The sequence below is a fragment of the Pelobates fuscus genome, chromosome 12 (genome assembly GCF_036172605.1).
Source record: "Pelobates fuscus isolate aPelFus1 chromosome 12, aPelFus1.pri, whole genome shotgun sequence".
NCBI classification, from domain to species: Eukaryota; Metazoa; Chordata; class Amphibia; order Anura; family Pelobatidae; genus Pelobates; species Pelobates fuscus.
In genome coordinates, this window is record NC_086328.1 from 33,054,221 (window position 1) to 33,198,399 (window position 144,179).

Below are 144,179 nucleotides of genomic sequence, written 5' to 3' on the forward strand. Positions count from 1 at the left end.
TACCGTTGGGGATACCCTGCTAAGCTGCTCATTCAGTACCAGGACTCGCTTCACGCGGTAAATTCCCTGCCGGCTGGCAAGGAAAAATTCAAGATATGGGGACTGCCAGTTGCTGTACCGAGTGACCCTAATCAACCTAAGGTGCCTCGGATGTCGCCGGCATGGACCCCTGCCTGAAGTAGAGAATGGACATTGCAGCGAGAACTACCTCTCCTCCCAGTAGGGAGTGTTAAGTATACCTGTCCTCGATTGCTTTACTCCAGCAGCCCTTATTATCTATATGTTATTAGTTAAATAATAGTATAATCTGTTGTGTTCCTTTTCTTTTCCCTCTTCCCTATCTCGTGATGTAACTCAGGGAGGAAAGTTTGCGACTTCTAGAAAGCCTCTACACTCCTAGAAACAGAGGGTTTTGACCAGGTGCAAACTGAGAAAATAAAAAAAAAAAAAAAAAAAATGTATAAAAAAAAAAAAATTAAAAAAAAAAAAAAAAGGGGGAAAAAAAAGAAAAAAATAAATAAATAAATAAATAAATAAATGAATAAAATAAATAAATCAATAAATAAAAATGAAAAAAAAAAAATAAATAAAAAAAAAAAAAATAATAAGTTGCCAGACACCTCAGAGTGTATACATTGTAGATACAGCTAACATCTCATGCCAGGCTAGTAGCCCTGAAGGCCACCAGTGAGCCACCCTAACATCAGGCTCATTTTATGTACCCCCTACATTGCGACCAAGGTCAGCTTGGCGCGCTTCAGCTCTCTCGTGTAGAGCTCAAGAGGGGTTTCTACCCCTTACCCCACCCCAAGTTTATCCCCTCCTTGGTTCCCTCTTTCACCTACCTCCCCTGGTTTACATTAGCAGACTATAAATTAATATGGGACACAGTACCCTACAAGAGACGTATAATAAAACCCTACTGGAACAACCAGTTCAATATGTCCGCGATTTGCTTGTCATCTAGAGACCATTGTATGATAGACGAAAAGAAGGTCTTCTCGCTAACTTTAGTTCACCCATATTCAACATATGCTATAGCGAAATCTGTACCCAGTTACCATAAGAGTAATAACGTATAATGTGAAGGGGTTGAATACCCCAGGGAAAAGGTGTTTATTGCTTAAAGACCTGATCAAAGCTAAAATAGACATTGCATGTATCCAAGAGACCCACTTTAAGAAGGGCCATACGCCTAAGATTTTTCAGAAACAATTCCCAATACAATACCATGCGCTATCGACAACCAAAACTAAGGGCGTGTCTATCCTCATACATAAAGATGTGGCATTTACTGTACAGAGGCATCATATAGATCAACAGGGTAGATTCATAATCCTGCAGGGCCTCATCAATGCAGTCCAATATACGCTGGTCACGGCATACTTCCCTAATGAGAATCCCAATCAATACCTTAAATCTCTTTTAACAAAAATAGACCAATATCGCCAAGGTAAATTAGTGTTATGTGGCGACTTTAACTTCACCCAAGCACCCCTAGACAGATCGACCCAGTGGGGAAGTAAGACCCGTGCATCTCAAGATAAGACCCATAAGACCATCTCCAAGACAATCTCGTTACACGACCTCTATGATGCCTGGAGAACCCTCAATCCTGGGACTCGAGATTATACCTTCTACTCGAGGGTACATAATTCGTATTCTCGAATTGACGGGTTTTTTGTAGATAGAGTGACCTTGCCTTATGTCTCCGATTGTCAGATTGGCGAGATAACGTGGTCGGACCACAGCCCGGTCATACTAGTGCTAAAAGATGACTTCCAATACAAGGGGAAAGGCACTTGGAGATTAAACGACTCCCTACTGAATGACGAGAAATTCACCGCTACCATTGAGACTGAACTCATAAACTACTTTAAATTTAACGCTGTCCAAGAGACACCGGCCTCCACTGTTTGGTCCGCACATAAGGCGGTGCTTAGAGGCCTGTTTATCAAACGAGCTTCACACGTTAAACGAATCCAAGATTCGGCACTATTAGAATGCCACACGCAGATAGCACGACTCTCAGCATTAAACAAAACGCAGCCCACCGTAGCAACAGGCAAGGAACTCACCCACCAATATGATAAACTGAGAGATTTGACAGCAGATAAAACTAGGAGACTGCTCCATAAATTAAAGGCTACGGCCTACCACCAGAGCGGTAAAGCTACTAAACTGTTGGCAGCAAGATTACGCAACAACTGCAATGTACAAAAGATAGCACACCTTATAAATGATAGGGGTCAAAAAATATTAAATCCCAATGACATTTCTCAAACATTTGCGAGATTCTATGCCAAGTTGTACAACTTACACCTTCGGACTGATACATACAGTCCAACTATAGATAGCATCAACAAATACCTCAACCAGACACCTTTGCCGCAAATCACCCCTGAACAAGCCACAGCACTCCAGCAACCCATAACCTTAACAGAAGTCAGTGCAGCCATCAAGTCCTTGCCTTTGGCAAAATCACCCGGTGCTGATGGTTTCACCAATGCATATTATAAGAAATTTACAGACACATTGGCACCCCACCTATTACGAGTCTACCAACAAGCCTCCCTGTCCGGTTCCCTGCCCCCGGAGATGCTGCTGGCCACAATTATCACCATTCCCAAACCCGGTAAACCCGCAGATGAATGCAAGAATTTCCGTCCGATCTCCCTCCTTAATACGGACGCCAAAATCTATGCTAAAATAATCGCAAACAGATTGAGCGGCTTACTGCCAGGACTGATCTGCGATGACCAGACAGGGTTCGTCAAAGGGAGACAAGGCTCGGACAATACGTACAAATTGATGCATACACTGGAGCAGCTCCGGAGGCCTAGCCGGGGGGGTCTGCTATTAGCCTTAGATGCGGAAAAGGCGTTTGACCGCCTCGGCTGGGCCTTCTTGAGACAAGTTCTAGCGAAATTTGGTTTCCCCCAACAGACCATCACCCAAATTTTTGCACTATATTCAGCTCCCAAAGCCAGAGTTCTACAAGCCGGGTTCCTTTCGGACCCTTTTGAGCTGTCTAATGGGACCAGGCAGGGATGCCCACTTTCTCCTTTGCTATATGTGTTGGCCCTGGAGCCGCTCTTGGTTGCAATAAGATCTCATCCCAATATTACAGGTATCCAAATCGGATCTAAAGAAGTTAAAATAAGTGCTTTCGCGGATGACATCCTTCTCTACATAACTAGGCCATCTGTATCCCTACCTCATATCATGTCCCTTATACAGGACTATGGGGCACAATCTTACTATTCCCTTAATACCTCCAAAACCCAAGCACTTAGTATTGGTGTACCGGTTAGCGAACTGCTTGGCCTAAAAGGAATGTACCCCTTTGAATGGCGAAAACATGACATTACTTACCTTGGGCTTCTATTTTCTAAGAAACAAACGGAGCTTTATACGGGCAATCATGTTAGAATTTGGAGGGAATGTATCTTACAACTTAAACGATGGTCCCCCCTCTATTTAACGTGGACGGAAAGGATTATGGCACTGAAGATGTCTATCCTTCCCAAATTACAGTATATTTTTAGAACTCTCCCGATACCCGTCCCGCGCTCCTTTTTTAAACAGGTTCAAAAAGATGCGGATAGCTTTATCTGGGCGGGTTCTAGACCAAGAGTGATCAGGAAACTCTTACAAGCTCCTAAAAAGTTAGGAGGGCTAGGACTACCTGATGTGCAGGCCTACTATCACGCATCCATATTGTCCTCATTGCTCCCCCACCACACGGACAAGACACCCCCTCAATGGGTGGAGATAGAAAAACACTTGCTGAAGCCTTTCTCGCTACCCAACATTATGTGGCTTCCGAAAGCCTATCGCCCGACCTTGCCACTCCCATCTGACTTAATCGACTTAAAGCTACAAATATGGGATAGACATAGAGCAACACTTAGCTCTCCCACTAAACTCTCCTTAGCAATGCCAGTGGCTGCTCTCCCGTATTGCATACCTACCTTTCATGCCAACCCTTGGTTAGAAAACAAGCTAACGCACCTGTATCATATCCTCCAACATGGGGCACTAAAAGCATTCTCCACGTTGAGAGACACAAATAAACTCCCTCTAACCTCGCAATTCTCATACATACAGTTGAGTTCATTCCTCCACAAACCAGGGAACACTGGTGAGAAACTGCTAACGGAAATGGGACAACCCACGCTGTGGGAACAAATATGTATAAATGGGTCTTTGCCACTCACATGTAAACCGACCTCCATGTGTTACCGACTCATAGCTGATACTATGTCATTTCCTACTACCACCATAGCGCGACAATGGAATGTAGACCTGGGAGAGTCTATCTCCCCCACACAATGGAATACCTTATTCCAAGACATGAATCAGCTACTTACATCCACCTCCCTAGTGGAACAACAACGTAAGACTGTGTATAGATGGTACATGGTACCCACACGTCTCCATAAATTCTACCCTAACAGCTCCCCCATCTGTTGGAGATGTGGGATAATGAGAGGCGATGTCCTCCATATATGGTGGCACTGTCCAACCCTTAAACCGTTCTGGACGGAGGTTCACTCATTCCTGCGCAGCCTGACAGGCACCTTTATACCATTCACGCCCCAGGTGTGTATCACACTACTCCTCCCACCCGGAACTCCAAGAGCAATGAGAAAACTCATGTATCATACTCTCATCTCCGCTCACAAGGAGATCGCAAGAACATGGAAATCTAATGTATGCCCGTCCTTCTCCAAAACTTTAGCTGCCCTGATAGAGCAAAGAGCATACGAGGGAGCATACACTAAATTGTGGCCTCCATCTCAGACCTCTGTAAAGGCATGGGAGATTTGGGACACATGGAGATCGGGTCAATTGAGTTAATCCCGGTTGAAGGGAAATATGGATATTATGTATAAATATGCACATTGTCTATCATTATTCATCCGATCATTACTGGCTGTTCGGCACTGTAAGAACAATTGTTGTACAAATTCTATGCCCATCGCAAAATAAATTCTGCTACCCCCTTCCCCCCCCCTTTTTTCTCCTGTACCCTCTCCCCCGTTCATAATCTATGTCGTCGTTACGACATAAAATACCAATAAAAATTGTCAAATTTAAAAAAAAAAAAAATATACCACTTTCAAGGAATTACTGAGCACCTATAACAGAATTGAGAGGAAGGGTTTATTCTCAAAATGATATATATATATATATATATATATATATATATATATATATATATAAAATCATTTACATTACAAAAATACCTAACGTACAAAAATCCATGAGGAAACAGTTCAGAATATGAAATATTGGCACATTTCACATCTGTATTGAGGATTGCCAGTTAAGAAGCTATTGAGTAACAGGTTTAAAGGGACACTCAAGACCCCTAAAGCAGGGTCTGTCCTCTTCATTTTACAAAAACAAAAAAAAGGTGCAGATTTCAATAGAAATTGACACTTTTATAAATAAACCTTGTTACACCCCCTGGCTGTCAATCAGAGAAGTCTTGTTACTTCCTGGTTTGGTTAGTTCAGTGAAGCTAAACTAATGATGCAGCAATTGCTCAGAGCACCTGCCTTTCAAAGACTTCTCATTGAGCTGCTGCGGGGTTAGAAGAAAAGGGCAGCAGACAAGAGGTCTGATAATTAATGCATAATTAAGTGCATGCATATTTTATTGAGGGTATGTTTACTAAATGGTGATTTTAAAATTGATTTATTTTAAATGTCATCGGTCCCCCCCCTCCCCCCCCCCCAAGGTTTCCTTCCCTTTTCTAGAATTTACTGAAAGAACTGTGCCCTGTCTCCAGTCAAATTATTATTATTTTTTTATTCTTTATTTTGTTGTGCATGAGAAAACAGGGCACAGCCCGTATGGCCACAATGGTCACACAGGAGAAGCGATTGATACAATGATACACAACTATACAGCGTGTATGAGTAATAAAACATCATTACCTGTGGTACCTGTCTACTTTGCACGCTTTTTTTAAAATGGTATTATGGTCAAGCAAGATGAATATGTGTAATACCCAACTAAAAACAAGGCGTTTTGTGCAGGTTTATCTGCCGTTGTTTGTAAGTTGTATATCTCTGTATTGACTCAGTGCTTAACGCCTAATGTTCAGTGCTGATGAGAAGCGTTTGCGTTTTTGACAGTCTAGTGTGCTTGGTTTGTATGTAAGGGAGTGCCATCTTACAGCAGCTTGGTGTCTAGTGTGAGAGCGTCCGTCGTGTGGTCCCTATCTGTCTAGCCATGCGAGGAATGCTATGTGGGAGCATGCTATCGCCTGGTTGGGGTGTCGCCTAGGGTAACTAAAAGGTAAGGCTGCGTGACGTTAGCAGGACCATACCCCAGTGGGTGATCAATGGTGGGCTTATGGGTGCAAGTGTTTTCAATCCCAGGGGTGCTGGAATGCCTGTCTAAGGTTCGGACAGGGAGGTTTATGTCCCCTAACCCAGGTGGGGTGGGGGAGAGAGAAGAGTATGGACGTACGCGTGTCATGTGGAGTCCCATGGGTGATGAGAGCTTGCGTTAAGGTCTGGAGGTTTCCCGGTGCAGGGTAGTCAAATTATTTTCAACTACACAAGGATGGTTTACTATATGCTCCCAAAATACAAATAGACCCTTTAAGGAAAAAGTGTTCCCTCTCTAGACACTTGAAATAGTTAAGACGAAAAAAGGAAACCAAAAACGGTACTAAATGGACTGAATAGATACAGGCTGCAAATAACCAAACACCAAATGGGTGAATAATACAAATATTATACAACCTGAAAAAACAATACAACGTATTCTGTAAAGTAAATAAAAATACATATGGTGTAGTATGTAAGGGTTAAATATCAGGGTGAGGGTGGTAGTAAACTCACTAGATCGATGTATATTCAGGCATTTCTTCCATAAAAAGGGTCCGGAAAATAGAGACTTATCTTCAAGCATGGTCTTCTTAATGGCTCAGAGTAGCAGAGGGAAGAAAAAATACATTTTAATACCATCTGCACTATATATAACACATTTATTGCACAATATTGCACTTACAGGATATCAGATAAAATAAGGCATATCTCCACAACCAGCGTGGTGTCTGGACTTCAAAGGATAGCAGTAATCTCCAGAGTTTCTACATGCAAATATACAGTAAAATATACAAATGAAATACAAATTTAAAAAAGTATACACAAGTCATAAGCGTTTCATCCGTTGGGACTTCCTCAGGGATCGAGTTTCTTACCTTTTAGGTGCAGGAGGGTAGCTTTTGCTGGCTGTAGCTGGTGGGAGTTGGGGGCTTGCTCTCCTGGATCCCTTTCCCCGTGCAGCTCGGTCTGTGTCTGAGTGAGCTGGGAGGAAGTGACAGGCTGTCCCTTCCTCCTAGGTCTCCCTGCAGTTTAGAAGGGGCCAGGTCGCACTATTAAAGCATGGGTGCATGGGCAACCCGACGGACTAGCGGTTTCCAGCCCTTGCGGTGCGGGCCACCATTATTAATCTTATGGGCGTACCCCCGGGGGCACTGGATTGTACCCCTGTGGGTATGCTTGCTATGTAACAGTGTGCTAATTATCAAAGCTTTCAGTTGCATTTCACAGTACAGCAGGTTAAAACATTGGATTACATCCCTACAGTAATCCATGCATGTAATCAGGAGATGTCAAAGTAACAAACACCCAAGTGTAACAATACAAATATTTGTTTTCCCAAGCCACCCGGTCTCTAAATCTGAGGAATACTCAATCTAACCAAGAATCCACTCTAGCTGGTCACTTCTTCCACAACATTCTAGTATAGCTGGGGGAAGAGATCAAATGATAAAACGTGTATAAAATACCAGACCACTCTCACCACAACAGAGGTCAGCCATGGGGAGGAACTGCTGCTAACAGACCCTTAGGACTCCTTTCTTTTCATCTGGCAGGTGCAAAGGACTAAAGTCAGAGCAACCAAAAGGGGGGAGAAAGAGAAAGAGAAAGAGAAGAGAAAAGGCATTTCCAGAGCCATTTTAAAGGAACATTCCAAGTACCAAAACTGCTACATGCCTGTAGAGGTTATAGTGCCAGGAGTGCCCTGTGACCTTTCCAGGGTAAGTAGTCCAACCGTTTGTCCAATGGTTTGAACATTTGCCTGTGGTCTACAAAGATGCCAGACACCTTCTCCCATGGAGCGAACTTTAGTTTTACTGAGCTAAGCCCTAAAAAGTAGAGGAATTGGGTAATTTGGTCCTCCTGGACAAAATGAGAAATGTCCAATGACTGAAGTCTATTCCTCCTCACCTTTTTGTTGGCACTAAAAGGGGTGAAAGGAACTGAGAAGAAACATATTGCAACCTGAAAGCCCATGAACTGGATTGGAGTCCATTCCCAAGGCAATGTAGGTCTGGCCTCCTGGAGGAGAACTGGGGAACTTTGTAAATGTTATGAGTCACCTTTAGGTCTACCTGGATCACAATCCTGGGTTTGTGCCCTGGTATGCTACTGAAATCAAGAGATATGATGAGATCATACAATTCCTCATTATCTTAACAACATTGGAGAGACCAGGCTGCGGGTACTTGAAGAAAGCTGTTTTTTGTTTGACAGATGGACTGCACACGAAGACTGCTTGCATCATAACCACTACAGTAAACTGTAGTGATCATAGTGATCAGAGTGTCTATTTTAAGATTGAATGTCTTCTAACAGACATTTGAGGATAATATAGTAAATTTTATGCAATATATTCAAACAGCTTAACTGAATTGCACCTGTGTTTTTAGCACATCCACTTTGAAAGGTATTTAAAGATTGAATTTTACTTCACTGCTTCCTGCTTTTGAATAATTATGCCTAAAATAGGAAGAGCTTAAAGATTTTTCACCCATGACTGTTTTGATATGTTTTGCTGCTATGGAAAATCACCTTGGATAATACAAAGTTGCAGACCTGCTTTTTGCTGAACGCAGTTTTAGTTGCACCTGATCCCTTTACCTGATTGTGGATTTAAACATTGTTATCAAATCACAGAAAGACAAAGTCCTTGTAAATCCTCCCGTGTGTCTTAGGATCATGTTTAGTTTGAATGACTGAAACAAGAAACAGAGTCTAATCTTACCGCACGGAAGGCAAGATTCAGGTAGGTCTGGTCCACAGGTTTGAAGATCAATGATGGCTATGTATAATAATGATGTGATCCCTAACATTAGGCATGATCCTTTTGGTCATAGTTTGTCACAGTAACTTAACACACCCAGCTTGAATCCTAAGAATTTCGCCAACACAGAAACAAATGGTCCATATTACCAGTTTTTAGAGTGACCAGATGGGGCAGCTATAGGAAGGTAAAATGGTAGAAACTACACGTCTTAGAAAAGGCAGTGGACAAGGAAGCCAGAGAAACAAAGAAACAAGCCAAATCGAGTTTTATGGAAGGCAAGAGAGTGAGACAGCTCTAGTCTACAGCACATAAGACGCAACAGATTTTGTACCTTTGCACCTGTAGGTGCAGAGTTGTCCAGATAGGTTTTGTACATGAAAACAACATTGCAACATTTCTTACAATGTAAATAATGCAAGATGCAGGATGGCTGGAAACTGGATCAGTGAACACTTGTGACTGCTTCCATCTGTTGCCATTAGGTGGTGCTACAATTCAGCCTTATGTGCTAAAGTTCAGCTATATATAGTAGTTCTAGTGAGTATAATCATTGCCTGCAGGCATTTCTCTGAAAAGTCAGTGTTTACATTGCCCCTAGGGACACCTCCAAGTGGCCACTCCTCAGATGGCCACTGAAGGTGCTTCCTGGCTCAGTGCTGCACAGTAGGCAGCACTGCCATTCAGCGGCTCCACGCTCTGCATGGGGATGCAAAATTTTCCTCATAGAGATGAATTGATTCAATGCATCTTTATGACGAGGTACTGATTGGCCAAAATGGCTTTTGGCCCCGCCCCCATGCCGATTGTAGCCAATCCCTATGGGAAAGCATTGGATTGGCTAAAAATCAGCAATTCTGATTATGTCTTTAAGGAGGCGGATCGGAGGCGGGGACAACACCCGCGAGTTGCTGGAAATAAGGTGAGTTTTATTACTTTTTGAGGGGGCAAGTCACCTAAATGGTGGGTTTAGCACTATAGGTTCAGGAATACATGTTTGTGTTCGTGACCCTATAGTGCTCCTTTAATCTTCGTGAGCCCTGGAATACCCAACACCCAAAGAACAAGCCAAACTTCAAAATCTTTTTCCTGTAAAGGCGAGTTTTGAATAGATAAAATGATCAATTTACAATGCAGATTTATCAATGAAAATCTAGAAGAGTCTTAATATATTATTTAGCGTTACCAAACATAAAACCACTAACCTGCGTATCCTGTAAAGCTTTCGGGTGTTCAAATTTTGTGAGTTCAGTAATTATGCTGTAAATCTGTGAAGAAGAAGAAAAAAAAATGCTATAATTAGAATGGGATAACAATATTGGCATCAAATTTAAAGACATGCTTGTGCAGTTTGATCGCAAATGCAACCTTGTCTTGGTGTAAAAAATGTTCTGACAACATTGTTCCTTTCTTGGCCTCAAAAACACAAATTAAAGTGACCTTGTCACCCCCTCCCTAAAATGAGTATTGCATAAAGATAGAATCTTTATTAAATACTTGGTTTGATGGTGTTGGCATTTCACTGAAATTCTATCCCAGTCAAGAGATGTACAGAGACAAAGTAAGCCCATAGGGACTACTTCGTTGCGTATTTCTCCTCCGTCAGACTTTCTTATCAGACCAACTCATACCAGAATGACCACCGGCATCTGACACGCCAAGGTAAGTGACAAACTGTTCATTAACATTTTGACAAACTACTTGCTAAAGACACCCAGGGACTCCTAGAATCTTAACCACTAAAGATATTTGTAGTGACTATGGTGTTTAAAGTGCTCTTCAAACTCTGAGTTTGTTCATGGTCATTGGTAGAAGAGCTGGACTTTGCAATGTTATAAGGACAGTGAAATAGCAGGAACATTTGCCTAATATTTATCAAATTATCAAGTCATTATTGTTGCTTATAGCATAGCAATCCTACGCAACAGAGATCTTAAAGTCAAAATAACAGAAGGGGGGGGGGGGCTAAGTCACCAACAGCTCTGTCCTACCAGATGTGCCTGCTGTTACAGTGAATACCCTTGGTATTCAATGTACACAATTAAATCGATGTACAATGCAGTCAAGACAACAATTTCATGTTCCTAGAGTAACTTTCTGTGATGCTGTTGGGTACCTTTTCTGCAGCTCTGATGCATGTGTTTCAATCCAACGGCAGGTCTCTTGTCCAGCAGAATTAATGTTGACTTCCTCAATGAGTCTCGCTAGGATTTCACTCCAGCCACAAACCACGAGAAAGGTTTGGTTCACAATGTGTAATCTAATACTCCCCAAGTCTACATTATATAAATGTAACTCTGCTTCATAAAATATTAATTTCAGTTTTGGGAGAAACTGAGATAATGCAAGGGAAAAGAATTCCTTCTACTTCACAATTAATTATGGGGTGGATCAGAGTAGGACTGTCCACAGCTGGCACCTTTCACATCCTACTGGAAACAAGAAACCAAGCAGTGACCATCAAACATCAGTCAAGGGATATGATAAACATGAAACACTACCTAAATATTATCAATAGTTGAATTAAAAAACGCAGTCTGGATGTAGCATGCATGTGGAGGTTAAATCATTCAGGCTCCTATACATCATAGATAAGAGTTTCATATCAATCACCTTGAACGGCAGGAGTGTTTATACTTATAATGCCCTCTATGCATGTCCTTGGGTAAGACTCATAAATGTTCATAGACGACCACATGGAACCCCAGGCTTATTATCCAGTCGGCTGTGTTAATGCATTAACCTGGAACCAGGAAATTTCTATAAACTCTGGAATAGTCCAGCTTGATGATGAGAACAAGTCATAAAAATAATAATAACAACAACAACTTGGCCTCGCTCGTTATTAGGCGAACAGGTGAGTAATTTGAAGCAAGTTGAATGGCTGTCTCGAGTGACGCCATAATTTCTCTCTTGGCTTGAATTAGACAAACACACACATACATGCCAACTTACGAAACTACTGAGAAATTTTAAATCTGAAAAGAAAACAAAAACCAAAAACGTTAGAAATACATACAATTGGTGGAACACACGTCTGATGATTCTAGGAAATAAAACAGAATGGCATACCGGTAGTATAATACTGTTTAGTAGAGATATATATGAAAAAAATAGAGCAATATTACTCACAAGCCCAGAGCCAAATCAGCATATGGCTCTCATGGGAAGCGTGATGGGACGCTTAATAGGATGTCCCCATCCTTCTTCTTGTTGTTCCTTAAATGGTAGTTGGTGAAGGATGAAATATTCGGATGTCTTTCAAATTGCAGATGTATCTTTATTTGATAAATAAAAGTGGTACAATGGTATAGGATAAAAATTCCAATGTAAAAGTAATATAAATAAAAGTCCTGTATATACAGTCTGATCCAAAACGCGTTTCGCCCTGTGGTGGGGGCTTCCTCAGTTGGTGTCAGTCAGTATCTTCTGGGTAGGCTTCCTCTGCGTTCTTTTATGGCACTTCTGTGTTCTACTTCCGGGTTTGCATTACTTGTCCGCATTTGGAACGCATACTGCGTTCCACCGCCGTCTACATGCGTTCCACTTCCGGGTCGCGTACTGTGTGTCAATCGGGCGCACAATAGACGTCACTGGAACGCATGGTAGCCGGTTTATGCGTTCCACTTCGGAATATTTTGGAATTAAAGTCATTATAGAGTGTATATTTTCAAAATTTCGGAATATTTTAAAATTAAAATCATTACAAAGTGTATATTCTCAAAATTTGGTGATTACTGTGTGATATATCAATTTGTATATTCCAAACGCAATTTTATATACATATATAAAACTTGTATAATAACTAATAGCTCGGAATAAATAAGAATACAAAGCAATCTTTAAAAAATAAGGAAATTATAATGCTGTAAGGCTTAAGTTAATACATGGCATTAGAATACATGATATACATTTTGATATTGTGTTTACGTATATCTGTTATTAATAAAAATTAGTTCTAAAAAGGGATGTATGTAATATATACATATAGGGCTTATATGATATATAGTAATATTGTATGTAATTATAGCTAAAATCTATTATGATAATTATTGCTAAAAATGAGGAAAAATTCATACTTTAAAAGGAATAAATAGGAAAAATTATGTATATTTTTTTTAAATAAAGTGGCAAATCTCGAAATCCGAATTCAGACCATAAGGGATGAGGGTATTAAAATTGAAAATAAATTTCATCTCTTCTGAGCCTATCTTTTTGGTGTAATCTCCCCCTCTCCATTTTTTCTTAACTATTTTGAGGGGGCAGAAAAAAAGGTGATCCGGTTTAAGATTATGATGTATTTTAAAATGGTTTGATACGCTGTGGGTTTCCAAACCTTTTTTAATATTCCTAACGTGTTCAGATATTCGTACATGTAGACACCTAATTGTCCTACCAATATATATTAAATTACACGGACATTTCAATAAATAAATGACTCCTTTTGAGAAGCATGTTAATTGGTCTTTAATAACAAAATCGATATTGGTGTGTTCTCTAAGGTCTGTTATATGTCTTTTTGGATTTTTTGTTGACCTACATGCTAAACATGTTCCGCACCCATAAAAACCTTTGCTTTGGTTTAAAAAGTGTCTAATGCTTTTTGGTGGCCCTTCGCTGCTATGGACTAATGCTCTCTTTAGATTCGCTGCACCTCTCTAGACAATTTGAGGTCTGGATGGTAAAAGTTTTTTTAAAATTGGATCTCTTTGGAGGATGTGCCAGTGTTTTTTAATAGTCCTATTTATTTTATTATTGTTTCCGTTGTAATTGCATATAAAATGTGCCTCATTTTTGTTTAAAATTTGGGGTTTTTCTGTTGTTTGTAAGTTAATAGTTGCTCTCTAGGAGTATCTCGAATTTCTTCCATGGCTTTAGTTAATTTTATCTCTTCGTAACCTCTTTCTAGGAATTGTGTTTTATTATGCTTGCTTGCCCCATGTAGTCCTGTTCAGTCGTACAATTGCGTCTCATTCTTAAGAACTGGCTCTTGGGAGCGTTGTCCAGCCAGGGTTTGTGGTGGCAGCTCTTTTTTTCTATGAATCCGTTAGCGTCCACTGGCTTAAAAAAGTTTTTAGGGGGGGCGGGGCCGACCGCCATGCCGAGAGGTCGCACTCTAGTAGAGCTCCTGCAGACCCACGACAATTATGCTTAAAAAAAGGCAAATAAACTACGTACCTGCGGTTAGGCAACAACGGTCCTGCGGGCAAGGAGGTACTGGAGCTGAGGCTACTTGGACCTCAAGCGTTTTGACCCCTGAGAAGGCACATAAGCACAGCTCCATCTGAGGCCTACCCGAGCGGTGAGTGAGGTGGACGGCCGCCACCTTGCTATCCTGCCCTGCGGTTTCCCTTCGGAACTCCGACGCCACGCGGTGAGGGCCCCGTATCCCCCCCCTTTGGACCGGGGGGGTCATCCCGGTCCCAGGAGATTGCCTCCGCGGCCTGTAGTGCTTGGGCCTGAGAGGGCTCCCCATGACCAAAATGGCGGAAACGGAAGGCATCCTGAAAATGGCGGCGCAACTAGATCAAGGCTACACCACTACCTAGAGGCTGTCCGGAAAAGCAACCGGGACCCTCGCTACAGCGTAACCACCTACTTACCTACCCACAGAAGGGGATCCCCAGCGCCCGCGGCAACGAGCAATCTGGACTCGACACCCGGTCCTTCAATAGGCAAGGCTGCTACTCCCGCCGACCTGCAAGACAACGCAGCACTCCGATTACGTACAGCTGAGAACCGCACGACGGAACCTCACAAGCGGATAGCACTCAACCCTCTCACCGGTGAACACGAGAGACTTATTACTACCATGCCATACACTCTGCAGAGCGAGAGTTGGACTAGCATGTACTGCCACAACACGAACTGCCCAAGGGACTCTCTCTCAAGGTTTGAGCTGCACTCAGTGGGAGCAGCTCCTGTCACTATTCAGCAGCTACAGGATGCCAGTCTAATTTTGTATAATTAAATGTGCCTTATTGCAATGTTGAGCTGCTTCCTATCTCCTATCTACAAATCTACTTTAATCCTTCTGACCTCTCTGTTGAGAAACATTACTAGCTTGTATACTAATATCTAGATTAACCATCAGTACTCTCAGACAAAGGCTATGCTTACATATGTCTACTAATTACATAAGCATGTATAGCATCATATTTTCTGGTACTCAGTAACTAATATACAGCAACAGTTAAACTTAACCTACCATACTATGCACACTTATGCAGTATAGTTTAATCGACTAATAACCTATAAAAATTGTGCAAAACATTCTACATGCCAACCAAATGTCAAATGTTTGTTTGTATGCTTGTCAAAGCTGTTGGGGCATGACGAGCCCACTTGTTATATTTTCATGCACGCAAAAATAAAGAATTAAAAAAAAAAAAAAAGTTTTTAGTTTTAATCTGTTGAGCTTCGATAAAAATATGAAGGTCCAAAAAGTTAATTTCTGTAGTGCTATGTATAGTAGTGAGTGGAGAGGGGGAGATTACACCAAAAAGATAGGCTCAGAAGAGATGAAATTTATTTTCAATTTTAATACCCTCATCCCTTATGGTCTGAATTCGGATTTCGAGATTTGCCACTTTATTTAAAAAAAATATACATCATTTTTCCTATTTATTCCTTTTAAAGTATGAATTTTTCCTCATTTTTAGCAATAATTATCATAATAGATTTTAGCTATAATTACATACAATATTACTATATATCATATAAGCCCTATATGTATATATTACATACATCCCTTTTTAGAACTAATTTTTATTAATAACAGATATACGTAAACACAATATCAAAATGTATATCATGTATTCTAATGCCATGTATTAACTTAAGCCTTACAGCATTATAATTTCCTTATTTTTTAAAGATTGCTTTGTATTCTTATTTATTCCGAGCTATTAGTTATTATACAAGTTTTATATATGTATATAAAATTGCGTTTGGAATATACAAATTGATATATCACACAGTAATCACCAAATTTTGAGAATATACACTTTGTAATGATTTTAATTTTAAAATATTCCGAAATTTTGAAAATATACACTCTATAATGACTTTAATTCCAAAATATTCCGAAGTGGAACGCATAAACCGGCTACCATGCGTTCCAGTGACGTCTATTGTGCGCCCGATTGACACACAGTACGCGACCCGGAAGTGGAACGCATGTAGACGGCGGTGGAACGCAGTATGCGTTCCAAATGCGGACAAGTAATGCAAACCCGGAAGTAGAACACAGAAGTGCCATAAAAGAACGCCGAGGAAGCCTACCCAGAAGATACTGACTGACACCAACTGAGGAAGCCCCCACCACAGGGCGAAACGCGTTTTGGATCAGACTGTATATACAGGACTTTTATTTATATTACTTTTACATTGGAATTTTTATCCTATACCATTGTACCACTTTTATTTATCAAATAAAGATACATCTGCAATTTGAAAGACATCCGAATATTTCATCCTTCACCAACTACCATTTAAGGAACAACAAGAAGAAGGATGGGGACATCCTATTAAGCGTCCCATCACGCTTCCCATGAGAGCCATATGCTGATTTGGCTCTGGGCTTGTGAGTAATATTGCTCTATTTTTTTTCATATATATCTCTACTAAACAGTATTATACTACCGGTATGCCATTCTGTTTTATTTCCTAGAATCATCAGACGTGTGTTCCACCAATTGTATGTATTTCTAATATTTCTGTATAAGTGGTATAAGGGGTTGCCACTTGGTGGTCTGTAGCTATTTCTTGGCTACCACACGTATTTTACTACTGTATATTCACTTGTTTACTCCTTTGTATTTGAAAAAACCAAAAACGGACTAATATCCTTTGAGACCAAGCTTCAAAGAATACACTAGTAGAATTGTGACAACATCAGCATTCTTGGAAACGTGCATGAAAAATGTCTCTTTTTGATCGGTTACACAAAATATCTACCTAAAACAGCTAACATGGGCTTTGGTTTAATTTTTGGATAAACTTTTGAAATGCTTAATTTATTTAATTTTTTTGTAATTTAAATGATCAAAAAAAAAAAAAATTGAAAAATATTTTTCAAAATCTTAAATCCAAAGATATTAAGACAATTCAAGCGCTTATCTATAAATATTAAATTGAGGTCATTGAAAGGAGATACAATAATTTTAAGAGTTTGCACTGTTGCTTGCTAGAAGCTTGGAAGGTTATTTTTAAAACAGCAACACATTGGAAGAAACATTGAATTACTCTCCTATCGACGACTTAACCATGCCATGATGTGGCTTTTTTCTGCTTCTCTAAGCTTTTTTTAGGGGGATCCAATAAACAGTTGATTAAGCAATTCCATTGGTTGTTTCGTTATTTATGGTTTATCCAAGTACGTGTGTTAAGTGCGCCACCAAGTGGATAGTTAGTTAATTACATACATACGGACGGACCAACTCATTTATAGCTTCATGCTACTGATGAAAAATAATAAATTACAGTAAATGGACAAATTAAGAGATGTCCACGGCCAACAAAAAAACATTTATAACCTGAATAATATTTAAACACTATGTAAATGATAAGATTTACAGAAATCAAGGATCAGAATGGATATATAGAAAAGAACTACCACCATCCTCATCGCAGCTGTATAAGTCAGAAGAAATATTATCAAGATGGCAACAGGACATCCCAAGCAGAGTGTGATGCCGTCTTCTCTAACCTTTAGCAGCAGGTTAGATAAATAAACCACAACAGGAACAACTAGATACCAGATTACCACCAGAAACAACAATAGCACAAGGAATAGATCAGATAGCATTCAAACCCCATACACCACAAGAGACATCTTGAAGCAGAACCAAATTGACAATTCCTTCTGTCCAATGCATCTGACACCCTACAAGAAATGGTGAATTCCTCCACGGATTATATCTGAAGACATCAATGTTATACCTCTTGCGAATAGCACCATGGACATCCCATCAGAAGATCTGATCTACTCATCAGCAAGACTCATTCTTTTCTGAAATCTACTTGCAGTTGAAGATATTTTGCAAGGTTCCACACTTACTGTATCTGGTTGCGACTATCTCTAAATGCTGGCTATATGTGCCCATTTGCAGTTGTGGAGGACTGTACAGTTGTCATCCAGATATATACATCATGTCAAATTCACAGTAACCACTTAACACTTTCCAGCATTTCCATCTATACATCTTTCCCTTCCCCCGCCATGTCTAGGCCAATCCCTAGATGTCCCTATATGTCCATTCCGCTCATATCCCTCTCTTGCCAGCTCCCTTTTCTCATACCCAGCCACCCACTGTAATTTTCCATTTGCGACAACTTCCCTCTTCCCACCTTAGCATGCCATTCAATATTCCGCACCTTTTTTTTTGTATTTCCCATTACCCTCCTTATGTGATTGTGTCAATCCCACTCAGCAGTTTCTTCCAATCCTTCGGTTGTCCATTAGATGTACTAATTCTTCCAAGATTGTGTTTGTGAACAATCTTGCACCTAAACAGCGAAAGATCCCATCACAAGGAGGCAAAGTTCTGGAACACTGTGTTCAAGGATGGAACAGCCTCAAATACCTAGTAGTTTTTACAATTTATATATCAAGCAGTTTTATAAAATCACAATAATTCGTACATACTTTATACATGCCACCTAGAATGGCCATGCTGGAGTTGGTTTGTTTTTATAAAACAAGCAATTTAAGCTGTAATGGTGGAGCTAACTATAGGAATGCACCATTGGTGACTGTTCCACTTTGGAATATTCCCTTGTTGCTATAAAGCTTTGTTCTCAAAAATGAAGGCAAGCTCATTCTTTCTCCAAAATCACCAGTTTTTCTTGTTTTGCATTTCACATACGTAGAACACGTAGCAATCCTCACAGGGTGTAGGATGGGCTCCTGGCACATTTAAGAATAAAAATCCTAATATAATCAATATGATGCCACTTGGTTGGCATAACTTAACTCATTTGGATATTGACATGAAGCTTATTTGGTTAGTTCAACTGAATTTAAGCTTCCATGTAGCTGATGTAGAAAACCTACCTTTTATTGGTATTTTGTTACAGGGCCATTCCAAGTACCACAATAACCACAAGAGTTTGTTGCAATATTTATGCGGCTAAAAGTCTTTTAGTGATATTACACTGGGCTCTCCCCTGTAATAAAAGCTTAAGCACAAATAGACATCTTGTTTCAGACTTCATCCTGAATTTCAGCAAAGGAGGACCGTTTATAACACAGGCTTAAAAGCAAAGCAGTGTTTGTGATACAAAAAGACCAATGACCAGAAACCAACCATGGACTGTAAAACGTCACCCTATAGTGTCCATCAGCATGGTGCCTGGTTATAATGTAGGATTTGAATTCTGTCAGCATACAGCTATGTAATAAATAAGCTGCACTGATATGAACAATCTTCCTTGCTGTCCACCAACTAGATATGGGAACAAGGTGAGCCATCCACATTGGGCACAGTAATTCAGAGGATTTCTTACAAAATTCCAAGCACAACATTAACATGAGCACAGACAAGCATCACGTCTCAGATATGCATATGATGACAGTAAATTTAGAATTTGCATAAACCACTGGTGAGTTCGATCAGGTTTAGTCTCAACAGAACTTAAGTAGTACTTGCTATAACTCTCTCACTCTGTACTTAATTCATTTTTTTTGTGTTTAGTTTCTTTTTAAAAACACCTTTCTTATTTTGCAACAAACTATCAGATGTATGAGATAAGGTGAATTCAAAGTGCATTTAAAATGTTCTGCCTAAATAGTAAAACTGGAAGAATTAAAGTCCACAATGCTTTCAGTTTGGCTATTTTTGGTCTAAGATTTGAAGTGATCTTTTAATTCACAACAATTTACATTTTAGTGAATTATCCAGTGTGTGGCTTTCCTGATGTAAATGCAAATCCAAACCAGGCTACCGCTATATTTTGACACCCAGGCCTACGAACCAAGATATTGAGACAATGTTTAAAAAAAAAGTCAGATATTTATTTTGTACCGGACAACATAGTCCTCTTCTGAGTGAAGCTTTCCTATCGGAGCACTTTGAGCGGAGTCCTATTGATGTCCGAACCACTTCAGGCTGAAACATCTTTATAAATGGTGCACGTATGGCAATGAGTGTCTGGTGGAGGGGGGGATTTTTTGGCTCAATAAAAATAAAAAAAACTTTCCAATTTCTTGGCATCTATCCAGATGGTATTTAAAGAAAATGTTGACACTCATATTTGCAGATGTAAGTAAAACCTACCACGCAGCACTGATCAAAATTTTATTTTTAGAATAAAATCTGGCATTTGCAAAAGCCCAAATCACAAGGCAAAATTATCCGTGTTAACAGAGGCATTAGGTTTTTCTGAATGAGACTGGATGCAGCCTAAGCCCTCCAACATTCATACACGGTATAAATGTCTATTCACACGCTGGTTATAACACTTGCACATTCTCACTGATGGCGGTTCAGCAATGATTCATTAGATTGTCCATCGAGAAGCAGACATGCTCTCTCCTTACGTTGCCCAAAAGTTGAAACTTTACAACCGATATGTTGAAAGAATACCTTTTTTTAACCAGGGTCCCGCCGACATGAAACAGGTGATCAAATTTTAAGAGAAATATTGAATTCTCACTAAAGTATGCAGACATTCCTGTGGATACAATTTCTGAGTTTAACGTGTCACTTAGTAAAAAGGTATGATCCTGAGATGGAGTTTAGCAGAAAGCTCTAAAACAATCTGCCCGATATAATGTAGAAGGGAAACATTCACATACTACATAAAGAATGCAAAGGGAATATTGCCTGTTTGCAGGAATCAACCTGCAAATATTCCAGTTGGCGATAGTGCTCAACACATGTTTTTTTTACAAAGCATACAGGTAGATGGGGGACAAAAAAATAAATAAAAATCTGATCGGCAGAGCACCAAACTCTGCCATCTACCAAGGCTCCAAAAACTGCAGGAAATAATAAAAATAAAAATAGTCCACTTTCTCGCCCCAATGCAAGTCTTCACTATGGGTCCTCCTAACTGTTTCAGTCTGCATTTAGATTCATACTTCTATTTCACAGCTTAGCACTTTTAAGCATTACAATATTTTGGCTGCAACCATTTTCAAAAGTCCATTAGTAATAGGCTACAAAAACAAAAGTTCAAAAGTTTTTTTTTTTTGTTTGTTTTTATGAAAAAGCAGAACCCCAGAGCTGCAGGTTAATAAAAATAAGTTTAATTTGCAAGACTATTTAACTCTCTGGGAAACATCACCAGTATGGGATACCATGTTGAGCCTGAAGTTGAGGTTCCTTCTCTTTGAACACTCTACGGTAGCCCCTGGTCAGGGAATACTTTTAGTAAACAATATACAGGACGTCTGTATGTTACAGAATCGCCACAAGCATCTTCTGTTCTCTAAAATACTGACAGTTTTCCCCACTTTGGATTCTCCCTTCCTGGAAAATAAGTAGACATTTCAGCTGGAGGAATCGAACACAAATTGTGCATCGGGATCAAGCAGCAGATCCAATTATATTCTAAACATATTGCAGTAAAATAAAAGATTACAAAATATGAGCCCGTGAGTTACAGTAGCTCATTAACAAGGTGCCGTGTCAGTAGGAGTCTGTGTGCACCTTCAGAACAAGGAGGAGGGTCAGCTGGCATCTGTGTGCTCTGTATGTCACTATGGAGACTGTCCCATCTGAAGTCTACGTTCCGCTGCGGCTGCCAATGTACGTCTGCGAAGAGATACAGAGTCTGAAGGAAATTCTGTAGTGTTGGGATTTCTGTCAGATGATGAAGCACTGGAGTCCTCTTCCGGAGTTCTGTTCAAATAACGCCTAGAGGAAATCATAAAACATTTTTTATTCCCCCCAATATGTACATTTTAATATCCACTGCCTGTCCATCTAATCCGCAAGATACGTTAAAGTCCTGGACCAGAGCAACAGTCACTACTGAACGGTTTTTAAAATCTTAATTGTCACTTCCAGTGAACATTACTTCAGCATTTACTGGGACGAAGTCAAAAAAACAAAACAGTGTTACCTTCACTGCACTTATTCACTGCAGCAACTTCCCCACCTCATGATGCCTTGGGTGCATGTCTGGACACTGAGAAAGGCCTCATGCGCACATACGCATATATACACATACACACTTGCCATAATGAGGTGTGTATGGTACCTCAACAGTGAGCTCATTTACATAATTTAAAGGATTTTTCAAAGCGAATTTGATCACGATCTATAGTTAACTTTTAGTTAGCCATTAGGTTGTGCAAAGAACGGAGTGGCAGCTCCTTTTTAAAGACCTATAACGCATTTGCCAAAGACCAGCATACCAGAACACAAAACTTAACAGTTCTCGATTATGCAGGCTTCTTCACTGATAAGAATGCTAAAATAAGGCAAGAAATCTTAACAAAAAGTAGGCCATTTAAACTAGCAGATGTGCAAAGCAATGTTGAAGACTCAGTGTGTGAAACGAGGCTGTGGCACAGCCTCTATTGAAAAGGTTTCTCTTAAGCAGGACATCAGGTAGCATGGCCCAGGTGGAGGGACATGATCCAACATTCAAAACTGTAATAAAATCTGGGACTGACGGAAGGTGTGCACTTCTCTTTTTAAATAATCTTTTGTAGATCGATTTCTCCTATACAACCCACTCCTGTTACCTTCTAGCAAGTTGCATCATATCCTCCTTTCTCTGGACCAGCATTCTTTGCCTCTCATCTGCAGACTTGGAGAATCTGCTGCCTCGGACTTCAAAGTCCTCTGCTTCACTTGGTTGGGCTTCCATCTCACTGTAATCTTCAAATTCCTCCTCATTTGGGGACAGATCCAACGGAACACGTTCAGTCTGGAAGTCAGGAAGAGAGCACAGAATTACAAAAGTACATTCAATATGCGCAAATGTACTTTTGTGATGAAGAAATCGGATTTGTATTAAATTTTACTTGTCAGTTGGCAGATTTCAATGAAAGCGAACTCTAAAAACTTAACACAATTATAATTATAATTAACACAAAACAAACCACATGCACACGCACACGCACAATTAAAATCAAGCAGAGCTCAACCAAACATTTCACAGAAAAGCCCCCATTATATTAGCAATAATTCACAGACTGACGATTTAAAAGGCAATCGCCATCTTTAAAGCGAGAGAGAGAAATCCTTCCTGACTTCAGATGCTTTGTGGGATCATACATAGAGAATTGTCACGTATTGGATGGTTACAATATTTGTGTATGGGACTAATGTTTATTTCCTGATGGAGACAGTTCTAGCTGTTATTTTAGGATACCAAAGAGGTTAAGGAGTTCCAAAATAAACTGAACTTCGATCACTCCCTTTACAGGTGGATTTTCCAAATTAAAACATCATGACTTACCTGCGCAGGCATATCCTGCTCTGTCTGTTCACCATCTTCAACTGGGTTGTCAGTGGCAAGTCGAACGTCCTCTGGCCTCTTAAAAATGTCAAAGAGTTCATAAGCAAACAATATTTCAATGAAGAAATACACACACATGAAATTAGCCTGGATTTGCATGCATGCTCACCTGTGTGGGGAATGGCACTTGTATACGTCCCTCTAGTATGTTATCTGTTGTAACCTCCACTGATCGAGTGAGCTGCAGATCTTGCAGAATCAGGTGATACGGAACCTGTGGGAACATATCCAAGACCTGCCGTGCCTGTAGACAGATATACAAAGAACATGTACCAACTACCAAAGAGAGATGACATGGTGTAATAATCCTGTGCACGTTAGTGTACTCTATATTTGATATTCCATCTCATTTTATCCTAAAAAAGCAAACTTTAAATAGAGGGGAAAAAACTAAACGCAGAACACAAAAATAAAACACACAGAGGATTAATACAGTCTTAACCCGCTTAAGGACACAGCTTCAGAAGCTGGACATTCCCTTAAGGACACAAGCAATTTTTGCATTTTTTGCTGTTTGTGTTTAACTGCAATTTGCATCTCTCCAATTTTTTTGTACCAACACATATTATATACCGTTTTTTAGATGACAAAAAGCACTTTAATTTGATGCGACATATATATATATATTAAAAAAAAATGCAAATCATGGGGGAAAAGGTGTTGGCAATAATAACGTGTACATAATATGTCCAGGAAAAGTGTAAATCAGCACCGATCTGTCTCTCTGCACTTCACAGCTCACACGGAGCTGCAGGGAGACAGATCGGGTTTCACTGCAGCAAGTGTGATCGCTCTGACTCCCAGTCAGAGCAATCACATGGGCTGAATCAGTGAAACTGCCTGCAGTAGTGTGCCTCCGACACGAAGACACACTACAGGAACATTAACCCCACGATTACGGCAATCTGGGGTTAATATTAGCACTGGACCGAAATTTTCCATCCTGCGTCCTTAAGGGGAGAACTGCAATGACGGAAATTTTCCGTCCAGCATCCTTAAGGGGAGAACTGCAATGATGGCCTTAAAGCTGAAATTCACTTTGAATTCTCACTGTAATAAATAACTCCCCTATCTTAACACTCCCATATGACATAATTATAAACAAAGTATTTAGGTAACAATGCTAGTCTTGGTGCTTATAGCAATTCAATTTTTTTTTCTATGAATGTATTTGGGAAACTAAATTTTCACAATTTGAATAGACAGCACAAATGTTTTACTCATTTCAATTAGTAAAATTGTAGACTACCATTAAAATCATGATAGTGCAACAATGAGAATCTAAGTTTAAAACATTTATTTGTGCAATCCCAACATTGTGCCAGCCATGCTGCTAGCCGCTACAATAGGTCCCCCCCATTTTCATTTAGGGCCCCCACCCGCTGCTCAGGGGTGGGTGGAGGAGGGGGGGGGGGAATAGGTCCCCCGTTCAGTTTAATAGCCACCATTTGCGCGGCATGGGTGGGGGCTTGGAAGGGGGGACACAAGGTTTTTTTTTGTTTGTTTTTTTTAAACAGTGAGCCACAACTGCTCACTGTTTAGTAGACATGCCCCTATTTGCGGCATAGCGAGTAGGGGCAGAATTTACTAACACTAAGTAATCTTTACTTAGTATTAGTAAATTTGTCTGAAAGACCAATTTAGGTCTTTCAGCCTTTTGGTAGAGAGCTCCCTGATACCGTGGGAATTAGGGAGCTATCTACTATGCGGCTGCAAGATGCACGAATAGGATCGGAGTTTCATTCATTCAAATGAAATTCCAATCCGAACAAAGTCCCGAATTGCATCCTAACACAAATGGAGAAACTAACCTCATTCTGTTATGATGAAATTCGGTCGTTTTGCCGGCGTTCTGTCTAAGTGACAGGACGTTCGGGAATACTGACAGGAAGCATCACAAGATCACGGATCAATGGTTAGAATTGTGGGGAAATTTCTTTGATCACCAGAAACGAAGCACACTTTGCTCCTCCGCTTGGCATGCACGTTGCGGTCTAATCAGCACTCAACAAGTAATAAGCAGGCCTGCTTTAGCTATAGGTTACCCATTAGTCAGCACCATTTAGGGTATATATTGAGTCTGCCTTAAAGAGCTACTTCATTTGTTTGCATGAAAACAAGAGTTTAATGCATACACAACAAAGGGAGAATGCTTCCTGCGGGGGGCTCCAGAAAGGGAGGGCCAATCCCTGGATACATCAAATGAAAGAAAATAAATATCCAGGCACACCTGAGTTTTCTTCTGAAAGACCGTCTTTAATTAGGAACAAAAAAATTGGAGACAAAGGCTCAGAGAGGAGACAAAGGCTCAGAGAGGATACAAAACTTAATCAAGTAAGGCTTGGTAAAGGCTCAGAGAGGAGCTAAAAGTTTGTCTCAAAAGACTGTCTTTTAGAAGAAATCTCAGGTGTGCCTGGTTATTTATCTTTTCTTCTATTTAAAGAGTTACTCCAACCACAATGAGCACTTCAGTGATTTGATCCGGAACTTTGTTCTGGACTGTTAAATGTCAATTATGTGCAGATTAAGTCTTTCGTTAGCGAGCACACAACAGATGTCAGGATATTCTACCCTTGCAGGCAACATGAAAGTTTTCCATTAACAAGTATCTTGAAGCCAATGTAATCCTAGAACAAGAATTTCCATCTAAACCAATTGTACAGTAATCTTTAGTTAGAAACTGTATAAAATGCCTCGGCAAAATCCAAAATAGATCATTCCATACCATAGAGTTTAACTGGGAGTTAGTTGCTTGAGCGATTCCCAAGATATTTGTTGTGTGCATAACTTCCACAGAAAAGCTTGGCAGCCAGCTGGCAAACCGAGAACCTACAGGAAAGGAGACAATAGAAATTAAAATAATGGTCATCACCTAATAGTCACTGTTCAAGCATAATCTGGAGACCCACAAACTGGCACGCAATGCTTTTTAATTATTGCAGATACATGATAATCAGATGTCACGCACACATGAACCATGCCAAGTTGGGGCATGTACTCACCATCAAAATGGAAAAAGTGGTTATGGTGATTGAGGCGGGTTCGTCCATCTGCCACAGTGAGAGGGATTATATTTTGGTCAATGTTTTCTCTCTGCTGCTCCCCTCGACCTCTGTTGTTATCAGCCATATTCAAAGACATCCGACAAGTCGGGCACGAAGTGTCTTGTTCTAGCCAAGAACGCAGGCACGAACTAGGGGAAATGCAAGCAGTAGTCAATCATCCATAGTTAAAGAAATCCATGCCCACTGAAAACGGACGTTAATGCCCTGGTGTCTCTGCTATGGAAGGTGTAGCAGTTCAGGCTGACCTCACTATTTTCTTCCCACGAGCACAGCGCTGTGTCATAGCATTGCCATGGTAATGCGTGGCAAAGCTCCAACCTGCCTGTTCGCGGGAGGATCACAGCGTCCTTCTGCCCTGCAGCCTCTCGGGTCCTACCTCCCTCCCTCTCCTTTAAACTGCCAGGAGACCGGTGAGGGAGATCTTTGATCTCCCCACCAGCCCGAGAAGAGCAGACAGCAGGGCCAGATCACCCCAGGTGAAAGCATGGTGAAAGCTTTCGCGGACCAGCAATAAATTCTTGCGGACCTCCGGTTGAAGACCACTGCTTTAAAGTAATAAATAGTGACTATTCATACTACAAATGCATAAATATTAGATTACTTTACTTAACACGATTCCATCTACCTATATAACATAAGCTCTAAATGTCTTTAACCCCTTAAGGACACATGACATGTGTGACATGTCATGATTCCCTTTTATTCCAGAAGTTTGGTCCTTACGGGGTTAAAGTTTATTTAAATTAATTTACCTTATTTTTCATTTTCATGAATTGTATACTCAGATAATTTATTTGCATACCATTCTCACTTTAAAAAGAAACATTATACATAGTAAACCTACGATTGCGATGCATACACACCCACAATATTGTTGCTAATGTAAACTCATGTAAATATCATATTGTAACTACTTTGTAAACCACACTATAATAATATAATGCAACCTTAATGTCCTATTCATAAAAGTTATCTTGTATCACCTTTCTTATCAATAAAAACAAAAACGTCAACTCAAAGGCATTGCAGAATATACTACACGGACAGCTCCAATTCGTATAGGATATTTTATCTATTTAGTCCACTGATAATTCTCTATAGTGGATGACAAACAGCAATGTACCTCGAAGCTTCAAGAGACACACAAGCTCCTTCTTGGTAAATCAGGGACACGCGTTTTTCTGGTACATAGACAGAATATATAGCACTTCTCCAAATAACACAAACAATAGTAACCAATCAGCTGCATGAGAGGCCCAGGGGAAAATTAAATCAATTATAACATAGTAAATCTCAAACAATAGAGAGCCTAATTTAAAAGGTAATTCAATTACAGATACATAAGTCAACAGGTAATGTTATTAAAAACATAAAAAGCTAATTAGCAGAAGACCCCAGGTACAGGTAATACAGACAGAGGGGAAAACAATGAATCCCATTAAGATTCCCCACTCTGCCTCTCTAATTGTGTACAGAGGAGGTTCCTGCACTGCAGGAGGTGTTTAAACCATCAACCATTTTACCAGACTCCTATATTGTGACGCAATGTAATCCTGCCGAGTCTGCTTTACCTCTACAATTATGCTTTGTACATAGAGCAATATGGGTGCATGGTTAGGCTCCCTGGCATCTGTGGCAAAACAAGGGACAACATAGACCTGACATGATGACATACAAGTAATAGAACCATTGTTCTGTTACAGTCCTGTTCGGCACAGTAAGGGTGTTGCTATGTTTGTGGGCTTTTGTTTGATATACTCGGAATTACATTTACCAGCATATTTTAGGAAGACACTTTTTAATGCAATGAATGACTACGTTTGCTACAGGTTTGTGATTGGGGATGGTGACATGGTAGAGATACCACAAAATAAGTATGTTTAATTCCGGAAAGTCCTACCTATATCACATGCAGCATTCACATTACCAAACTCACAGGCAGTACCAGCAAAGCCCACCGCTACAGGATTCACCCACATGACATCCACAGCTCAGCATCTTTTTCTGCACCCATGACATCAACATCACATGCAGTAGCATCCATACGACATTACACCTACTTGTGGAAGAGGTGCCCACAAGGCAGTTTTCGGGCAGCTTGCATAGAATCCCAACAAATTGCACAGTCATCATTATTTGCTTCCAGTTCTTCGGGAGTTGCAACAGCAAAACTGCAAGACAAAAAAAGCCCAAGCTAGTAGACTATATGTAGATAAGTATACTTATGTTCCCCAAACATCAGTAGCGAACAATCCTCCAAAATTGTCCAGTTATTAGACGACACCACCATGAAGACTAAACATGGATGAATGTAGTTTTGTACAGATTTAGCCATGCTTCGTAACAAACTATGGTTCAAATTAGGTACATAGAGGAGGACAGCAAGTACACCTTAATGTTTACATTAAGTACAGCTACATCCATGTATCATCTCGATCCATACATTATTAGTACACATGCAATGCTGTAAAATGTGTGCTAAGAAACATGTACACTTATGACAAAATTAGCAGTAAAATAAGTGATGGGGCCCTGCAGAACATGTTTGCACGATATAAATATTGTAGTTGTTAAGCACACAATGGGTAAATGTTCAATATGGGAGGCAAGGTAAACTGCAATGTGCAAACACGCACAGGTAACAGGTATCAGAAATTACCATCGTCCGTACACCTGCTTTCTTACAAATAAATATCAGCAGTGTTTGCTCATGGAAATACTTAAATAGTTTCATAGTAATACCTGCATACCAAACAATAAGCACACCACTGTGATGGATAATAACATTTTAGCTGCTGAATCACTTAGTTTTAAGAGCACTCTCCAGGGGCACAAATTGTGCTGTATAAGGCGCGCGCGCACACACACACACACACACACAAAAATACTCACTGAGCCTCCATATTTCCTACGACATGCAGATAATTCTTGTGGCGACGGAGTCTACGCTGAAGCTCATGGAAGAGGTGACGCAACTGCATGAATATTACCAGACTTGCCATTGACAGCCAGATATTACCAAACAGCTGTGAAAGAAGGATCAAAGAGGAACATAGTTATAAAATAGTATCTATAGCATCTCTTAAGTTTTATATCTGAAAGTCACATGTTAACCAAATCCAGATTTGGAGCAGCACAGCAAGATAGAGGAGATTTGTAGCCTAGAATACTTTATGAGATTGATTTAAAAAAATAAAGATTCAATGGAAAGGCTGCAATATGGAAAAATCATGTGGAAAAGAGAACCCCCCCCCCCCCCCCCCAAAAAAAAATAAAGAAATAAAATATGTCCCTTTAATTCTTCTGCAGTACAGGTGAAGTAAAACATAGGTATGGAGAGAAAGTAGTAAAGAGAAGACGTGAATGATAGGACAGAGAGTTCAAACGATCACATACCAGCATATGAATATGATGCATTAGGTCTACAGACAGGTGGCTCAGCTCCATGACAAAGTCTGTGTAATATACATATGTTCCTTTGCCCTCCCAGGTTCCTTCATGATTTAGATCCCAGAGATGTATCACATACCTACAATGAGAGCAAAAAAAAAAAAGTTTCAAGAGAGTGCCGAGAACGGACAACAGCTCAATTAGCCTGCCCTTCAGTGGGTCCCCGCTCAGATCTCAAGCTGGTTTTAGCACGTCTTGTGCCCTTACAAAAAGAGCCAGGCCATGCATCTTAGACTGATTCCACCCAAAAGGGCAGAACAGACCCAAAATACAGGCCGTCTCTCTCTGCACGAGAGATCAAGTAAACCCAGACGATTGTTTCAACCTTGCTAGGAATCGTCAGTGAGGTACAGGGAGGGAAAAAAGTATTTGATCCCCCTGCTGATTTTGAACATTTGCTCACTAACAAAGAAGTGATCAGTCTATAATTTTATTGGTAGGTGTATTTTAACAGTGAGAGACAGAATAACAAAAAACAAATCCAGAAAAACACGTCAAAAAAGTTATAAATCAAATTGCCCGTCAATGAGTGAAATAAGTATTTGATTCCCTATCAATCAGCAAGATTTATGGCTTCCAGGCAGGGGAGGGCTGGCAGCCTTAGGCCTGGGGGGCAAAACCAGTCAAGTGGCCCATTGCGCCACCAAATCAGTTCACCATCCATGCCCACCTTTTCCTGGTTTTATAGCTCTTTGCCATACCCACTCCTTCACGGCTCTGACTTTCAGTGTTGTCAGAGCACAGGCTGAGAATCTCTGAGCCTGTGCTCTGACTCACTAACTGAGCGCTGGAACCACGAGGGAGAGGATATGATCTGACTGCACCTACTGCTGGTGCGCACCAGTGGACCACCAGCGAATCGTTTAAACTAAATATGCTGGTGTACCCAACTTGTGAGCTGTGTTGGCCGCCAGGTGCCTCTGTTGTTATGGCACCCTGCGTGACCGCACAGCTTGCCCACCCCAACGGCTGGCCCTGCTGACACACACTGACGTTACTACTTAGACATCCCTCAATATTAATACAGACATCAGAGTAAACACCAATAAACTGTGGAAACAGAGCTGATCCCCCCAAATTTATAAAGGTTTGCTTAGAGGATTTTTTGTAAGATTAAATCATGCCTCCTCCTCTCTCTCCCCCATGCGCTGCTCTGTAGGCTGGGAGGAAGTGAAGAGTAATCAGTCTCCCAGCACAACGCCACTTGTGGCTGCATGGGGAACAGCTGTTTAATGTAATGCTTGCAGGACGGCCAGCTGCCGCAGAACCTCTTTGTTTCCGTCTCTGCAAAGGGCTCCAGGCACTTCTTGTTGTGAGTGTGAGCCACTGTAAATTAGGGGCAGAGGGCAGAGGGCACTTGCACTGCGGTCAAGATGGGTCTGGGCAGGAGGAGAGTGCAGTGCAATCAGTGAACTCCCCTCCTGTGGGTCACCAGTAGACTGGTGCACCTGCCCAGGATCAGAGCCGGTGCAAGGATTTTTGCCGCCCTAGACAAAATATAAATTTGCCGCCCCCCCATGTGACATCACAATGCCCCACCCATATGATCTGCCATATGAACTAACGCCAGTGCTGCACACAGTGTGTGTTTACATTAAAAAGCCTGCAGGGACCAGCTATAGACACCACAACCACTTCATTAAGCTATAGTGTCCCTTTAATGTGAGGTAAATTATAGATTAGTGTCACTAATAATATACTAGATTGCCTACTTACAATTAGAAGAGGATGATGATGAGCTGCAGTTTGGCTCCATTGGTCTGGTGTAGAACAGGATCTCTGGAGGCTGTTTGCAACTGTGGTCACAAAATTCAATGTTCTGGGAGAATTAGAAGCAGCTCCATTTTTTGGGGGGCCTCTTACACAGCTCAAGGTCTGGGCCCCAGGGCCTGACGGTGGGTATGCCCATAAGGCCCACTCATAAGTCCACTTATATGTTCCACCCACCCATGAGTTCGCTCACAGGGAGTGGAGTGTGTAGGGGATGTGTTATGAGTTATTGTAGAGGATCTAATATGTGTGCTTATGGTATTTAGTTTATAGGGATACCAGTTTGTGCAGGTGATGCAGTGTGTTTGTGTGTAGTGGAAGCAGTGTGTATTTGTGTATAAGGGATGTACGGTATTATGTGTTTCTGGTTGTGTGTAAGGGATGCATTGTGTGAATCTGTGTTGTATGCATAAGGGATGCAAGGTGTGTGTCTGTATGTGTGTGCATTGAGTGTAAGAGATGCATTGTGTTTCTGTGTGTATGTAAGAAAAACAGTGTGTGTGTTTGCATGTGTGTGTAAGGGTTTGCATTGTATGTTTCTGTGTATGTGTGCAAATGATGCATTGTCTTTGTGTGTAAGGGTTGCATTGTGTGTGTGTGTGTGTGTAATGGATGCATTGTGTGTTTCTATGTGTGTAAGGGAAGCATGTTGTGTTTCTGTGTATGTATAGGGATGCATTGTGTGTTTCTGTGTATGTATAGGGATGCATTGTGTGTGTGTGTGTGTGCGCGTAGTGTGAAAGAGCTCCCTGTCTTGCCCCCTGTCCTATAGAGCTGTCCCTTCTGTCCCTTAGAGCTCTCCCCTGCCCCTTAGTGGTCTCTCCTCACCCCCACCCTCCCCTAGCGGTCTCTTCTCACACTCACCCACCCTCCCTGTGCTCTTCTCATCCCCCCCTCCACCCTCCCTGTGTTCTTCTCACTCCTCCCTCTCTGTGTTCTCCTCACCCCCCCGTGTTCTTCTTACCCCCTCCTCCCTGTGTTCTTCTTACTTCCCCCCTTGTTCTTCTTACTCCCCCTTGTTCTTCTTACCCCCTTCTTCTTATTACTCCCCCCTTCTTCTTCTTCTTACTCCCCCTTCTTCTTCTTAACCCTCCTACTTCTACTTACTCCCCCTTCTTCTTCTTACCCCTCTTCTTACCCCCACTTCTTCTTAACCCCTTCTTCTTCTTAACCCCTTCTTCTTCTGACCCCATTCTTCTTCTTACACCCCCCTACTTCTTCTTACATCCCCCTACTTCTTCTTACATCCCCCTACTTCTTCTTACATCCCCCTACTTCTTCTTACCCCCCCTTCTTCTTCTTACCCCCTTCTTCTTCTTACCCCCCTTCTTCTTCTTACCCCCCTTCTTCTTCTTACTCCCCCCTCTTCTTCTTACCCCCCTCTTCTTCTTACTCCCCCCTCCCCTCTTCTTACTCTCCCCCTTCTTGCTCTCTCCCCCCTCCCCTCTTCTTACTCTCCTCCCCTCTTCTTACTCTCCCCCCCTCCCCTCTTCTTACTCCCCCCCCCTCCCCGCCTCTTATTCTCCCCCCTCCCCTCCTCTTATTCTCCCCCTCCTCTTTTTCTCCCCCCTCCTCTTTTTCTCCCCCCTCCTCTTTTTCTCCCCCCTCCTCTTTTTCTCCCCCCTCCTCTTATTCTCCCCCTCCTCTTATTCTCCCCCTCCTCTTATTCTCCCCCTCCCCTTATTCTCTCCCCCCTCCCCTCTTCTTATTCTCCCCCCTCCCCTCCTCTTGTTCTCCCTTCCCTCCCCTCTTCTTATTCTCTCCCCCCTCCCCAACTCTTATTCTCTCCCCCCCTCCCCTCCTCTTATTCTCTCCCCCCTCCCCTCCTCTTACTTTCCCCCCTCCCCTCCTCTTACTCTCCCCCTCCCCTCTTCTTACTCCCCCTCCCCTCTTCTTACTCCCCCTCCCCTCTTCTTACTCCCCCCCTCCCCTCTTCTTACTCTCCCCTTCCCCTCTTCTCACTCTCCCCCCTCCCCTCTTCTTACTCCCCCCTCCCCTCTTCTTACTCTCCCCCTCCCCTCTTCTTACTCTCCCCCCTCCCCTCTTCTTACTCCCCCCTCCCCTCCTCTTACTCTCCCCCTCCCCTCTTCTTACTCTCCTCCCCTCTTCTTACTCTCCCCCCTCCCCTCTTCTTCTCCCCCCTCCCCTCCTCTTCTTCTCCCCCCTCCCCTCCTCTTCTTCTCCCCCCTCCCCTCCTCTTATTCTCCCCCCCTCCCCTCCTCTTATTCTCCCCCTCCCCTTATTCTCCCCCTCCCCTTATTCTCTCCCTCCCCTTATTCTCTCCCTCCTCCCCTCCTCTTATTCCCCCCTCCCCTCCTCTTATTCTCCCTTCCCTCCCCTCCTCTTATTCTCTCCCCCCCCTCCCCTCCTCTTATTCTCTCCCCCCCTCCCCTCCTCTTATTCTCTCCCCCCCCTCCCCTCCTCTTATTCTCTCCCCCCCTCCCCTCCTCTTATTCTCTCCCCCCCTCCCCTCCTCTTATTCTCTCCCCCCTCCTCTTATTCTCCCCCCCTCCTTATTCTCTCCCCCCCTCCCCTCCTCTCCTCTTATTCTCTCCCCCTCCCCTCTTCTTCTTACCCCCTCCCCTGTAGTGTGGCCGAGCTAGTCTCCGGTCCGCGGTCCCGGCCGGAGTGATGGGAAGGTGCACACTGAGTGTGCACTTCCTGTCAGTCCGGCCGGTTACAGGAAACAGAAACTCCGCGCGGAACAGGAGTTTCTGTTTCCTGTACCCGGCCGGACTGAGAGGAAGGTGCACACTAAGTGTGCACCTTCCTGTCACTCCGGCCGGGACCGCGGACCGGAAAGCAGCTTGGCGGCCACGCTACAGGGGAGGGGAGGGAGGAAAAAGCAGCTGCAGCCGTCTGAGCGCTCTTTACAGAGCGCTCGGCGGCTGCAGCATTTAAAGGGCCGGCCCACTGCGGCCGGTCCTAAAAGAATTTCGGGCGGCCTGGGGGGCAATTGCCTCCCTGCCCCCCGGCCCAGCCCGCCCCTGCTTCCAGGTGTCTTTTATACAGGTAACAAGCTGAGATTAGGAGCACTCTCTTAAAGACACCTGTCCACATAAGCAATCATCAATCAGATTCCATACTTTCCACTATGGCCAAGACCAAAGAGTTGTCCATGAATGTCAGGGACAAGATTGTAGACCTACACAAGGCTGGAATAGGCTACAAGACCATTGCCAAGCAGCTTGGTGAGAAGGTGACAACAGTTGGTGCGATTATTTGCAAATGGAAGAAACAAAATAACATTAGGTTTCCCTCGTTCTGCTGCTCCATGCAAGATCTCACCTTGTGGAGTTTCAATGATCATGAGAACGGTAAGGAATCAGCCCAGAACTACACAGGAGGATCTTGTTAATGATCTCAAGGCAGCTGGGACCATAGTTACCAAGAAAACAATTGGTAACACTACGCCGTGAAGGACTGAAATCCTACAGCACCCGCAAGGTCCCCCTCTGTTCAAGAAAGCACATGTACAGGCCTGTCTGAAGTTTGCCAATGAACATCTGAATGATTCAGAGGAGAACAGGGTGAAAGTGTTGTAGTCAGAAGAGACCAAAATCCAACTCTTTGGCATCTACTCAACTTGCTGTGTTTGGAGGAGAAGGAATGCTGCCTAGGACCCCAAGAACACCATCCCCACCGTCAAACATGGAGGTGGAAACATTATGCTTTGGGGGTGTTTTGTTTGCTAAGGGGACAGGACAACTGCACCGCATCAAAGGGACGATGAACGGGCCATGTACCCTCAAATCTTGGGTGAGAACCCACTCAGCCAGGGCATTGAAAATGGGTTGTGGATGGGTATTACAGCATGACAATGACCCAAAACACACAGCCAAGGCAACAAAGGAGTGGCTCAAGAAGAACCACATTAAGGTTCTGGAGTGGCCTTGCCAGTCTCCAGACCTTAATCCCAAAGAAAATCTGTGGAGGGAGCTGAAGGTTCGAGTTGCCAAATGTCAGCCTCGAAACCTTAATGACTTGGAGAGGATCTGCAAAGAGGAGTGGGACAAAATGCCTCCTGAAATGTGTGCAAACCTGGTGGCCAACTACAACAAACGTCTGACCTCACTGATTGCCAACAAAGGTTTTGCCACCAAGTACGAAGGGGTCAAATACTTATTTCACTCATTGACATGCAAATCAATTTATAACATGCGTTTTTCTGGCTTATGTTTTTTATTATTCTGTCTCTCACTGTTAAAATACACCTACCATTAAAATTATAGACTAATCATTGTTTTGTCAGTGGGCAAACGTTCAAAATCAACAGGGGATCAAATACCTTTTCCCCCTTACTGTATAGCAGATATCTCTCTAGGCAACTTGAGTAAGGGGTCCATGTGTGGATTACCCTTTAAACTTAAGGAGAGCAAAAAACAGGTTGCAAGAGAGTGCAGAGAACGGACAACAGCTCAATTAGCCTGCCCTTCACATACAATGACACACAAATCTCATTATTAATCATATCTAGTGCAGATCATCTGGAAGTACAAGTAGTTCTTAGCTAGGTATGAATAACACAGAAAGGTCGTGTAAACGTGATATGAAAGGATTTAGAACACAAACAGGGTTATTCCCTATAGTGAGAATTCAAAGTGAATTTCAAATTTAAGGTCAAAATAGCCAAACTGGAAATATTCTCTAAGTCAGCTATTCTTTAAGTTCAGCTACTTTGTTCATAACATTTTAAATTCACTTTGTATCCTCAGTTTAGTAAATGACCCTGAAAAGGTTTCCAGAACAAAGGCATCCATTCACCTGTAAGAGCAGCTTTACATAGTGGACCTGGAATAAGTAGTTGTCAAAGGTTCACCTGGCTCCTAGTTCATGACAAATATAATTCCAATATATGAATAAAATGTGTTGAAAGTCAAGGGGGCATAGATCTTAAAGGGAAACAATAGGCACCCACACCACTTCAGCTCACTGAAATGGTCTGGGTGTAGTGTCCCATCACCCTTAACCCTAGGCATGCAATTATTGCAGTTTTTTAATAAACTGCAATAATTACCTGCTTGGGTTAACTCCTCCTCTAGTGGCTGTCTACCAAACAGCCACTAGAGGGTCTTCCGGGTGGTTAGACGACTTTTGGTCACCTAATGCTGGACATCGTCCTTCTATGCATGAGGACTTCCAGCGTCACCGGCATTGAAAAACGCTTTCCTATAGAGAAATCCTAATGCGAGTGTAGCCATTGACGCGTATTAGGTCTCACCCGCCGGCTGACAGAGGCAGTGGAGGTGTGAAGGCAGACCCGAGCCAGCACCGAGGGACTTCGGTGCTGGACCCAGGTAAGTGACAGAAGGGGTTTTTAGCCCCTTCTTCCCCACAGAGGGTGGGGAGTCCTTGGCACTATAGTTTCCCCTTATTCTGTAACACATGAGCCAGATACAATCCCTCTGGCCCAGTATGAAGTTCCTGTCTCCAATAAAAAAAAACATCCATGTGGTGTCTAATATACAGCTCTCCTAGTAACCTAGGACCACATCTCTTATTACTGGCTAACAAAATCAGCCAGTAATAATCAGTGTAAAATGAAAACTAATAAAATATGTATGTCACATTCCATATCACAGACCATCTGGAATAGAAGTCAGTGGTCTGGAAAGTCAGTACACAGTATTTAATATATCCTGATACTAAGCCCCAACTGAACCAAAGCGGATTATGAAATACAGATTTGTACATGATCAATGAATAATAGAAGCAATGGACATACCGTAAGATGACATGCGCTGTTCGAGTTGTCACCAATACACACTAAAAAGAAAAGTTACGGTTAGTGGTCAGCAGTAAAACGTACGAGGTTGCCTGGTGGCAGAATACATAGAGAGCAAAGACACCCACAAATATTGCTTTTCCAAAAGGAAATCTTTTTCCTACACAAATCCCCAGGTCACAGAGATCTGACCTTTTCATTTTGCTTTAAAAAGGACTGAGGCACAGGGATCATCTACTAAAATGACTTAGGATGAGATAGGACATTTGCAGGAATGGTGGAACTGAATGAACCTGAAACCAGGACGAAGAGAACAAGGGGTGTATTTAATAATTAAAGCAAACACTTAATGAAGAGTGGAACTGTTGTAACGTCATGTACTGCCCATCAATTATCTAATGGAACACAGGAAAATCAATACATTTACCATGGCCAACAGAACCACAAGGGGATATCTTGTGGCCTTTTTTTTTTCTTTTTCTATTACAGATTGTAAAAAAATTCAAATGCTCAGGTGGTACTACAGACACAAAATGCTAAAAACATTACAAAAATAAAATAAAATATAAGATATAGGTATGTACAAACATAAATCAGAAAATGTTGGTATGCAATACAGATAAGGCATTTGCTAGAGTGTAACAACAGAGTGAACATGTGCATTGATAATTTGAGGGATAACTCCTGCTTTGGGGTTTGTAAACACCAGCTCCTACCAGTCCCTGATGTGCAATTTGTTGTGGTCTGGTGGAGGCAGGAGAATGGAAAACAAAGATTTATTTAATTTTAGGGATTCAAGTAGACGAGGCTAAGTTTGTCCCATGTCCCATCATACATCAGTAAGACAAATTCAAATATTGAAGGGTGTCTGCAGTACTTATGCCCTTTTGTAAGCAGTATCTAGGAAATCTGCCAATGCATGCACTTGAACATAAAAAAGAAAAAACAAAAATGTAAAAAAAGTAAAAAAGAAAAAGAAAGAACAAATATAAAATAAAAACTCGCAGCCTCACCAAAAAAAGTGCAGAACTTGAAACACAATTTGGTACACTGTAGTGTAATGTTACATATTAAAGAAAGGTATGTTAATTCTCCTAGAACCTCCATTAAGTGTTCAACAACGATAACACAATGAGATTAAAGGGACACTCCAGGCACCAATAGAACTTTAATGCATTTGATAGATTTTGGCACACTAACATGCTGCATTTTTTTCCATGCTCAAATCTTAATTGTTTTTGCATAAAATAAATAAATGTTTTGCAGAATGCTTCACCATAAGCCCTTCTCCATAGCCACACAGCCTCAAGTCGGAAAGACTCCCTTTACACAACGTATTAACACAGCTCAGAGTGAGCAGATTTTAATTCACAGCCTGGCTGCAGACACTCAGGGAAACTACAAACAGGTAGTGATGCCCTTATTATATGTCCCCCTGGGTGTCATCTCATTCTAATGCAACCGTTTTGCTGTTCAGATCATTCAGTACTGACAATGGCCGAGCTGTGTACATACATTTTTAAAAAGGAAGTCTGTGAGAGTGAGGGTTGTGGCTAAAGAGGCAGGCTTATGGTGTAGCATTCTGCAAAACATTTATTTTATGCAAAAACTATAACGATGTGATCACGCAAAAAAAAATACATCATATTAATGAGGCCACATCCTGTAAAAGGCATCACGTTGTATTGATGCCTGGAGTGTCCCTTTAAGCACTGTTAGTATATTCTGCTTCTTAATAGAGCATTAATCAAGGAAAACTAAATTCCCTAAAGCAACTATGTCGGCATATTTAGCATACTGAGCTCCCATCACAGCTTTAAATACAAATCAACTACTCAAAAGGCAAATCCATTGTATTCCATGAAAATGAATAGGCATTAAACTAGTAAATGTTGTGGTGTGAAGTTTTTTTTATACACACATACTAAATCTCGGAACGTTCCCCTTTAAGAAATAGTGATAAAACAAGTCAGTAAAATGGTTGCTGCATTTTAACAGCGGACCTAGTAAATCTAGGGAAAATAAAAATCTGTTTTATGGCTGAATTAGTCCACAATGATATCACGCATCTATAAATGTAATTAACAGTGAACGACATAATAAAGGGTTATTGTTAGGTTTCTGAAACGAAATGCACTATAAAGCACTTCATCAAAACAAGAAAACTAAATATATTTTAGGCCATTAAGGAACTTCTATTATAATGATTTATTTTATATAAAGTAAAAAAATAAAAATAAAAATTGTGGAATAAAAAAGTGAAATTGTGGGCTGTCCTCGTTTTGCCGGTTTGAAATAAAGGTTATTTCCTGTACATGTGGATCTAGTTAACGGAGGAGCTGCATTGTTCTGAGCAGTACATAACTTCTCCCTGTCTGTGAGAGTCATCCTAAACCCCCTCACTCTCTCCCTTCCTTTTATATTTTAAACAGTTTTACTCGGTTCTTTTTCTTTTGTTTTTTTTAGCCCAGGAGCATTTCCTACTGTTATCTTCCATTAAGCATTTGTCTGTAAGTCGATTTATTAGAGTGATTCACTAATTGAATTTCTGCACTTTATATATTGTTACACCCTGGCTTGTAATTGCACATTGGGTTTATCAACTAAAATGTTTTTATATGTATACATAGACATTTGCTATTGAGATATATTTATTAAATCAATGTACTAATTTACAATTTATTAATTTACATATATTATTTATATTGAATTAGAAAAAGCAGATGAAAGCACAAAAAAAAAAAAAAACCTCACAGTTTCTATATCACAGCTGTAGTTAATTACATGTAATGGTTATGCTGGTTACTGTACGCAGTACATTATATACTAACCTCGGCAGCCATGAATGCCAGCGTGTGCATGCCATGTGCATAACCGGCTAGTCCACACAATACAGCTAGGCCGCAGCATGCCAGAAACATGGTGCTCAGAAGGACCAAAACACGTACGTGACAACTCATCGGGGTGGTGGGAGAGAAGGACAGCTGGAAGACAGGAAACCAGTGTTGGTTTTGTGGAGCAAACAGCGTGAACACTCCATTTGTTTCCATGGCAACTGCTGTATGAGTTTACATAGAGAAAAGTGACTGCATGATAACTGCGTGTATATAAAATACCAAGACATAGAGTCAGACCTGGTCTTTAACATATTAAAGCATAGCTCATGCTATGACTTGCCAATGATAAAGGATATGCTTGGGTGGTACATTCCCATCACGGATTACAATGTCCAGACTGCAGGTGAATAAAGCAGGATGATCCAGGGGGTGGGGAATGTATCCTCCAAGCTTTGTGGATTGAGCAAAAACAAACATTCCTTTAGCTCCAAACCAAGGAACACATTTCCATTTATTTGCAACGACTTGAGTAACAATGTGCACTATATTCTGCTTCAGTTCTCACTCACATACTACCACGGTGAGGACTCCAGCCACCAATATATGCAAGAGTGGGGATTGTACCACTCCAAGCTACTTATTGGGAGCCACAAGAAGACTCCAATAAATGTGAGTAAAAGTGTATGTATTTCTAGACATTTCAAGGCTCTACTCCCACCTCCACAAGCTTATATTTTATTAGTATAGTTATACTTACATATTCAAATCTATCTCTGCAAAGCTGGACCATAAGATGGAGAAACACTAAGGCTGCAAACCACAAAAACCACAGGACAACTTCCTCCACAGTCTGGACATTTAACACACCGAATATGAAGATGAATTTGTAAAAAATGAAGTTCCAAAACTTGTCCTTCAGGTGCTATAAGAACAGAAGAAGAAAGGAAAAGGCTTTAGTGCCAGGACTATTAATTCTTCTAACCGACATGTTGTGATTTAGAACCCTGATATATATATATATATATATATATATACACACACACACACACACACGCACGCACACGCCAGGATTCAGACAATCTAAAGACAACAACATTACTGTATTTACATAGGAAGCATGAGTGTGAGTTCCCACTGCCATTAGCCTGCACTGTAAAGGTATGCAGAGTTAGTGAGTGCATGGCACCCTACCCATACGAAGCAGTCCCTGGATCAGCTTATACTTTGCTAATTCAATGCATATTTTTGTTCTACACAACAAGGAGCATGCATAATTAAATGTTTTTATGGTAACACGATCCCCTTAGTGTTTAGTTTTTTTTGACACTGTGCCACTGTTCTTTATAAATGTCAAAGGAGACTGTACACATGGTGGGGAGGGGGGTGGAATATATGTTGCACGGACAAAATGCATGCATGATTTCCTTACAAACTGCACAGATGTACACTGCGTTGCTCTGCTGACATTTCTTAAAGGAAATGCTGGCACAGCATCTTTTCTTATGGCCATTAAAACCCATTCACTTGGGTCTTTGGATTTATAAGAGAATTGTGATAGATAGATAGATAGATAGAATTTACAGGATTTAAATAAAAGAAAAATGGGTGTCAATATGTTAATAAACAAGATTAGCATACTCTGGTTTCAAGAAAAGTACGGCCTGGGCAATTACAAAACATAGCACAATGCAGGTTCCACTCACCTGTCTCTCACTAACACGGAGCGGACCAAACACCACATGCTGGATCACCTTTGCCACCAACATCAAAAGGCAGCACACCGTGTTCACCAGGACCTGGGCAGGGTGAAAAGTGAAAGATGAAGCAGTGGAATTTCAGTAAACACTCGGTTTTTTTTTATGGATTCTGAATTATCAGATGTCCTCAAAAACATTAAAAATGCTAAACATTCCATTTTTTTTTTTAATCAAATAGATTAGAATAGACAGATTTATTTTTTAATGGAAAATCTTACTTTCTGGGATGCTTAACCTCTGAGATATGACAAGCATGTGTGGTACACCTCTGGCACTGAAGGGATTAATATCCTGAATAAGTGTGTGAGTAGCAAAACAAACAATTAAATGTAGAAACGCAAACCTCTTTAGAATGTAAGTGGGAGCCTCCATCTTAGCTCCCTGTCAGCAATTGTTATAAGCAATGTCCTTTTCCACCTGGCAGCCAGCATAGAGAACCCTTATGGGTAAACATTACTGAATTTCTCCTCTTCTACGCTTACAACAGAGGTTCCCAATTATTTATTCCTGTGGAACCCTTTGACATAGTGTACCAACATCTTGGAACCCCCCGGAAAAAGTTTGCGCTGTAGCACAAACCTTTTAATTAAGGGAGTGGACATAGTCTTAAATTAGAGGGACAAAGTTTTAAAAATAATATCAGGAAGTATTACTTTACTGAGAGGGTAGTGGATGCATGGAATAGCCTTCCATCTGAAGTGGTGGAGGTTAACACAGTAAAGGAGTTTAAGCATGCGTGGGATAGGCATAAGGCTATCCTAACTAAAAGATAAGGCCAGAGACTAATGAAAGTATTTAGAAAATTGGGCAGACTAGATGGGCCGAATGGTTCTTATCTGCCGTCACATTCTATGTTTCTATGTTTCTATGAGTGTAAGGTTTCTTTTTTGGAAAAAAATTATATATAGTGAACACATTATAGTATTTAGTAGCAGAAGTGCTTCTGTGTGTAGAGTTGGTATGTGTATATCATTTTAGCATTTTCATACAGGGGTGAGTTTGTATGTCATGCTTGCATTTACATGCAATGATATGTTTGGATGTAGTGTTGGATTTTAAATGTAGATGTACATTTGTGTAACACAGATACAGACGGGTATTTGCAGTCACCCTCCTGTTAGATTAACTTTTTCCTGCGGTAACTTTCTTGAAGTGCTGCTGGCTGGTGTGCGGCTCATTCCGCACTGCTGCCCACTCCAGTCAGCGTGCTCTCTGTCTGGTAAGAAGTGACACGCTGTCCCAGCATCCCGTGCTACGGGGGCCCGGTCCCGGCCTAAAATGGCCGCGGCGCCTGACAAGGCCCCTGTTTGGCGATACCGATCGGGAAGCCCTAAATGCTTGGGTCACCTGCTGGGGAAATCACTGCGGAACCCCAATTTTGTTCTCATGAACCTTAGAGTTGCACGGAACACCATTTGGGAAATGCTGGCTTACGGTTGACACACTTTAGAAGGGATTTTCCATTTTTTTTTTCCCCAATGATGAAATTTACAGAGAATGGATAGTTCGCCTTTAAAGAAACACTACACGCAATAAATCCCTTCAGCTTGCTCAACTGTTTTGGGGGTCAAGTATTCTCATTTTAATTGCAGTTTATAAAAGTGCTGATTTCTATTTGAAAATTGGCACTTTTATAAATAATTGCAAAAAAAAACCTTACCGGCTGTCAGACACCCCTGGAGGTTATCTTCCTGATCCAGTGGAGAAAACTGGCAATGCCTTCTCTCCCAAAACTGTCAATGCAGGCTTTAATCACTGGCTTAAAGTGATCAGTGCATGCCCTCAGCTAGCCCAGCACTGTAGGGCTTACTAAGCTCAGGGAAGCTATCAGAAGTCCATAAGCAGGGGTTTCTGACTCTCTAGCTGAGGTAGTGGAGCCTGGGAATAGTGCCCGGAGGAGCCCAGGTAAGAAGTCAAACTGTGGTTTCACTCCTTGATTGGAGGTGCCAGAGTACTCCTGGAACTATAACCACTACAGTGTGTTGTACTGGTTATGGTGCTTGGAGTGCTTTTAAGGCAAGCAATTGGTAGCAATTCCATTCATCACATAGAATCAGTGCCTAGCCCAATACTATAGTAAACACATTACTATACTAGCTGCATCAAAGATACTAACCGTTTTGAAGAATTTTTCTTTACAATTCATAAATAAAATAAAAAAATAAAAATAATACTATTATGCGTCACCTGCATATCTCAAGTTAAACTTAAAGGGACACTATAGGAACCCAGACCACTTCATCTCATTGAAGTGGTCTGGGTGCAGCGTCCCTGACCCCTTTGTCCAGCAATGTAAAACACTGCTGTTTACATTGCCATGACTGCCTCTAGTGGCGCGTCCGGGAATTTGACTCTGGATGTATTCACGCTCTGCATGACGACATCCAGCGTCAGTGAAAACCCCACAGGACAGCACTGAGGCAGTGATTTCCTATGGGGAAGGTCTACTGTACATGCAGTGCTAGTGCTGGAATAGTGTAAGTAAATAAAGGGTTAAGATATCCTTTACATCGCTGGGGGGGGGGGGGGGGGGGGGGGTAGGGGAGGGGTGGAGGCAAATGGACTGAGGAACACAGAGTTAGGAAATGCATCTTTATATATGCCTTCTTGAAGAAGTGAATTTAACTTCTTTGAAGGAATGGAGACTTGGTGAGAATCTAATGGAGCACAGAAGAGAGTTCCATAGGAATGGTGCAGCCCTACAGACGGTTAAAAATTAGTGTCACAGGTGCAAGTAAGAACAGAAGAAAGATACAGGTCTGTGGCAGAGTGCAGGAGTCCGGATGGGACATAGTTATGTATTACTAGTAGGAGCAGTGTTGTGGAGAGATTTGTAAGCGAGGACCATTTTTAATTGAGCTCTATATCTTATGGAAAGCCAATGTAAGGACTGGCAGAGAGGGAGACATGGAAGGACAGGACGATGAGCCTCTTTAATTTACACAAAAGTGCAAAATATATTCAAGGCTTTCACTTATTTTCTTAAACATTTGCTCAGTTCTTGCAAAAAACACACAAAAAAAAGTATTTAAAAAGACTGTGCTATTAATTTCATAAACACATCACATTAAATATAAATATATTGCAATGAATTGACAGGAAAAGTTCTGGTCCCAACTGCTCCCACAACAGATACGACGACATTATGCAAGACAGAAATAAATGTTGCAGATACGGAGTGATTGACATGTTGGAGAGCAGCAAAGCAATGACAAAATAGATTTATTAAGTCAGAAGGTCTGGTAATAGAACTCCCAATGCCACATGACAGAGATGGCGTGCTTTCAGGAACACATCACTAGAAGCATAGATTCGCTCGCAGAATTTTCACCCAGTGTTGGACGATCTGATGAACAATTAAATCAGCACGATCTCTTTGCATGTTTAGTTTTTAAATTTGATTTTTGTCCCTCTATGTCCATTATTTTTTATGGATTTTTAATTCACCTTGATTTTCTATGCATATAAAAAGTAGGGATTACTTTTTCTTAAGAGGAAAATTATTTTTGGCAATGTTTGTCAATGGGCAGAGCATAAAAGACATTCCACCCTCATAACTTCATTTCTGTTAAGTCTTTATAGGGGACGAGTCCCTGGCCACCTTCTTACTTTAGAGGGTAAAGTCATTTTCAAAGTAGTTTAAAGACGTATCCAGCCCACTGTAGTGGTTATGATGTGAGGAGTACCCTCCCCGGTTCAACAACTGTTTGCCCCCATACTTGGGTCGAGGTCAAGATATGCCTTCTTGAAGAAGTGAGTTTCCAGTAATTTGTTTGCAGGAACGGAAACTGGGTGAGAGTCCAATGGAGCTGGTAATAAAGTTTTATAGGAACTGGGTGTGGCGGAACCAGCCCCGCCACTTGTGCCTGGAGAGGACTGCTTGCCAGCCTCTTGCCCTGCGACTACGGCCCTGGGATGTATTGCCCTTCTAGGAACTGATTTGGGCAGGTTGTATTTTATTATTGATGAAAAAACAAGAGCAGGTGATTGCGCAGATTGGATATAGCTCCACAAATTTGTAGGACGCCCCTAGGTTCTGTAAATATAGAACACCAACATAGGGAAGTATGCAAGACACATAATATTAAATTGAGACCTACTACAGCCCTACAGTATGATTTTTATTATTATACGAATACTATTAGAAGCTTTGAAATAAACATGTCTCTAATTCTCTTCTAACAAAGTTCATCACTAACAAGGAAGCGAATAAAAGCAAAAATTTGGTTGGCGACCAGGCCAGAACTTGAAATTCGGCATAACGATAAGGCTGGTGCACGGCCGCACTGACCCAGGGCATGCAGTTGCCAGGTGACAGGTGTGGGGTGCGCTCCCCCTTCTGCTAGTCACTGCATCTAGTGTGGCCAAGTGGACCGCAGTCTAACAGAAAATGCTCACCCCCAAGAAAAATAAATAAATTTTAAGATGATGAGTCTTGACTCATGTTGACTATGTTTCTTCAAATATATATCCAACAGAATGGCTATCCTCCATAGATCAAAAGATCTTAAAAACACATACTATCACATCCCTGTAGCACTTGCACACAGACATATCTAAGGTTCAATATTTTTGAAAGTTATTTCCAATTCCTAGGTATGCTGTTTGGTCTAAGGTTCGCACTCAGTACATTAACAAAGATCCTGATCAGCCCATTTCTCCACAAAGATACTGCAAGACTCAGTTTGAAGGTCTAGAGATTGAGAACAACTTTCTGAAAGCTAGAGGCTTATCAGATTATGTTTTGAAGACTATTCTCAAAACTAGCAGTCACATTACGTCAAAAGTATACGATAGAACCTAGAAAGCTTATGTTTACCTTGGAAAAGTTTCTGAAACTCTTAATCTTCCTTATTTGTTGGAAGTTTTACAAAATGGTGTGAATGAAGGTTTGAGCCTTACTTCTCTTAAAAGTACAATTATCCGGTGGGGCGTGGCTAACCGCCGAGCAAGATGGACGCTTAGTAATCTGCTCAGGCACATGGGCTCCACGAGAATCGTACTTTAAACAAGCTGAACACCCACTCACTCACTAAGTGCATTATGGCAAACTCCAAAACGAAGAAAGCAGCCACTAAAGCTGAAAAACTAAGCTTCTTTGGACACAAACAGGCTTCCACGGTGGACACCGCGCGGGAGGCCTACCAAGATGGCGCGGACGACCCGGACCCCGACCACGCGCAAACACAGACTGTAGAATCCCATCCTACCGAACACCTCAAACGAGGACACTTTGAAAAAGCCATGGAAGCAATGGCATCTAAGCCAATAGGCACCTGGCAATCAACGGCAGAACAAATTAAGAAGGAGATGAGGGACCTATCTACCAGAACCACCATGGTGGAACAACACTGCCAAGAACTCACAGCAGTACAAGCAGATGTAACAGGGCAACAGCAGGCTCTACAACTCAGAATAGAGAGCATGGAAACCCGCATAGCGGATCAAGAAGACAGGTCACGCAGAAATAACTTCAGACTGCGTGGTATCCCTGAATCTGTCCTCCCAGATGACCTGCAGCCTTACGTGAGGGGCCTCCTGAAAGCTTATGCCCCGGACATCCCGACTGACGTGCTCCTTCTGGACAAGGTGCATCGAGTGGTGAAGCCGAAATTCCTGCCCGACTCCATTCCGCGTGATGTATTACTCAGAGCGCACTACTACCACATAAAGGAATTGATTCTCAGGGCGAAACAGAGCGGACCCGCACGAGGAATACCCATCAGTGCGCATCATGGCGGACCTCTCGGCGGCAACATTGCGCCGCAGAAGGGACTTCAACCAGGTCACCACGGAACTCCGGAACCAAGGAATTCGCTACAGGTGGGGGTTTTCTACGAAACTCATCCTGACCAGGAATGGCAGAACAACCTACTTTGCAACTCCTGAAGAAGGGAGGTCGGCGCTGGCAAAATGGGGTCTCTCCAAAAAACCTCCAATGGAGAAACGTTCGACTCCCCAACGCCCAAGCTACAACGCTAACATGGACTAATACTAAACACCGTTCACCAGAGGCATGATTCGTGCAAGTATCAAGCTATATTATGTAATGTTATGCATAGCCACAGACTAGCCATCACTTCTATACACACACATGGGTCAAGAACCACTAAACCGGCAACTGCCCTCTCCCTACACCGGCTCACATACCTTAGGCATCTGGGGACCCAGACCACATATATGAGCCACAACCCCCAACAGGTAGTGAGAGCATGTTACACGTGCGCCCGGGAATGCAAGGTGGGTAGCACGCAGGCAGACCGGGGCAAAACCAGGCCCTAGAGGCCGCGGCATACACAAGGGCAAACCCCATGCTCACCGCCATCAGCAGTGTAATGTACTCCGGTGGCAGATGTAATAACATCAATGTACATGGTGGAATGGCCGATGCACCACAGACACAAGGGGAGCACGTAAAAAGGGAAGACATGGCAAACCCACTGACTGGAGATAAATTAAGCCAGTCTCCACCTCATACACCAGTACAAAGCACAGCAAGCTGATCGCCCCCACAATGAGGGGCTGCCCCAAGCACAACTAAAAGCCTCCAAATAACCCTAACCACCAGATAATGGGGAGCACAGCCACCCCTAGGCCCCTGGGTTTTACCTAAGAAGAGAACAAGGGTGAGGAGGGCGGGATGCTACTACAAGGAATTAACTGTTCGGGCTAGATGCATGACCAGAGAATGCTAATACAGTCGCTTGCATGCCTCTTACTGTTATGTTATATGATATGTTAGAATGCTTTAGTGACTTATACTTTTACAGTTTTTTTAATCTGTTTACGACAAGTTCAGCTTTCCTTATGAACCTAATGTGGAGCCCAGCTAGCCACTGCTTGGAAGCTCCCATCCAAAACCCCACGGTACAAGTAGCGTACCAGACCGTACGGTCTCTGTATATAACACCGCACACCCAACTAACCCTACCCTCAACCTCCCCCACCCCTTGCCAAAAACCACAGCACCAGATCTACTGAACAGCCTAACATGTAACCAAGGAACTACACCTACCGCCCACGCAGCCACTGATATGATCATATACTCCCACAACACAAAAGGCCTCAACACGCCACATAAGAGGCGTATCTTACTGGAGGATCTAAAAAGAACTAAAGCAGACATAGTCTGCATACAAGAAACACACTTTGTCACCAACCGCATCCCCACATTCGCCACCAGAGACTATCCCACACAATACCACGCAACACACACATAAAAAAAAATCGAGGGGAGTCTCGATTCTGTTACATAACTACCTTACTATGGAATTACTCAGCATCCGCAATGACAGCTAGGGAAGGTACATAATCCTACACTGCATAATCAACAACAACCCACTCATCCTGGTATGCCTATTTAGTCCAAATGAACAGCAGCGCAATTTCCTGCATAAGGTCCTAAACAAAATGCCAGGGGATCCAACCATCCCCACGATCATATGCGGTGACTTCAACACCACTATGGACTCCCGCATCGACTCAACAGTCCCCAACACATCAACAAGGCACCATAAGCTCAAGCCCAATAACAAAGCATTCACAAAACTTGTTCACGAATACGGGCTATACGACACCTGGAGAACTAAACACCCATCAGCAAGAAAATATACCTTTTTCTCCCAAGTACATAAAACCTACTCCAGGATTGACCACATCCTGGTATACGGCCCACTTCTCCCACAAGTTGAAGAATGCACCATAGGAAACAAAATATGGTCCAACCATGCCCCATTGATTCTGACCATGCAAACCCATTACCAACACCGAGGTCAACCTCCATGCCGCCTCAATGAATCGCTTCTCCAAGACACTCAATTCACAGCACGGCTGACTGCAACCCTACTAGACTACTTCCAACTTAACGACAACTCTGAAACCTCCACCTTCTCAATCTGGCAGGCCCATAAAACAGTCCTGAGGGGGCAGCTGATAAGCCAAGCGGCATACCTAAAAAGCCAACGCAATAAAGAACATACGGATCTCCTCAGGAAACTATGGGACACTACAACCTCGCATCTCCTGAACCCATCTGACACCGGCGCGGAATCCATAAAGCAAATCACCTCGCAGATCAATGCACTAACACTAGGGAAAACAGCCCACATTCTCACCAAACTGAAACTGAAAACACACACAAGGCAACAAAACAGGGAAACACCTGGCCAACCTGCTCAGGCAAATACAAGCCAACTCCAAGATTCCGCACCTGATCACAGATACAGGAGGAAAACTCCACAATCCGCAAGACATCAACGATAGCATGGCCGACTACTATCACTCTCTCTACAACCTAAACACGGACCCTACACTACACCAACCCTCTACACAAGAAATAAACAACTTTCTCCAAACTACGATATTACCCAAACTGACGTCCGCACAAAAAGACGCCATACAAAGCCCCATCACCACACAAGAAATCATTCGCACTATATAATCCCTCCCGAACGGGAAATCACCAGGCCCGGACGGTCTGACCAACTCATATTACAAGCAATTTGCAACTATTCTAGCCCCCCCAACTACGAAACACCTTTCAACATGCCCTACAAACAGGGACGATGCCATCAGAGATGCTTATGGCGCATGTCGCCACACTCTCCAAACCAAGAAAAACCCCGACCCGCTGCCAAAACCTAAGGCCCATCTCTCTGTTGAATACAGACTTGAAAATGATCGCTAAAATATTCTCCAATAGACTAGCACCCATTATCCCCACAATTATAGGTGAAGACCAGGTGGGATTTGTGGGGGGCAGGCAGGGAGCAGACGGCACACGCAAAACCCTAGAATTGCTATATGAGATACAGGAAAAGAAAGCGCCCAGCGTCTTACTATCCCTAGATGCAGAGAAGGCCTTTGATTGGCTTCACTGGCCATTCTTAATGGCTGTTCTGAGGAAATTTGACTTCCCACCACAATTCATATCACTAGTCTCCGCACTATACTCCTCACCAACAGCACGTGTAGTAAATGGGGGCTCCAGACAGGGGTGCTCACTCTCCCCAATACTCTACATTCTAGCGCTAGAACCACTCACCCAACTAATACATTGCAGCCCCAATATACACGGGATTAAGACCAGAGGCCGAGAATATAAATTATCCCTATTTGCCGACGACATCCTGCTCACCCTCGAACAACCACACATTTCCCTGCCTAACTTCCACAAGATCCTCTCATTATATAGTAAATGTTCCTACTACAAACTGAACATCGCAAAAATGCTAGCCCTAGGAATTAATATCCCCAGCCCAGACCTGACGACCCTAAAAACGAACTTCAATTACGACTGGAGACAGGACCACATAAAATTCTTAGGGGTCAACTTGACACCAACAACACACGCTCTTTAAGGCAAACTACACCAAACTGACCACTGAAATCAAAACTACCCTCCAAAGCTGGAGGAGGAAATATATCTCATGGACAGGTTGAATAGCCTCAGTGAAGATGGTAATATTACCCAAAATCCAGTACCTATTCCGCACACTCCCACTCGCGCTCCCAAAAAAGTACCTACTAGAACTACAATGTAACACACTGAACAAACTATGTATGGGATTATAAGAAACCGAGAGTAACAAAAGCCACAATGTACAAACCGTTTGCTCAGGGTGGGATGGGCCTACCCGAAGTACGAGGCTACTACCGAGCAGCTCATATAGCACCACTGTTGACAGCATCACACAACTACATCCCAGCGGCGTGGGCCGAAATAGAGAAGAATCATGCAAAGGGACTTTCCCTGCCAACTCTGGCATGGCTGCCGAAGACCCACAGACCAAAACATTCTGAGCTACTGACAACCACTACACTAACCCTCTCAATATGCGACAACTACCGAAAATAAATGGGAGCAACGACAATCTATCCCCAGCAATCCCTGTAGAGGCACTACAACTATTCATCCCCGACTTTAACCACAAGCTCTGGCAAAGGCACGGCGTGACAACCATGTCACAACTGATGCAAGACAACAAGCTCAAGAAATTCTCAGACCTCAGAACAGAATACACTCTGCCATCCACAGCAACCTTCTCCTACCTGCAAATACAATCTTGGGCGCACCCTCAACCGGCACAACAAATTGCACAAACACTAGCCCCGCACTGGACTAAACTGGCGAAGAAACTCATATCCATGATATATACCTCTGAACATATACAATGCCGAAAACAACCTCCCTCCTTCAAGACAGCATGGGAACAAGACATCGGACAGACACTCACGGACGACCAGTGGCAAGATATCTACCAAGCCCACAAATGACTGACACTCTGTACAAATCACCTAGAACTTTCACGCAAGCTACTCTACAGATGGTACTTAGTCCCCACAAGACTCAAGCGCAGCTTCCCTGACACCTCTGACACATGCTGGAGATGCCAAACACACAGAGGAACTTTGATACACATATGGTGGCACTGCCCACTGCTTCAACATTACTGGACACAAGTGGCAAACCTGACAACCCGATGCACAGGACTGAAACTACCCCCGACACCTGAAATATTCCTACTACTCTTGCTCCCACAGGAAACCCCTCCCCCCCCCCACACACACACACACACCTCAAATACATGGTATATCACATTATAATTGCAGCTCTCATGGTCATAAGCAGACAGTGGAAACAAACGACGACCCCATTGATCAAACAAACAATGCATAGAGGCAATTGAACAAACCAAATTATATGAAACTTCTGCACGAAAGACACAGCAGAAAAGCTCCCACTGGTCCGCAGCATGGGACCTGTGGGACAAAAAAAAACCCCATTGACGTGACAAACAAGAAACGCCGCTGGCGGGAAAGAAAACCCCCACGACGGGGGGGAAACGCACCCAATTGAACATATTCCATCCTGATAAGGCAAAAAGGTACCCAACCACTAAAAAACCGCTGGAAACAGCAAACCTACTAAACAGTGTGCCCTCTATAAACACCAATACAATAATATAAAACAAAAAGGAAGTAGGGATGCAAAGTGTAAAATGAACACTTCTAAGGTGCAGATATAAAAATATATATACAACCTTATAATGATGAAGTAAGCGATATCTGTATAAAATAAATAAATCGCATATAGTGCATTACAGAACCAAAATATTGTGACACGCAAGATGATTGTATGGAACTCACAAGATTTCAATGTAAAACAGGCCCATCATCCTTAGTCAGGCAGGATTTTCAGCATGTATGGAATAGCAGACTTTTTCTATGAACTTGGAATAAAAGAAACCAAATGATAGTGCAGACAGAAAATTATATCGAAAAAATGTAATGTACAAATGCACTTACAAAAGTAAAAACAGCATAGTAAAACAGCATAAAATCCACACTAAGGTGGTATCAACAGCTTCAAAGTAAGTCCCCAAGTGGTGTAATCCGATGCGTTTCGTCTAGGTGACTTCCTCAGGGATTGTGGTTGTTCCGTTCCAGGGGTCGCCATTTAAAACTGCCGCCGGAATTGCCGAAATGTGATGCACCTGTGTGTTTCCGTCTTCATGTGCGTTTCAGCTTGGAACGCACTGAGTGTATCCGGCGTCACTTCCGGTTTAGCGATCAAGAAAAATTCACTATAAACCTTTTCTTCTTTATATATTACTTGTATATTTTTATGTATAAGTTGTATATTATTCTCAATATACCATATGTTTATGCTCCTTGTGATTTCTAATTCTTGTCTCTTAAATCCACAGAAGTCTTTTTGGGAGTAACAATAATCTCATTGGAGTGTTATTAATTATTATTTTTTATACTGTCTTTTTTATATTGTCTTGCTTTATAATAAAATGTATTCATGATATACAGATGGAAAAAGTGTCCCAATATTACTGGATATATATATATACACACATTTAGATTTCCATTAGATCTAGATTTTTAGATTTTTATTTTTATTTTTAATTTCATTTATATTTATTTATAGTTATATTTATGTGTTGAAGTATGTACCCTTTCATTTTGGGTCACTTTAAATTTACTATGTAGTAGTCTGTTGTCCGAGGGGTTCTTTTTCTCGCTTATGCGTTCCAGTATGAAACGCATAAGCTTTTTCTTGATCGCTAAACCGGAACCGGAAGTGACGCCGGATACACTCAGTGCGTTCCAAGCTGAAACGCACATGAAGACGGAAACACACAGGTGCATCACATTTCGGCAATTCCGGCGGCAGTTTTAAATGGCGACCCCTGGAACGGAACAACCACAATCCCTGAGGAAGTCACCTAGACGAAACGCGTCGGATTACACCACTTGGGGACTTACTTTGAAGCTGTTGATACCACCTTAGTGTGGATTTTATGCTGTTTTACTTGGATCCTTTTGTAAGTGCATTTGTACATTTAAATTTTTCGATATAATTTTCTGTCTGCACTATCATTTGGTTTCTTTTATTCCAAGTTCATAGAAAAAGTCTGCTATTCCATACATGCTGAAAATCCTGCCTGACTAAGGATGATGGGCCTGTTTTACATTGAAATCTTGTGAGTTCCATACAATCATCTTGCGTGTCACAATATTTTGGTTCTGTAATGCACTATATGCGATTTATTTATTTTATACAGATATTGCTTACTTCATCATTATAAGGTTGTATATATATTTTTATATCTGCACCTTAGAAGTGTTCATATTCCATCCTGACCCAGGGTGATATCTCTGACCCCGGCTGCACCCCCACCATATCCCTACACAAATACTCCCCCCCTTCACCCCACTCCAATCTTGCACAACCTCCGATGGCACAGGTAACATGCGAAACCCTAGGTCCAGCCATGGCAGGGCTTAACTGCCACTACTCAAGGCCACCACACGCAAAGGCCACAACCAACAAGGTAGCAAATCGCACCTCTGAGATATAGACCCCTACCACTGTTCAACCCACGACCAAAGGTGACATGTAACATGTTTTAAGGCTTACCAAAGATACAAACTTTAACCACATTATTGTACCTGTAACACACAAGTACAATTATCCTACGATTAAACATTTTAACAAAGGAGCAATGAGAATTAGACCATCGGTTTAAAAACTTTGTTCCAACATGAATCCAACACTTAAAATGGTTATTTTTTTCAGATTTAGAACCACTTTGTTTTGCACCTGCCTGGCATAAACTACATGCAAAGAACAATTGCTTTTATCAATAGCCAATTCTTATCACTGTACATATTGTTATATTTGTCTAAACAATGCATACAGGTATAATAATGTTTTGCTGATCAAAGACCGCTTGGCTCAGCAATGTCCTAATCTTGGACTAACAAATCACGCTAACAAAATGGCACTTTTTTTTTTTTTTTAAAACAGATGATTTTGTTCATGACAAGTCAATGTAAACATTTCAGAAAACACACAAACTATCCAGTACCGCTCTTCAATTGTCATGTGACAGTTTATGAATGCATACATATACAACAGCTGTGACATCTATTTGTGGTTTCTTGTGTCAGCAGTTACCGCTTGATTTAAAATAACCCATTGCAGTGTATGAAAAATAACATTCTCATTCTAAACTAGAATGTGTTTTGTTTAGCAATTGTGCCGCTTTACAAACGTTTTTCTATAGTTTTCTATCCAGGGGTATTCGTATTCATATTTTATTGTCGACAAAAGGTTTCATATAGTTAAAATAGTGCCTAACACCACCCTATAATATGTAATAGATAGGGAGAATATATGTAACATAAATAAAAACAGACATCAGTAGTAACCCTTTAATATAAAATAAATATATATTAAAGGGTTACTACAACCCTATTCAGAGGGGAGGACCTATAAAACTTAATATGCGTCACGCGCAGTGCATATCAGGCTTCTCATTCATGCGGTCCAGCAAAGGGGAGGGAGTGGTTTTAAAAAATAAATAAAAAGAGTGCATACGGAGGGAAGCCGGAGGTGGCAGAGAGTGGGAGGGAGCATGTATCTTCCCTTTGCATATGCTCTGCTTAGTAGGGGGATAATTTAATGTCTGTAGTCAATGCGCACTGACAAACGCAATTTATGCGTTGTTCCAGGCTGCGTAACGCACGTGTGCTGGGGGTGCAATTGGCCCCCAGCAAACAATTAGCAATACCTTTGAATGTGCAGTGTTTCCAGCAGAACACAGCACATACTGACTCCTACCACCATAACCACTTTAAAATCACTAAAATGGCCATGGTTTCTGGCATAAAATGTTTAATGTAATTAATTTTAAAATAAATGTGTGTGTGTGCTGTATCACTAAGAATGGCTCCACCAGACATAGTTGTAAGAAGGGATTTAACCCTGCTCACACCAAATCTGCAGGGTGTTCCATGCTGTCCTACAGGCACTGGAATAATTAAGGGGTTAACTAGGCCTAAATTCCATAAAGGGCTGTCAACATCTGCTCTCTGAATCATTCAACCTTTTCACACTGAATGTATGCTATCAAACCTTAGTAGGTCTATCTAGGTCCTTGCGTGTACAAACACACTGTATAAAGATAAGTTGGTTCGATGACGATAAATGAGCACATCTCCAAAGGACACATGGCTAGATAAAATAATACAGACACCGCAATAATTATGAAGTGAGAAAAATCACAGTTAAAATGACCGCTACTGCTCACAAACCACTTCATTTAAATTTAATGTTCATCCTTAATAGTAAATATTGTCATTTTGTAGAAACTGCAAGGTCTTCAATGCAGTTTGAGTAGATGGGCATTGCACTTGTCATCCGTAATGATTCTCTATGAGAATTATTTGATTGGATGAGAAGCACAAGAAGAGTCAGATGCTCAGAGTGACTATCTGCTCTGGGGGAGAGGGGAGTAAAAAAGATTTTCCTATTATTTTGTTTTGTTTTTATTTAAGCTGCGGGGGGAGGGTGGAATCTAACTAGGAACTAAAACCCTATAGCATTAATTTTATTCCTTTAAAAGTGTTTTTTTTTTTTTTTAAAGGGATGTTGCAGCTCAGGCTGGGTAGAAATTACAGGATATACCCTTAAACGTGGTGGGACAAGCGTTGGTGCACACACTTCTGCTGTAACCAATGGCTCTTTCTTTCGACCCAAATGTGCCTAGGTCAACCCCTGCACTGCCCCGCTTCCTTCCTATTTGATACTAGCTAGGGATAGAAGACATGCCACCAAGAGTGGCTGAAATACAGGGAAACTAACATATGCTGGATAACGCCTACACCCGACCCTCTCACATATGGTCCTTACATAGTAAGGGGACCCTTTAATATGTATATTACCATTCTCAGTTTGTATATGTATATTGAGCAATGTGTATCGAGTATTAAATACTTCCTGTGTAGCCCTGCAAGGCCATTTACTACTATATACTGTTGTGCTTGGAGAGGAAAAAAGAAAACCAAACACACAAAAAAACCCAAAAAACGATATTTTACAAAAAAAAAAAAAAAAGTCATGTATGGATGATTGGCAGCTAGCAGGAGGTTTCACCATAGAAGAGGTCTGCCAGTTCAATCTTTGCACGTTTTTTTAAGTTATAAAAACACACACACATTACATTAGACAGAGTTCCAAAAAGTATGAAATCGTCCAGAGCATCAGTCACAGATATTGCAAAATGTATTTCGTCAAACTCAAAAACATGCCATACAGGGTCAAACATCATCGGCAAAGAAAACAGCAGTTGCAAGTTAAACTCACTGGGCGAGGATAGACACTTTAAATGCCATAAAAATACACCACAGATCTGAAGCAGGACAACTGGGACACGTTCTCAACAATAACTGTACTTTGCGAGCTGGCAACAATGCCATTCACAAACTGTATCCAAAGCAATGACGCTACCTAGTCTAAGGAGTGCAAGACCTGGTCATCTGAGCAACAGAAAAGTAATATAGTCTAAGTCAAGTTGGGAATATACCTTTGGTCACCTGCTCCAATGACTCCTCTTTTAGCCTGTTTTCTGCATCTGGGCAGATGTAAGCTAGATAGACGTCAAAGGTGAAAACATATGTCCACATATCAGAGGATAACAAAGTCCCCACACAAACTGCAACGCAAATTCAAGAGAGGTTCCAAGATCACCTGGAGGCAAACACCTTATTTTGCTTTTCCAATCATCATATCAAAAGCGCAACTGCCCTTTGTAGAAAGTTGTAGACTTGTATGCAAGGAAGTCCACGTCCCTTAATTGAACGTGCCCCCTCTCCATCTTCTAAAATTAGGGCCCTCCAGATGTTGCTAAACGATTCGTTAATTAAAACAGATAACCAGAGAATCATGGGAGTTGTAGTTCAGCAACATCTGGGGGGCAACCGTTAGAAGAACCCTGTATCTAAACCAACGGTAAAATGGGACATCTTTTCATCCTGAAAAAAAGAAAAAGTGCCATATAACATGCAGGTAACACTATCACAGTTTGGAACAAATATAATATATAGTATATGTTATACAGTGCGAATTTACATAATTATTCAATACAGCAATATATATTGTACACACACACAGTAGTGTGCATTTTATGCTACTTAAACCAGTGTGTATTACACAATGTGTTTATGTGACATACATTAAGTTATAAATAATATAGTATGCATCGTAATTTGTGAGATTATATAATGCAGTGTGTTTACGTGATTATGTAATATAGTATACATTCTGTTTGATATATAATACACGGTGTTTAAATTACCTATATTTAATACAGGAAATTTATTATATGATTTATATTGTGTAAAATAGGGTAACATAGTAAGTTTTATCCAGTGTGTATATAGAATACATAATATTGTATATACAATGCGTGTTTATAATATGTACAATGTGTTTAAACTATATAATATAGTGTGTATATAATATATTTTTTTCCTATACAGTGTGCGTATATAATATAGTATATACAGTGACTAATATAGAATACAGTAAAAACACAATGTGTGTATAATATAGTCTATACAGTGTGCGTATATAATATAGTATATACAGTGTCCAATATAGAATACAGTACAAACACAATGTGTGTATAATATAGTCTATACCGTGTGCGTATATAATATAGTATATATACGGTGTCTAATATACAATATATAATACAGTATATATAGTGTGTTTATAATCTAGCATATACAGTATGTTTATAATGTAGTATATTACATACAGTGTGTTTATAATGATATATGTTCCTGCTGCTTACCCACACCCCCAGGCTGTCAGACACCAGTTAAAATAGAATATATACAGTATGTGTTTAGAATATGATGTTTATACAGTGTGTTTATAGTATATACAGTATGCGTTTATAATCTAGTATATACAGCGTGTGTTAATAATAATATATACAGTGTGTGTGTGTGTTTATAATATAATACACTTATAAAATAAGTTCCTGCTCCTCACCCACACCCCCAGGCTGTCAGAGACCAGTTATAATATAGTATATACTGTATGTGTTTATAATAATAATAATATAATATATACAGTGTGTATTTATATATATAATACAGGTATGATATAAGTTCCTGCTCCTCACCCACACCCCCAGGCTGTCAGAGACCAGTTATAATATAGTTTATACAGTGTGTGTTAATAATAATAATAATCATATAGTATATACAGTGTGTGTTTATAATAATAAAATATATCCAGTGTGTGTTTATAATATAATACAGGTATTATACCTGGCTGTCAGAGACCAGGCTGTCAGAGACCAGTTATATAATATATACAGTATGTATTAATATAGTATATACTGTGTGTGTTAATAATAATAATAATATAGTATATACTGTGTGTGTTAATAATAATATCGTATATACAGTGTGTGTTAATAATAATATAGTATATACATGTTACTAATATAATACAATACAGGTATGATATAAGTTCCTGCTCCTCACCCATACCCCCAGGCTGTCAGAGAGCAGTTGTAATATAGTATATACAGTGCGTGTTAATAATAATATCGTATATACAGTGTGTGTTAATAATAATAATATAGTATATACATGTTAATAATATTATACAATACAGGTATGATGTAAGTTCCTGCTCCTCACCCATACCCCCAGGCTGTCAGAGAGCAGTTGTAATATAGTATATACAGTGCGTGTTAATAATAATATCGTATATACAGTGTGTGTTAATAATAATAATATAGTATATACATGTTACTAATATAATACAATACAGGTATGATATAAGTTCCTGCTCCTCACCCATACCCCCAGGCTGTCAGAGAGCAGTTGTAATATAGTATATACAGTGCGTGTTAATAATAATATCGTATATACAGTGTGTGTTAATAATAATAATATAGTATATACATGTTAATAATATTATACAATACAGGTATGATGTAAGTTCCTGCTCCTCACCCATACCCCCAGGCTGTCAGAGAGCAGTTGTAATATAGTATATACAGTATGTGTTAATAATAATAATATAATATATACAGTGCGTATTTATAATACAATACAGGTATGATATAAGTTCCTGCTCCTCACCCACACCCCCAGGCTGTCAGAGACCAGTTATAATATAGTATATACAGTATGTGTTATTAATAATAATAATAATAATAATAATAATCATATAGTATATACAGTGTGTATTTATAATATAATACAGGTATGATATAAGTTCCTGCTCCTCACCCACACCCCCAGGCTGTCAGAGACCAGTTATAATATATACAGTGTGTGTTAATAATAATAATAATAATAATACTGTGTGTGTTAATAATAATCTAGTATATACAGTTTGTGTTAATAATAATACAGTGTGTTAATAATAATCTAGTATATACAGTGTGTTTATAATAATCTAGTATATACAGTGTGTGTTTATAATAATCTAGTATATACAGTGTGTGTTAATAATATAGTATATACATGTTAATAATATAATACAATACAGGTATGATATAAGTTCCTGCTCCTCACCCACACCCCCAGGCTGTCAGAGACCAGCTGTCGGCCCAGTTCGAGCAGTAATTCCCCCCAGTCTGCCGTCAGGTCGGTCCCGGTCTCGGTGTCGGTCCCGGTCTGGCCCAGTTCGGCTCTCAGGCTCCGGTAGGCGGTGAGAAGGCTCATGGCCAGCACTAGGCCGCTCAGTCCGGTGTATGTCCGCAGGCTGGGCCATGGGAAACGCTCCAGAAACAGCAGCGGCATGGTCAGGCCTACTCTACCGGAATCACACTCCTTCCTGCCCGCACCCCGGGACTGCCCTCCTCCGGTAACCTAAACTTCACCGAGCTGACACGAAGCAACACCGACCTATGTCCCGGTCTGCTGCTGTCCCCTGCCGTCTGCAAGCGGTATGACAGCGGGAGCCATGAGCATAGCTGACCTTTTACACACAGCAGCTTCCAATGGACAGTAACAACCACAACAACCACCACCTCTGGGGCACTTACACAGAGGGGGAATTATTTACCCCCCCCCCCCGGCTGGCTTGGGGGATCTAATAAATTAATAGGTCATAATCAATTATGGGGGATTTGCCTTTTTAGCAGCCTTATTGGTCAATGTTTTATTAAAATCACCATTTTATCAGGATTATTAATTACACTAAATATAATGTACTATGAACTATTTTAAATATTATTAATGTCCCTTTAAAAAAAAAAAAAAAAAAAAAAGGCCAATGTGAGTGCACACAAGTGGGATTTATTCACAAAGCAACAGCAAAATGTTATTTATTTAAAAATTAAAATCAAATTGAAAATTAGTTTCAAGTTCTAATCCAAATTATCTGTATGGAGTATCGTTCATTTTTGAGTATTTAATAAAAAAAAAAAATTGATTATTTATAAAATATGCATATCAAATTGGATTGAAAATGCAATGGAGTCAAAAGATAGCATGAGATATCAAGTTAGGAACCGCTTGACTTTATGGGTGAAGCCCAAATGTTGACTAAAAGGAGAGCCTCGTCTATCAAGGTTTATCAATTGCCGCAGTCATAGCTGTGGAGAATTGGCATTTTCCTGTTAGTCAAGTTGGTCTGTGGAGGATCCCACAGTCTTGTCTATAGACCTCAGAGTTATACTTTTGCACATGAAGAACCGGGTGAAACCTAAATGGCTGTATTGACACTAAATTACTGAGCTGTGACTAAAGCCATAAGTGTAGGAACCAAAGAAATTAATTTAGTCACAGTTTAGCGATTTGGATTTTAGTGAACAACTCTTTTGACATGCACTCCGTTCCAACAAATTTGTCAAGTGAAAAATCACTCATTGGGTTACTTGTATTCCTTGCTCAGCCAATTATACAAACGTGTGCTTAACTGTGCAGCTGTGGCCTTGCAGAGACCTCAGCACACAACCATCATGGATTATTGTACGACTGAACAAGAGCAGGACTGCGGAAAGACTTTATTGTAAGAAAACCAAATTGCAAGATATAGCTTTGTAAACTGTAAATTTCAAACAAACATTTATCTATAGCTTTCTCGCCTTGACTACTATAATCCGCTTCTCAGTGGTCTTACGTGCTCCCAACTTGCGCCGTTACAGTCTATAATGAATGCGGCGGTGAGGCTCCTCTTCCTGTCCGCCCGCACCTCCCACGCCTCACTCTGCGGTCAGTCCCTACATTGGCTTCCTATAAAATATAGAGCTCAATTTAAAATTCTGGTTCTTGTTTTCAAATCTCTACATAATGCTGCTCCCACCTATCTATCCTCCCTAATACAGAAGTATGTCCTGTCTAGGCCCTTACGCTCTGCTGAAGTCCATCTTCTGTCCGTACTCCCACCTCTGATGCTCGCCTTCAAGACTTCTCGAGGGCTGCATCGTTCCTGTGGAACTCACTTCCCTCCTCCGTTAGATGCTCACCCAGTCTCCACTCCCACTTCTTAATAAAAGCGTATCAATTAAACTGTTAATAGCTCCCGACTGATTCCTCTCTTGCAACTGTCATTAGTCTAATACTATCCACATCTTTTGCGTCACTTTACCCCACTCCCTCTAGCATGTAAGCTCATTGAGCAGGGCCCTCAACCCATCTTTTCCGGTGTGTCTAACTTGTCTGGTTACAACTACATGTTTGTCTGTCCACCCACTGTCAAGCGCTGCGGAATTTGTTGGCGCTATATAAATAATAACAGAACATAATCTAATTTATTGACACACATCTCCTCTGAGAGCATTTTAGTTATGAAGAAAGGTTAAAAAATGTAAATCTCTTTAGTTTGGAAAAACGGCGCCTGAGAGGGTATACGATAACATTATACTCGGGGCCAGTACACACCATTATCTGGAAATCTATTCATAAACAGGGCTATACATAGGACACAAGGTCACACACTTAGGCTGGAAGAAAGGAGATTTCATCTAAGGCAAAGAAAATGTATTTTTTACAGTAAGAGCAATAAGGATATGGAAATCTTTTCCTGAAGAGGTGGTTTTGTCAGAGTCCATACAGATGTTTAAACTGCAATTGGATAAATACTTGCAAAAACATAACATACAGGGATATCATTTCTAATTAGTGGGGTAATAGCTGCTTGATCCAAGGAGACATCTAACTGCTATTTTGGGGTCAAGAAGGATTTTTTTCCTAGTTTGTTGCAAAATTGGAAGCGCTTCAGACTGGGTTTTTTGCTTTTCAGCTATGTAACTATGTCTATCCACTAAATTGTGCATTTTGTAGCACTGACAAATGGATTTCAGATTCTAGGCTAAAATAGTCAAGCTGAAAAATATCAGTGTGGGAATGATTCAAATGCAGCTATTTTGGCCTAAAATTTAGCAATCACTGATGAACTCTCCAAACATCACTATTTTTTTCCCCAATTAAAGTCATGTTTTAGTTATTCTAGTGTGTCTCTTTTCGAAGAGCTATATAGCAGAGCTTCACAGCAATCAAGCTCAATAGTAATGTGAAGTGCGTATAAAGAGTTTGCAGAGTTCCACAGCAATAAAACCCACGGTAATGTGCCCTCCCCTTCTATCCCAGCACAGACTTATTGTAACTGTCCAATCACAGTCTTCCCAATGCAGCTCAATTAGCGTTATTTGTAAAACAGGAGGTCTGGGCAATTGCTGCCTCTTGAGATTAGCTCCACTGAGCTAACTAAACCAGGAAGTAAAATGACCAGTTGTCTGATTGATAGCCAGGGGGTTGTAACAAGGTTAACTTGTAAAAAATGTTAATTTCTTTTGAAATCTGCTCTTTTTGTAAAATGAAAAACAAAAGAGGGCACACTATACACACATAAAGCACTTCAACAATCTAAAGTGCTTTATGGGTTTGAGTGTTTCTTTCACACAAATGTTCCTTTCTAGCCCTTTGTAATGCTGAATGGTAGGAATGACAGATCCAGCATCATCAGCACATTAGTCTGCTTTACCATTATAACCTTATTGGTGAGTTTGTGTATAGGTTAATGAAGAAATTGGAAATGAATCTGTTCCAACACAGGTTTTATCAAAAAGTAGCATATCTATCATGGGTATAAAGTTCATAGTACCTAAACATTTCAGATATGAATGTTCTCTGCTAAGCACACAAACAACTATGAGCTGATGCAATCAAGTGCAAACATTTCCACGATGCATGGGCTCTTTCAGTATTCTTCACAGTTATCAGATCATACAGTGCTTGGTTCTCTTGAGCTATAACCTAGAGAAATTAACTAAAGGCAATGCATTAGCAACGACTGCATTTGATAAATCCGTGACTTAAAGGGGAACTGTCACTTCTTAGAATTTTTTTTATATGTTAACATATTCCTGATTTTTAACAAATATTGATGAGGTCGGAAAAAAATAAATAACATTCATTGTAAAAATTCAGATCACTGTGTTTAGCTGTATTGTCTCCTCCTCCAAACCAATGGGTGCCTTGGCTGTCAATTGATAAACCCTTTGTGTACATATAAAAGACAATGGAGCGTCACATAAAAAATGGTTAACAAGTCATAGGTAATTTTCAATGTTTTATTCAATGGTGAAATTTACAGAAAAGTGACTGTTTCCCTTTAAGCTTTTCTTGATTTATTTTCACTACATTTTTGATGTATGCCTTTTTTTTTTTTTTTTTGTTAATCGAGATTTGAAGAGAATATATTTGCAAATTTTAAAATTTGTTTCATTGAAATTTTATTATAACAATGTTTTTAAAGTTTTGAAGTTTAAATAACACCTTTCATTTAAAATAAAATACAAACAGCACAGAAGAGGTCATTTAAGAACAAATAAAATATGATCTATCATTGAGCAGCTGCCATCCCAAATCATGCTGATCCATTAAATTCATTGAGCACCAATAAACAGACAAGTATTCTGGAAAGTATCCATTTTTTTTAATTCTGTAAGAAAATTGAATTACACTTAATAATGAAACACAATAAAAAAAAATTAAAACACTATATAACACCTTGCTGCTGTGGATTGCTGCACAGTCCTTCTATTCTGAGGGCAACAAGTTAAACAGATCAGGAAAAATAAAAAATAAAAAACTAAGAAAAAAAAAAAAAAAAAAACATCTCTCCAACTTCCGATTTCCCACATTAAAGCTGTGCTCACAGAGACCGCTTCATTCACGCACTGTCTTGCCCTGGATACTGCTGACTTTTCAGTTGTAAATAAAGTTGAACCTGCAGAAAACAGGAAATTGTTACACACGGTTCTGTTAAAACAAATTGACATTCTTCTCTACAAACTCATCTCATATAATCCTAATGCAAAGAATGATCTCATTACTAACCATACACTATATTCCTTTAGAACGTTCCAAATCACTTTTATCCCATAATATAGAATGGATTTTCTTTGAAACAGGCAGCTCGTTTGGGTTCCATTTTTTTCTGAATGAGTGGAACAGCTGAAATCCGCATTTCATATGAAAATACATAACGGAATGTTCAGATTCAACAGAAATGAATGCCATATACCTGCATAATCAGCTCAACTGAATTTGCAAGCATATAGTGGCCAATTCTAATACACTGAAAAATCTGTCTTTAGCACCAAGTAGACAACTAGCTCCTTGGGAGAAAGGGTTAACTCTACAGAGGGATACATCACACCCCAATAATGAAAACATTTAGGTTATAAAATGCATATTATGTGAATATTTTATAAATAATATGTATTAAACAAATAGTATTTTTACATTATTGTAACCCTTTGCACACTGGCCCTTTGTACTGCCAGAGGGAAAATATTCTGGATATGTAGGTTTGATGGCAAAAAGCAGGTGACTTTAATTTTTTTAATTTACTTTCTACCAGATTTGGTCAGCATGAACACGGCTGAATATATATGTGAATCCTGTGTTTCCTAGTAATCTCAACCCATGGTATACTTATACCAGGGGATAGGTTCATAAGTGGAGGGGGTAACGCCAAAAGGTGTCTGACTGGCCACCTTAGAGCTGTACTCTTCATGATCTTCCAGCACTGCTCCCTCGGGCGCCCTGTGGTGATGCCGGGTTATGAGGTCACTCCAGCCCCGGCATCACTAAACAGTGCGCGAAGGAGCAATGCTGGAAGAGCACGGAGATTACACAAGCCCCTCAGTGGACCCCAGGATAAGGATTTACTTCAGCTCTCCCAGAGGTAGGGAGGCCGGGTGAACTTAGATAAATATAATAATAAAAAATAATAATAATAATAATAAATACATTTGTGAGTGTGTGAGAGAGAATGTGTGTGTCTGATCAGTGAGTGTGTATGTGTGTGACAGAGTCATGTATGTGTAAACGTATACGTTAGTGTAATCTGGGTGTAGGTGTAATTCAGTGTCCTGTGTGTATGTGTCAATGTCCTGTGTGTAAATTCTCATATTATAAAATCTAAGGACAAACTGTGTATTATTGAATAAATAAATATAGAACACTAAATAAATTGCTTACATGAGCATAATCTACCCCAATGTTCCATGATGCGAGCATAGCAAACAATTGGATTTGCAGTAATGTCTCAGTCTTAGCAGGAGTTTACTTAAGCAAATGTGTCTACAGTAAAATGAGCTATTGTTGCCTACATTTTGCAGTCCTGTGATTAGAGAATAAACCCCAATGTGTCATATTCCTGGGATGGTGGATTCAGCAGTGAAACCATTCCACATGCAGTGAGGCCTTTTTACAATATTAAGCAAGAGCTATGGAACATTTCACTTAAAAATATAAACTATTTACTTATCCATAAAAACAGTTAACATACATTTAAAAAAAAAAAAATAAGGGGGGGGGGCCGGACTGCCGAGCTGGACGGTCGCAGGCAAGCAGAGCTCCTGCAACTCCATACTCAAAACGTCCAAAAACTAAGTCTTTAAGACGAAAAGCAGACCGACAGTATTGGTACCTACAACAGGGGGACTGCTGGATGCAGGGAAAGGCTGGCTCACGAGCTACAGTCCCCTGGAGGAGAGATCCTCGCACAGTGATCTGAGGCCTTTTCCGGCGGTGAGTGGGGCAGACGGCCGCTGCCCCACTATCCTGCTACACAGCGCCCAACCTGAGACAGGAATCTGGATGGACCCGGCCCTGTTTCCCCCCCACCCCGGTCCATAGGGGGGAGGGGGAGATCACGTTCCTCACCCTGGAGCCTAGACCGGGAGGCCGCAGCTGAAGCTGGGGGGTCACCCCACCAGACCCAAGATGGCGGACGCCATGTGCGTAAGAGACGAAGGGAGGACCAGCACCCAACAACGGAGCCCACGACTAACAACAACCAGAAATGGCTAAACCATAAAGCGGGATTCTTATTACTCACCCTCGCAGCCAATTGAACCAGCAACGACAACGGTGGCGCAGGGGGGGATAGAGGTAATCCACGCACCGAGTATTAACGCCTGAAACAGACTGAGCCTGTCCTCAACGCAAAGACAGAACACCCACTCACCCCACACTCAGCCTGCAACACCACCCAGGTATAGACTACCACATGCGGACGACACCAAGCTCCCCTCCATGGCTAACTCCGGCACCTCGCACACCGAGAGGGACTAACATAATGAAGCACAGCTACAACCCCAGAGAAACCATAATGGCGTAACATGGCTGGACTATGTTTAAAACCCTGCTACACTAGACACTTAATCCACGCAACTCGGATCAGACAGAGCAGGTGTCACAGGATAGTGGGACTCCCACCGAATATGAGGTCACAGGACCACCATGACGACTGCTCCCCGCGGAGGCGGCAGGGGCGATCCTGGTCGGCCGGGGTGACATTAGTACTAAAGCGATGTACCTGACCTTAGCCCATTGCTAGCAAATGCATGCTTATTGCTTACTTTTTCACGATATATTTTATATGCCAGCATCGTTTAGTAATTTAAAGCATAGCAACTAACTTTATCATACTGCAAATCAATTTAGCTTATTATCTACGCATAACACGTTGGATTACCATCACATATACATTGTGTGCCAGAATAGTTCACTAATAGCACTACAGCAATATAACTACTTACAACCGGTTGCTAATCAAAGCATGCTTATTCATAACGCTTTGGATTGTTCTCACAATGTATTTGGTAAGCCAACACTGTTTGGATATCAAAAGCGTAGCCAATGCATAGATCTAGCCTAAATTAACCATATAGCTACCTACACAAGCGACTGTTTCTACTTGTTATTATTTAAAAAATGTGCCTGTTCATTCTGTGCCCCGCATGCTGAGCGTGGGAAAAGTTGGAGGACTGCTTTTGGGGCACCTCTTACCTGCCTGTGATAAATATATGCACAACAAAAATAAAGAATTAAAAAAAAAAAAATTGTAGCAATACATTAATAAGTCCTTACCTGCTTAGAAGCTGTGGGAGACTGGAAATAATAGGGCCATAGCCAGGGGCATTGTCGTAGAGTTCAAACAGGGGCGCTGCAACAAGTTTGTAATTTTTCGGCACTGCAAATAGTGCTAGAGAATTAAGAATGTGGGAAAAAAAAGGGGGGGGGGGATTAGAGAGAGACTGGCTTTAATAACCATACAATAGACTTCTTTGTCAGAAATAAGCACATTACAGACAACCAACACAAACTAGGCCTGGAACTGCTTAAGGAAGAAAACCGATTATTACGGTTATCCGAACAATGGTCTTTGGACATTAACAGATTTTATTATTTCAATGCTTTTATACTCTTGGCTTTGTCTGTAGTCAGGATCACCTTACCTTTTTCCTGTAACTGCACCAAGAACAGCTTCTTGTGTTCTTTGGGTTTTGTAATGTGAGCGGGAATGTATGGATACTGAAAAGAGAAAGCAGACAATTTGTATGTGGCATTTAATCAGAAAGAAAGAAATTATTACTAGAAAAAATGGTCTCATTTAATGTGGATAAGTGCAAGATAATGCATATTGGCACATAAAAACCCAAGGACAGAGTATATAATACCCGATAGAGTCCTAACTTCAACATCTGAGAAAAGGGATTTAGGGGTGATTATTTCAGATGACTTAAAGGTAGGCAGACAATGTAATAGAGAAGCAGGAAATGCTAGCAGAATGCTTGGTTGTATAGGTAGGGAGAGGTTTTGGCAGTAGAAAAAGGGATAATTAGATCATAAGTAATAACATCAAATCATCTGCTGCCTGCTAAAAAACAAAAAAAATCAAGGCTGACTGTTTACAACAACTCAGTCCATCGTAATAGCACACGGGGGCATTAAACAGACATATTTGTGTGGTTTGCTTTAGGAGTATATGGTCTTTAGCTACAAACCTGTGGTGGTTCAAAGTTTGGCCTCCACCAGTTACCAATGCAGTCATCAATAACCCACTCTTGTTGCACCCCATCTTGGCGCCCAAGGATCTGCAGAACAAAAACATCAGTCATATTGTGGCACTAATAGTGGTCACATCCGCATACTGCCCATGTTTTCATCGTGCCACAGAGTGCATGTCTGATTTGTGCAATATTTAAAAAGAAGTTTGGATTCCGCACAATGCACGTTTTGTTTTACCAAGCCAGCTATTCGACAAACAAATCAACGTATTCAAATACCAGCTTTTATTCCCCCACCGAGTCCATCCATAGATCACTCTCAAAAAGTCACTTTATTAACCACCTTTATAACCTACCTACCAATCATTTCTGACCAATTGCATTAGAGAACTCATTTTCAAACTAAACTGTGCATTATAGGAAATTGCACATTTTAGGACAAAAAAAAAGCAGCAGTGGAAACACTGTGCAGGTCAGCTATACTTCCTGGTTAGATATAACTCTGAAGGAGTCAATGCACTTTAGAAACCCATCATATTAGAAGCATGAAGTGACATTGCATTTTCAAGGAGCCTAGTAAACTTAGAGTAATTAATCTGCACGAATGTTAGGGTTTTACTGATCTATATCCTGCCACAAACAGTTTCTGTTTCATGCCTGACAGTGCCCACAGGGGCTGTAAGATGGGCACCACCTGCTGCTTGTTGGTGCATTTCAAATTATTACTTAAATATGTGAATCCTCAGCATTGCCCGCAGTGCTTTACCCTTCTACAGTGAGGTTATTTAACAATAGGTAGCTGATATATAAAAAAAATTATGTTTATATCAGTATCCAGTGTAGGGGGACTGCACACCATAAAGTATAGACAATTATCATGCTACGGTTGTGGTACTCCAAACTCTGGAGGTGGACCCATCTCTTTGACAATATCATGCATAACAATCTTGTCAGTCTTTTTAATGGTGCATATCACTTAGGCAACATTTTGGTCACTATCTGTGACCTTTATCAAAACAAACTTTTTTTATTGTATGCATAAACAATAAATGTTGACAGACAAGAGTTGAAGAAGATCCTGCTCAATCGAGCCATCTAGTATCTAGGAGAAGGATGTAAAGGAACACAAGAGAAAGGATAATGTGTAAGAGGTGAAGAGAGGAAGAAAGATAAGATGCCTGGGTATTGCTAAAAGTCACTTGGTGCACACTTTTGGCACCAACACAACTTAAATGCATTTGATTTGGTTTTGGCCTCATATTCATACTACATTTTTCTCCACATTTAAATCTCTTTAGTTCTGCTTAAAATAAAAAAAAAATAAAATAAAAAAAAAAGATTTTTGCAGCTTTCTGTAATGCAACTATGAATCCTAAGCCACACTTTCTCCCGGTTCAAATCTCTTTAGCTTTGCTCAAATTGGTTCTCCAAACACAAATATCACTTCAGTGATTTTGAAGTGGTCATGGTACAAGGACCCTGGACGTGCAGCATTTTCAGTATGAAACACTGCACATAGCGATTACAGTATGTATTATCTATATAATTTCCACCCCAATAGTTTCCATATAATATAAGATTTCATTGGTGTAGGTGCTAACATATCACATATAACCATACAAGAATGGATGCAAGCATCAACTTACTTCTGTCATCAAACGCTTCAAACCTTCAACTTCATCCTCTCCTGGGTTTAGCTCACCACCAGGCCTATAAGAAGACAAAATAGTTTGATACGTATTCCAATTCACAAAGCAAACGCTGAAAGGTAAGTTACTTTATTCATGAGAAAAAGTTACAGCAGCACAAATCTGTGGATTAACAGATCCTGAGCAAAACACCAGATGTGTGCATTATGCTGAGCTAATTATAAACAGACTGAATTATAGCACAGGAATGTAATATAGACAGCAAGACATGATGACTTGTGTCATGCTGGGGAAATAAGAACTCTATATACAAATGAAAAGACTAAAATATGTGAGAAGTGGCATCAAAAGAACACCGATTGCAGGGCGGGCCTGACTATCATGGCGGTCGGACGCACCTCGCAAGTGCTCCCCACTAATCGCTAGACCCTGCAATCTACTGTCTACAGGCGCTGTCCTCAAGCATCCTCTGGGACTAACCTGACATCTGCCACACGCTGAGTGCCCTGGAAAGGGTCCACGAGGTGGATAGCGCCTGTTTGTCTCGAGGAGCCGGATGAGGCCTAGTGGAAACTCTGGGTGGGAGAGGCGGCCGATCTACTGTTCCATGCAGAGCAGTCTCAAGACAGAACCTCCTCCACTACCCCCCTCCCTGTGGATCAGTGGGGGTTATCCCGGCCCATCATTCATCTATGTGGGAGACTTGCGGTACTACCGAGACACTACCAAGACCTCAAATGGCGGCGGTGTGCTCCCAGTCTGAATTACTACGCCGGATAGACAGCCTCTTTGAAGCATTTTGACTGCAACTCCAACACAGGTTCTCTGTACCGACCACATGCCCCCCCCCCCCCCCCAGTGATTCCAGAGCCGGAATATGACGTCACTCTGGCCCCGACATCACTAAACAGTGCTCTAGGGAGCAGAGAGATGGCAGCAGCCCCACTGGACCCAAGGGAAAGCCGATCCACTCCAGCTCTCCCAAAGGTAGAGAGGCTGAGTGGACACATTAAAATAAAAAAACTATTTGTGTGTGCTGCAGTATCTGTGTGTGTCAAATCACTGTTTGTGAAATCAGTGAGTGTGTGTGTGTCAAATCAGTGAATGTGTCGGTCAGTGTGTGTCAAATCAGTGAGGTAGTGTGTGTCTGTTAGCGAGTGCCTAGGTGACCAGCCCCCCTCCAATCACATGCACGCAGCTGGCCCTGCCTCCATGGCGGAGATCATTAATCTTGTTCTCCACCAATCCAACGCTTTCCCATGTGTGGCAAAACTCCAATCTGTGACAGTCAGCATCTCCCCAGAGATGCCATGAATCATAGAGCGGGAAAACGCTGAATGTAGGTGCAGCACTGACCCAAAATGCACCTTTAGAGGCCACCTGTGTGACCGTAACTAGAGGTGTTGCTAGGCAGCAATGTAAACACTGCCTTTACTCTGTCCCTTTAAGAATTGTATTTTTGATGTTGAAAAACCTGTCTCCTAACTTATTTTTTAGCTGACTCCTAGATTCCAAACAAATTTGTCAAGCCCTGGTCTATACACAAAAACTGCTTCATTGAGCTAAAGATATTTTGGTGCCTATAGTGTCCCTTTAAGAACAATAAACAAAAAAAACCACACCATTCTAATGAAGAACAAAACGTTTTTGAGCAGGCTTGTTTTTTGTTGTTGTTTTTTTTTTTAATGACAGACATTACCTACCTGCACCATAATCACTACACCTTATTGTTGACGATTTGAGTGCAGTCGCTTAATATGCTTCTCAAACTGATTTTACACAGTAAAAAAACAAAAAAACACATGGAAAGAGTCTAGCAATAGCAAGGCGATTGGCTGAATTCTCCTCTATCACAGTTCTCAAAGCCTGTAATTGCTAGGTGCAAGCACATTTCAGACACATTTTGGATGAGTAATAAAGAAGTGAATTCCCTAGTTCTGTGGCATCTACAGCGAGGACAGTTGGTTTTGAGGCAGAGGAATTCCTCATTTTTTGCCAAACTGATTGAAAATGGTTTGACAAAAACTGGATGGAGTTACATCATAACCACTAGAGTGTGCTGTAGTGGTATGGTGCATGGAGTATCATTGTAACAATTTAAAAACACATTTCAATACAGTGTAACAAGTTATTTTGTCATGTGCAGCATGTGAAAACACTCCAGGAAATTCTGCAATAGAATCTTGATACGGACAACTAGATAAAGTAAAAGGTGAATAGTCCAATATCTAGCACAACTGAAATTTGGCTATGATTGTACATTTTTTCCCCCCTTTCTGATTTAAATCAATCATACAACAGGTATCAAATCACAGTAAGATGCATGATGCAGTGCATATGGAACTGTAAGTCTATATATGCATTACGGCTCCATAAAAAGAATGCCCGTGCACATGTAAGAAAAATGGCAGCACAAATACCCAGATGTGCTGAGGAGGCACATATGTTTTCTACATAACCCCACTGCACAATGCAGTAAATGTTTCAATAGTACATATTGGGGGTGAAAGAAATATATGTTACTATCTGAAAAAGTACAGTTCCTTTTGAAGTTCTGTAAGATTTCAAAGACAGTGCTCTACTCTCTGACCTTACACGTGCCACAATTTTACCAAAAGAACACTATAGGGTCAGGAACACAAACATGCATTCCTGACCCTATAGTGTTAAAAACATCATCTAGTCCCCCTTGCGTTGTAAAATCTTACCTTTATTCAAGTCTGCTGCTGCTGCTGGCACTGCCCCTGATCTGCCTGCTTGGCTGACATAATCAAAAGTGGTGATCTCAGCCAATCGCAATGTTTTCTCATAGGAAAGCATTGGATTGGCTTAGCTGGTCAATGAGGCAGATCAGCGGCGAGCCAAGATAAGCCAAACACAGCCCTGGCCAATCAGAATCTTCTCATAGAGATAAATTTAATTTAATGCATCTCTATGAGGAAAGTTCAGTGTCTCAATGCAGAGGAATCAGATTGGCATTGCAACACAGTGTGCAGCACTGAGCCAGGAAGCTCTAGTAGCCATATGAGGAGTGGCCAGTGGAGGTATCCCAAGGCTGTAATGTAAACACTGCCTTTTTCTGAAACAACAGTGCTTACTGCAAAAAAACCTGAATCGACTTCCTATACTCACCAGAACAAATACAGATATAGTTGTTCTGGTAACTATACTGTCCCTTTGAATAGTCACATCAATAGTAATTGGACTGCATATTTGCAATAGAGGATACAGGAGAAACAGATAGGCATTTAAAAATGCTATGCTTAATTCTTGCAGTACAATTCAACCTATTCTGAAGAACACCTTAGAAGTAACGTACCACTAACAGCATGAAATCTCAGGAATTTATGGAGGATTTCAAAGTGAAACATAACTACGTAGAAGATTTTTTATTTTTTTTTCACCAATTTGGCTATTTTGATTTCGAATTTTCGCAATTCCCACTTTAGTGAATAACCCTGCTATATGATAATGTAAGATTATATTATGTGTTCTGTACTCCAAAGAAAAAGAACAAGCACAAACTAATTTAAATAGCATTTCATTAACAGTTCAAGATGACAAGCACAGTAGAAGGCTTTCAGTGGACTCACAGTTTAAAGAAGGTAGTTCCCAATTGCAATAAAAGGACATGTGGTAATCTGTGTTCATGGACGATTAGAACTCCTTCAACAGTGCGCCTCATTCCCATCTTATCAAACTCTTCTCGCATACGCTGGAACCTCGCAGCAACTGAACTGTCCTTCTCATACAGGGGTTCCTTGGTACCAAATGTGTAATTTGTCAGAGGATATCTGAAAATAAAACCAGTCAGTATTTAGAAAAAAATTTAACATTTCCCTGTTCTTGTATTTACAGCCCCCTTTGAAGGACAGATAACAAAATAATTGCAAACTATCCCAAATGCAAGAAAAGACGGACAAAACAATGGAAATTAACAACTAGTAGTACAAGGTGCAAACAGACATATCTGTGGGAAATCTAAAACAATTAGGAACAGGTAACTCAACACTATCAGAAAAGAGGGGAGGAAAACAGACCAAGCAGCTCTTTTTAAAGGACTACGTATAAACGAGTCTTGTGCTTACTGCTGTATTCCTCTAAAATGCCTCTTTAAATCTATATGTTCTGATACCCACTTGTGTTATAGTGTAGGTGGTGTAGACAGGACATACACAGCCTGTAGAAACCAACAGCATCATCGCTTTATAAATCGAAAAAATTAAACAGTCAATGAAATAGCTTACATCTTACAATTTCCCATCACCACTTGGTACTTTCCCAGGATTTTTAATACAATATTACCTCCCCCCACACACAGTGTGTTTCTGTGCAGTTGATAAAATGAAATTAGATGTAGAAATCCACACTGCCCTGGACCTGGGTGCCTGCATCTTATTTCCCCTGACTTCGTGTCCTCGTTACAAAAGTTACCCCTTTTCAGCCATCAAACATGGTTATTGGAAGAGAAGAAACAGACAAAATGTTTTGTTCTCCTCGTCATTTGCAGTGTGTGCCCTGGCGGCACCTGGACTAAACTTGATTGTAATGTCAGTTGCTAAATCTTTGACATATATTTTAAGATAAAGCAGGGCATCACATGCATGAGAGAAAAAAAAAAAAAAGATTAATACAAGTTTAGCCACTGGTGTAATTTCTGAAAGTCATTGTCTCGCTTTAAATGGGCTCTTCAGTGCCAGGAAAACAAACCCATTTTCCTGGCACTACAGAATCCTGCAGTACCCTCCCCCCCCCCCCCCCCCCCTCTCTCCTACCCCCCATCCCATGTTGCTGAAGGGGTTAAAACCACTTCAGTGACTTACCTGAATCCAGCGCCGATGTCCCTCGGTCATTAGCCGGTGAGGGAGACCTAATGGGAGCGCGAGCATTAGACCTCCCCATTGGGAAGCATTATACAATGCTTTCCTATGGGGCTTCCGGTGACGCAGGAGGTCCTCATGCATAGCGTGAGGATGGCTAGTGTTGTTTAAAACATTTTTCGTGTTTTAAGAACCCGGAAGTGACTCTATTGGCTGTCTGATAAAAATGCAATAATTACGCTTGCAGGGTTAAGGGTGATGTGAGTTGGCACCCAGACCCCTCCAATGGGCAGAAGTGGTCTGGGTGCCTAGAGTGTCCCTATAAATCAATTTTTATGAAAAGTAAAACTGCACGTTTTCTGACCAACTGTGCACGTAGATCATATTCCATTTTTAGACAGCATTTTATAGGGCTCCAAAAAATAATGTCCACGTTTGTATATTATGTCAACTCCATACGCACATACATGATTTGGATATGGAAAACCAACATAATTAGTGAATGAAAATGACCAGATAAGCAAATGGGAACGTCTGGAAGAGAAACTGCCGGAGATAAAAATACTGCAAAAAATTAAGATTCGCAAACTATAATATTTACTACATTGAGTGCTGTACAATAAAAGTGAGAGTATTTTGTGTATTTTCAGGTGTAGGGTGTCCATTTAATTCAACCATACAGGATGAGATTATATATATATATATATATATATATATATATATATATATATATATATATATATATATACACGCCTAATGAAATTGTCAATCACCATGCGATCATCACCCAAAATTGTATTATCTTTAGATTGTAAGCTCATAGATAGGGCCCTCTACCTTTTGTGTTGATCTGTTTATATTATACTCGCTATTCTTAACTTAGTGAACACTAGCAATATAAACATGTATTCCTGTCACTATACTTATGAAAAAGCATTTTAGACCCCAGCTTCCCTGATAGCTATGGGTAAGGTGAGATTTTTGCCTATCTTCCAGTGCCGTGTGGACCTGCTGATGCATTTCCCTCTTGGCTGAGATCACTTAATTATCTCAGTCAATCCAATGCTTTCCTGCAGGAAAGCATCGGGAGGCAATTGCGCATGTGTGCCTCTCTGTGCCAATTGGCATCTCCCCATAGAGACGCATTGAATCAATGCATCTCTATGGGGAGCATTAAGCGTCTCCATGCAGAGGGTGGAGTCACTGAATGTCAGGGATGCACACTGTGCAGCACTACCCCAGAAAGCGCCTCTAGCAGCCATCTGAGGAGTGGCCAGTGAAGTTATCACTAGGCTGTAATATAAACACTGCATTATCTAAGAAAAGACAGTGTTTACAGCAAAAAGCCTGAAGGTAATGATTCTACTCACCAGAACAAATTCAATAAGCTGTAGTTGTTCTGGTGACTATAGTGTCCCTTTAATTGTACAGCGCCGCGGACTATGTTGGCGCTCTATTCCAGTAATAATAATAATAATAAATCCTCTCCCGCCCCCGCACTCACAGGTTGATGGTTCTCTCCACGGTGAGCGGCTTGCTCTGCTGCAGGTATTTGTTGCCGAACTGGTTGACCCCGCGGGGCCAGCCGGACTGGGAGCGGTTGGGTGCAAGCACGGACATGGTGAGGGAGGAGATCTGCTGATATCGGGGTGCGCGGAGCCGCTCGGGTAACCCGGGGTAACTGGCTGCCTGGAGTCTGTCTCCCCCCGGCCTCGGAAACACACAGCGGAAAGACAACGGAGCGCCGGAAAATCAATGACGCCACTTCCGGGCGCAGAGAGCGTGTCCGTCGCCGTTTAGTTACGTCATTGGACTCCGTGCCGTGCGGCAGCCGCTGAGCATTCGGGGAGTTGTAGTTGCAGGCGACATGAGTAGCAAGAGAAGGCAAGGGGACCGGAGGGACCCCAAAACTAAGAAAGGGAAGCGGGAGATCAAAGCTGGGCTGACCGAGAGCCTGCTGAACCAGGCCGGGAGGGATACAGCTAGACAGGCCTGGGAGAGGAGGGAAGCCGGGAACTATGGTGAGTGAACACATGGGACAGATATGGCTACCATACACTACATACACCCTGGGATCCTATACACACACACACACACACACACACACACACACACACACACACACACCATGTAACCATACACCCTGGAATCCTATACACACACACACCATGTAACCATACACTACATACACTCTGGGATCCTACACACACACACACACACACACCATGTAACCATACACTACATACACACACACCATGTAACCATACACTACATACACACACACCATGTAACCATACACTACATACACACACACACCATGTAACCATACACTACATACACACACACACACACCATGTAACCATACACTACATACACACACACACCATGTAACCATACACTGCATACACCCTGGGATCCTACACACACACACACACACACCATGTAACCATACACTACATACACCCTGGGATCCTACACACACACACACACACCATGTAACCATACACTACATACACCCTGGGATCCTACACACACACACACACACACGTAACCATACACTACATACACCCTGGAATCCTATACACACACACACACACACCATGTAACCATACACTACATACATACACACACACACACCATGTAACCATACACTGCATACACCCTGGGATCCTACACACACACACACACACACACACCATGTAACCATACACTACATACACCCTGGGATCCTACACACACACACACACACACACACACACACACACACGTAACCATACACTACATACACCCTGGAATCCTATACACACACACACACACCATGTAACCATACACTACATACACCCTGGGATCCTACACACACACACACACCATGTAACCATACACTACATCCACCCTGGGATCCTATACACACACACACCATGTAACCATACACTACATACACCCTGGGATCCTATACACACACACACACCATGTAACCATACACTACATACACCCTGGAATCCTATACACACACACCATGTAACCATACACTACATACACCCTGGAATCCTATACACACACACACACCATGTAACCATACACTACATACACCCTGGAATCCTATACACACACACCATGTAACCATACACTACATACACCCTGGAATCCTATACACACACACACCATGTAACCATACACTACATACACCCTGGAATCCTATACACACACACACACACACACACCATGTAACCATACACTACATACACCCTGGAATCCTATACACACACACACACACACACACCATGTAACCATACACTACATACACCCTGGAATCCTATACACACACACACACACACCATGTAACCATACACTACATACACCCTGGAATCCTATACACACACACACCATGTAACCATACACTACATACACCCTGGAATCCTATACATGCACCCTTGAATCATATACACACACACACACACACCATGTAACCATACACTACATACACCCTGGGATCCTATACACACACACCATGTAACCATACACTACATACACCCTGGAATCCTATACACACACACCATGTAACCATACACTACATACACCCTGGAATCCTATACACACACACACCATGTAACCATACACTACATACACCCTGGGATCCTATACACACACACACACACACACCATGTAACCATACACTACATACACCCTGGAATCCTATACACACACACCATGTAACCATACACTACATACACCCTGGAATCCTATACACACACACACACCATGTAACCATACACTACATACACCCTGGAATCCTATACACACACACACCATGTAACCATACACTACATACACCCTAGAATCCAATACACACACACACACCATGTAACCATACACTGCATACACCCTGGGATCCTATACACACACACCATGTAACCATACACTTCATACACCCTGGAATCCTATACACACACACACCATGTAACCATACACTACATACACACTGGAATCCTATACACACACACACACACACCATGTAACCATACACTACATACACCCTGGAATCCTATACACACACACACACACCATGTAACCATACACTACATACACCCTGGGATCCTATACACACACACCATGTAACCATACACTACATATACCCTGGGATCCTATACACATACACCCTGGAATCCTATACACACACAGACCATGTAACCATACACTACATACACCCTGGGATCCTATACACACACACACACACCATGTAACCATACACTACATCCACCCTGGAATCCTATACACACACACACACCATGTAACCATACACTACATCCACCCTGGAATCCTATACACACACACCATGTAACCATACACTACATACACCCTGGAATCCTATACACACACACACACCATGTAACCATACACTACATACACCCTGGAATCCTATACACACACACACACACACCATGTAACCATACACTACATACACCCTGGAATCCTATACACACACACACACACACCATGTAACCATACACTACATACACCCTGGAATCCTATACACACACACACACACCATGTAACCATACACTACATACACCCTGGGATCCTATACACACACACACACACACCATGTAACCATACACTACATACACCCTGGGATCCTATACACACACACCATGTAACCATACACTACATACACCCTGGAATCCTATACACACACACACCATGTAACCATACACTACATACACCCTGGAATCCTATACAACCATACACTACATACACCCTGGAATCCTATACACACACACCATGTAACCATACACTACATACACCCTGGAATCCTATACACACACACCATGTAACCATACACTACATACACCCTGGGATCCTATACACACACACCATGCAATCATATACTTAAACACAGACACACCATGCAACCACACACGCCATGCAACCATATACACACACAGACACACGCCATGCAACCATATACACACACAGACACACGCCATGCAACCAATTCTACGCACACAGACACACGCCATGCAACCATATACACACACATCATTCACCCTGGACACAGACACACCTGGACTTAAACACACACACACCATGCAATTCTATACACACAGACACACACCTGGACTTAAACACACACAGACACACCATTCACCTTGGACACAGACACACACCATGCACCTGCACTTAAACACACACAGACACACACCGTGCACCCTGTATACACACAGACACACCATGGAATCCTATACACACACCATGCACCCTGTATACACACACATACCATTCACCCTGTACACAGACACACACCATGCACCCTGTATACACACAGGCACAGACACACACAATGTAATTCTGTACACACACAGACACACCATTCACCCTGTACACAGACACACACCATGCAACCCTATGCGCACACAGGCACACTATTCTACCCACGACACATAAAAACACACACAGACACACCATGCACCCTGGACACAAACACACACACACACACACACACAGTATTCACCCTGGATACAGACATACACCATGCTACTCTGTACATACACACCAGTCTACTCAAGACATATACACACCATGCACCCTGGGCATGGGGCTGCCATATACAAAGTTCTACCCTGGACACGGGGCTGCCATGTACAAAGTTCTATCCTGGACATGGGGCTGCCATGTACACCATGCTAATGTTTGTGGACATGGTGTTTGTATACTGCATAAAGGAAACAAACTCATTCAGGGGGAACCGTCACGTCCCAAGAAAATTACACTTTCAAATAAAACTTTAAAAATCATTTATAAATTCTGTTAAAGGGATGCTCCACTGCCTAATTACAACAAATAAAATAAACATTGTTTAGTAGAAATACCCCAGTGAAAACATGCATGCCCTTTTATATGAATTTGTTAATTGAGGGTATGTCTTAAAACTGCATATCCCGTCTTAAAGGACCACTAAAATCACTCAAGCCAATTCATCTCAATTGAGTGGTCTGGGTGCTGTGGTCCTGTATGTTTAACCCTGCAATGTAAAACATTGCAGTTTTTTAGGGTTAAACAAACCGACACTGGACTGCAATCACCGCAAGCTAGATTTCATTTTTAACTCGTGTGCCAAAACTGATTGGACACTTTACTGTGAAATTAAGATGATCAGCTTTATAAACGGGTGATAGTAGATGTAATCTATTTGTTTGGGATCTTCTAGGCTCCATTACCTTGTCTTCTGCCCCTTTTCCGCACTGTGTGATCCACCCTGTCATTCAGAGTTTGGAATTCCTGGATGGATTAAAAGAGGAGCTACTGGGTCTGAACTTCAACGAAAAATCTAATGACCTGTACAAGTTTAAACAGGTGGGAATTGGGAAGTGCTGCAAGAAAGTTGGATGGGTCCTTTGGAAGAAGTAGATTGATTGGGTTGCAATGAAGGAGCAATAAGTAAAATAAAGGACAGCTGAATGCCAGAGAACTCCAAGTCGATTGGCTTAATGTGCACTATTATAAATGCTGATGTTCTTTTTCAGTCGGATGATCTGAAGAGGCGGAAAGAGCCACATATCAGTGCTTTAAGGTGAGAGTCTATGAACTTTGTGCCTTATCTAATTCCTGAGATACTCTTCCTCCACCATGGCAAATGTTAATTCCAGTCACCCAAATGTTATGCAGCTATAGCTTGAAGCACAGTCAGAGTGGGCAATGGGCCTCTTACAATAAAATGTAGAGACCACATTTTCAATGTATCTTAAAGTTTACACAATAAAATTAAACTGACAGAACATCGTACAGTAAATTTGTACAGGAATGTCCAACACTTCAAAGTCTTTTATGCTTATAATTCTTAAAGGGAACACTCCCAAGTATGCTGTAGTGGTGATGGTACTTTCCCAGAGTCAGTAGTCAAATCATTCAAGAACAGGCTAGTCACCTGTTGCGAGTGCTTGGAGTGTTCCATTTAAAAGCAATGGTTCCTTTCTTGCCTTTTAAAGATACAGAAATGTCTCTTCCAAGATGATTACATTTGTAATGTAGATCATTTCTCTTGCTCAAAGTAAACTGGAATTCCATAACCCTATTATATGCTGTTCTCAGACAGGTACTGTTTGAGGATTTCCGGGAATGGCTGTCGGATATTACAGGTGTCAAACTGGAGAAGACCGTTGATATGTCCTGTGCTCAGTATGACTACACAGGTACAGGCCATGTGCCCATGAATTTGGAACTTACATCAGTGGATGCGACTGTTTTTAATTTGTTTTTTCTTTTTTTTGCAGACACTTTGCTATGTCATGATGACGAGTTAGAAGGCAGGAGATTTGCTTTTATCCTGTACCTAGTTCCAGAATGGCTCGAAGCATATGGAGGATCCCTTGATTTGTACAACACTGATGGTCTGTTTTAATTCGAAAGTTTCATAAAAATAAAGATAAATTAAACACTTAACTTCTGAGCCCTGAAGCTATTATATGCATCTGTAACTCTTAATGTAATACTACAAAAATCTAAATAAATCTTATCATATATTGGACAGTACATATTCTTCTAATTTTGCCTGTGACAAGCAAGAAAATCTAGCAGATGGGTAAAATATTTTATTTTCCACTCATTGTTAACCCTATTTCATGCCAGTACACACATATGTGTTCTGCATATTTGTGGCTATAGGATGTAAACGTCACTGTACATTAATTAGTTCAGCTAGAGAGAGCTTCTGGCTGTCAGGGTATTACAAGGGCCCTGTAGACACTAGACACTACGTAAGAAGTCAAACCACTACCAACTGTTATAACTAATTACATTGGGAGGGACATCAAGGCATTTTTGGCACCATAACCACTAGCTAGCACGTACTGTAGTGTTTATTGTGCTTGGTGTGTTTCTTTAAACAGTTAATTAGGGGGGTTAATAATTGTTCCATTTGTCCTCTCTAGTCCATATATCATTTGTGTGCCTTGTCCTTGCAGAAAACGCACAGCCTGGGTCTATTGCAAAGTCTCTCATTCCCAAGTGGAACTCACTAGTTTTCTTCGAAGTTTCACCCATATCTTTTCATCAGGTGAGTGGCAACACCTATACTTATTAAACATCAAAAGTTATTGCATTTTGTTCACTTATTTCACTAGAGGGAAAATGTTATTTTGTAGTGGTTCCTCGGTTTACAAACGCCTCGGTTAACATAATTTTGGGTTTACAAATAAAAATCCATTAGAAAATTAATGCCTCAGTTTACAAATTTTGTTCGCAATACAAAGCAAGTTTCCCTCGGATGCATTGCACCTGGGAGGTTTACAGCGCGGCCCCTGTGCATGCTGGAGTCTGTGGGTAGCACGTGGCATTCTGGAATTTTTTTGCAGCGTTTTTGGGAACTTTTTTCGGGCATTTCTCAAGCGGTGGAAAGGTAGGGAGCTGTGCTTTGTCGTTTGCATGCCTTTTACTGTGTGTTCTGCATTGTGGGTTGGTTTCCATGCCAGCTCGTTTTGACTTTTTTTCTGACCTTCAGAATGGATTAATTGGTTTTCAATGCATTCCTATGGCAAACCGCGTTTCGGTTTACAAATTTTTTTTTTCTTAATAAGAAACGTCCCAGAGAACGCATTACATTTTGTAAACCTAGGTACCACTGTATTTTGATGGTGTATAAATGTGATGACGGAAGGTTGAGAAGAAAGGAATACTACGAGAAAAGTGGCTTGCACAGACTCACAGAACTATATGTAATCAGTTTGAGTTGTCTGATATTTTGTATCTACCATTGGTTGCCAGGTTATATTGCCTTATTTTTCATTTATCATACAAAGCCTGTTACCTAGAACTTTAAGAAAAATCAAGAGCTCTAAGTTAGGGATCGACCGATATTGATTTTTTTTTTAGAGCCGATACCGATAATCTGTGAACTTTCAGGCCGCTAGCCGATAACTTGCCGATATTCTGTACATTTACCATTTAAAAAAAATAAACTATTTCTAACGGCAAATGCACAAAATATACATGCCACATGTAGTGGATGAAGTGTATTTAGACAGGGGAGCTGTGTGTGTAGTGGATGAAGTGTGTATTTGTGTAGTGTGTATAGTGAATGCAGAGTGTGTGTGTATTGTGTATAGTGAATGCAGAGTGTGTGTAGTGTGTATAGTGAATGCAGAGTGTGTGTAGTGTGTATAGTGAATGCAGAGTGTGTGTAGTGTGTATAGTGAATGCAGTGTGTTTGTGTAGTGTGTATAGTGAATGCAGTGTGTTTGTGTAGTGTGTATAGTGAATGCAGTGTGTTTGTGTAGTGTGTGTATAGTGAATGCAGTGTGTGTGTGTTTGTGTAGTGTGTGTATATAATGTAGTGTTTGTGTAGTGTGTGTATGTAGTGCAGTGTGTGTATGTAATGCAGTGTGTTTGTGTAGTATGTATGTAATGCAGTGTGTGTAGTGTGTATGTATGTAATGCAGTGTGTTTGTGTAGTGTGCGTGTGTTTGTGTAGTGTGTGTATATAATGCAGTGTGTTTGTGTTGTGTGTATGTATGTAATGCAGTGTGTGTTTGTGTAGTGATGTAATTTGTGTAAAATGGGGGGGTTTATATTAATTATTATTATTTTTTATATATAAATGGTGTTTTTTTTTTGTTTCTTTTAGTCCCCCCTCCCTGCTTCTTACCAGGGAGGGGGGATATAGTATTCCCTGGTGGTCTAAGTCGGGGGGGGGGGGGAGGGAAGGGGGGGCGGCAGCAAGCGCTGACTTACCTTGCCAGCAGCTCCTCCAGGTCCCCAGTGTAAATCCCGCGGCCCTTAGTGCCGCGCGGAGCGTTGCCATGGTAACACGTGGCAACGCTCTGCAGCCGCGGGTCTCGTGAGATTTAGACATGGAGCTGCAGGAGCTGCTGGCAAGGTAAGAAACCGCTTCCTGCCGGCCCCCCAGGACCGCCGGGCTTGTAATGAGCCCGGCGGTCCTAGGAGGTATTATCGCCGATACCGATATTGCCGAAAATACCGAATATCGGCCGATTATATCGGTAAAACCGATAATCGGTCGATCCCTACTCCAAGTCTACTTGCACAGCCTTGTGTAGATTCATTGTGGCAAAGAGTACATCAGAAGTTGTTAATTTACATTCCCAGTGATGATTTTCTTGCCTTATGGCTGGCAAAGCATCATGGGAGGTGTAGTTCTACACCCACTTTTAATTGGCCCATTCGTTTAACTAATCCACTCCTCTGATACTATCTGTATGTTAATATTGTTTCCTTTTTGAACAGGTTTCAGAAGTGCTTTGTGAAGGAAAGTGTCGCCTTTCAGTCAGTGGCTGGTTTTATGGGCCGTATCTTGAAAGGCCCCAACCCTTCTTGGATCCTTTACCTCTCCGCAGTCCGCACATACCTCATGATGTAAGAATTTTTTTTCACAGTGTAATGAATTTGAGTTTCCACAGACCACGCATCTACTGACCAATGTATATTTTGGTTTCCACAGCATGAAATCCTGTACGAGTGGGTGAATCCAGTTTATCTGTCAGTCGATGCCCAGTCTCAAATACAAGAGGAATTTGAGGAAAGGTCGGAGATGCTCTTGAAAAATTTCCTTCAGGTTTGTGTAAAATGAAGAAGGCACGGTGTGGGAGTAGGAAGGAAAGACAATAGAACATAGCAAAACAGGGGTGGGGGTTACATGCAGATATTTGATGTATCTAGGATGGATGGCTAGTTAGAGTATAGTGAAACAGGTTAAAATGACAAAGAGACAGAGCTAATGTGAATAGCATCATATCTCCGCAATTAATGGAAACTGTCATTATTATAACTGAAAATAAAACTCTGCATACAATATAACCTCATGCATTATTTTTCAAAAAATATACATGTTATCCATTTTCAGTACATCTGGCCTATCCTGGAAGGTCAAAGAATGCAATTATTATTTTTTTTAAATGCTTGACACTTGCTAATGGATTTAGAGGACATAGCCGAACACATTTGTTTTTATTTTTCATTAATGCGCGTTAGGATTTTAGTATTAAAGGACCACTATAGGCACCCAGACCACTTCACCTTAATGAAGTGGTCTGGGTGCCAGGTCCATCTAGTGTTAACCCTGCAGCTGTAAACATAGCAGTTTCAGAGAAACAGAGAAACTGCTATGTTTACAATAGTGTTAATCCAGCCTCTAGTGCCTGTCTCATTGACAGCCGCTAGAGGGCTTCCGCGCTTCTCACTGTGAAAATCACCGTGAGAAGACGCCAGCGTCCATAGGAAAGCATTGTGAATGCTTTCCTATGAGACTGGCTGAATGCGCACGCGGCTCTTGCCGCGCATGCGCATTCAGCCGAAGAGGAGGAGGAGAGCTCCCCGCCCGGCACTGGAGAAAGAGGTAAGTTTTAACCCCTTCCACCCCCTAGAGCCCGTTGGGAGGGGGACCCTGAGGGTGGGGGCACCCTCAGGGCACTATAATGGTCCTTTAACAGGGAAAATGCAATGCGCACGTATGTACAACAAAATTAAATGTAACTGGATTATTTCGCAGTTACTAGAAAACTCCGTTATTTGAAAAAAGGTCAAATAACTTCTAGGTATTGTCCTTTTTCTACAAATAGTGACCACTATAAAGGAGATACTCTAAGCACAAAAATATATTTAGATTAATTAAGCAGTTTTGGTGTATAGCTGATGCCCCTCCAGTTTCACAGCTCAATCCTTTGCCATTAAATGAAATTACTTTTTAATACAAGTATAGTCACACCAACTGTGGCTGTGACTCACACAGCCTCCATGAAAACAAAAAATGGATTTATTTTCAATCAGATCTTAGAGCACCATGCGTTTACAAGTTATCTCCTGCTCTGTTAATTGATCTTTAAAGGAACACTATACTTTAAAGAAACTATAGGGTCAGAAATACAGAAATAAAAGCATGCATTCCTGACCCTATAGTGTTAAAATCACCATTCAGGTGGCTTTTCCCCCTCCCTTAGAAGGTGTTAAAACCCACCATACTAACAGCGCTGCGCAGGTCCCCTGGCACTTGCCCCGTCCCCAGTCCTTTGGTGACATCATCATAATTGGATTGGCTGAAATCTGTAAGGAGGTGGGATGGGGCGAGGCTAAACATTGTTTTGGCCAATCAACACCTCCTCATAGAGATGCATTGAATCAATGCATCACTATGATGAAAATTTAGCATCACGCTGAACAGCAGTGCTTGCCTACTGTGCAGCACTGCCCCAGAAAGCACCTCCAGTGGCCATCTGAGGAGTGGCACTGGAGGTGTCCCTAGGGGGCAATGTAAACACTGCCTTTTCTCTGAAAATGCAGCGTTTGCATGAAAATGCCTGTAGGGAGCTATTATACTCTCCAGAACTACAGTAAGCTGTAGTTGTTCTGGTGACTAGTGTCCCTTTAATCATACACAAAATGATTCTTTTGGATCAAGCAGGCTACTAACAGAACATGTAATGATAGATTCATAGTTAAACAAACTGTGCAAGAAGGGTAGCAAAAAGTAATTTAAAAAAAAAAGTTTGGTGCTTAGTGTCCCTTTTAAAGTATAGTTTCAGCATTTGGCAATGGTCCACTTTTAGAACTCAGAATTACTAACATTTGTTCTATATTCCAAAATTAATTGAGGTCCTAGTTATGAAGCTGCTTCAATCATGACAAGTTAATCTATTCATCTTTATTTACACTAGTTGTGTAGAAACAAGTAAAACTGGACAAAAAAATGTTTGTTTGTTTACATACTTTATGTATAGTGAAAAGATTCAGTTTTTCTTTATGTAATGTAAGGTCATTGGAGAGAAGCAGGAGTTAGAAGGAACCCTAGATGTGCAAACAATGTGTTTTTTGTTTTTTTTTTTCACCATTTTTAATTTGCAGGAAGAAAAGTTCAATGAAGTTTGTGTGGTTCTTGCGACACAATCTGTTGAGTGGGAACAGTGTGGTCCACCTAATCGAAGGTTGGTGCAGAGCATGGGACAACATGTGTCTACAAGTGGGACTGTTAAGTCTTTTTCTAATTTGTGTCTTTCCCCTGTAGGTGTTATCAAAGGGCAAGAGGGGATCTCCCCAACGCCATTAGTAGCTGCATGGAACTGCTGAAGTCTGAAGCGTTCTTTCTGCTGCTGTCCAACCTCACTGGCCTTAGTTTACATTTCTTATCTACAAACAGTGATGACTCTGAAGGAGAAGGACCTTCACAAAACAATCAATCAGTCTCAGAAGATGACAGTGGAGCTGAGCAGTCTAGGACTGAACAAAGACAAAGTAAGTACAGCCGCACTACGTATCTAAATCTGAGAATTCCCAGCAGCTTTTCCATTCATTGTCTGTTCCTCCATCATTTGCAGGTGAAAAGGTTCCTTTATGTAGTGGAGAGCTGCGTCACTGGACGCATGGTCATTACACCTTGATACACGATCATGACCCAGAGCGACATGAATTTGCATTGGACCTCCTGCTGTTCTGTGGATGTAAAGGTCAGATTCTGAGCTATTTACATTAAGTAACTGGTGACCTCTTTAAATTAAACCATTAATAATAAAAGATAACTACTTTTCTTTAAGTAACAGCACTAGAGAGAGAAACTGGAGGTACTCTGAGTGTGCAAAATGACCATGTTTCCTTGCTTTACAATTTTTGATTTGCAGGAAGATATGGTTCTGCTATCAGATTGATTTCTTTAATATATACAGCCACAATTCTTTTATGTAAGATGCCTCATGTGACATCTACTAGAAAAGCAATATGGTTTTCCTCCATCCCACTTGTTTTGTAATTGCTTGTGACTGCAGCTATACATAAAGAATGGTTGATTGTAGACAATAAATTATGATTTAAATTCTGTTATATACAGTATATCAAAATAGAACTTTTCAACTAGCTACAACCTCTGTTGCATTCCATCTGCACATCTTACACGAGTCATACATGATTGTTTGTTTGTCCTTTTAAGACAGCTTAGTTTTGCAATACACCAAGTTCAGATGTCTGTTGTAACCCCTCATTCACAAGTTCTTCTGTGGAATCAATCCTACCTCTTAATGTAACCGTCAGTTAAATAAGTACATTGTCTGTTACTTCAAGATAGTGGAAGGCTAATAGTGTTGTATAATGAGGAATTATTAGTAGTATTATTCGTCTTTGAAATGTTCACACTTTATTTTAAATACAGACTGGAAAGAAGAGTATGGAGGATTTACATCTTACATTGCAAAGGAAGAAGATGAGGAGGTAAGTCAGAAGACTTTAAGTTAACTGGTAGTTGGGTATGCAAGATTTTAGACAACTGCAGGAAAAATATAGTGCATGTTTGTACAGTAATAACAAGCCACGCTTCTTCAGCCCCTAAAGTATGAACTATCACAAATTCAAGGCCAGAATAGCTGAACTGATAACAGGTAGATTGGAGAATTCTTCAGTTTGACTATTTTGTCCTTCAATATGGCACATTTTTCGTTTCTGGCAGTTCACACTACTGAGTTCATAAAAATTTTAAACCAAGAACAACTAAAAGTTAATCACATGCTTTACACCAAATTAACTAGTTTGTACAAATTAAAATACGATGGCACCCTCTAGAGTGCGGGCATATGGAATTCCTCAGGACATGCAGTTTCAGACGCCTGGCGAGTAATTCTCCTATTCTTTTAGCCCTGTTGCGTGTGTGGGTATGTAAATCAGTGATTGTGTCAGAATGACAGTATGGGGGTCAGTGATTGTACGCCAAAGGAGGACAAGGTATGATTAAGTTAAACAATTTAGATTTTAGTTTGAGAGTAATATATATATATATATATATATATATATATATATATATATATATATATATATATATATGTGTGTGTTTAATATTAACATGTGTATACTGCATATTATAAGCATTGCTTTGATATGCATAAAAACAATCCAATTGTGAATAAAAAGTTTGAATTTCATTACTTTAAAATTTACAGCCCGCACACATTATGTAGGTACATGCATGCATACAGGCATTGGCGTACTAAGGGGTGAAGAGGGACCCAGAAGTCCCCTTGCACCCTCCAGCAGCAGCATGCTCTTTCCTCTCGCGAGCAGTTATAGCGTTGCCATGGCAATGCTCTGGCATGCATGCCGCGTGGAGCATTGCCATAGCAACCCACGGCAACGCTATCGCGGTTTGTGAGAGGAAAGGGAATGCTGCTGCTGGAGGGTGCAAGATGACTCCTGGGTCCCTGCTATAGCCACCGGACCACCAGGGAAATGTGTCCCCCCTTCCTGGCCACAGGTAGGAGGCAGGGAGGGGGGAAATAGTGTGACGTGTGGATGCAGTGTGTTTTGTATGCAGTGTTTGTTGTATGGGATAAGTACTGGGGGAAGGGGGTGCAGTTTTTATTAAATTAGTTGGGCACATTCCCCCCAACTAATTAAAAATCAGCTTTTCCCAGTACTTATCCCACACTGCATCCACTATAAAAACACACACACTGTGTGCATGTGTATCTGTGTTTGTATCTATGTGCGACTGTGTGTATGCGTGTGTGTGTAGCTGTGTGTCTGTATCTCTGTCACTCTGCATCTGTATGTCTATATATCTGCAAGTGTATCAGTGTGTATGTGTATACATCTCAGCATCTTGCCAACACTAAACACAAATACACCCCTGTGTTCAAACCTCAACACTACAAACACACCTAAGTTTTAGAACACCACCATTATATATAAACACACAGATGCACGCCTGCATTAAAATGCCAGTACTACATTCACTTACATACTCCATACAAAACATGCTTACATTCAAACACACAAGCACTGCTCAGTGTGAAATACATTAAAAACAGTTTGCGTTTTTTTGTTGGTTTTTCTTTACATTTTAAAGTGGGGGGGGGTGCCAAATGCTCTAGGTACGCCCCTGCATACAGGCAAAACACACACACACTAAATCAGGCTAGTACTAAAGAGATCGACCCAGCCTCCCTACCGCACAAAATGTTTAGAAATGATTTTACATAAATCAAGGATTTCTCGTAGCCAAATCGCATCCTCTACTGGACATCATTGATCATACAGATATACATATTTCTGTATTATTAGTGTTAATGTTGCCCACCCCTGCACTCTCAGCCAACCAATGCCACCCAGGTTCGTTATTTGCATTAAAGTGATTATTCTACATTATAGCAAGGGTGGGTATGTTGCTTAAATGTGTCGCTTTAACTTTTGTTTCCAATGTCTATTTTCAGCTAAAGTTTAACAATTATTTTCTGCATATTTGTTCCATGTTTGATAATCTCCGAAAATTTCATCCATTTTTTATTTTTTTTTACCTTAGCTCCTCACAGTTTACCCCGAGAACAACTGCCTGGCATTAGTCTACAGAGATAAAGAAACAATGAAATTTGTAAAACACATTAACCACAAGAGCCTTGAGAGAGATGCCAGCCACAAAGGATTCTGGGACTTTGCATTTGCCTACCACGAATGACAGTATGGAATTTAAGCTACAGTGCATCATACTAGGATTACATGAATTTGCAATCAAGACATTTTATAAGCCTACACTTGGCATGTTTCTCACCTGAAAAATAAATATAGCGGTTGTCAGGTGTGTTTTAGTCAGTTTTTGAAGAACAAATGCCGCAAAAAAGAATTTAGAATGATCTTTCTTGTAATTTATGTAACTAATTATATTTCAAATAGTGTTTGCTGCAAAAAAAACAAATTGACAAATACATATTTTTATTTAAAAAAACAAAAAAAGTTAATTTTATTTTTTAAAGTATATAGTTTTCTATTGCTTCTGATCTCAGGACGTATGTCTTAATCAAGTTAAAATGCTAAACAGGTGGGCGGAGCTTAGCGCCTGAGCCGAACGGACGCCTTTAACCATCGCTCCGGGCACTAATCACTAATAATCTGACAAAATCTGGGGTACCCCACAGTCATTGGAGCACTTGCCTGCACTCAGCATAATCAGGAAGGGGTGAGCAACAGACCCATGCCATTCTTGTACCCGAAATCAAGCAAGAAGGCTTGCCACAAATCTGGGGCCTACCAGAGTATTCAGCCACAAGGGACCTTGAGGCAGAGCTCTATAGCTCCCCTTGACAACCCTTTACAGCACAGACACCATGGGACTTAGATCCCAGAAGCCACAGGCTCCAGCATAGACTGCCACGACATTGGTGCAATGCTGCAACGTCCAGCAGCCTTCAAGATGGTGGCCTGGTCAGACCGCGGGGTAAACAGGACAGACTCCCAAGTAGACCCACCTGCATCTGGAGACACAATCTCCTCCATGAAACTCGTAGAGGAAATGGCAGAACAAGACCCACTAGCCCCAGCTACTAAACAGGATATTGCCAACCTCTTAAGGGAGCTAAGATAGATGTTGGCGGCCGACCTGGACACAGTCCCCACCAAAGTGCAGACGGTGAAAGCACGCAAGCTACAGAGGAAGAAGTCCTGGATCTCAAACGAGATGTACAAGGGATGGAAGACCAAATGCAAAGCCTACAATACTCTCATACCTCCCTGACACAGAGGGTAGATATCACTGAAGACTGCAAAAGACGAGCCACCATTAAAATCAGAGGCGTCCCAGACTCCATAGGCCAGGCCAAACTGCCACACTACTTAAGGCGACTGCCAGAATCACTCCTACCTCATTCTCAGGTTAAAAAAAAAAAAAACTCCAGTTCGATGGCTGCTACAGGATTAATAAATCCAGATAGGCCCCGTCAAATGACATAACTGTATGCTGCCATTCCTTGGCCGACAAGAACTGCATCTTAGAAGCAGTGAGGGGCAAAACCCCATTGGACTTTGAGGCTTCCAAACTGAAATGTTTTCAAGATTTTCCCAGGAATACCCTACAATGGCAGAGGACCCTCGGCACAGTCACGGGTCAATTAAGAGAAGCCGTAGTGGAATATCGCTGGACTCTACCGCGATCCCTTACAGCTACAACAGCGGATAGCAGAATGCTTAAACTCACCTCCATAACGGATGCGGCAGCATTTCTTCAAAAACGGGACTAAATCCAAATCCTGATGAGCCTAATACCTCCTTCACCAATCTCATCCTGGGATCCAGCCCAACTAAGCCATTCACACCTGGACCACCCACTATGCCTATCAGTGTATTTTGTTAAATATATTTTTGTTCACCATTATTACCATTAATTTAATCTTTTCTCTCATGCCTTAACACAACGTTGAGTAACTCTATGCCTACCTACATCTCATCTACTCACAGTCTTTGCCCCAAAATGGCCCATACCAGCCACAATAGCACCCACACTTACGAGAAGGTTTGCTACCTCCGTTCCTTCCCGTTCCCCTTTGTTAGGGGTCATTCATCTACCAGTTTAAAACGACAGGTACCTTAGTTGCCAACAGTGTCATTTATAGTCACGTCCGACTTGCCTACACGAGAGTAAGACACTACCTACACAAAATGGTCTGGTGCCAGAATAGTGCATTACAGCTAATTGAGCAGCCCACTACCCACCTACGTGTACCCACCGAAGTGTAGCGACGTGGTACCTACACCTAACACAAACAGTCACTAATCATACCGCACAACCCCAACTGATTTACACACAAATAAAAAAAAGTAATAGAGGCATGCTAATGTTGAATGATTACAACTGTCAATGTTCCACATTTGTGCTTTATCTAAACTTATTCTGTGAAACCTAAAATGCCTGTTACCTTGTCTCAATAAAACAAAGATTGGCAAAAAATAAAAATGCTACAGAGTTGGAGGCAACACACGGAAGACTGTTTTTGCTGCACAAAGATGCCATCAGACCATCAAAAAAAAACAAAATACATGACATCCCCTCCTGCCCTTTTGACCATCTGTGCTGGGTTTAAAGTCTGATGTTGTGATGTTCTCATTGGTATGTTCAAGGTTAATGCAAAATTTCCAGGCTTCCCTTGTCATTAAACCCTGTGGCACAGAGGAATATCACACATCGATTTGTCGTAGAGGAGTAGGGTGTTCAAAACTCAATGCAAATCACAACCTGCATATTTACCCAACCTCTTCTGTTCCTGGTTTGTGGGGTTGTGGTAACAGTGGCAGCTATTTTCATGGCTTGTTACAATACCCTAAGATTTTTATAGGGTTTGAGTATTTAGTGAACACTGTTCTAGATATAAAGCTTTCACCTGACACATGCTTTGTACTTTTGAACAGGTCTTCTTAACTATAAACTAAAAAAGAAAGGAACCGGAAATGTTGGAATTACCCTTGTGAATAGAGCATATGAGGAATAAATGGAAGTACAACTTCAAAAACTAATTCCATAACAAGTATAGAAACATACAAGTTAAAGGTATATAGGAATCTTAAAGGACCACTCCACACTTTCCAAAAAAACAAAAAAAAAAAAAACAGTTATGTAGATATACCCCAATAAATACATACATGCATATTGTTCTTCATGTAATCATTGGGGGAATAGTCTAAAACGGCTTCAAAAGCTACAGTTTTTATGACTGCAGTCTTTGTAAGCCCTCCCCTTTTTCACAGGAAGTGACTTTTAGTCCCTTCATGGTGAATTGGCCAATCAGAGGCTTCTCATAGGCACACGGCTTTCGACAACTGAAACAGAGAGCCGTGTGAAACCCAGTGTACAGTTTCACTGAACTTTGCTGGCTGACAGAATTGTTATTTATTCGTAAAAGTCCCTCTACATCACACATCTACAGGGAAATAAAGTAAATACATATTTATTGTATATTATTAGAATCTATATATGAAATTATATTCTCCTTTTTCAAGAATTCAGTGTGTGTAAAACGAATAACTATATCATAACTAATCTATATCCACATATATTTATCTGAATTTCTATCTATCTCAATATATCTTTAACTATCTTCATCTAAATTTGTCTCTTTAGCTATATCTATATTTATCTGCGTAACTATTTCTCAATCTATCTCAGTATCTATCTACATTCATTTAACTGTATATATCTATCTATATTTATATCTCCATCTATATCTATCTCTCTTTACATCTATCTCAACCTATATACATCTACAATTTTTTCCTCTATAGCTTTCTAACTCAAAGACTGCAGAAGGGAGAGCAGAGTCTGTTCAACAGCAGTCAGGAGGATGGGCTTGGAGCATGCAGGAGGAATGAGTGCGGGCTGGCCAAATAGGAGGTTGCAGGCTGGAGGGCCAACGGTCCCGCAAACGTACAAACGCGTGCACGTGCTAAAATAACATTAAAAAAAAAAATACAGGAAAAGTGGGATTGCAGGCGCAATCTAGTATAACGCGCCAGCTACTTCCATTAGTTCAATAGAGCTAACGGAAGTAGGAAGTGAATATCCACAGCGGTTTGATTGACAGCGTTCCTATTGTTAAAGATAAAAGTGCCAATTTCACAATGACTTTAAAAGGATACTCTATAACCATAAAGCATTTCAGCAAGCAAAATCTTTTATTTGGTGCTAGGACAAATGTGGAATGGTATGTCTACTAAATGTCTAAAATGGGATTAGTCTGCCATCTCGATAAATTCTCAAAAATCAATAAGTATTTGGCGTAGAAGCCCTATAAAGGCTGATTATGTTATGATATTGAAACATAATTACTATGTAAAGTCATGATTTTATTAATGACACGGAGGCGAGTATTATGCATTCTCTTTCTTTATTATACTCCCAGCAGCAAGAAAAGGGAAGTATGAGAGAATCATAGAAAAAAGAAAACCATAACAATAGCCTGGTAACAGTAGCACCAATCAGCATACAGTATAATCCATATAGGTGTAGTGTTCCTTGACTCCTCCTCTTTCTGCGTAGATCCTGAAGACCATTAGTGCAAAATTCAAGTATTCCAACCATAAATACGAATCCACGAACCAAAAACCATAACTGGAACTTCAATCTAGAACCGTTTCAACCGTGAACTCTCCAGTTGTATTCAAGCTAAAAGAGGAGAAATATGGTAATATCGAAATCTCGTGACTGTTATTCCGCAATCAACAACTCGTAAACCATGTTAATCAAACGATGTAACTATATCAATTTTTCAGCCATATTGCTAGATCGAAAAATGTATCACATAAGTCATATTCATAGACTACTCACTCACCTGTGTCATGAATGATCTTGTACCTACCGTATTAAGGCATCCTAAATGCTCCATGTTCTGGGTTGTAACTTACTCACCACCCTGGGTAGGGCGGGTGGGTAATGGCCTCCGTGTCATTAATAAAATCATGACTTTACGTCATGTTAATAGTAAAATCTGGTAATTTTATTAAAGACACGGAGGCTCCTATTATGCTATTTTAAAGCTGAGCAACCACTGTATTAGAAATGTGTTGCACTGGGCGTAAATAGAAATTACGAAATGTAGACTCATTCGACCAGTCGGCTGCCCGTAGTATATCTTCCAATTTACAACCCAACATGGACGCTTTAGAGGCCATAGCTTCGCGAACGGAATGTGTGGAAAAAAAAAAAAATCGAGGTGTCTATGCCTGCTATTGACAGCAACCACTTGATCCAACAAGCTAAAGTAGCAGTAGATACTGCTAGGTGAGGTCTTTTGAATGAGATGAACAGTGGATGGATTTGTCCTGGACGGAGTGAAGCCGTGCGATGCTCATATTCCTTCAGACATTACACCGGGCACAAATTTGGGTTGTCCAGCAATGATGGGTAGAAAACTTCCTTAGTCGAGGATTTTGTTCTACGTGAAATATTAAAGGATACTCCGTTTGGGGTAAAAACACGTGCATGCCAGTCTAGCGCCCTGACATCAGCGACTCGTTTACATGAAATTAAACAAAACAGCATCAACAGTTTGGCCGACAATTGCTTCAGTGAAAGTTCCTGGTTCATTGGCCACGATTCGATCAATCGCAACATCACATTGACATCCCAAAAGGAAGAATATCGAGTTTGAGGAGGTCGAGTAAGACGGATGCCTTTGAGTAAACGACAGATAAGGGCATGCTTACCTATTGGGGTGCCATCCAACCCCATATGTCTCGCCGATATAGCTGATTTGTACAGATTTATAGTACGAAAGGCTTTCCCTTCCTCAAAGAGTAGAGTCAGAAATTGTAGGACTGCTTTTGTAGAAGCTGATATGGGATCCATTGACTGTCCCATGCACCAATCAGACCATTTTCTCCAAGCCGATCCGTAGGCACGTCTGGTACCTGGTGCCCATGACTCTGCCAAGAGACTGAGTGTCGTCTGCGAAACCTCCTCGAGATTCCATGATCTCCTGAAATGAGCCATGCCATCAGTTGCAGTAGGCCTTGGTTGGCCAGTTTGTGACTCATTCCCTCTGGGTTGGTTAAGAGGTAGGGAATGTCCGGCAACAGTTGTGGGAAATCTATCGACATTTCCAATAATTGAGGAAACCAAGGTTGTGACCTCCATAACGGGGTTATCAGTGCTAGCGTCCCCTTGGAATATCGAAGGACCGCCAGGGTCCGAGAAATGAGGTTGAACGGGGGGAACGCGTAGTTCCTGTCCTTGGTCCAGTCCTGCAGGAATGCATCTGTTGCCAGAGCATCTGGATCCGGTCTCCAACTGAAGAACCGAGGAAGCTGGGTGTTCAGTCGAGACGCGAAGAGGTCTATACTGAAAGGTCCCCAGAGCCGCGAGAGGCGCTGGAAAATCATTGGATGGAGATGCCAGTCCCCTGCGTCCCGAAGGTATCGGGAGTTCCAGTCCGCCATTGTATTGTCCTGCCCCGGAATGTATTCTGCTATTACCGAAATGCTGTGTTTCAGGCAATAGTGCCAAAAATATCGAGCCATCAAAGCGAGAACCTTCGATTTTGTACCCCCTAGATGGTTGATATAACGTACCGCTGAGACGTTGTCCATCTTGATTAAGATTGAGCATGAAATGCCTGTGGGGGTCATACTGCGAATGGCAAAAGACGCTGCTAGTAGCTCTAGGCAGTTGATGTGTAACAGAGACTCTTCGTTCGACCATCTGCCACCGGTGGAAACTGACCCGCAATGCGCGCCCCAGCCGTGTAAGCTGGCGTCCGACTCTATGACCAGGTCCAGCGTCGATCCAAATATCGCCCGTCCGTTCCATGCCTCCATGTGTGCTAGCCACCAGTCTAGTTCCTCCCTGGAGTCTTCGTCCAGTGTAACGCAGGTTTCGTATGAGTGACCAGAGCGTAGATATGAGGCTTTGAGTCTTTGTAGGGCACGATAGTGTAGCGGTCCTGGAAAGATCGCCTGTATGGACGATGCCAAGAACCCTATGATCCTCGCAAGTTGTCGGAGGGAAATAGTCGTACGGTGCATAAGCCGTCTGATCTCCTTCTTGATCGAAATCATTTTGTCTTTGGGTAGACACAACCTCTGTTGAACAGAGTCGACTTGGAAACCCAGAAATTCCATCTGCCTGGAGGGTTGTAGAATTGATTTTTCCCAATTCACCAAGAATCCTAAGTTTTGGATAAGGTGGATCGTCCAGGATAGGTGAATGCGAAGTTGGGATTGAGATTGGGACAGAAGAAGGATGTCGTCTAGATAAATTATTAATCTGACCCCTTGTGTGCGCAGGAAGGCAATCACTGGTTTTAGCACTTTTGTGAAGCACCATGGAGCGGAGGATAGGCCGAACGGCAGACATACAAACCTCCACTTCGTTCCCTGCCACTGAAACTGTAGTAAGTTTCGGTGCGCTTCTGCGATCGGGATTGTCAGATAAGCGTCCCGTAAATCTATTTTGACCATCCAATCTGATGGTATGAGGAGGTCCCGAAGGCAATGAATACCCTCCATTTTGAAATGGTGGTATTGGACAAATGCATTTAGAGGCCGGAGATTTATTACTGGACGTACCCCGCCTCCTTTCTTGGGGACCAGAAACAAGTTGCTCACGAAACCTTCTGTGTCCCATGGGATTTGTTGAATAGCGTTCTTGGACGCTAATTCTGCGATCTCTGTAGAGATCATCATCTGGTGTTGGCTGGCCATATTTAGTTCTCGAGGGAACTGTGTCTGAACCGGGTGGGAGGTTAACTCCAACATGTACCCTTGTATCGTATTTAAAACCCAAACATCTGCGGTTAAAATCTTCCAAGCATGCTGAAACAATGCCAGTCTGCCCCCCACTTTTACATGGGAAAAACTGAGATATTCGGTACTCACCATAAGGTTGTCTGCTTGAAACAGACCCCCGTGGTCCACGGGAACTCCAGGGCCGTCCCCGAGATGGGAAGAAAGGGGTATAGTGCCTCTCTGGTACTGGTCTCTGGTTATTAAAGGAGCCTCTGCCAGCTCTGATTGAGCCTCGAAATCCACGGCCGGGTAGACGGCTCCTTCCTCTGCCGGCCCCTCCAAAAACCCGTGGTGCAAATACTCTCTTAAGAGATGTCTGAGCCTTATCAATCGGCGTGAACGTCTTAACGTACAGCCCCAGATCCTTAATAAAGGATTCGCCAAATAATAAGCCTTTAGCCGCTGGGCCCGGCTCGTTGGTCGCCATGCTGGTCAGTTTGTGCTCGATTTTTAGGAGAATCGCCTTGCGGCGTTCGGTAGCCATAGCCGCATTGGCGTTACCCACCATGCAGACTAATCTCTGCAACCAGCCTATCGTTACTTCAAAATCAAATTCGCTTTCGCCCGATTGGGCGGACTCCACTAGCTCGTATAGTTTAGTTATGGGTCCCAAAGTATCAAGGAATTTGTCTTGACAATTTCTGAGGGAAAAATCTAATCCCTTCCTTGGTTTCCAACCAGACTTGTTCAAGAATTGGACCAACTGAGGGTCCACGTCCGGTGTCTTTTCCACCGAGTCTGGGAGGATGGGACGTGGGCATTCTGCCCGTAACTTATTGCGCCCCTCTTTAGATAAAGGCTTTCGCACCCGAAGTGCGAGATACTTAGCAATGTGAGTAGGCGGCTCCCATGCTGCCGAGCGAGGGTGACGGAGATCATCTGGGTCAAATAACGGGTTACCCAGTGGGTCCCGCAAATGGTCGCCCTCGCCAGAGTCAGGAGGCGCAGTGCCCTGAGCTGTACTCTTTTGGGTAGCAACGCCTGTTTGGATGTCAGACCCGGAATCTGAAAGTTCCGCGCTGTAGTGATCCATATAGGAGTCCTCATACTCCTTCTCCACACTCCGGTCCGAATCGGACGAATCCCCATGGGCACGTGCCCGTTTCCAAGTTCTGGCCGATTTTGCCCGGCCAGGGGCTCTAGTGCGCGGTGGTATCGCGCCATCTTTGACAGCCTGAGGCGTGTCATTCAATGCAGGCTGAGCCTGCAGTTCTGGAGGGGAGGTCACATGTCTGCTCTTTGCCAACGCCTTACGTCCCGGTTGTGCCACGTTAGTGGGTATCGGGTTGCGTGTGTTCTGCATTCCACTAGTCTGTGTCTGTATCAGTGCCTCTGTTATAGACTGAGTGATAGAGGACGACATGACCCCCATTGCAGAGGTTAAAGCTCTGTTAATGGATTGTGCCATGGTAGCGTCCAGGAGGGATTGAAACTCCTCGGATGCCATGAGGCTGGCGTCACTTAAACCTCCCTTGTTAGAGGGGGAAACGCCTGATGTGGGGCACATAGACCCTGAAGGTCTGTCACTCTGATCCTGCATAGCAGATAAATCTTTACAGGGAATATATATACCCTAGCTCAAATAGTGGAAAATATTGGGCCCAGTAAAATCCTCTATACACTAGGTACCTAGCCAATATAAATAGCAGATTGTAACAGCCTGTAAAGGAAACTAGCTTGAGGAAAGACAGCACAAAAGAAGGGTGTCAGGATAGATTAATCCTCCACACCACACTTACAGTTTGGTAGAGATAGGACAGAGAATAACCTGTAATAACATCCCAGTCTGGGTCTTAGGAGAGTGCTTGGCGGGTAGGAGAAGTCGGTAGGAGCTAAAACCCAGCAGATTCCCGCCAAAATCGCGTTAAAATGGCCGCCGCGAGTGTAAGTTACACTCCCGGCGACAAAACCATAAAGATGGCCGCCGCGCTACCAACTGCGCATGCGCGACCGGACTGAAAGGGGGAAATGATTTTCAGGGACCGCGCATGCGCGGCCGCCCGCAAAACGACCGCGGGCATAAACCGGAGGTGCAAGCCAAGCACCAGAAGGTAGATTAATAGCCCCAGTCACCTAACAGGGAAACAATAGGTGAGGGCAGGGAGGAAACACTCCCTGAAGCAGGCAAGAAGCACTCTCCTGACACCAGAAGGGGATACACCACAGAAGCAAACAATAATGATATCACAATATAAGTATTACACACAATCTAGTGAATAACCAATTAATGTGTAGAAATTAAATACAAATAAATGTATAAAATTCAGGAGTAGCAAGATGAGGTACTTAACTTGTCTGAGGGAGCAGCAAGAAAGAGGAGGAGTCAAGGAACACTACACCTATATGGATTATACTGTATGCTGATTGGTGCTACTGTTACCAGGCTATTGTTATGGTTTTCTTTTTTCTATGATTCTCTCATACTTCCCTTTTCTTGCTGCTGGGAGTATAATAAAGAAAGAGAATGCATAATACTCGCCTCCGTGTCTTTAATAAAATTTCTACTTGATTACTAGATCCAAATCACATTGGGTATTACATGGTTGAAAAAAAAAATGTAGCGCTTAGGAGCTGGACTGGATAGTTTTTAAGACTAGACCAGGCATAGGCAACATTTGGCACTCCAGATATTTTGGACTACACCTCCCATGATGCTTTGCCAGCATTATGGGTGTAAAAGAATTATGGGGGATGTAGTCCACAACATCTGGAGTGCCAAAGGTTGCCTACCCCTGGACTAGACCGTAAGTAAAATAAGCATTTACTATAAAAAAAAAAAAAAAAAAAATTGTTTTGGGAATGTTGCAGATTTGGGTGAAATTCATGTAATTGGAGGAGGGATGTAATATTTACAGGATTGGCTGGTGGAAAATGGAGGTTTTATGACTTCTGAAAACACTTTTAATTAATTCTTAAGTCACCTGTGCCTTAGCCTTGAAATAAACATCTGGATTAGATAACACATCTGAATTGGGTATAGATGGTTTAAAGGACCACTATTAGCACCCAGATCAATTAATCTTAACAAAGTGGTATGTGTGAAAGGGCCCTGTATTTTTGATTCTGCAATGTAAAACCATAGCTGTTTTGTAAAATCGGCACTGTATACATTTCAGGGCTAAACATACTTCTAGTGACTGTTTTCCATACACCCACTAGAGGGTGCTTCCGCTGCTACAACCGAGTCAGACTCATTACCAGTCCTGGAATCCAGGTGAGTAAAATCCTTAAATTTAAGAGGGGCGTGAATCTAAATAGTGACTAGGACACTATAGCGTTAAGAATATATGCTTGTATTCCTAACACTATAGGGTTCCTTTAATGAGTTAATTATATTCTTATTACTTTGCCTTTAAAAATTATTTTGTTACTTTTAGATCTAAATTTACGCAAGAGCAATTCACTCTTTAAAATTAAAATATTTTCCTCTCCCTCAAGTTTGTTGATATAGGTTGCCATGGTAATGGTTACAGTGATAGATATTATGCAAGCTAATGCTGTACTGCATGATAGCATTTGACAGTGAGTGGTTAGTATTCTACAAGCTAATGCGATGTTGCAATGAAATTTGATATAGGTTGCCTAGACAACAGTTGGCAGGGGTTAGTATTATACAAGTAAATGCTGCAGTGCGCGGAAATGTATTTATGATATACATTGCCGTGATAACTGTTAGAGGTTGATATTCTGCAACATGACGCAGTAGTTAATGGAAGTTTGATTATAGGTTGCCATGACAACAGTTATCAGGTTCATATACAGGCTAAATTTGATTATAGGTTGTGTTGATAATTTTGGAGATGGCTAGTATTATACAAGTTAATGCATGATTGTTATGCATGAATCGGTCAGATTATTTATAAATGTACAGTTAGGATGTTTATGCCTATCATTCTACAATGGGTAATTTAGCTGCAAAACTTTTATCCGTTGGTTATCTTTCCATAATACGGTCTCCAGAGTGATGTACTGGGAATAATCATCTCAAAGCAGAAATCACAGAGCTCTGAGGAAAGCAAAGTAGCAAGCTAGGAAGTTTGTTTAAATAGGAGACAATAACCAATTGCGAAATACAACTGGAAGAAAAATGCTGCAGAGCCAATAAACTGAGAATTGCTGGGCTTCTTCTAATGTGTGCAGCTTCTATGCCATATCTCAGACATTGGAATCACACAGGAAGGAGAATCCAAAGGTCACATGGATCAGTGTTTGATATGCTATATGTCACACCTATAGGCAATACCTACTATGACTATAAAAATATAAATTCAGCATTTGGGCTCATCAAAATTGTCACATCAAGGCCCATGAAGTTATTTTACCCCTCCACACGAGGGATTCCTGATAACATGTTACTGCTTTCAGTAAGTTTGTGCTACAACCTATTACAATAAACAGTCCTGCCATTTAGCCAAGTGGCAGTAACATTACTGCAAGCCCTTACCGACTTTCAATTCTACAACTACTCCATATTATAAAATACACTACCGACTACGTTAAGGCCGTTCAGCCCTGTTAGCGTCTACATATTATGTGGAATATCATATAATAGTAAATATAAGATGTGCTTTGTCTTTAAAATTTACACAACGTGTCTGTGCCTTAAAAAAAAAAAAAAAAAAAAAACACAGTGTACATGTGATCACACTAAAAAGAGAACAATCGCAGTAGCTGGGAATAATTCATGTTATTCACATTAATAGATAGAAAGGAAAGAAAATTACAGCATACAGTGTAAATTGGCAAAATAGATTTAAAAATAATAAAAAAAAACAACATAAAATGGAAGCATGGCAAACTCACAATCAAGTACTGCCAACCCTGTAAGTGCTCCACATAGCCCTCTGATTTTGATTAGTATCTTAAATCTAATAACCGGCAGAAATAAGATGTGTAAATAAACTGGATTTCTACAGGGGGCGACAGCGTGTTATAAAGTTTAACAAATGGTAAGTGAAATGCAGCTTCTATGTCCATACATAAAATTCCCTCTGATAGTGGTATTCAAGCTAATGCTGGGTTTTATATTACTAGCAATCCTTTGTTTAATTTACCAGTGTCCAACACTACTGACCCACATATACCAATAGATCTTCCACTACCCACATATTAATATCCCAAGCACCATAACTACTATGGCCCGCTGTAGCTGTAATGGTTATGGTACCAGGAGTGCTCTGATGCCCTCCCAGGCCAAGTAGTCAATTGATTTGTGAACTTTGGTTTGACAATTTACCCGTCACTTCCTCTCCTGGAGCAGGCAGTTCCTGCAAGAAGCTTAAAGGGTTATGTCAACCACTATGATCATTTCAGTGATTTGAAGTGGTCATAGTGGTAGGAGTTAGTATGTACAATGTTTCAGACTGAAATACTGCACATACAGAGATATTTGCACTTGTGTGCTGTGGGCACATTACACCCCCAGCACACATGACATTGTCAGCCCTGAATTCTGTGCCGGGCTGCTTAATGTCAATTCTGAGCATATTTATGTCTTTTGACGCCTGTGATTGGACAGCACATGGCCCTAGTGAAGTCAAATGAGGCCTGGAAGATCAACACCTGGGAGCTTTGCCCAGCGCTGGAGTCAAGGTAAGTAAAATGCCTTTTTTACAGCTTTTACTGAAAGCGGAGGAGGGGGACCTTCTCCTTAGTTCCCAATAGGGCATTTTACAACGGAAAGGTCCCCCTCCTCCAAAGGGTTAAAGTAATCCTTTAAGTAAGCTCCACTAAACTAAGCTCTGCCTTGCAAGGCCGGCTCATTGGCTGGGAGCATCAGCTAAGCACTCTCAGCCAAAAGCGAAAAACCCTGCACTGATGGGATTAGCTCAGAGCAGAAGCTTCTGGCTCCGGCTCTACTCTGAGGGGGACACTAGGGCACTCCTGCCACCATAACCAACACAAAACTTTGCAGTGTTCTTTTAAGACCCAGTCTGCTCATAAACTTCTTAACACCTTAACAAAAGGCAACACCCAGAACCTCCAGGCACCATAACAACTTTACTGAGATAAAGTGGTAATGGTGCCAGAGTGTTCCTTTAAGAGGGCAGTGATACAAGTACAACATTCCAACATGTGAGAGACAGGTCCTTATTCTCTTCCCACATTTATTTTCCAAGATTTAATCCTCCAACAAATAGATTCTGCAGTTCAAGCTTTGCTGTATATGAACACCGAATGACTTCCATTGTCATGGCTTGTCTTGGAGATTAATTGTTGCCCATCATTATGCTTATAATACCCTTTGATCTGTTTTTGAAAGGCCACTAAAACAAGATGCATTAAACCTTTGAACAACAGACATACCTGTACAGGCTCAGAAGCATCGCACATGTTTGGTTCCGTTGAGGACTCTTGGTGGAAACATTTCAAGTGTCAGGCTGCTAATTCTTGATTTAAAAAAAAAGGTTAGGTGTTACCTGTTCCTTCTGCTACAGACATAAATCGCTATGGCATTCTCCAACAAAATTCCATGATTACAAAAGTTAAAATATATATTTTTATGTTCCTCTGTTTTTTTTGTTTTCAATAAATAGGTTTACAAAGTAGATACAAGGGTATTGTCAAATACAGGCTCTTTTAATGAAAAATACCAGCAGTATCAAATAAATAATTAAATATCAAAGTGCACCATTCATGAAAGAATAATGACATACTTTAACGACATCTCTTTTTTTTATGTCTATATATTGTGCTAACTGTGTACAGCTTTTTCAGCTTTCCTTTCCTTTAATATTGTTACCTTCCAAGTGCTGTATATTATTTTCAATTTTCCCAACATTTCAAAACAGCAGAACATAGGAGAACCCTCATTGCTGCATCACTGCCAGGTGTCAGTAAGGGGAGTTTGCTGGTGGTACTCCTATGATGCCAGCTGCCCAGAGCACAAGGAGTCACTGCCTTTTTCTACCCCCGAGAGCAGCACAGTAATGCATTAGTCAAAGTAGAAAGTAAGTGATATGCACATAGGACCTTAAAAATCAGCGCACATCAAGTCTGTTGCATTAAGGTAATATTTTGGTGATATTATGCTCACGTAACTGCAGGAAGCATCCTCTATCCTCCATTAAAAATCTGCACTGTCCTTTTGTGGGGGAGGGGGGTTTGTATTTTTTAAAAATATTATATACTATATGTATTTCTTTATGACGTCTAAACTTTCTTCCTTATGTAGGCAAATTGTATCTACAATTTATTGACAAAATTTAAAAAAAGTTACTCTGGCAGGATGTGAAAAAGTAGATATTGAAAAAACAAACACAAATATTGTTTTAAAGTGTTCCAAATAACACAAACTATACACACACCCATAGTACATGAGTTAAACTGTTCACATTATTTAAACTACACAGGCTCACTCAGCTCCTCTGATTAAAAAGACTAGACACGGTGACAGGGGATTTAGACATCCAGATCCCGTAGTAATCCTAAGGTGAGGCTGATTAGTTGTGAAGGAAGAACTCACAATCCTTTGGTTCATGTGTGTCCAAAGCACATGGTTTGTCACAAGCCATGGATAAACGGTGCTAGGAGGGGGTGGCCCCGACTCGCATAATTCTAAACAAGGCATTGATGTTGTTGCTTCGAATTGCGTCTCGGCAAGCGGTGATCACCTGGACTTTATGCTTTCCAACTGCAAAGACAAAACATTATCATAAACTCTCAGGAAGTTTACTGAACTCAGAGTTTAACCAACCTACCGGGATAACTAAAATGCTGGGCATCTTGGCCAGAATTAATTCTTTACTGATTTGCAAATGTATTATACCATGTTCACTACAATTTAAAGTTTACTAAATTAACCCCAGTAGATGCTTCTCCTAAGAGGAGAAGGTTTGTGTTAATTCAAAAACAAAAGTTCCCCTCTTTCCCATTTAGTGTTCATATACAAACATACTCACACACACACACAATTATGCAGTCATTGGAGCACTTAAATCACCAATTAAGAAACTGTGTACAGAATTAAGCAGCAGCTAAACGAAGGCATTGATTGAATGGGTCATTTAGTAGTAATAATCCCTTATGCACTTACTCCGCAGCCGTCCTGCACGCTGGATTGCCTGGTTGACAAATTTTAGATTATTTATCAGCTCACTGTGATTGTTGCAACGGATCTTGTAGGAATTTATAATATCTCTGTTGAGGTCATAGAGCTCTGTGTACCGTTTCTTCATATTCTTTCTGTGGGAGATATTATTAAAATACAGTACAAAGCGGGACCAGGGCACTATAAAAGCTATAAATATTTTAAAGGGGCACCAAAACCACTACAGCTTATATTTCTCTACAGCAGCTATAGGCTGCTTCTTTAACAGTCTCACTGATAATGCAAAATTACACTTCCATGCAGGTTTGACTACAACAATAGGCTTTTATTCCGATCCGGATTGGAAAGAATTGCATACAACGTGGAAGTGAAATATTTGCATTATCGCTGCAGCTGAAGAGTGGGCCAGGGAGAGATCTAGTTCTCGTCTATAGACTGCGGTACTGGGATATGACATCACAACTTTGCACCTACTTCTACCAACACATATCTTAACACCTTAGCCAGGAGCAATGTCTAGTACAACTTATATTGCAAATAAAACTATTTTACAATTAAAGAATAGGTCACCAGGCTCATAATATGGTTCCTTGGGAAACTTGTTAATAATTGCTCTTTTAGTATTTGCTTTTTTAATTTTAATATGATAAATTAGCAGTGGCATGACAATGTAGACAGAGGTGAAACAGATGCTGTAATGTCCCTTTAGCTGCAGATTGCTTTGCATGGCTTCTTCTTAGAGTCCAGCCAAGGACTAATCCCTTTCATTTTCTCATTGTTTTCCTCACCTTGAGAAACGTATGTGGCCACCTATGCATATAATTGGATATCAATAAGTAGCAAACATCAAAGCAGTTACTTACATGTCTCTCATCAGACGAGCATCCTCTGCCTGCACCAACATGCTTCGGATCAGGTTGGACTGTTCCGCCATGTCTGCAGTTAGCTTCTGGTGCACAGAGTGAGAATCATCCACCTGCCGGGAACATACATTTAGCAATCTGTAAAAATAACTTGCTCATGCAAGAGGTTGCTCATTGCATCCTAAAGCATACGAACATAAACGAATGCATGTCTATCCGATACATAGAAACAACACGTATTATTTAACAAGTTTCTTCTTCAACTCACCTGCCCCAGCACCTTACGGAGCTGCTCAAAATATTTTGGAAAATTTGCTTCCACCTGCAAGTCCTCTATGGCTAAGAATGCAGCCAAAGACTGGATGATTTCACCAGCTAAATCCATGTCATCTGTCCTTACTGTGATCTAATGGGAGAGAGAACACAGACAAAAAACTAAATATGCCTCATTCAGAATTATTAGATGCCCTATGAGGTTAAGGATATTCTCAGCTCAAGTTCACCAAAACCCTACTATGCTCACAGCATTTTTAAAGGTAACATTTTCTGGCCTGGGTAAGAATCGTGGATTATTTGTCAGAAAGATTTTACCCAACCCTGATCAGCAGAGAGTATTCAACACGGCATGTTACCTCTCCATTGGATTTCATGGTGATCAAGAGGGTTCCTCCATCTCGTAGAGATGTAAAGCTGATCTGGAATGGAGTGCTCTGTGTCTCGGTCTCTTCGGGAAGCAGGAAGTTTTGATTGATCCAAAGAACAACCTGGAAAAAACAAAACTGTTCACGTATAATCAGTGGATTAAATGAACACGCTGGGGATAAGCCAGACTTTGGGTACTACTCACCCTCTGAACACGTTCACTAATGGTGAAAGTCACAAAGCTGGAAGGCTCCGGTGCAGAAGCGGTGTTACTTTGCACGTACATTGAGAAACGTGGCAGCTGACGTGTCAGTTCAAAGACGTGGAACTGTATACTAAAGAGAAGAAAATGTGCCTGATGTTTAAAGGAAGAAGCAATCATCACACACTATCTTGTGTTTCTTTAATGTGGAACTGTAACTTCATCAGTCCCTCTCCCCACTAGAGAATATTGAAGTGAATACAGGTGTGTGGTGCGGTGGATGCAAGTATCAAACACACCCACCTCTGCAGCAATTTTATATCCTGAGTGTCACAATTGTCCTCTGATACTCTAGGTGTGCTTATGGGCATCTGCTGAGCAAATTCCTTATGAGCCCATACACACTTTGGGATTTCTTCCAGTGCCTGTGCATATGCTGCTGTGAGGGTTAAATTATTTTGCACTATATGGCATGTTGGGAGCACATCTGTTTTCATCACTAGATCAATGCAGCCTATCTGTTGTGGATATCTTTTAGTATAACAGACTGAATAATGCATTTTATATAGGCAGCAAAGATAGAATCTATAGTGGTTAACGTGTTTTCAATTTCAAGCACCATAACCACTGCAACAAATGATAGTAATTATGGAGTGACCTGGCACCCACCACTTACCACCTCCATTAGAGCTGGGAGGGGGCGGGGCTTGTCATCGCACCAGAGCGGACGTCATTGCTGTGAGCTCCAGCACAGAAAAACCCAATCCGCCGAAATCCGTGAGCAGCTTCCACAAACACAGGCTGGAAACGACGGGAACAGCTGCAGCATCTACTTCCGATACCGCAGATGCCCTTCTTTGCCGCACCCGGCGCGAAAACCCGAACCCGCAGAGCTAAGGCCTATCACATGGGCGGCCTGCCGGGAGACCTTACCTGACAATCCAGAGGCTGGGACATACAGGAAAACCTAGGGGGGCCTCCGAGAGGAAGGTGAGATGGGGCGCAAAAACACAGAAACTGCCAACACAAACCCCCAAACAGCACCAGGACATTAGCCACATGCTGTCAACTCCCCCCTCGCAACAGGCCCTACCACCTCGGCCAGTCTCCCCTGAGTCCTCGGCTAATGAGACTCACTTAGACAGCTCACCCTCAAGCCCACACCCTGTGCCAACAGACACGGCAGGGGATCACGGCCTGGCCTCTAAAAGAGACATACAAAACATGCTAGCAGGCCTGCAAAGTAACCTGAAACAGATGTGGAAGGCAGATCTAGCAGCTTTGACCACCACAGTACAAGCAGTGGAAGCGCGCTCCCAAGCCAATGAGACAGGCCTCGAAGGCCTAACACAGGACTACCGTACCTTGAGTGCCAAAGTCCAACAAATCCACACCACACAGGCCACAATGGCCAGACAGCTTAATATAATAGACGACAGGGGCAGGAGGAAAAACATAAAAATAAGGGGGATCCCTGAGATGCTTCCCTTAGAAGAATTGCCTCACTACATCAGGCGCCTGGTGGGCTCCGTTCTGTCGGCGAAACAGGCAAAGCAATTCCTATTCAACGGGGTATACAGGATTGCCAAGTCACCACAGGCACCTACCCTGGCACCACGCGACCTCATCCTGCGATGCTGCTCGATGACAGACAAGCTGGGACTCATGGCCGCTTTCCGGGGAAAAACCCCATATGACTTTGAAACAAGTAAATATCCCTTTTTCAGGATCTAAGCAGGGACACTCTCTTATGGCGCAAATCAATGCAGCCACTCACGACACAGCTGCGGAACGCAGGAATCACCTATAGATGGGCAACACCAAAAACCCTCTGGGTCTCTAAGGAAGGACAAAACTATAAGGCCTCAGATCCCAAAGAGGGCCCGGCCCTGTTGGCCGCATTGGGCCTAGCTGACCAACCTGAAGCTACCGCCACCCGCCCTCGAACTACGCTCATGGAGGACACAGACATCCCCACGCCCAAAGGGAAACGAGGCAACGCGACCTGACCACAAGACTACTGCCACAAAGTTCTGTTTTAACACCGGGACACTTTATGTTCGGTTATGTTATGTTACGGTTTTTCTTTTTTTGCTTAGCCTTCATATACTGATAGCTGAGCATATCTCACACAAGTCAATTGCCTTACCCACCAAGCGGGTAGGAAACGACTGCCACACCTAGAGAGTGGGTCTTTGTGCTCTGGTGCACGATATTGCACCCCTCCCCCCTAGGCCCCAAGGTACAGGGGCGCTTCACTCCATGGAGCCTCCTTACGTGAATCCATTACTGGTCTGCCCTCACACAGGCCCCGCTTCACACAGACTATAGAGACTAGCTTTAACTCACACACAACAAATGTCACAGACGATAGCATATCCCCCAGCCCATGCACACCTCACACCTACTTACAAGACATAAGGCAGCGCAAACCTCAGCGACTCACTCTTCGATACAGAGGGCTGATTGCTCTCAAAATCTTGGGGGTCCAACCTTAACAGGCTATTACGGGGACACCAGGTTTAACAACCGAGGGCATATAAACCCTTAATGCCAACCTTCTACAACCCGTTAAGACCTATCTGACCTTTACCCATATATAAAAAGGTGCAACATATATGGACATATCCCATATCTGAATGTTGAATGTTGTATATTTTGACACGGCTGTTGTGGCCATACCAATCACATGTATTCTTTATTGCAGTGTTTCCCAACCCAGTCCTCAAGACACACCTGCCAGTCCAGGATTTAAGGATTACCCAGTTTTGTCTAAGGTGTTTTTTCTTTTTTTTTTCTAAAAACACCTTACACAAAACTGGGTAATCCTTAAATCCTGGACTGGTAGGTGTGCCTTGAGGACTGGGTTGTGAAACACTGCTTTATTGCACTAAAAAATAAAGATTTAAAAAAAAAAAAAAAAAAAAAAAAAAAAAAGAGAGAGAGCTGGGAGCTCTCTGTCTGAGCTGCCCTGCAGGGATTAGCATGGGCGAGATAATGGAGGCTACTTTGCAGAAGCTTCTGGCTATCTGGATGAGGTAGTGGAAGGGGGTAGCTGCACCTAGCGGACTCCAAGAAAAATCAAATCATTCTAAACTGGTTTGACCACGTTGGTACTCTTGGCACCATACCCATTAGAATGTGTTTAGAGGTTATGGTGCTTAGAGAGTGTTCATTTACAGTGACACTGTAACTGCTTCCTATCAGTGTCTGGAGTCCTTCCATTTAGTATTAACCTGTTTTTAAAAGTGTCAATGCCAAGTGAGAATTCACAGTTCCCATCCCTTTTATACTGCCTCTCATTGACCCAGGCAGCAGAGTGTGTCAGCTGACCGCTTTCAGCCTATCACAGCCTACATTGCTGGTATGAATTGGTACAAAGGTGTGTAATTTCTGCTTTAGGCATACCTCCAGTAGAGGCCACAGATAGTTATTCAGTGTTAAACCCTGAATACAGGGACAGTGCCAGGGGACTCCAGGCACTATAACCAATTCAATGAGATGAAATTAAACGGTTACATTGCCTATAGTGTCCCTTTAATTCCAAAATATTAGCCTCTTCCTATACAATATTCTAAAACATATAAAATGACTGTATTTTTCCTACCTGCTCCTGTCTCCCACAAAGGCTTTGATGTGCATATCCACAGGCACATCCTTAGGTGGACAGATGGGAATGCGAATCCGGCCTGTTAGTTGCTGGGAACTGGGATGGACAACATGGCTTTCCCCTTCAAATATGCCTTCTGCAAAGATCTGCACAGCTCGGATGATTGTATCTAAATTGTCATGTAATAAAAACCACTTGGGCTGGTTACTGGACAGAACAGGCCACACAATGTGTATACATCACACAGCAAATGCATGTTCAATTTAAATGGACACTCCATGCACCAATACAACTTTCCTGCATTTTATAGATTTTGGCTTAACTAATTAGCTGTATTTTATAGATGAAAAATATTGCATAGATTAAAAAACAAAACAAAAAAAAAAAAAACTAGAGAGATCTATTTCTGTTCCTCCCTCCTAACCTGCAGTGCCCAGTAACGCAGCTGTGCATGCCCCTCCTAACCTGCAGTGCCCAGTAACGCAGCTGTGCATGCCCCTCCTAACCTGCAGTGCCCAGTAACGCAGCTGTGCATGCCCCTCCTAACCTGCAGTGCCCAGTAACGTAGCTGTGCATGCCCCTCCTAACCTGCAGTGCCCAGTAACGCAGCTGTGCATGCCCCTCCTAACCTGCAGTGCCCAGTAACGCAGCTGTGCATGCCCCTCCTAACCTGCAGTGCCCAGTAACGCAGCTGTGCATGCCCCTCCTAACCTGCAGTGCCCAGTAACGCAGCTCTGCATGCCCCTCCTAACCGGCAGTGTCTAGTAACTCAGCTTTGCATGCCCCTCCTAACCTGCCGTGCCCAGTAACTCAGCTATACATGACCCTCCTAACCTGCAGTGTCCAGTAACTCAGCTGTGCATGCCCCTCCTAACTAGCAGTGCCCAGTAACTCAGCTGTGCATGCCCCTCCTAACCTGCCGTGCCCAGTAACTCAGCTGTGCATGCCCCTCCTAACTAGCAGTGTCTAGTAACTCAGCTGTGCATGCCCCTCCTAACCTGCAGTGTCCAGTAACTCAGTTGTGCATGCCCCTCCTAACTAGCAGTGCCCAGTAACTCAGTTGTGCATGCCCCTCCTAACCTGCAGTGCCCAGTATCTCAGTTGTACATGCCCCTCCTAACTAGCAGTGTCTAGTAACTCAGCTGTGCATGCCCCTCCTAACCTGCAGTGCCCAGTAACGCAGCTGCACAGGTCTCTCCTAACCTGTAATAACCTGCAGTGTCCAATAAACAGTTGATCATGAAGCACCGCAAAGCTCAAAAAAGCTCTCTCAGTACAAAATAGACAACTGAGCTACAAGCCCCAGAAACTCTGCTTCTGTACATGGAGTGTGCAAATAAAACAGAATGAGAGGCTCCTGATTAGCCAAACTGCTTGGAGTGGGCAAAGCGAAAGACTGATTACATGTGTGAGGATAGAACATCTAAATAGAGTTTATGTTATTATTTTGGATTTTATATATATATATATATATATATATATATATATATATATATATATGGCTTCAATGCACTATTTAAAAACTAGAAGGAAATTAAAAAAAAAAAAAAAATACATCAATATCAGCCTACAATTCCCATTTCAGCAGACCGAGATCTAGAAGCACAATATGCTCAGTTAATTCAATACTTGGTCAGAATTAGAATCTGAATGAGCATACCGGATTGGCAGTATTGGTATAAGGGAAGTTAATAGAATGACCCAGTATGCACACATACAGCAGATGATGTTTTGTGGGGAGGTATGATAGATCATTGCTGCTCACCATTCGATGTGGAGATGCTCAGTTCAACATGTGCAGACTGTGTTTCAGAGCCCATATTCACAGACAAAGCAGTCTGTAACTGGGTGTTTGCCGGAATAACACCCATCTGACCATCATGCTCATTCACTTGAACCCGTGAATCGGCCTGCTCAAGAATGACAACACAATATGGAAGACAGTATTAATGAGAAGTCACCTATTAAATACATATATCAAAGTGGATCTACCTTAGCAAATCAAATAGCAATTATGAAGTACAAGGTGTACATTTTACATTATTGGTCAGAGTAAAAATAAGTTAATAATGAGCCTTACAGCTGTTGACCTCTATAAGGAAGAAACAAGTGTCACCCATGGGTCATTCAGTGAGATTGTCTTGCACAAGTCTTGCACAATGTTGTCCAAGAAAGATTAAATTTAAAGGTACACTCAATTGCAAATTTTATTTATCATTTAGTGGATATACCCTCAAAAAAAAACAAAAAACATACATGTATTTTTACTGCATGTTTTCTTTGGAGTCACATGAAAAAAAAACCTATTTGAAAAATCTGCAGACCTGCTGTCTGCAGCCTTTGGAAGCCCTCCCTTCTTTCCCCAACACATGGTTTCAGACTGATTAAGAAACCTCTGTGCTCGAGCCGTAGTTCATTAAGGAAAAGGAGGAAGGCAAGCATGCTCTACCGAGCACATCTGCCATTTCTGTTAGCTCTGTGGAGCTAATGGAGGCGAAAGAAAACCTCCCTGGCTGTCTTAGTGACAGCAAGGGAGGTATTTCTGCCCCTAGTTATAAAAGTGCTTTCAATTGAAATTGACATTTTATAAACTGTCAAAAAAATGACAGGCTTATGGGACCTGAGAGTCCCAAGTTCGCTACTACAGCTTCGTTAAACCATTGTGATTATAAATCTCTGCTACAATAAAAGCCTGTTTAAAATATATTAAAAAAATAAATAAATGACAGGCTCCATGAAGCACCTCAGCAAGTTGGACCAAACTTCTGGAATAAAAGGGAATCATGACATGTCACACATGTCAGGTGTCCTTAAAAGGGGTTAAAACAAGCACACAATAGTGGTTATGTTGCCAGGAGTGCCCTAGCATTCCCCCGCCCCCTATAGTAAGTAGTCAAACCGCTCCCTTCACTACGGACGATGGACAGGCAGAAGCTCCTAAGCGCAGGCTTCCATTAGCTCTCCAGAATGAAGCCTTGCAATGCAGTCAGCTGATCGCTTTCGGTCAATGAGCGTAACTCAGCAGACCCCAAGTAAGAAGTCAAAACGCCCTAAAATGATCTGACAACTTACAATGGAGGAGGAAGTGGAGTGGCTGTGTACTTCTGGTACCAAAACCACTACAACCAGCTGTACTTTAACTGTTTTTCATCATAATTTTCTTAGCAACAGATGTGACACAGATCTAACTACCTTTGAATTCTCTTGGTAGTTTTTCAGTTCCAGCAATAGATTCTGCTTCTTTTGACTTAGTTCTCGAACTAATTCCTGCTCAACACTTGTATCCATGAGACTTCCTGTAGCTTGCTGACTAGAGGGAAGGTAGCCACGAACTGTGATGGAGAGGAAACAAATAAGATTTCATAAAGTAAGACACTACTGTAGCCGAATAAACATCATCTCAATGTTTCATTTTTATATATTAGAATTTTACTCTGACAAGATCAGATGAAATACCTTGGAATATGGATCCAACGTAGGCCAACAAAGATATACACAAGGAACTACACCCCGCTCCTTCAACAAATTCTAAGAGACCTGAAATCATGGAGTCATGATTACATCTCCTGGCAGGGACGAATAGCGGTGGTGAAGATAAACCTATTGCCAAGACTCCTATATTATTTCAACACCATACCCTGGCATATTCCACCGGACTTCTTTGCGACTATAAAATCAGCGATCGGTAGTTACGTCTGGAAAGGGAGCAAGGCGAGACTCAGCCACGATAAACTTTGCCTACCCAAATCATGGGGCGGACTAGCACTACCCGATGTACGGAAGTACTACCACGCGTCTGTTCTACAGCGGATTAGGGACTGGCACATATCCCCGAACCACAAAAGATGGGCAGACCTGGACAGGGAAAGCATGAACGGTACCCTCCACTCACTTGTGTGGCACCACTCTTGAGGAGAATTACCGACTATGAGTAGGTCCTCACCCATAACACAAACACTAAAAACATGGGCTACAGTGAGAAAAGAATCCTATATATCACCACAACCGAGCCCAATGATCCCACTGACACACAACACAGCTCTGGGAGGCGGCCTTCCGAGAGGCGCATGGCCAGGGGCGAATGGAGAAGAATATCTCCCTCTGAAGGAGGCACTACACAACACAGGGTTAAAGAACCTCCAAGAATGGACCGGGACCGAAACCCCAGCTCTCATGCACAGATTCCGCTATGCGCAGCTACGGCATTTCTACTATAATATCCCGAACAGACAGGCAGTACATAGAGATACAACCTGGTTCGAATGCTTGTGCGTCGACACACCTGAAGCGGATGGGAGAGTCTCCATAATATACCAGAGGCTACTGATAGGCGACCGGGTCAGAAATATAGCGTATATGAGGCAATGGGAAGACCTCACGGGCAGGACGTACAGCGACGCCCAATGGGAACAGATCCTCTTACTACAACACAAGAGCTCGATTAGCTCAAACTACCAGGAGGCCAATTTTAAACTGCTATCCCACTGGTACCGCACACCCGCGTTGCTACACAGGATATTCCCAGGGACCCCTGACACATGCTGGAGATGCGAAGCCCACACGGGAACAGTGCGACACATCTGGTGGGACTGCGCTAAAATACAACCATACTGGGACCACATCCGACAAGAATTGAACGAGATCTTAGGCGACACGCCAGTACTTAGCATAGAAACCGCCCTACTCCACTTTACGGACCAATCCGTAGCACAATACAAGAGATCCATTATGAGACATCTACTTAATGCGGCTAAAGCCCTAATCCCAACACTGTGGAAAAGCACACAACCACCCACGATTGTGCAATGGCAACAGAAAGTTTAAGAAATTCACACAGCGGAGGCAAAGAACGCAGACCTACAAGGGAGAAGCACCAAACACGCAAAAATATGGAGGCCGTGGTACATGTACCTAACACGCCCATAAACACAGGGAAGGGGGAGGGGAGATACAGGGGACACCGGAGCACACACACGAACAATAATTAATTTACACAAGCAACCCCCCAAGGGGCTTCCCCCCCCACCCTTTACTGCTACCCCGACCTGCCTCAGAGCTTGCGCGGGATCGGCTGGCGTCTCCACGACCTACTCCCTGGCCTCCCTAGGAGGTGAGACTTCGACAGCACCGACTAAGACCGAATCACACAGGGACCGGTGACACAGGAGGAAGGGAAAGAAGGTGACTTACCCATGAGGGCGTGTCCCGCAACCCCCTAACAAACCTTGACCACAGCTACACTACCTCAAGACCAGAGAAGGTAAAGACAAATAAGAGAGTCTCCTTATTACAGAAGCTTACGCAGAGATTTGCATATCTCAATGTATAATATATTCCTACAAACGTTAGAAACCTGCGAGTTTCACACTGTTTACCAATTACGGTAACTGCTTTTCACAACATGAAAAATTCAATAAAAAAAAAATTTTTACTCTGACAACACAAAAAAATATATATAATAATAAAATAAAATATAAAAAAAAAAAACATTTCTGAAAAGGCACGCAGTGTTCACTAGCTAGTCGGCATTAACTTTGCCTGTAGTGTGGGCACAACTAAAGTTGGAACTCATGGAAATTTGGGAAAATGGAGAACTGAATTTTAGCAGGATATATTGATCAAAGAATAAAAACAATATATCTAGAAAAATAAAATAAAGTAAAACCTCAGCTACATGATTATCAGCTAGTGTTCTGGGCTAGTCTTAAAATACTCCTACAGCTCATCGTTAAAAAAGACTAGACGCCAGTGCCCGGGCACAACATCACCAAAAGTTGTAGATGCCCAGCTAAGAGTTGCCAAGTTGTTTTTTTTTTTTTTTTTTAATTCTTTATTTTTGTAGTGCATAAGCTTTGAACAGTCGGTTGTGAGGTACCCCAAAGGCAGTCCTCCAACGCATTATGAACAGTTGAACAGAGAGGTACATGAGATAGCTAGCACAAATTTTATAATTAAGTGTGAACATGGTAAGAAACAAGCTTAGGTGACATTATACTGAGTAACGCTGTGCAGACAGTTGAGAGTATGTCTACTGGGTGTACGAGTAAGGTTAAACGATGTGCTATGCTGGGGCACAAGATGTGTACACACGTTAGGTCCAAACAATATTCTGCAAGAGTAGGTTAAGTAAAGTAATAGCATTTTGAATAGTATACGTTTACAATCGCTGCACATGCTAATCATTAGGCGTATATGCTCTTTTTACATGCTAAGCCTTATACGGTTATGCTCGTTTATGGTTTTAACCTGGTGCACATTCTGAACATTAGACATTTTGAGCTTGTTAACTCCTATTGCTTATGGTAAGAGGGGTCATCGCTTAGTCTGAAGCCTTCTGCCTATACGATGCTTAAGGTCTGAAGCAGAATATATAATCTTAACTAAGGTGATTATTCATCTAAATAGCATTAAGTAAAGCAACAAATATTTTGCAGTGCAAAATTAAACAGAATTGCATGCTTTTTATGCCGCTGGGTCCACAGTCCCAGATCAGAGTCCCTGTCCGGTTACTTATCTTGGCCTGCAGCCAGCTCCGGATTCATAGAGTTAGCCGATGCCCTGGCTAGGCATCTGTCTCCCAGACGTGTATAGTCCACTGTGGTGAGCCGTGCTGTTTATCGTGAGCGAGGTACTCCCCTTGCCCCAGGCCTGTTTCAGAGCCTGCACTACGGTGCCACGAACTTGGGTCCTCCTTGAGTCCAAATTCTTCCCAGCCGGGAGACTGCAGAAATCTGTTCCACGTTGAGCTTGGCGTATTGCTCCCTTCCGCAAATGTGGTTTGTGCTTTGGGGGTGCTCCCCGGTTGGCTCTAGGCCTGGGAGGGCATAAGGTAGCGTGGTGTGCCTTTAATGTGGTCGGGTTGCCTTTTGGGGGTCTCTCGCGCCTCTTTTCGCCGAATGCCTGCGTTCTCACCTGTGGCGACGTTGCTGGGGGCACTCTATTCATCCGCTTCATTAGGTTGGCCCAGAATTTTTTTAAAGGCTGCATCCAGTTGCGCTTCAAAGTGGCCGAGTGGGTCGGAGAGGTCGGCCTGATGCTGCGACGTTATTTGGGTTGTAGCCGCATCCGCCATCTTGGGCGCCCTTGCGTGGCATCCTGGTTGTCGTGTGGGTAGGTCATAATGGCCCGGGAGGATCTCAGCATTTGTCCCAGCGGGGGCCGGGATAACCCCCACCAGCCCAGAGGGGGGGGGGGGTAAGCGAGACTCAGGCTGCTTGCGAGTCGATTTGTGGACAGGAGGCTGGCCGCGCCTCCCGCCCGTTACCTATTGGAAGGCCGCAAGGTGCCCTCTTCTCCACGGGCATGAACCGCCATCTGGTTTTCACGCCCGTTTGTTGCCTGCATGCTTGTGAGTCGAGGTATGTTCTTGCTGAGTGGTTTTGTGGGGCTGATTGCCCTATTTTGTTCATAAAAGGCTGTAGGGTTGAGGAGCTCCCTCACCCTGCGTCCTGTTCAGCCAGCAGCCAGGCCCCGCCCCCCAGAGTTGCCAAGTTAATCCTCGGACCACATGATTTTACAGGATTGTAAGAATTTATCCTCTCTTATACATGAACAGCAATACTTCTATAAAAAATAGTGGAATGCTCTCATGCTTTACCTGAAAGTCATGAGTGACTAAAAAAATAAATAAATATTTAAATAGAAAAAAAATAAAATTTTAAATTTTTTTTTAAAAAATGTACTACTACTGCTAATTCCCTCTATTTTCATTTCTCCTTAAGACTTGATAAAGCTTAGATTTAAAATAAAATACATCAATAACCATTAATACAATTCATTTGTATAGAGTAAGGGAGCTCTTTTGCATTCCCAGGAACTGCTACATGGTAGCCAAGGAAGGAGATTTATACACAGCTTAGTGCAATATTTTGATCTGATTCAACCACTCACCTTCGCCATCGATGGAGCAACAGATCAGCTGTGTCTTTCCATCCATACGATAATCACCTTCCACCACCCCTGCTATTGAGGATGAGAAAGTGTCTTTAAAGATCACCTCCCCTGTACGATCTGTACGAGCATCAATCTGAAAAAAAAAAAAAAAAAGTATAAAATGTACACATTCATAATACATGTTTATTGTACATACGTGAGATTGAGGGCCATGGCTGTACAGACCAATCTCTGTACCAAACTGATATTTACCAGCTTTATATGGAACAGAGAATATCCTCTTACAAATCTGCTTTCTTTGGAAACCAGAATACAAACTAAAGGAACTATCAATTAGTTACCTAGTTACATAGCTGAAAAGAGACTTGCGGACACCAAGTTCAGCCTTCCTCGCATCTGTTTTTGCTAATGATCCAAAACGCAAAAAAAAAAAATTGAAACGCTTCCTATTCTGCAACAAATTAGGAATAAATTCCTTCTTGACCTCAGAATGGCAGTCAGATTTCTTCTTGGATCATGAAGCTGTTACCCCACAAATTAAAAATGATATCCCTGAACGTGTTTTTGCAAGCATTCATCCAGTTGCTGTTTAAACATCTGTACAGACTCTGATAAAACCACCTCTTCAGGGAGAGAATTCCACATCCTTTTGTTCTCACAAAAAAACAAAACAAAAAAACAAACAAAAAAACTTTCCTTTCCTTTGCCTTAGACTAAATCTCATTTTTTCCCAGTCTAAATGGGTAACCATGTGTCCTATGTATAGTCTGATTCATGATATATTTTTTGTTTAGGCAACAAAGATGCTGTTTATACAGTAATATTGAAGATGGTTGCCTAACATTTTTAATGGTTTAATTGTCTTGTTGGAGCGATCTATCAGAGCCCATAATTTCTCTCCATGCACAATCCCCGTCTAACACATTAGAGATCATTTGATATCTACAGATTGTTCGTTTTTTCCCAGTGCAGTTATTTTTTTTAGACCAGGCAACTAGGCAACTTTTTCTCAACATTACGGTTTACATGACTACGAAGATGCAATTAAACCATGCAAAACAAACAAACAATTAAAATGTGTGAAGAAGCTGACCTAGCACCCACCTTTCCATTGGACCACCCAGTGACCAGCTCACAGACTCCATCTGAGTTGAGGTCAAAGGCATGTATACTCATGGCAAGATTCTTAGACTGTGAAGAGAGAAGAGAGAAGAGAGAAACACAGGTCTGAATTATAGGCAGAATAGCAAGACGGAAATCATACCTCAATATAGAGTTACAGTGCTATTGCCTTCCCAAGCATATCTGAGCACTTTCAGACAAAATCAGTAGGACTGAGAAGAACCATTCCATATTATTAGCAAAATGAGCCAATTAGATGCTGATATATGTTAAATACTGTGCAGAGTGTAGCTAAATGCATTCACCTATTTAGAACATGAATACTTAAACAGAAAATAAATTGTGGCTTCAATCAACTACTTGCTTCTCCATTGCTTGACATCAACGGCCAAAGTTACAATCTGGATCTATTAAGTAATAAAGTTGCCCATTTGCTCCCAGCCATAGATTTCACCCAGGGTGATACAACCCAGCGTCATGCAAGGATTCATTACAATAAAGTGTACTCTACGGAGAAATGTGCAGACACTAAAATCATTAAGAGAGTGCTTCTATGTTCATATGCTATTGCTTGTCTGCTTTAAATGACATTTTTTGATTTTAGTTTTTTTAGGCTTTGGAAAAAAATAAATATATAATTTAAAAGGAATGATTTTAATGAATCCGTTGAACCTTTCAGATTACAGGACACTTCAATGATAAATTATGTTTTAACATGCTCCACAAGTAAATGTGATGTCAATGTAAGCTTGTGGTTTATATCTGTGCAACAGCAAGTAGTCTGTCTCCTAGTAATAGTCATCATTGGTTAGGTCAGTGTCCTTTAAATTGGTGCAAAGGGTCTATGCTTTAAAAAAGCCTCTTGTAGTCATACTTACTTTCATTCTCCAGGATCGAACCGCCCGATCATAGACCCCAACTGTTCCATTGGATAACGTGTACCCAAAACGACTGCCATTCATTGGGCACAGAGATGTAATAGTCTGAAAGGGAAAGTGTAATTTAAGAACTCCACACATCACGCTCACATTATACCGCTTTCATCTTGATAGGATTTAGCCATGTTTTTTGCATGAATGTCGTAATTCTCTGTCTGGGTGCAGAGGCCCTGTCGTTTTTGACCTCTAATGCCCTCTAAACAATAGCAAGTTTAGTAGAAATGACAACGTTCTAATTGACGGATTATACACGCCTCTAGTGGCTGTCCTGACAGTCACTAGAGGCTTTTCCACTGCAACAACAGAGTTTGACTCTGTCACGTGACATTCAACATCCATGAGGACATCAAAAGTAATCAAATGATCATATCTCAAATACAGATATATGTCCGACACCAGGAGACTGTTACTGTTCTTGTGTTCCTACCTTTTTTGGACTCACAATCCTGCGTGACGTGAGGCATGTTAAACTTTAAAACAATGACCATGATCTGCGCATGATGTATCAATAAAACTTCACCATATATAAAAAAAAAAAAAAAAAAAATCAAATGCAACTCATAAGGAAGCTTTGAATTTAATGGTTCCCTATTAGAAGCATTTTATTTTATGGTGCTAACCACACATCCATCATCTTGTCCCCAATGCTTCTCTGTGAAGAGCATTGAGTTGGTTGATCATGGTTGAAGTCATGTCTCTGGGGTGACATCACTGGAGAAGGATCGGACGGCAGTATGGAGAGAGGCTTGGTGCTGAAAAGAAGGTAAGTAAAACCTTTTTTTCAATATTTATTTTTACAGGTCAAGAGAGGGGCTTAATATAAATAGGGACTAGGACACTTCAGCGTTAAGAACATATTTGTATTCCTACTGCTATAGTATTCCTTTAAATTTCCACCATGTCACATTTAGTAATTAGCCCTGTATTAGTTCAAATGGCCTACATAATTAAGCAACGGGGAGTGTGCAGCCTGGGGCAAATTCATCTTCTTTAATCATCTTGTCCTTCAAGGGGCCACAAGAAAGCCAGATTTCATAACTGCTGCTTAAGTCTAAGTCTTGTCTAATTCCCCCCCACCCCTATTTTAAATCAGAGCAAGTTGAACAATATTGTAAAGAGACGCTGATCTGTGAGCATGACAACACTCGTTTAATGGCACAGAGGAAAAATGATGACATTTAACAGGCTGCTAAGTTTCTTACCTCACTCTCATTCATCTCAGCAACTATTTCATCTTCTTTAAAGACTCTAATGTCAAAATCTTCGGATCCAACAAGAAGCTAATGGAGAGAATCAAACACTTTTTATAGATGTCAAAAAACAAAAGGTACAAAGGGTAAGAAAGCAGACAGAACGAAGTGAACATCTGAATCAAGGAATGAAAGTGATTTAATGGTATCTTCAGTAAGGTTTCTTCGAGTGACAGCCAAACAGTTAGTGACCAGTTTATGAGATAGATTAGATAGACTGTTGTCCAGGAGGAGTTTTTGGGCTCCTATCTGTTTATAGAGCATTTACATATATCCTCTATGATGAGTTGCGCTCATCATAGATTATATATGGAAATGCTCTATACACAGATAGGAGCCATACCATACCATGGCAGCTGTCAGTCTATACCCAGTTTTGTGAACTAGACCATATGCAGCTATTTGCATTCGTTCATGGAGGAGTAAGACCTCCTTCCTACTTGTACAGAGCCAAGATTCTGCCCAGACAAGTTGGATAAAATTGAGGCAACAAAGGACAAAGTAAAAACTCTTAATTTACTGTGCCTGAGCAAGGGGACTTATGATTTGTGTATACGAATTGTTGCAGATATAAAAAAAAAAAAAAACACTCTAAGCAAGGAAAGTAGGAACATTCTGCACCAAAATCTTTACGAAAATGAAAGGAGAGTGTTAGTTACACTGATTCTTTACAACTACACAGCACAGTGTGACCCCCAAACTGGGTAGCTGCACAGAATGTGTTTCAAGCTGAAACATTGCCATATCTAAGAATTGTTAGTTTTCTTTTAAAAAAAAAATAATCCAATTACTGGATAAGTCCCCTATGGGTATACTTCTTTTTTGATCAATCACAAAAAAAAAAAAAAAAACACTTAGACAGGTTATTAATAAATCTGTCCCTGAAGAAGACCTTGGTAACTCGTTTTCTTATCAACTAGGGGTTAAATCCATTGGTTATCTTAAAAAGTCAGTTCCCTGTATAAACATATTAGAACATTTTTATAAAATACTCAATAGGTGGTACTTGGTTCCCCCCAGATTATGTAAATTTAAAGTTCAATACTCCAATCGATGTTGGAGATGCAATAAAGATCTTGGAACATTGAAACATATCTGGTGGGACTGTCCTAAATTGAATTCGATTAAGGAGTTTGTATCACAACTATTTAAGGATTTTAACTTAACATTTTTGGAATTGACTCTGGAAAAGTTTTTGTTTCATATAAATCTTACCTGTCTATTGGATTCCGAAATTTTTTTGATTGTCCATATTTTGATGGAAACAAAGATTTGTATTTCTAGGTATTGGAGGAGCGAAGAAACTCCTACCTTTACCGAAATCATAACCCAAATTAATTACCAAGGGGAAATGGAGAAAGCGGTTTACTTTAATAATAGAAACATTACGAAATATAATAAAATCTGGTCTAGGTGGTATGAGTATTACATTACTAGTAATTGATCTACCAGCAAATTCATTGGGCATGAAACTACTGTATGATTAAGTCTTGAATTTATAATTTGAAAAATTGTCTCTAACCAACCAAACCTTAATAATCATACCAAAAACAGTCTTAGTGATTCCGTCTCTCAATCATAACACACCTCCAGCACACAAGATATACCCTTTCTTACTATGCTTTTTTTATTGTATGTATGTTCGTTTATTATGAACATTACGTGAAATAAGATAAATTGGGTAAATCAGTCGTTATACAGTTAATAATGCATGGTTATAAGTACAATGAAAGCAATTTACTTAGAAAACATTACGTTATTAGGATCTACTATATCAGTACAATATCCTTTATACTATAAACTAGAGTTGGACACATGATATAGAATAGAATACTAATTGGTTTGCTGGAGAGAAGTTAAAGGATATTTATTCTGTGATGTTTGTATGTCCAATATTTATATGATCTATAATGAGATGTTATTTATTGTAAAATAAGGCGTTTTATATGTTTTTTCTTTTTAAATGAAAATCAATGAAAAAAATTCGTTTTCAAAAAAATTTTTAAAATGTGTTTCAAGATTTTTGCATATAAATATTATATACCATAACTACTGTTGTAAAAACAGAGATAGGGAACCTCTGGTAACAACTGTTGCAAATAAATATTACTATAACTTTTAGCAATATGGTGACAGATGTAGTGTGCAGCCACTGGAATACAAGAATCCAAGGTGCTACTAGAATGTGCCAAGTTCAGTTGCATTAGTCTGGAGATGAGATTTGTGAATTCCCAAGGTGCTGTCAGAATTAGGGATGGACCAAACAGTACGATGGGGAAAGAATTTGGGGATGATTCTAGTGGAACCGACTTCTCTGCAGTGCCTAAAAACAGCTAGAGGCTCAAAGATAAACCTCTAGCAGGAAGATCCAACCACCAGATGCCTATCAGCGGCAGGTGTATTTAATAGCTCAGACCCTTAGAACTGGGGACATAATTAGTAACCTAATGCAAATAAGAGGTACCCAATTATTAATTGACAAGGACTGGTCAGTTTAGTCAGTGCTATTCAGAGTATAACAAGTGTATTATTATTAGGAAGTATGTTTAGGAGTGAGGCAGAAATGAAAGAAAGGGACAATTAATATATTCGTATTTCCAAGATTGGTCAATAAAAAGGAATAAAATAGATGGGTCATAATTAAAACTGCTTAAAGCTCTTTCAACATCAGCATAACTAATGGGAACAAGGAGGTCCAGAGAGGAAAAAAAACAAAACAAAAAAAACATTTTGCAAGGACACATGAGGGATAGGGGTTCAATGCAACCATTATTAAACATATACCATTCCGTGTCATTTTAACTGTGTTTTCTTACATACATAAAAGAGCATCATTCACCCCATAAGTTTTGTGAATTCCCCAAAGATGAAAAATGTAGTCAACAAAGTGAAGTAAAAGCAAACCTACCTCATTCTTTGCGTCCCCGTCAAAGTCAAATAGTGCCAATGATCGCACATTGTCTCCAGTAACCTACCAAAACAAACAATTTAAAGGTTGGACAAAAATTTATAAATATAACTTTATTTTATGTGTCCTGATGAAAGCTCCAATGAGGAGCTGAAACGTTGACTTGGATTTACTTGAATAAAGAAGAGGCTTGTGGAATTCCCAGAGTGACGTTTTTTTGCACCGGGTAATAATGCTATAGTTGGAGTGCAAGGACTTGGACGGATATATATACTACAATATATATATTACAATGTTAAACAAAAATCTGCACACCAGTCAAGCCATAAGACTTGCTTTTCCCACAGAAATCACAAATTTGCAGTGATGTTACTACCGTAAAGGATTCTGGGTGCGCATATGCAAATTAGTTTAACAAAGAATCACATTTTTGCCTCATTCCATTTTGAACATGGATTCCTTTGAGTCTGTGTTTGCTGTATACAACAGCTTTGAAACACAACTTAGGAAAAGATGTAAAGCCAGTGAACCAGTGGAGTATATATATATATATATATATACACAGACACACACACACATACATACACATACACACACACACACTTATATTAAAAGTAAACAAATACAGTACTGTTCACATATAAAATAAAAAAGACCAACCAATCCTTTTTGGGACTTGGATACTTTTGCTCTACACATCTGACTTGAACCCGAAATAAACACGCTGTGCCTTCACTTCCTTCCTCTTCGCACTGCTTCCAACACTTGTACTTGTACCTCACACCTGCCTTGCTGAGCCTCCTATGGCTATTGCTGTATTGGATACTGCTTTTGGTATGTTTAATAGCCCTAAATGGCCTTGCACTATTCCCTGAAATGTTATTTTGGTTGAATATCTGGCAAATGTTCTTGTTTATCTATGTTTCAATGTGAAATTGTAATTAAAAAGTTAGCACATAAATCATGAATCAATTAATTAAAGCAAAAATTAATCAGACTGTCTTATACAGCTTAAAGGGACACTATAGGCACCAAAACAACTTTAGCTTAATGAAGCAGTACTGCCCCTGCAGTCTCACTGCTCAATTATCTGCTATTTAAGAGTTAAATTACTTAGTTTATACAGCCATAGTCACACCTCTCTGCATGTGACTTGCATAGCTGTCCTAAACACTTCCTGAAAATGAACCTAGATATTCTAGGTTCCTGTATTGCATCGTCTGTTTAATCTAGAATTCCTTATCTCCTGCTCGGATAATCGCCTCCTAGACCCTGTAGGAGCTTCCTGTGTGTGATGAAAGTTCAGTTTACAGAGCAGGAGATAAAAAGCAAGTTAAATGAACACTATAGCATTAGGAATAGAAAACTGCAGACTGTAAATGGAGACTCAACTGAGACTAAACTGTAGTAAATTGTAAACCATGACTATTATTTGGGATCTCCTGTGAAGTCTGGAAGCAGCATGCTAAACAGCAAGTGAGACGATTCGAGTGCAGAAAACTGACATTTTAAGTGATAACAGCTGGATCCCTAAATTGTGCATTCTGTTTGCATCCTGTGATTGGTTACAAAATTGGGAGATAACCAGAGGGAAGCTGTATATCCCAAGATAAGTAGTAACTATTTGTTATTTCCACTTAAACACGGGCGTGGAGGTCGAAGTGTTGTATTTTTATTTGGAGAAACTTTAAAAAAAAAAAAAATATATATATATATATAATACGTAAAAATATATTACATATAAAAATATTAAATCATTTTTTAAAAGTAGCCAAAAATCTAGTCATTTCAAAAGTTACCGAAAAATATTAAAATTGGGATCAAAATTAGAAAAGAAAAATTATCAATGCTACACCCCATGCTGGAACCAGTATATTGCCCCCCCCCCCCCCCCCCCCCCCCCTTTCAGGATTATTTGCTCACCGTCCAAAACAAGTCATTTCCACTGCAATCAAACCCTTGCAAGGCACAGTTTCCTCCGATGAGAGCGAGGGGGGAAGAAACGTCTCCCAGCTTCCCAACCACCACAGCATTGGCTCCATCTACAATCTACACACATGAAGCACAGAGATTAGCACCACACTGGACGGTGATCCATATTCTCAGTTACACACATTAAAAAAAGGAGATACGCGTTTATTCGCAGCCCAATACCGCTTGTAGCTCACCAATGCCAGTGTTAAAAGCTGGCTACTCGTTTGTAATGAACCCAGAAACATGCACATATAAAATTTGCATATTTTACAACACAGCCTGGAAATAGACATTCCTTTCCCAATGGAAAGATTAATCATGGATGTCCCCAATAAACTGAATTATGGCTGATGTCTATGAAAAAGGGGTTAGAGTCAAAAATAAAATGGGTGATTTATTGTATTTCAGTGAGTGTTGCTCCTGCCGCAATAACACAGCACCTTACTGGAGCACTGATAATTAAAATTTAGATTTCTCTGACAAAATTAAGTCTACATGACGCTCACAGGAGGCACAAAAACAATACATATTTGCTTTAAAATATCCTAATTATTTAATAGCCCATTGATGATCACATTTTATACTTGCATTATTTAACATCTAATACATAAAGTATCATTCGTGAACACACACACACACACACACCTCTTTATAGAAAAGGTCAGAGTTGTTGTGCACATCGTACGCTAGAAGGTTGGTTTGTGTTCCCACGATGAGCGAGTCACAGCCCAGCTTTGGATCCAACACCCCAGTTGTTAGACAGCTGACTGTCTGATTAATGTTTAATAGAGAGATGTCAGAGTCTTGGCTGCTCTGCACCAGGCGGTTTGAAGAAGCCCGCTGGCCTCTGGTGTGGGGGTTATGGATAAAAATCTAAAAAACAAAGTGCAGGTTAATGGTAACAGACCACTTCCATAAAACACAGCATAGAATAGTAAGAAAGTAGAAATACATTCATTGTAGAGACTGTAGGGATAACTGTGGGGCAAAACAAGAAACCGTGACATTCAAATGGACCAACAATATTTATCAATGGACGTGATGCCGAATAAGATTGTCTGTAATGGTTTGGCGACGAGGAGCAAGGTATAATCAAATCCTATCCCTACCTTTAGTGTCACTTTACCCCACCCCCTATAAACAGGGCTGCCCAATAGGTAGATCAACTCCCATGATGCTTTGCATGCCTTTAGAATGACAAAGCATCATGGGAGTTGTAGTTCTACAACATCTGGGGATCTACCTATTGGGCAGCCCTGTTCTAGAATGTTTGCGCAATGAGCAGGACCCTTAACCCCCTCTGTTCCTGTGCGTCCAACCCATCTGGTTACAATTACGCGTTTGTTCGTCCAACCACTGTACACCTCTTCGGAATCTGCTGGCACTTTATAAATAATAATCAAAGTATGGGCACTTTAGCAGCTTACTTGAGTATTGCCAATGGTTTGCTGGACACAATAGAATTTCAACAACTCGAATCTAAGGGGTGATCTATACTTACATCCTTTAGACTGCCAATAGAAATGCAGACAGCTATACTGGCCCATCCAGACATAAACTGTACATGTAATAGCTGTACACGGACAGGAAAAACTCTCAACCAATCACAGAAGGGGAATATGAAATGAACATAATGATAGCTAATGAATGCAAAGTTATAGCTAAACAATGCATTAGACACAAGCAAAGTCACTGTATTCTGTCTTGCATATTGACTGTATCAAGTCTGCATTTGTTTGTGTATTTAGTAGATTAAATTCTAAGGCATTTTTTCTCCTTCATTTTGTTCACAACAAATCTAAGGTACCAATACATTAATTTTCTATTAGTGGCTATTGAAAAGAGACATTCCCTTTGTAATCCCTTATACACCCAAATCTGGCATTGTCTCAGCAAATTAAGCCCATGTTAAAGAGGATCTATAATAGTTCCACACGTTAAATATTGTACCTTTCCAGCTTGGGTGGCAGCTGTGAGACACGGATGTATCCCATCATACTTCCCTACAGACACCATACGTGGATTGATTTTGTGGTTTAATTTCAAGGTAAATATGGGAACAAGCATGATGATTCCTGTAATGGGAAAACACAAAACAAGGTAAAAACAAAATACTGTTTTAGAGACATGGACCAAATATTTACTTAAAGGGACACCCCAGACACCTTAAGCACTTTATGTGTGAAGACAGGGTCCTCTTTTGTCATTTTACAAAAAAAGGGCAGCTTTCAATAGAAATTGGCACTTTGATAAATTAACCTTGTTACACCCCCTATGGCTGTCAACCAGATATCAGGTCCTGTTACATCATAGGATTGGTTTGCAAAGACTGTTCATTGAGCTGCATTGGTCAAGTCTGTGATTGGACAGCCACAGAAAGTCTGGACATGACATCTGCAGCATTTGCAAGCTGTTTTTAGCAATAAAACTGTCCCCATACATGCATGTTTCCATTGGTAGTACTAAACAGGAAAAACAGTCAGTAGTTTTATGGTTTCAAATACAAAACTACAGGAATCATACAACTTGCATACAGTATTTTTTTAATGCCTTTCTTCTGGTTATTCTTGATTTATAGGGACAGACGTTTCTAAGTCTGCTCTGCTCAGAACCACAGCTTATCCAACCAAATACTGTGCAGTTAATAAAGATTTAGTGTGCATTCACAAATTGTGATTTCATGTGCAATTGCCCAAAGACTCCCTAAACCCTCTTCCCAGGTGGGATTTGAGGAATTAGGTACTTAGGAGATATAATGATGCAAGTCTAATAATGAAACGTCTATAGTATGCATCAAAAGAATTCCAGGCTCAAAATGTTCAGAAGAAAGAAATCATAAGAGAGACGGAAAAAATTACAAGACGAAAAAAAAAAAAAAAAAAAAAAGTTTTTAATCAAAGGCCAAAACTCCTTAAATTAAGCACATTATTTTAAAAATAAAAATGCTTAATCACAATATACATGTTTATGTAAAAAGAAATATCTTGAAAAAAATATGATATAACCCACAAAAAAAAGTTAAAGTTGGAAAACTAATCTAATGAATAAAGATAGTGGTTAAGACAGTGACTGGATTCAGAGACAGTGTAAAAAGACGTTTCAGAGGAACAAAGGATGAGACAGGGACAAAATACTTTGCCTAGGGTGTCAAAAAAGCCCTACGTACACCCTGCTCCTCTTTGTATTACTAAATTACATAAATCCAATGGTTTAAATTTTATTATTAGAATTCATAGCGTCAACATTCCGCAACACATAATTATTCTGTCAGGTTATTTATCAAGTGATTGGCAGACAAATACAATAAAGAACAAACAATAGTTATAACAAATATAAACAATATCATACACCACCCAATGATTATTGAATAGTATACTTTTTAAGAGTATTTGATATCCAACTGTGGTGGTTTAAGTGGTTGGGGATACACCTGGACTTATCCACCAAATTAGTGATTTTCTGACAAAGCACCGACACACATTTAAGGCCTTGGCCTGTAGTTGTGGGAGGGGCTTGATTTCCCCTTGAAAGGGCTGACAATCCACTCCCAACTTAACGTGGATTTTCTGGCGAGTCTGAGGACTACTTCCGGTTTCAGTCCGCCATCTTGTTTCTTACCTGATTGTCCCTCGTGGTCCTGGCTCCGGTTCTATGCTTACCTGACCGCTTTCCAAACCGTTCGTTATCCCACGGCCCCTTCCGGCGTCCTCGCAGCCCGGTCTCGACACGGCTAGTGATTCCAGAACCGTAAGTCACATACTTACCGTAAAGCAACGGTCGCAAAGTGACACGCTTTCACGGTAAGGTTTTCGTTTACTTCGGCCGTTCGGTTAAAGTCCCTGTTCGTTAACTTACATAGCCGTCCGTCTATTTGCAGGCGCATTCGTTAAAAATGTTCCAGTTAGTTTTATACACAGTTTGCCATACGTGTTAGTTTTGTGCTTTAAACGCACGAATGCAGTCATTCGTTTCGTTTCTCTACTCTGTACGTTAATTTGTTTCATCAAGTCATTTCATACAAATTCGTTCAAATTTTGCAATACATACGAACGATTAGGTTAAACTATTATTCCATACAGGGGAATCCTCCCCGTTCTGCAGTTTTAATAGCTATGAGACTGTTCACGAATTCAGCTGCTAGACCTGATTGTTAAGTCAGATGCCCACTATTGGTAATAAACTATATTACAGTTAAAATTAGGTGCTTATGAGTTGTGGTTTTGTATATAATTTAGACTGGTTGATATATCTATATGTATCTGACTGTTGTCATGATGTTGTTTCCACAGTTTCATTACGGGAATTAAGCTTATGATCTTCAAATAACTTGATTTGTGATAACTTTGTCAGAATATTTGCCTTATTAGGTTATTTTAGGTTTTATTACTATAACTTAGTATTTCGTATACATAGAAACATAGAATGTGACGGCAGATAAGAACCATTCGGCCCATCTAGTCTGTACATGGAGAGGGGGGTAATATAAGATGTATTAACCCCTTTACCCCCAGCAATCAGTATCAATGATACCTGTCTGTACATGGAGAGAGGGGGTAATATAAGATGTATTTACCCCTTCACCCCCAGCAATCAGTATCAATGATACCTGTCTGTAAATGGAGAGAGGGGGTAATATAAGATGTATTTACCCCTTTACCCCCAGCAATCAGTATCAATGATACCGGTCTGTACATGGAGAGGGGGTAATATAAGATGTATTTACCCCTTTACCCCCAGCAATCAGTATCAATAATACCTGTCTGTACATGGAGAGGGGGGTAATATAAGATGTATTTACCCCTTTACCCCCAGCAATCAGTATCAATAATACCTGTCTGTACATGGAGAGGGGGGTGATATAAGATGTATTCACCCCCAGCAATCAGTATCAATGATACCGCTCTGTATATGGAGAGGGGGTAATATAAGATGTATTCACCCCCAGCAATCACTATCAATGATACCTGTCTGTACATGGAGAGGGGGTAATATAAGATGTATTTACCCCTTTACCCCTAGCAATCAGTATCAATGATACCTATCTGTATATGGAGAGGGGGGTAATATAAGATGTATTTACCCCCAGCAATCAGTATCAATGATACCTGTCTGTACATGGAGAGGGGGTAATATAAGATGTATTTACCCCTTTACCCCCAGCAATCAGTATCAATGATACCAGTCTGTACATGGAGAGGGGGGTAATATAAGATGTATTTACCCCCAGCAATCAGTATCAATGATACCTGTCTGTACACGGAGAGGGGGGTAATATAAGATGTATTTACCCCTTTACCCCCAGCAATCAGTATCAATGATACCTGTCTGTACATGGAGAGGGGGGTAATATAAGATGTATTTACCCCCAGCAATCAGTATCAATGATACCTGTCTGTACATGGAGAGGGGGGTAATATAAGATGTATTAACCCCTTTACCCCCAGCAATCAGTATCAATGATACCGGTCTGTACATGGAGAGGGGGGTAATATAAGATGTATTTACCCCTTTACCCCCAGCAATCAGTATTAATGATACCTGTCTGTACATGGAGAGGGGGTAATATAAGATGTATTTACCCCTTTACCCCCAGCAATCAGTAACAATGATACCTGTCTGTACATGGAGAGGGGGGTAATATAAGATGTATTTACCCCTTTACCCCCAGCAATCAGTATCAATGATACCTGTCTGTACATGGAGAGGGGGGTAATATAAGATGTATTCACCCCCAGCAATCAGTATCAATGATACCTGTCTGTATATGGAGAGGGGGTGACAGGATTTAGATAATATTTACATTCACACAGCTAGTCTCTCCATGGTAACCGACACATACACAATACACAGGGCCCACACTGCTCTATTTCTATATATTTATCTTTATATAAATCACACATAGGGCCAGATTAGCGATTACCTTGTTCTGTATCCTCTCGTCACCATGGCAACCCTAATCCCGTGCCCCTGACGTCACTTCCCCTGCCTGTATCCCCCGGTTCTCGGTGTATTCTCGGAGCCGCTATTCAGCCCGTTAATGTTTCCGCTCACCCGCTCCTGTCCCCGGGTCCCTCACCTCGCAATATCCCGGATCTTTTTATTATCTGGCGGGGCCCAGCGCTGTCACTTTGTTTGCTGTCAATAAAGTTGCGTTAAGACGTCACGCGCGCAAAAAAAATGCCAGTCTTCCGCTAGAGAGTCATGTGACTTGTAGCCAGACTCCATCCAGTTAAAGGGACACTGCCCAAATAAAAAAAATAAAAAAAATACAAATCACTGTTTAGTAAATAAATCTTAAATGGGAACATGCATGCATTTAATTGTGTATTTTTTTTCATTGTGGGCATGTGTAACAACAGATAGCAAATGCTGCAGATATCTTGTCTGCAGCCATCGCTAGCCCTGCCAAACTTTCTGTCACTGTACAATCTCAGACTTTCCAATGCAGCTGAATGAGAAGTCTTTACAAGGCAGGTGCTCTGGGCAATTGCTGCCTCTTGAGTTTAGCATTACTGAGCTACCTAAACCAGGACCAGTTGGGAGGGAATAACCAGATTCATTTTCTAAATGTGTTAATTTGTATTGAAAATAATAAAAAAAAAAGAGGACACTTCACACATCTAGTATTCAAAAAGGTAAAGTGTGTTAGGTGTCTGGAATGTCCCTTTAAACAGCTCAATAAGTTTCAAAAATATTATGGTTCTTTTTTATGTTTGTTTGTTCTATGAAAACAGCTGCCAATTTAGTAATTTAAACGTTACTTTCTTGTGGTGGAATCTCGGTAAAAATAAATTTAGTAGGCCGAGATTACCACGTGGCATGTGTACGTGCATATGCTGACGTATCGATCAGTTGGTTGCACGAGGCAAGATACGATCAGTAGTGTACGGAGCATGTGCAAGAATACAGGATGTAGTATTCCCCTCCTCCATTGTGCTGGACAAGCCATGCGGTCAAGCAGGAAGTTAATTCTTATTTGTATTGATTGGTCAAGAGAATGTGTGGGTGGAGCTTAATATGGGAGGAGTTATGTGCCTATATAAGGAGCTTGCACTATTGTCCGGGGCTCAGAACTTGTTGTATTTTGGTGACGCTAGTCCCTCTGAGTCCCGATCGGTGATCCAATAAAGAATCTCTTCCTTCCTGAAGAAACCTGTGTCCATCTCTCTGTGCTTCGCTTCCGTCAGTTTCTCCGGTATCATTTGGTGCATTGGCCGGGAAGCTCATCGTTCAACGGTAGCTGAGAGGCAGAGGCGTGAGACGGTCTATCTTTGCCCCATTCTCTACGGCTGCACCCCTGAACTTCTGCGTGGACCTCCCTTCGTCTCGGCGCCACTGGTCTGTTGTCCAGGAGATCATCGGCCTCTACGTAAGAAGTGCTGGGGTGTCCCCGTCGATGAGTGTGAACTCAGGTTCAGGAACGAGGAGGTAAGACAACTGCTGTTTTAGACGGCAGACCCACTAGGGGTATACCGATTGTGCGGTAGGCCCATAAGGGGTTATTTGTGTATGGAATCTGCCCCCTCTGTCGGAGGGAAGGAGCGAAGGCGCACCGCTCGATCGAACGCTCTTTAGTCAGACCGTTTGATTTTGTTAGTCAGGCGGGGCTCTGGTGTAAATAGCCCTAGCCGGACACCGGTGTCTTGTCTAGACTAGCGTTCTAAGGTGTATATTTTGTTCGCTAGGTCGGAGGGACCGGGAGACTAAGCGGCGTCTGTGTAAATTCGGTTCGCTAGCTCTCAACCTATCTTGGCTAAGTGGGAAGGCGTGTAAATTTGGAACCCACTAGATTTTTGATAGTAATCGACTAAGAGGCGTCTGTGTAAATTCGGTCCTCTAGCTCGCTATATGTGGTGCTTGGGCAGTGTGGCTAACCAAAACGGGTGTATATAGTTTTAGGTAGTCCATTCAAGGTACTGGCCAATAGTTTAGTTGGGAATTGTAAATGTGATAAAGATTGTTTAGTAAAGTGTATATCTTGTTAGATAGCGCGAGCTCAGCCGTCTAGCGAGAGTGTTAATAGTGTGTTGCTGTATTATAGTGCACGGTACCATAACCCTGTATATTTACTGACACTGTATATAAGTACTAATCATTGTCGTCCATTGCATGTTTAACACCATAACCACTAATAATTGTATTGTGACCTTAACTTGTGCTTTGACCTATGCTAACCGTACTGTAACCGCTATTTGTAAAAGACGATGTTACTGGGGTGTGTTATAGACGGGTAATTCGTATATAGAGAATTATAGCGTGGGTGACTGTATAGTTTCGCCAAAGGGCATAATATTGATTATCTAGTGACTGGTGTAACAGCTGTGTGTGTACGGGAATTCCCTGAGTGTTTATTGTGTTATTGTATACGTTTCACTTGGTAACTGTACCACGTGGTGCTGTTGCCAGAGGAAACGGGTGTGACTGTTGAATAGTACGCGTGCATAGTATTCGTTGTCAACGACGTTCCATTGATAAGTATGGGCGCGTCGCAGTCAACGATTCCGGATCCCTTAGGTTGTATGGTGAAGAATTTTAAAAAGGGATTCAAAACTTGTGATTTTGGGGTTAAAATGTCTCCTGTACGTTTGGTCACTTTGTGTACTAGGGAGTGGCCTACTTTGGTTGCGGCATGGCCGCCACGTGGCAGTTTGGATCCAACTCTGGTACAGCGCTTACACGTGGCTGTATCGGGTAGGCCTGAACTTTACGGCCAGTTTCCTTATATTGATTGTTGGAGACAGGCCGTAAATGACTCGCCAAAATGGATTCAGACATGCCACGAGGAGCAATGTCGCCTCATGGTAGCTAGGACTTGTTTGTCCACTAGGACTGGTGTTAGGCCCATTTTGGACACGCCCCCTGAGTCCGAGATCCCTTTGCCGCCCCCTTACTTTCCGTTAAGAGGAAGTGACGCAAATGCAGGAAGTCCTGCAACCCTTCCCTCATTACCCTCATCCACTTCCGCTTCCTCCTCCAGTACAGAATCCACCCCCTCTCGTACTAAATCTCCCCTTCCGGAACCAGAGCCAATCCCCATCAGATCCGAATATCCTGATTTGGCGCCACTTCAGACTTCCGGTCAAGCTTCTTCTAGCTCGGCTCGAAGTGTTTTATTTACTACCTTTTCCCAAAACCAAGCTCCCACATCCTCATGCCCTATTTCTCCCCGACTGGAACCCATAACTGACGCCCCTCCACGTAGCCCCATACAAACCCGACAACTGACCGGTACCCAACAATTAAAACATTATCAGATGCCTCTTCGTCTGAATCCCGGGTCAGCCTATATCGATGCCGCAGGCCAAATGGCACATGCTGACCCAGTCTTCGTATATGTCCCGTTCACGACAACCGATCTCTTAAATTGGAAGACCCACAATTCCTCGTATACTGAGAAACCACAAGCTATGACTGATCTGTTCACCTCAATAGTACAGACACATAACCCGACATGGGCTGATTGCCAGCAGTTATTAATGACTTTGTTCAACAATGAGGAAAGGACAAGAATTAATCAAGCGGCCATTAAAGCGCTAGAGGATAAAGCCCGTACTTTAAACCAAGCCAATCCATCAGCATGGGCCGCAACACATTATCCCAACACCGATCCCGATTGGAATGTAAATGGTGCTGATATGGTTCAACTCAGAGCCTATAGAGACGCTATAATTGCTGGCATGAAAGCCGGAGGAAAGAAAGCCATTAATATGTCGAAGACAGTTGAGGTGATTCAGAAAAGTGATGAAGCGCCCAGTGTCTTTTATGACCGATTATTGGAGGCATACCGCTTGTATACCCCCTTTAATCCGGAAGACGCAGATAATTCCCGAATGGTGAACTCCGCCTTTGTCAGCCAAGCTTACGGAGATATTAAGCGCAAGCTACAGAAGTTAGAAGGGTTTGCAGGTATGTCCATCACCCAACGAATGGAGGTAGCGAATAAGGTGTATATGAATAGGGAAACAGAAAGTAAGAAAGAGGAAGAGCGCAAGATGCGTAGAAAGGCAGACATGCTAGCGGTAGCGATCGCAGGCGTAGATAGACGGGGCCCAGATAGAGGCGATAGTAAGTGGAATGAGGAACCTCTAAGTAGAAATCAGTGCGCATACTGTAGGGAAGAAGGGCATTGGAGAAATGAGTGTCCTCGAAGAGAACAGTGTGAGAGAGACAGACCTAGGACAGGTTATGGAAACTTTAGAGGCAAAGCGAGAGGTAGAGGAGGCCCCGGAGGGAGTAATGGTAATAGAGGGAGCAATGGGAACAGAGGAAGTGTTAGGGAAGATAGGTATTTCCCAGCAGCGCAAAGGTCCCGCGATAGAGAAGGCAGGGACTTTGTAGGATTGGCTGACACGGTCATGGAGGACTATTGATACCGACCGGGCTCCATCCCCTTTGGTCGAGCGGAGCCTATGGTCGATGTATCAATAGGGGGAAAAAGGAGTGCGTTCATGATCGATACTGGTGCTGAACATTCAGTGGTGACTAATCTAGTTGCTCCTCCATCTGGAAGGACTATTACTGTAATAGGAGCAACTGGAAGAAGTGCTGAAAAACCGGTTCTTAAAAGTCGACTCTGTACATTGGGAGGCCACGTAGTAAAACATCAATTCCTTTATATGCCTGAATGTCCAGTCCAATTGCTGGGACGTGATATGCTATCAAAATTACAAGCGCAGATTACGTTCCTACCAAATGGAACAACATCCTTAAAGTTTAATGGACCTTCAGGTATTATGACATTATCTGTACCAAAGGAAGAAGAGTGGCGACTTTATACAGCGTTGACTAGCCAAAACCCTAGGAGTGATGAGTCATTATTCAACATACCAGGAGTTTGGGCAGAGAACAACCCACCAGGACTGGCCCGCAATATTCCACCTATTAAAATTGAATTAAAACTTGGGGTTTATCCAGTAAGCCTAAGACAATACCACATCCCGCAGAAGGCTAAGAAGAACATCCAATCTTATCTGGATAAGTTCATACGGTATGGTATCCTAAAATTCTGTACTTCCCCCTGGAACACCCCATTGCTGCCTGTTCAAAAGCCCGGCACAGATGAGTATCGACCTGTGCAGGACTTGAGAGCAGTCAATGATGCGGTTGTTAGTATACATCCAGTTGTACCCAATCCATATAACCTGCTTGCTTTAATTCCGGGCGGGGCTACTTACTTTACAGTCTTAGACCTCAAAGATGCCTTCTTTTGCCTCCGAATTGCCGCAGAAAGTCAATGTATTTTCGCTTTCCAATGGGAGAACGCTGTAACGGGCTCAAAACGCCAAATGACCTGGACAAGACTGCCCCAAGGGTTTAAAAATTCACCTACCCTATTTGGTTCAGCTCTAAGTCAAGATCTACTGGATTTCGAGTCCATCCCAGGAGAGTGTGTATTGTTACAATATGTAGATGACTTGTTGATAGCAGCAGTTACAAAAGAAATCTGTCAGCAAGCAACGCACGATCTACTACACATTCTCTGGAAGGCAGGATACAAGGTGTCTAGAAAGAAGGCTCAGTTGTGTTTGCCAACTGTCAAATATCTGGGATTCCATATCTCTGAAGGTCAAAGAATTATGGGGCCAGAGAGAAAAGAAGCTGTGTGCCAAATACCGATACCCAAGAATAGAAGACAAGTGCGAGAATTCTTGGGGGCAGCAGGCTTTTGTAGGATATGGATTCCCAGCTACGCGATACTGGCAAAACCTCTGTACGCAGCTATCAAAGGTACAGAGCACAACCCCTTCTTATGGACTCAAGAACAGCAAACGGCATTTGAAGATGTGAAGAAGGCTTTGATGAGTGCCCCGGCATTAGGTCTACCTGATCATACACGACCATTCTACCTGTATGTACATGAGCAAAGAAGAATGGCTGTGGGAGTATTGACACAGTACTTGGGATCATGGCAAAGACCTGTTGCCTACATGTCTAAGCAATTGGATGCAGTGGCCAGCGGACTTCCACCTTGTCTAAGAGCCGTAGCTGCAGCCGCCCTGCTAGTAGCTGAAGCCGATAAACTCACTCTGGGTCAAGAACTTTATGTACGAGTCCCACATGCAGTACAGACGTTGTTGGATTACAAAGGAAATCATTGGTTTAGTAACAGCCGTATGACTAAGTATCAAGCAATGTTGTGTGAAAACCCAAGAGTGCATTTAGAGACTGTAAACACCTTAAATCCAGCTACCCTTTTGCCACAACCTACTGAAAGTCAACATGATTGTTTGGAAGTAATGGATGAAGTATTCTCAAGTAGACCAGATCTTCGTGATTTTCCCATCCAGAACCCCGATGTTCAATATTATACAGACGGCAGTAGTTATGTGAAAGAAGGGATCCGCTATGCAGGATATGCAGTAACAACAATAGACAAGGTGATAGAAGCTCGGCCACTGGCGAAAGGAACATCAGCACAAAAGGCAGAATTGATAGCACTGACACGAGCGTTACAATTGGCTGAAGGTTTAAGAGTGGACATTTACACGGACTCCAAATATGCGTTTTTAACCACTCATGCCCACGGAGCTTTGTATAAAGAAAGAGGACTACTGAATTCAGAAGGCAAAGAAATCAAGTACGCAGCTGAAATCCTACAACTATTGGAAGCAGTGTGGGAGCCGAAAGAAGTCGGTATCATACATTGTCGAGCGCATCTGAGAGGAGATGGTGATGTAACCAAGGGAAATCGGATGGCAGATAGTGCAGCTAAGCGTGCCGCTGAATCAGGAAGACAGGAATATGTGGGGCATATAGCTGCTCTTATACCAACTCCACTGTCTCAATGGACTCCAGTTTATACAGCTCAAGAAGAGGAGTGGTTAAAGACTGAACCAGGAAAGTATTTGGAGAACAAGTGGTATCAGCTAGAAGATGGAAGAATAGTCATACCAGCATCACTAGCGGTAGAAATTGTCCAAAATTATCACAACGGGACACATTCTGGGAGAGACAGCACAGAAGAATCTCTCAGAAAACATTTCTACATACCAAGATTGTCCAACTTGACTCAGGCCATTGTACGAAGATGTGTAACGTGTGCTAAAAATAATGCAAGACAAGGACCAGTAAAGCCACCAGGAGTCCAGTTTATGGGGGGACTCCCCATGTCCGATTTACAAATTGACTTTACAGTGATGCCTAAATCGGGTGGACATCGTTACCTGCTGGTAATTGTGTGCACCTATTCAGGCTGGGTAGAAGCATGTCCTACTCGTACAGAGAAAGCAGGAGAAGTTGTGAGATTCCTGCTACGAGAAATAATACCCCGATATGGACTACCCTGCTCTATAGGATCGGACAATGGTCCAGCTTTTGTTCATCAGTGCCTACAACAACTGACTCATATGCTTGGTATAAAGTGGAGGCTTCATACAGCATATAGACCCCAGAGTTCTGGTAAGGTAGAGAGAATGAATAGAACTATTAAGAATCAGTTGGCTAAAATGTGTCAGGAAACCCAACTTAAGTGGAACGTTCTCTTACCCATAGCTTTATTGCGAATCCGCAGTACCCCTACCAGAAGGATGGGCCTCTCTCCTTTTGAAATCATGTATGGGCGACCACCTCCCGTACTTGGTAACTTAAGGGGGGACTTGAGTCAGTTGGGAGAAGGAATTACCCGGCAGCAGGTTGTAGAGGGGTAAGACTATGGAGGAGGTACAGAAATGGGTACAAGATAGATTACCTGTGAATATTTATCCCCCAGTTCATAGTTATCATCCAGGAGATCAAGTGTGGATTAAAGAGTGGAATAATGTACCGTTAGAGCCCAAGTGGAGAGGTCCTTATGTTGTTCTTTTGTCTACCCCTACAGCGATAAAAGTAGCCGAAGTGACTCCGTGGATACATCACTCCAGGGTTAAACCAGCAGCAGTCGATTCTTGGCAAGTTACAGCAGATCCAGAGAATCCCTGCAAGATCCGGTTGAAACGCACGACTCAGTCGGAGTAACGAGGAACTTGTGTGGATTACGAAATTGTATTATTTTTGGGATTTGGTGCGTGAGTGAGAAGGCCATAATAAAGCCTGTCCGCCCACCGACGTATAGTATATAAGCCAGGGAAAGTCTCGAAGGGACTCCTGTGAAGACGAGAAGAACTCCATTCCCTGCAGCCCTTACATCCTGGAAGCTGAGGTGCCTTCGCACGGACGAAGACTGAGGATGACGGCGAAAGATGTGTTGATGATAATGTTTATTTATGTGTATTTTTATATTCAGGAAGGTAGAGGTACCGACACTCCTAGCTGTGAGGTGTGCATTAAGACTACAAGAACAGGTAACCATATTTCCCAAACCCTAATTTGGCATTCACAATACGAGTGTAAAGGAGATGTATCGAGATGTAGATACCTAAATATAGACTATAGTGTGTGCCATTTAGGAATAGGAGAACCTAAGTG

General features: G+C 41.5%; 4 protein-coding genes across 9 annotated transcripts; 1 reads left to right on the forward strand and 3 right to left on the reverse strand.

Annotated features, from left to right (window-relative positions):
- Positions 1 to 20,401: 20,401 nt before the first annotated feature.
- On the reverse strand, positions 20,402 to 61,449 carry AMFR (autocrine motility factor receptor). 3 transcript variants are annotated; one of them, XM_063438730.1, is made up of 14 exons: positions 61,097 to 61,449; positions 42,143 to 42,235; positions 41,197 to 41,361; positions 40,434 to 40,586; positions 37,603 to 37,643; positions 30,054 to 30,186; positions 29,550 to 29,683; positions 28,718 to 28,828; positions 26,595 to 26,785; positions 26,318 to 26,421; positions 23,702 to 23,836; positions 23,533 to 23,610; positions 22,814 to 22,998; positions 20,402 to 21,977 (listed from the first exon to the last, which is right to left on the reverse strand). In XM_063438730.1, the coding sequence occupies exons 1-14, from the start codon at positions 61,322 to 61,324 to the stop codon at positions 21,821 to 21,823; spliced, it is 1,908 nt and encodes a 635-aa protein (XP_063294800.1). In that variant the 5' UTR covers positions 61,325 to 61,449; the 3' UTR covers positions 20,402 to 21,820. The 3 variants fall into 3 exon arrangements, with proteins under 3 accessions (XP_063294800.1, XP_063294801.1, XP_063294802.1); XM_063438731.1 differs by lacking the exon at positions 61,097 to 61,449 and adding an exon at positions 59,553 to 59,575; XM_063438732.1 differs by lacking the exon at positions 61,097 to 61,449 and adding an exon at positions 59,350 to 59,363.
- Positions 61,450 to 65,214: 3,765 nt separating this feature from the next.
- NUDT21 (nudix hydrolase 21) lies at positions 65,215 to 78,051 on the reverse strand. Its single transcript, XM_063437306.1, has 7 exons — positions 77,808 to 78,051; positions 75,077 to 75,277; positions 71,481 to 71,544; positions 69,832 to 69,921; positions 69,283 to 69,358; positions 68,915 to 69,029; positions 65,215 to 65,759 (listed from the first exon to the last, which is right to left on the reverse strand). The coding sequence occupies exons 1-7, from the start codon at positions 77,921 to 77,923 to the stop codon at positions 65,738 to 65,740; spliced, it is 684 nt and encodes a 227-aa protein (XP_063293376.1). The 5' UTR covers positions 77,924 to 78,051; the 3' UTR covers positions 65,215 to 65,737.
- A 48-nt stretch (positions 78,052 to 78,099) lies between these two features.
- On the forward strand, positions 78,100 to 92,954 carry OGFOD1 (2-oxoglutarate and iron dependent oxygenase domain containing 1). The gene is made up of 13 exons (XM_063437305.1): positions 78,100 to 78,324; positions 82,509 to 82,654; positions 82,825 to 82,871; positions 83,390 to 83,490; positions 83,572 to 83,688; positions 84,262 to 84,353; positions 86,540 to 86,668; positions 86,754 to 86,867; positions 89,150 to 89,229; positions 89,310 to 89,536; positions 89,620 to 89,748; positions 90,444 to 90,502; positions 92,583 to 92,954. The coding sequence occupies exons 1-13, from the start codon at positions 78,171 to 78,173 to the stop codon at positions 92,733 to 92,735; spliced, it is 1,548 nt and encodes a 515-aa protein (XP_063293375.1). The 5' UTR covers positions 78,100 to 78,170; the 3' UTR covers positions 92,736 to 92,954.
- Positions 92,955 to 106,882: 13,928 nt separating this feature from the next.
- On the reverse strand, positions 106,883 to 135,927 carry BBS2 (Bardet-Biedl syndrome 2). Of its 4 annotated transcripts, none has more exons than XM_063438239.1 (18): positions 135,853 to 135,927; positions 131,727 to 131,851; positions 130,422 to 130,649; positions 129,726 to 129,851; positions 127,803 to 127,865; positions 124,847 to 124,924; positions 123,585 to 123,689; positions 122,689 to 122,775; positions 121,582 to 121,717; positions 116,884 to 117,023; positions 115,457 to 115,604; positions 113,689 to 113,860; positions 110,085 to 110,214; positions 109,870 to 110,001; positions 109,506 to 109,643; positions 109,238 to 109,350; positions 108,360 to 108,508; positions 106,883 to 107,957 (listed from the first exon to the last, which is right to left on the reverse strand). In XM_063438239.1, exons 2-18 carry the CDS (start codon positions 131,841 to 131,843, stop codon positions 107,851 to 107,853), a joined length of 2,169 nt encoding a protein of 722 aa, XP_063294309.1. In that variant the 5' UTR covers positions 131,844 to 131,851; positions 135,853 to 135,927; the 3' UTR covers positions 106,883 to 107,850. The 4 variants fall into 4 exon arrangements, with proteins under 4 accessions (XP_063294309.1, XP_063294310.1, XP_063294311.1 ...); XM_063438240.1 differs by having other exon boundaries at positions 135,828 to 135,884; XM_063438241.1 differs by lacking the exon at positions 135,853 to 135,927 and adding an exon at positions 135,697 to 135,808 and having other exon boundaries at positions 115,457 to 115,601.
- Positions 135,928 to 144,179: the final 8,252 nt, after the last annotated feature.

What these genes read in the sequence shown, in the direction of transcription:
- AMFR (XM_063438730.1), bottom strand. Translation starts at nt 61,324, where the DNA reads ATGCCGCTGCTGTTTCTGGAGCGTTTCCCATGGCCCAGCCTGCGGACA. An exon ending in GCAGAGATAGATTTGAATAT is followed by an intron (nt 40,587 to 41,196) that starts GTAAGTATAACT and finishes CCTGTCTTCCAG; the next exon opens with CTGTCCTTCTCTCCCACCAC. An exon ending in TGCATCATATTCATATGCTG is followed by an intron (nt 29,684 to 30,053) that starts GTATGTGATCGT and finishes CTTCTTTCACAG; the next exon opens with CTGTTTGGTAATATCTGGCT.
- NUDT21 (XM_063437306.1), bottom strand. Translation starts at nt 77,923, where the DNA reads ATGTCCGTGCTTGCACCCAACCGCTCCCAGTCCGGCTGGCCCCGCGGG. An exon ending in GGTGCAGTTACAGGAAAAAG is followed by an intron (nt 69,030 to 69,282) that starts GTAAGGTGATCC and finishes TTAATTCTCTAG; the next exon opens with CACTATTTGCAGTGCCGAAA. An exon ending in CTCCCACAGCTTCTAAGCAG is followed by an intron (nt 65,760 to 68,914) that starts GTAAGGACTTAT and finishes TGTTTTCTGCAG; the next exon opens with GTTCAACTTTATTTACAACT.
- OGFOD1 (XM_063437305.1), top strand. Translation starts at nt 78,171, where the DNA reads ATGAGTAGCAAGAGAAGGCAAGGGGACCGGAGGGACCCCAAAACTAAG. An exon ending in CCACATATCAGTGCTTTAAG is followed by an intron (nt 82,872 to 83,389) that starts GTGAGAGTCTAT and finishes TGCTGTTCTCAG; the next exon opens with ACAGGTACTGTTTGAGGATT. An exon ending in TCTTGAAAAATTTCCTTCAG is followed by an intron (nt 86,868 to 89,149) that starts GTTTGTGTAAAA and finishes TTTAATTTGCAG; the next exon opens with GAAGAAAAGTTCAATGAAGT.
- BBS2 (XM_063438239.1), bottom strand. Translation starts at nt 131,843, where the DNA reads ATGCTTGTTCCCATATTTACCTTGAAATTAAACCACAAAATCAATCCA. An exon ending in ACGGGGACGCAAAGAATGAG is followed by an intron (nt 124,925 to 127,802) that starts GTAGGTTTGCTT and finishes TCTCTCCATTAG; the next exon opens with CTTCTTGTTGGATCCGAAGA. An exon ending in GCGTGCAGGACGGCTGCGGA is followed by an intron (nt 107,958 to 108,359) that starts GTAAGTGCATAA and finishes TTGTCTTTGCAG; the next exon opens with TTGGAAAGCATAAAGTCCAG.